Genomic DNA, 105463 nt, shown 5'->3' on the forward strand with positions numbered 1-105463 from the left:
GTTGCTCTTTCCTCCTTCCACAGGCGGTAGATTCTCTTTTTCTCCCGCAACCTTAAGAACAGCTCCCTATTCATCCATCCCAGTCTTCTTCCCCGCCGGCTCATTTTGCGGCTCATGGGGACCGCCCACTCCTGCACCTTTAAGACTTCCTTCTTCAAGAGCGACCAGCCATCTTGGACCCCTTTGTTCGCTAAGACTGAACACCAGGGGACTGCCCCTATTCTGAACAAATCAAAGTCTGCCCTCAGGAAGTCTAAGGTGGCAGTTTTGCTATTCTCCCTCCAGGCTCCACCTAGAATTGATAACTCTACCATTTCGTGGTCACTCTGTCCAAGGCAGCCCCAACCTCCACATCTCCCACTAGACCTTCCCTGTTTGTGAACAGCAGGTCTAGCGGAGCAACTCCTCTCGTGGGCTCTCTCACCAGCTGCATTAGGAAGTTATCCTCTATGCATTCCAGGAACCTCCCAGACTGCTTCTTTTCTGCCATGCCGTACTCCCAGCATATGTCAGGGAAGTTAAAGTCACCCGTGAGGACAAGGGCCGGTGACCGCGCAGCTCCTGCCAGCTGCTTATAGAACAGCTCGTCTGCCTCTTCATCCTGGTTTGGCGGTCTATAACAGACGCCCACCAGGATGTCAGCCTTATCGGCCCTTCCCCTGATTTTTACCCATAGGGATTCTACCACATCGTCCCCAGTCGCAAGCTCTGCAGCATGAAAGCAATCCCTGACATAGAGAGCCACACCGCCACCCCTCCTTCCTCGTCTATCATTCCTGAAGAGTTTGTAGCCATCCATCGCAGCACTCCAGTCATGGGAGCAATCCCACCATGTTTCCATTATGGCAATTAGGTCATAGTTTGCCTGCCTCACAATGGCTTCCAACTCTTCTTGTTTGTTTCCCATGCTGCGTGCATTGGTATAGGCGTACCTCAGCCGAGCCCCTCACCTTGCTCCTAATCCTAATACCACTTCATCAGGCTTATCCCTAGAAGACCTGCCTTTACCCCCTTTCCCCTTCATAGAGTCCTCCTCCTCCGTCACAAAGGCACAAGACCATGGGTCCTTACAAGCACATCCCTCTCCTGCAAGCACTGGATCGCTACGCACCGACTCTGTGTTAGTGACCCCAGCTACACACCCATCCCCCTTCATACCTAGTTTAAAGCCCTCTGAATGAATCTGCCTAACTCTCGGCCTAAGATCCTTTTTGAATGCTGGGAGAAGCCACTCCTATCAGTTACTAGCCAGTCCAGTCTCCTGCAGACAGAGGCCAAGTCAAAGAACCCAAATCCCTGCTGAGCACACCAAGCTTGGAGCCAGGAATTAAACCGCTGGCCCATTATATTAAGTCCCTCATTATTCCCTATAGCTGGAGGGTTAGAGGAGAACACAACTTGTGCTCCTGAACCCTTTACCTGTCTCCCCAGGGCTCTGAAATCCTTTTTCAGAGTCCTTAGGGAAGTTTTGTGTAAATTATCCCTACCAACCTGAATCAACAACAGAGGATAGTAATCAGTGGGCCGGACAAGGGAAGGAAGTTTCTGCTAAATATCCTTTACTCGGGCACCCGGGAGGCAGCAGACCTCCCTATGCAGAGGGTCTGGCCTACATATTGGCCCTTCTGCTCCCTTCAGCAGAGAGTCACCAATGACAATGACCCGTCGTGTTTTCCTATTTGATGATGTATTTATTTTAGGAGAAGACTGGTTAGATCTGGAAAGCACCAATTGAGGAGATCCATCATCACCACCATTATCCAGTTGTCATATATCTGTCATAGCAGGTATTTAAGTAGTTGCAGTACTAAGTATCGGCTTCTTTACCTGATCTGCCTTTCTGATCTGCTCCCCATAGATGTTATTCTACTGGAACACCAGTGGCCTGGTACCATTGTGAAGAGCTCTGCTGTTCATCTGATTGCTCTGAGTGCCATGAGGTGGCAGGGCAGCTAACAACTAGGCATTATTGAGCAATGAGAACTTAAACCATAGTGTCTTGCAGCACGCACAGGGGTTTGTGTTAAGCACTTACAAGTACTACCAACTATTCGTGAATAGCTGGAAGAATTTTCTTCTATTAAAGTTGATACCTCTTCTATTTATCTATATACCAAAATGAGCTCCTCAGAGCTTCACATCCTCATTGCTTTCAAGGTAGCATGATGTTTAGCTGTCAAAATAGAAAGGGTACCAGAAAATGAGATAGATAGATAGACTGTGAGCCTAGTGAACTTTGAATTCTAGAGATCAAGCCCAGAGCTGTGTTCCTCTTTGCTCTGTTATAGACCTCACCAGGAAATTCAGTTGTACTTCAACATCTGAGGCAAGCCTGTGAAACTGCCATGTAGACTGTCCCAAAATCGCGAAAGATGAGCCGACGGGTGAGGAGGCCGGGCTGGCTGACCAGAGACCTTTGGCTTGATCTAAAGAACAAAAAGAGAGTTTATGGTCTCTGGAGGAATGGGGGAGCTACTTATGAGGATTACAGGTTTGTAGTGAGGCTGTGCAGGGAGAAAATTAGGAAGGCCAAGGCGCAGCTAGAACTGAGCTTGGCTTCTAAGGTTAAGGAGAATAGTAAATGTTTTTATAAACACATCAATGCCAAGAGGAAGGCTAAGGAAAATCCCCATCCCTTGTTGGATTCTGAGGGCAACTTGGTCACTGAGGATCGGGACAAGGCTGAGGTACTTAATACCTTCTTTGCCTCGGTCTTCAATAGTTATGCTTGTAACTCCCTGGGAACGCAGCCCCCTACACTGGTAGACGGGAAGAGGGAACCAAAAGAGCCTTGCGTGATCCGTGATGAGATGGTTCTGGACCTACTTAGAAAGCTGAATGTTTATAAGTCCATGGGGCCGGATGGGTTGCACCCTAGAGTTCTGAGGGAGTTGGCGGATGTGGTCGCCAAACCACTGTCCATAATTTTTCAGCAGTCTTGGCTGACTGGGGATGTCCCGGTGGATTGGAGACTGGCAAATGTGACGCCTAACTTCGAAAAGGGCCGGAAAGATGATCCTGGCAGCTACAGGCCCATCAGTCTCACCTCAGTGCCTGGGAAGGTTATGGAAAGGATAATCTCAGGTATCATCATGGACGAACTAAAGGTCAGCCAAGGGATCGGGCCTAGTCAGCATGGATTTATGAATGGTAGATCCTGCCTGACTAACCTGATTTCATTCTATGACAAGGTGACCCGCTTAGTAGATGAGGGAAAGGCTGTCAACGTGGTCTACCTGGACTTCAGTAAGGCCTTTGACACTGTTCCCCATAACATTCTGGTAGAGAAGCTGGCTGCCCGTGGTTTGGATGGGTATACACTCCGCTGGGTGAAGAACTGGTTGGATGGCCGGGCCCAGAGAGTTGTGGTCAATGGAGTGGAATCCAGTTGGCGACCGGTCACAAGTGGCATCCCCCAGGGCTCGGTGCTTGGGCCGCTTCTGTTTAACATCTTCATTGATGATTTGGATGAGGGGATTGAGTGCACCCTCAGTAAGTTCGCAGACGACACTAAGCTGGGAGGGAGTGTTGATCTGCCTGAGGGGAGAAGGGCACTACAGAGGGACCTGGATAGACTTGATCGATGGGCCAAGGTTAATGGAATGAGTTTCAACAGGGCCAAGTGTCGGGTCCTGCATTTTGGTCATAACAACCCCAGGCAACCCTACAGGCTTGGGGAGGTGTGGCTGGAAAGCTCCCAGATGAAAAGGGACCTTGGTGTGCTGATGGACAGTCAGCTGAATATGAGCCAGCAGTGTGCCCAGGTGGCCAAGAGGGCCAATGGCATCCTGGCTTGTATCAGGAATGGTGTGGTGAGCAGGACTAAGGAAGTCATCCTGCCCCTGTACTCAGCATTGGTGAGGCCTCACCTCGAGTACTGTGTCCAGTTTTGGGCACCTCAGCACAAGAAGGACATGGAGGTACTGGGACAGGTCCAGAGAAGGGCAACAAGGCTCGTTAAGGGCTTGGAGAATCAGCCCTATGAGGAGAGACTAAGGAAGCTGGGGCTGTTTAGTCTGAGGAAGAGGAGGCTGAGGGAAGACCTTATTGCCGTCTTCCAGTACCTGAAAGGTTCTTACAGTGAGAGTGGGGCAGGTCTCTTCTCACTAGTGACAAGTGACAGGATGAGGGGAAATGGCCTCAAGTTACGCCAGGGCAAGTTTAGGTTGGATATTAGAAAGAACTTCTTTACAGAAAGGGTGGTTAGGTACTGGAATGGGCTCCCCAAGGAGGTGGTTGAATCGCCATCCCTGGATGTGTTTAAGAGCCGTTTGAAAGTGGTACTCAGGGATATGATTTAGCAGAGGTTTGTTGTTGTGGTATTGTTTTGTGGTTGTTTTTTAAGAGATAGGCTACTGGTTAGGCTGCGGTTGGACTTGATGATCTTCAGGGTCTTTTCCAACCTGAGTAATTCTATGATTCTATGATTCTATGTAGTGCTTATATATATTAAACAGGCTCTAGACAGTTGGCCACAGAAAACCATTTGGAGAGGAAGGAATAAGACTGTCTTCGCTGTGAAGCTGTACAGTATTTGTTGCACTCTTTCAGTACAGCAAGAGGTAGCTCAGAAGGCTGCCTCCACCCCAACTCACTGCTTTATGGTACTGTTCTGTGGCAGTAACCTGAGCTTCTTACCCAGTGTGCACTGAAACAATCCTCCAGCGATGGCTTCCCTCAGCATAAAATGGAGGCCTGTGGAACAGGGTAGTTCTGCAACTCTCCCCTGCAAGTATCTTCTTGTCCTTTCTTGTCCCTTTAACCCTCAGCAAACAAAGTTTCTCTCTTTCTTCCATCCTTACCTCTGTGCAAATGAAAAGGAAATGTTTTACTAAAGCCCTTACTGGATTATGGTGCTGAGCTACTTCTCATTCTAGATTGAAACACTTGGAATGGGGCTTTCATTTCATACTAAAAAACACTGAATTTGGCTGCTGGTTCCAGACTGATTCACTGCCACACCTGTTTTGTCCCTAACTTCTTTTCTAGAGGAGTTCTGACCATAGGAGTCTAACAAGTACTGAAGTCTTTCTCCAGCTTTCCCATAAGTTCCCTTGGTGCTTATTTCACTTTGTGAATTGGTTTACTGTTGTGCACACAAGAAAAAACTAGTTTAAAAAATAAAGCAGGTTCTAGCAGGTGACACCATCATGCAGTCAAGTCAAAAATGCTGATACTGAATACATCTGTGCAATCTGAATGCCTGATCTTTATGTATATATGCTGTCATTGTATTTCTTCTCCTCCCTCTGCTCCCTCTCCCAGGCCTCCCACATCTAGCTTCAGGGTTTAAGGAACCCGCTTATCATCACTTATCAATGCCACATTTGAAGCAGGAATTAAATACTGTGCAAAATTCCAGGATTTAAGGCCTTCTTTTGCTTTCTGTAATCATCTGCTTCTATTCACCTTACACATTTCACAGAACATGAGTGTGATGCCTTTCATATAACAGCCTTCTTACTTAGACTGTTTTATTTTACTCCTGAGTGGCCTTCATCCTATGCGATAAGGATAGCTTTGAGTTCTCAATAGTGCAATTTCACAAGCAGTATAGTTCCTAGGATTTCACGCTTAGCTGTATTACAACATTAATTTGAATTATCACTCTTTTATTTGGATCAGGGGAAAAGGTAGAGAGTTTGAGTTAAGAACTTCTGTCAGTGTAGGATGTTGTAGGGGCTCAAAAGCAGGCACAGCAAGCTGTGATGGGACAGCTACCTGCCATTTGATCATGACATTTAAAGAGGCCGTATAACCTGGGCAGTGAGAGATTCCTGCAGTAGCACAGTAAGGCAAGGTATTGTTCAAAGGAACAGTTCTTTTCTCTTTGATCTTCACGTGATCATATCAATATTTGTAATGGGACAGATGAGACGCAACTGTGTTTCAGCAGTCTTTTGAAGATGGAGTACCCCCTTTCCCAGCTTCATGATGTAATTCAAAAGGGTGAGGAATTGAAAGTCAAAACTTGTAAATCACTGCCATCTGTTGTGAAACTGCTGCTTTAAGCAATGTGAACCTCCAGTAGTCAGGGTTCTGTTCCATTTTGCATATATCCCAGTACTAGTACTTAGATATTGAATTTCTTTCTGTGCCTGTAGGTAATGACTAATAATTTCAATTGATTAAATAATAATAATAGAGAACAACTGTATGTACATTAACAAACTTAGGGGTGTCTTACTCAAAGTGTTAAGGTCTACAACTACATTTATATCCTGACTTCAAAGCTAAGAAAGTCACTCCTGCCTTAGGTGATAAGCACTAGCTTATGAGACACCTTATGAGCTTTAAAGACAACTCAGAAAACAGCAGTTTTGGCAGTAATTATTGTCTGTGTCTTCATCTAGCTGTGGCAACACAACAATCATAGTCTCCTTCCTTTCTTTAACTTGATCCAAATGGCAAATTGAACTCCAGAAAAAAGTGTGTGTGGGTCAAATTCATGAATTCCATTATCACTCTAAGATCAAAGCTTACAGCAGGCATCCAAACTGCCTTAGGTTTCTTCAGAAAGAAGAAGAACGACAAAGTTCAGTCTGATTTTTACACCGGACATTTATTGTGGCTTTATAGTTATTGGATAACTTACTAATGGGAAAAACTAAAACAGTTGGATGCCTCTCTATGCTCCAAGATGTTTCTTTGCTTTAGGTTCTGCTGAACTCTGGCATTTCCTCACTTCATTCTTTGGACAGGGATAGCTAAAATTCCTCCATATTGCATAGATGAATGCAAATTATTGGCATTCATTTAAATGTTGTTTTGTCTAGGAATATTCACTTGTTTTGCCATACTTCGTCTTTCGGCAGTCAGCCTTCTATCAAGACTGGTAGCACAAAGAATAGCTCTTGATCCCATCTTCTACCTCAAAAACTGTCCAAATTTGCAGGAAATAGAATTTCAAGGCCTTTAATTTCACTTTGTCCTATGAAAGTGTGGGCTCCACTCTGCTATCTTGTGTGCCTCACGCATACATGCAATCTTTTATTACCTTCTTCCCCTTCACGTATTATCAAAGACACATTCTAAGTGCTGCGAATGACAGCGCCACAACTCCTTACAGCAATCAGCAAATGCACTCGACTACGTACCTTTAGTCTCTTGGTTGGGTGAGTTGATTTCACATAGTGTGAAAAATCTCACAGTGCTGGTCCATTTTAACCATGTCTCTTGGCTTAAGTCAGAAGTCCATGCACAAACCTACATGTTTGTTTGTGTGCCTTTATGCAACATAATGAGAAAAATAAAATCTCTGCATAGAAGAACTAAGAGTAGATATGACACACCAAAACATCACCACTCCTGCTGGACCTTGTACTACCAACTTGGCTTGAGGATCCAGCAAGTCTTCCTGGCAACAAAAATTGCAGGAATGAAACAGTTGCAGGAATGAAACAGTTGCGTGAGGGAGTAGAAGGAAGAAGTAGAGAAAGCCTCACCCAATACAATACAAAGTTCAGAGCAGACCACTGGGACCAGTTCCACTGGGCTTCATGTAGGGCACATAGATAGCAGAGCTGACTTGATTTGTGGAATGATTGCACTAGGATTTTTTATGGGCTGTGGCTGGATAGGCTTATCAGATATTAAAAACAGCACTGCATCATTCCTGTGCTACGTGCAAACATCCTGAGAGACCTCTGGGAGACATGGAGAGCAAGAGAACCACAGTCACTCACAATGCCAAAAAGAAGGTGAATGCTTTTACTTGACAATAGCCAATTTTCATTTACACTTATTTTCTGCTTCCACTGGTATTTCATGCAACAAGTAAGCATGAGCTACTCACCTTTCACAGGGAACCAACTCATGCACCTGCTTGGTCTAAATGTGGTGTTGCAGAGACAAAAGGAGCAAATAAAGTTCACATACTTGTGAAGGAGTGTGTGGCCAGATTAGATCCATGTGGCAAATTAGAACCCTCCCCCCTGTTAGAACCTGGCATGGTGATCCAGTGACAGATATCAGGCCAAGGGGTGTGGTACCAAAGGCCAGGACATGTCCCAGTGCAAGGGGAGGTGTTGACTCAAGACAGAAACACAGCCTGTATCCTACCGTGGAAGGCAGACTTACCCCTCCTCAAACCTGTTAAACATCTGTACTAATCCCCTCGAGGTTGTTAAGTTCACAGGGAAGGCACTACATAGCCACTATCAGCCTATTGTGTTTGACCTTATGTGAATTTCCAATCAGTACAAGTTAAGTGCTGAAAGCACTTTTTCACATCACTGAATTTACAGAGTGTTACTTGCTGTGCTTCTGGATAGTTTTAACACCAGGAATCAGGAAGGCATTTGCACATTAACCAGTGTTATTACATGGTTAGTTACAGGAGTTTAAGGAAGCAGAGAGGAGGTAGAAACTAATTACCAAGATCTTCATTATTTTTTTCTGTGTCTTATTAAATGTCTGTGCAAGGGCTTGACACTTTATCCTAATAGCTTGTTAATAAGACAAGTCCTGCTTGCAGACAGGAACATATTCGAGTCAAGACGCCCATCTTGTAAAATTTGTACATATACAGTAGACAAGAGGGCTTTAGTGGCTCCTGCAGATCCATTCCATTAGGTTTTTAGCTTCTGCATGGTTGTTATGAAGGGAGCATTCATAGCACTATATATGACTAATTGGATCTATTAATCACAACTCTCTTAAATACTTTGTGTATTAAGGCAGCCTGGAGCATGTTACATATCTGTCAATGCAAGACCTTTAATGTCAGCTTCTCCTAGCTTAGAATTTGGGAACCACTGCTTGTCACTTTCTAGAACAGACCATGAAGCACATGTGCTTATATGCCGTGAAATGTACTATGTGTGTAACACTTACGATGGAACACCATAGAGAAGAAGTGCTGAAGTATGTTAAGTAACTCAAAAGGCTAAGAGAGGCAATAAAGATAAGACAGCTTCAATATATTAAATATATTTATTTCTTCAGAAACACTGCAAAACATGGCCGGTCACGACCTACAAGCAGTACTGAAGCCTAAAGCCCCAGGCATATTACATGCCAGCATGCAATAGGGAGAACAGTAAAGGCAAGGCCAATATAGGCCGAAGATATTTCCTCAAGAGGTTAGGAAATATATTTTGAAGGAAATGAAGGCTAATATACTTCTCCCTTGTCAGAGCCAATCAAGAAAATGAGCTGGGACCTAATTTTCCACTAAGTATCACCTTTTCAGCATCCTTCCTCAGCAGGTTTCTTCATCCTCTTTCTTCACATTGCATTCCTAAACTATGTCATCCATCTCTAGCACTTACTAGAGACAGAAGTGGAAATGTGTTCTGCTTTTGACTTAATTGTCTTCTTGAATAAGTCTAAGGGAAGAGAAGAGGAGGTGCTCAAGGTAGCCTCCTCCCAAGGTAGCCTCCTCCCCAGCATTTGTAGAGTCTGGTTCAGTGACTGCTGATTGGACAGTGGGAAGGGCCTGGAGTCAAAACACTCCAATAGGATCTTTCTGTCCTTCTCCATGATTCCTGCACCAGACACTGCCAATGAAGCATTATGGGGTGTCACTTGGTCTTTCCACAGTCCTCAAAGTTCATGCTCCTCTTAGCCAGCACTCTCATTTCACCCAAAAAGTCTTGCCAGTATCTTCAGTGAGGTAAGCAATTAGTAGCATCTGGTCCACTCCCGATTGGCTTGATGTCCCCATTCAGATGTGTCTGAGGAGGGAAAACACATACACAAAAAACCTGTGTTCTTTTCCTAGGATTTGGACATACACAGTACAGTGCTTGATTTTCCAGATGAAACTTGGAAAGAGTCCCAGTCCTGGCGAGTTTTGCTACCTTGCTACCTAGGCTGAGTTCATTCTTTCACTGTGTCCCTTGGGAGAAAGGATTATTCAGAAGGCCACCTGGACAACGGAGCAGGAAAAACTAAGGATAACTGTCCCTGTATGTTGGAGAGCAGGCAGGAATAGTCCAAGTGAACAACGCAGTTTCAAATATTGCAGGTTGACTACTGCAGAAGAGTGCTTTAGAAATTAGTAAGTGAAAGTAACTACTGGTTTACCTCTACTACACAAGAATTTATATGTGGTGAAATTACATATTCTCAATTCCCTATCCCAGGCATGCTGCTGAAGGTATAACTGCATGTGAGCTGGTTCCTAACTGTGAAAAACTGTCTAATCACAAATAGTGCAAAACTCCACGCTGCATCATACCTCATATGCAAACTGTGTACATGATTCCTCACACCAACAAACGATATTCATGCAAATACTACTAATGAAGACCTGTGCAAGGTTTGCTCTCTGAAAGCGGGTGATATTGATTTGAAACAACCAGCTCACCTCAACTCATGAACAGAGAATGGGAGTTGGGAACTGGGAGGAGCCCACAATCAAATGCAGAAGTGAGGAACCAAGCAGGGTTTTTTTTGTTTGTCTGTTTTCCCTAGACATGTACATATCTACAGGGCATCCCAGCTATAAGATACTTTTATACAAGGGAAAATTCTTGCTGGTTACACAAGTTTACTTCAGCTGCCTAATCAGAGTAAGACTCCCCTATGTGTCTAGCCACGAACTTGCAGTTTGCTAACAACGTCCCAGAAAGAACAAAGAGGAGGAGGAAGTGGAATTATACAGTAATGTTGGAAGAAGGATGCTGCAGACTAATAAGCATTTGCACATTCTGCATTCTCTCTAGCAGAATCTCTGCTAGCACCTTAAATGTTCTGTATCTTCTAGTTATGCTTTTGTTCTCCTCCCTGGAAAAATTTATGACACCCACCCAACCCAAAAATGACTGTCATAGAAACATACTCACCAGAACTCTGCACCTTCACTGTGACAAAACTCTAGAGAGTCCTACACCACATAATTGAGTAGCTGACCTTCTGCAGATAGTCACCAGCTTATAATTCTTAGGGTGAACTGGGACTAGTCAAAATGAAGGCCCTTCCTTGTCTGACTTGGCACCTAGAGCAGCAACCTTAGGAGCCTGGTTCTAGGGTATACTTCCTGACATCCACTACTATAAAAGGGACAATGCACTCAGTGTCCCTTTCTGCCACAGATCTTGTACAAGTTCCCAAGAGTGTGCCAAGCAGTTCCAGAAAGTAGCTACAGCCTTTGATTTAGAAGCAGGCTGCTCTGGTGTCTTAGAAATGCAAATGTGTGGTTTCATAGAATCATGGAACAGTTTGGCTTGGAGGGGACCTTAAAGACCATCTAGTTCTGATTACCTTGCTCTAAATGGGGTTTTCACCCACTAAATCTGGTTGCCCAAATCCCCCTTCCAATCTGGCCTTGGACAATTCCAGAGACGGAACAGCCACAGCTTCTCTGGGAAGCATGTTCCAGTGCCTCATTACTCTCATAATAAAGAATTTCTTCTAATCTGAATCTATCCTCTATTAGTTTAAAACCATAACCTCTTGCTGTGATGCTATACTCCTCATCTTTCCTGTAGGATCCCCTTAAGCAGCATCATACAGCTTACCAAAAGCATTGCTGCACTGCCAGGAAAGTGTATTTTGCTGTAATACACTTCGGAAATGTGAAGAACCATGCTGTAGTCTATTCCTTGCAATGTTTTGCAAGAGAACACTGGGTGCAGTATGGAGTGCTTTCACAACAAAACATAGGTGAAATACATGAGACCATAACACCTGCCATTAACACCCTGTGGGGACTGAAGACAGGCTGAAGACTAGTTCAAGCTAGTTAGGAGCAGCAGTGTGAGTCCTGCTTAAAAAGGCAGAATTTGAATAAAGCCAGCTTCTCAACATACTCTTGTCCAAGTTTCTCCATAAAGCTCCATAATCACTCCACAGCAAACTACAGGGGAAAGGTATATGGAAACATATATATGGGTATTTATAACTGGACAGCTAGTGCTTTGTGTATGTTGTTAGATACAAGTTAACATGATGCTCAAGATGCAGACAAATCACCTTTAAGTCTTTATTTTTATGAAAGCTGCATTCCTTGTATACATGTGTACATGTCAGGGCCAGACATTAAATTTTTAAGATGTTGTGACGCCTTATGTGGATAACCTTGGTATAGCATTCAAGAGAGCAAGACATGCACTACTCTTTCTTATCATCACCAAATGCAATGAACATCTTCCAAACATTAAAATCATTTTCAACTCACTTGTTCTTCCTGCTGGGGAACTCTGGGGAGCTGGGACTGGATGATCCATCAGATTTCAGGTCAAGCAAAGTTTCTGGACTGTCTACCACCTTCTGTATCCTCTCTGCAATGTCTCTGCTTGGAAGAAAATCAGCTATATCACAGGGTCAGGGTTCACCATTTTCAGAGTTCACCATTCACACTATTCTAATATTTCCTTCCAGGCCACATTACAAAGCTAGATCTCTCACACACACAGGAGGGGAAGCATCTTTGTACTGAAAAGGACAGACTCCTTACAAGCTGTTAAGGGCAGTGTATTAGAAATGGTCAATTTTTTTCCTCATTTTAAATTTACATAATTTACATAAAAGATTAATTTAATTTCAGTATTTTACTTTAATTCTTCAATTTTTTATTTCCACTGCCCACTTCCCTCCTCCCCCTCCACACACACACACACACACTTCATATGTCTTGAGAAGATCTCGGTTTCATTAGAGAGCTTTTATACTAATTGCAATTAACTGAAGTCAGCTAATGCTTCTATTTCAGGACAGTTCTGGCATTTTCTTTTTTCTGGTACTTGTCAAGATACTTCTGAAGAAAGCTGTCTACATGAGGAACTTAAAATTGAGGGATATTACTTAAACAGGAATGGAGAACTCTCATTTTTCACCTCAGGTTTTTGTTACACTTGGTGTTTTCAGCAGTGCAGTTTGCAGTTCCTCATGTACTCTCTTGGTCAGCTATCTTAACTGCACTCTTCACCTCACTGTTTATCATGCCTTCTTTTGTGCTAACATAACTCTTTGTGAAACTGAAAATGATTCCAATTAAATTATCTTGAAAATTAAACAACCCTGAAACTTCTATGACACGTGAACAAGCAGGATGGATTGGCTCAGCTCAGTCATCCAAGGCTGCATTTCATTAAGCTGCAACCTCAGGATGAAGTCACACGTGACTTGTTGAGTTCACTGCTCCCAGAGAAAGAGCCTGCACTCCAGCCACTTTTGCTAGGTGTAGCTTCCATCAGTTCTAGTACTCATCAGACTGTTCCATGAGCTAGCTCACAGCAGAACCAGGCAGACTATCTTCCAATATCTGAAAGGTGCTTACAGTGAGAGCGGGGAAGGTTTCTTTTCACAGGTGACAGGACAAGGGGAAATGGCCTCAAGTTGCACCAAGTTAAGTTTAGGTTGGATATTAGGAAACACTTCTTTACAGAAAGGGTCGTTAAACACTGGAATAGGCTTCCCAGGGAGATGGTTGAGTCACTGTCACTGGATGTGTTTAAGAGCCGTGTGGATGTGGTGCTCAGGGATATGATTTAGCAGAGGGTTGTTAGAGTTAGGGTACTATGGTTAGACTGTGGTTGGACTTGTTGATCTTTGAGGTCTTTTCCAACCTGAGTAATTCTATGATTCTAGGACAGTAATCCTAGTTGATTAATGGACTGAATCAATTCCATGAGGGGCCCATTAAGTAATCAAGTTGTCACAAAGAGTTAGATGGGATTTGATAGCTAAAAGAGATCGTGGAAGAGGGAATGTTTGAAGCCTGGTTTTTAGTAGCCATAAACTATTAGATCAGACCAATTGCAAGTGAAACTGAACGTCAAGAACCACCTAAAACATCCTCCAGAAAAGTCCAAAAATAAACTCACAAAATAAAGCTTCACATTCCTTATCTCTAAATCTAAAAATAAGCAAAAGAAAAGCTACGTAAGCCCAATAGCTTTCCAATTCCTTCTAGCAAAGCAAAGAAAAAGGAATCTAAATCCAGTTTTTATTCCTTGTTGTAGGAAACTTTTGCAAATCTTTGAATGGGATAGGGAACGATATGGTATGTAAAGTAATAGACTGAGAGACATGGCTGCAGAATGTTTTAAAGTGCTGAGGAGCTGTGATGACTCCATTGGCTTAGATTGTTACAAAAAAGATGACTCAAAAGATTTTATTTTCCTCAAATAAAGTTCTATACTATTTCTATTAAAATGATGTCATAGGTATCTATAGGTATCTATCTATACTATAGGTATTTAGTGTGCCCCCAGTGGCGCAGTGGTTTAAGCTGCTGCTTGCGGCACTGGAGGGCCTGGGTTCGAATCCCTCCTGTGGCGCAGGGGTAGAAGTGCCGCTTCGCTACACAGGGGGCTCGAAACCCGGGAGTTGGACTCGATGATCTCTAAGGTCCCTTCCAACTCGCACGATACTATGATACTATGATATGATATGATGATATGATCTCATTAAGTTCCTAGATAAAAAATTGAAAGAAAGAAAAATGTTAATAGTTCTTCCTGTTGTGAAATCACTGGTTTCCATATTAAAGACGGCTTTTGCCACTTACAATCTTTAATTAAGTTATTTACAGGATTTCTTGCAACTGGGAAAACTCAGTATGAGGTGCAGAGCGCTCACATAGCTTTTGAGAACCTGTGCACTCTTTAAAAGTGCTATGTAACTAGAGCTGAGACAATCTTTATGAGTTAAATGCCATCTCTGGTGACCAGTAGATTAAACTGCTCCTGGATCCTAAGAATTCGCTCTACCAAATAGTGTTACTCTATCTTTGTACCTGTTGTAGTTTCCATGGAAATAGGAGTCATTACTTTCAAAGTGATTTCTATAATATATTTGAAGTTTTGTCTACTTTACCTTCTCAACATGAGAACAAAACCGAACAAGAACAGATTCTCCCTCAGATCAAAGCCTTGTGTCTTTTTACTTGAATATTGATTTTCCCTGTTTCCAAATGTTCTTTTTTTATTGTTGCTTTCTGTCATTCATCCATCTCTATATCAGATGATAATCAGGACTTAGTTTCCATTCCAACCATTTCCAGTTCAGTTCTCATTCCTTTCTACCCCTTTCTGTGCGTATCCATGCTCTTCTATTTTCCTTCCCTCTACTCCCTCCTGTTTATTCTCTGCTCATACCACAGCTCATACCTCTTTTCCTCCTGTATGTTCTCAATGCCAATGGCACTACTCCGCCGCCCATGGAAACCGCTGGTTCGGGTACGTGATGGGCTCCTACCAGGCAAGGCAAAAGACTAGAAAAAAGGAAAGTGTTACAGGAAGGAAGAAGGGAAACAAGACAGGAAAACTGTGGTGAACCAGAAGAGCTGGAAAGGGAGCTTGCAACACTAATCCAGATTCTCTCTTTCACTTTGCTATGCTATGTAGTAGCACAACCCAGCTCCAACAATGCAAGAAAGAATACTTCCTGTCCCTGAAAAAGAGAAAAACATTCAAACTAGTGGTAAGAGAGAGACAGGGAGATACAAGATACACAGCAAGATACACAGATAGAATACAGAGAAAGGAGATTAGGAAAGGAGGCAAAATCATTAAAAGGTAGTGAAAACTAGAAGTTAAAGGGCAGAAAGAAGAAGCAAGCCCAAGTCAATACTATTCTGTGAATTTGCAGTGGTAACATAAAGAATGCATATAGTTGAGTAAGTGGTAACCTTGAAATTCCCACCCTGAAAATTATTTTCTTAGCTAACACAGAGTTGTTTCTTCTTCAGTTTGCTCCTATTTACATTACTAATGCAGAACCCACAATAAGCTGCACGTGCTTCAGCTAACAAGCAATATTTCTAATATTAGAAACCTGGATATTTTTTTGGAAACATGTTCGCCATAGATTTATAATGCTCTTATCTTTAATATCTCTATCATATAAGAAAGACTTTGATAGTGTATAGGAATATTCACTCTTTTTCTTATCCAAAAAACTATCAACTCTGCTGTTTGTTCCAGATCTGAAAATTCTACCTACAGCAAAGAAGCATTAGGAATAAACATTGCCCATCTATTTGTTTTAGAGACAAAAAAAAGTAATTGAAATTGACTGGTGAAATTGACCAAAAAAATGGAACAAATAATGTCCTAATGTTTTCAGATCTAGCCATACAGTAGGTAGTACAGTACCATTCTGGTGAAACCACAGCACAAGCATTTTATTTTAAGTTATGACAACCCACAGGATCTAATACAGGACAACAGAGGTAAATGTTTGATGTAGAGTCATGTTTTGTTTTCTTCTTCCAGTATGCATCTACCTTAGCTCTAGTTTACAGATGAACTGGCACTAGAGATAGGCACAGACAAAAAAGACTGCAACACATTTTTTTACTACTTGTGAAATGGAAAGATACAACAGAAAGAGATTAACAGAAAGACAACAGGACAAACTATTAGTGAAAGAGAAACAGCATGTACTGGTGGGTCACAAAGGTATGCCAGATTTCTTTTTATGGTCCACCCTAATACCTTACCGCAGCAATGGCCTTAGGGCCCTCGGCAACACTCTGGCTCAGAGCAAGGCCAGCTGTCGTTGGGCGGCTGGGCATGGTGGCTGGCTGCTGCTTTCTCATGGATATCCCCATGGTATCCAGGCTCTGGCTGCGGCCTCTGATCACCCGCTAAACAGAAGGGAGGCAGGGAAACAGACAAACACAGATACACATACAGACATGCACACAGTAGGGCACTATGAAAATCACCACGGCAAGGCTAGAAAGCTGGGACAGACCAACACCAGAAACACAGAAATCCTAACTCCTTAAAGGCAGCATCTTACATATAGCCCTTTTTGTTGTTGCTTTTCTGGCTGATTTATGGAACTCACTGCCAGTAAAGAACTCTTCCTCAGATATATTCTCTGCTTTTATCCCATTTATTCTACTGCAATAGAGATTCCCTCGCAGTATCACAGCTTCCTGAATAAGACAACATCATCTGATGCAGTTTTGCCTAGTATAAGCTACAAAACACAAAACTGAACTGAAGACTGTAAGATCATGCATGAAGGCAAGAGCAGCCATTTGAAAATATGCAGTGTTTGAAAAAGCCTTTTTCTGATATTTCTCAGTCTTTCCCAACCCTTTGAAAAGGCTGTTTGTGTACAATGACTGGTAAATCATAGTACCTGATGCAAGTCAAAAAAGGACATTTTTGAATAATTATTTTAAGATGTAGGTGGTTATAAAATTGCTGGTTAGTAGCAAGTGGAGGGTAGATTGACTGTACATGCTAATACAACTCACCAAACTGTCCCAGATCTGACTAAAGCTACTCATATGCTTAGTAGTTACACGTGACTGTCTTATCTTCACCATCCTTAATAACACCAATCAGCCCACCAGACAAAACAAGAGGAGTTCATCTAAAGAAAAGCTTTTTAAGTAAGTCTCTCTGTTCAGACAAAGAAATTGGTGACACAGAAATGGGAAAGCAAGAGAAGGGAAAGTGATGCAAGATTTTTCCCATATATGCAGCTCAAAATTAATTCCTGTTTGTTTAAAAACTTTGCTTTCATCTACTGTCGTGATCCTTACACTTTACAAGTAAGTTGTCACCTGATCCTGACTTAAAAGTGAGAATAATCTATGCTGAACAACAGGAAATTAACTCTGGCTTCTAGAGGGAAAGTAAAGCATCATTATTTTCTAAACAATACATGCTAAGTTGTGTTGGAAACTCTTGCAGTGCAACTCTCAGTCATAATGAAAATGAACTGGAAGAAGTCTACTGCGACAAATTAAAGTTGCTTCCTACTACTCATTGCAGTTCCTCTTGTAAGCTCTTATGCCCTTCCCAACAAGTCAAAGAATGAAACCCCATCTGACACTAGATACCAGCATGACACATAAAGAGTCTGATGTCCTAGGGACAGTATAGGATTCCATCTACAGAAAGATCTGTGCAAACTGGAAAAATGTGTGTTTTGGAATGATGTAGTAAAGCACAGTTGAAGGTGCCCTAAAAAAAGACTGATATAAGAAAAGTCTTCCCTTCTATCTCATCCTCTGCACAGCTTATCACTAGGGTCCATATTCCTGATGGAACACAGCGACCCTCAAAAAGAAAGACAAAAAAGTGGACAACTGGTAAGGAACTGCTTCAATTAACTGTGACCCACCTTGAAATTCTCAAAGAAGCCCCCGCTGCCGTTCTCTGTCTTGTCATCTTCTTCTATGGGCAGTCCCATCATACAGCGGCTGCGAAGCTGCAGCTCCTCAAAAAGGCTCTCCAAGAGGGCACTTCGGGTTCTCTCCTAAATCAACATTGGGAATGAAAATACAGCTATTATGGGGAGAGCATGGAAGGGTGCTGTTACTGCAGTATCTCTCATCCTCATTTAAAAAAATAAAAAATATCATGAAAATTAATTTATACAACATGAACTGATTTTAAATTCCATATAGATATGGAAATTATAATTGTAAAGGACTTTAAAGTCCTTTCAAATCAAGTCATAATGGACATCAGGTTTTAAAGGTGATGAAAATGAGGCATGGGTTGAGGGCAGTTTTTTCTTAGATCAGGCAGGCAGCAGAGCTTGGAACAGAATTTTGGGACTTTGAACAAAACTCTGAACAGTATGTACCCTGAAATGCAATACTGAGTCTCAACTAACACAGAATTTCCTCCAGAAGTATCTATGCATCATATTCAAACTCTTACTTGAGGATTACGTGCCTCCGGTGGCGCAGCGGTAGAATTCCCGTTTGCAACACCAGGGGGCCCGGGTTCGAATCCCCCCCAGTGGAGCAGGGGGTAGAAGTGCCGCTCTGCTACACAGAGGGCTCGAATCCCGGGAGTTGGACTCGATGATCTCTAAGGTCCCTTCCAACTCGCACAATACTATGATACTATGATACTATGATACTATGATTACACAATGACATTAGAACGTTCATACCCTACCATGCCAGCTGTGAAATAGAAAGGAAGGATTCACGTGGCTAAGAATAATCACATTTGAAAATCAGAAAATTAGAAGTAGATGAGAGTAAACAATTATCTTGTATTTTCTTAATCTGGCAGAAATATAGTATTATATTTTTTAATGGAAACAAACAGGTAATCATCCCACCTTTAATTTAGCGAATTTTTCTGCTCGATAGCAGCTGTATTCAGCATTGATGAGTTTGACCAGAAGGAATTCACGAAACTCTGTACTCTACAAAAGAAGATGAAAACCCAATTGGAGATGAAGACAGCAATAGATTGAATGATAAAATAGAATTTTATCAGATGATAAAAGCTCTACCTTACTACTCTTTAGGCCTCCAAAGTCATCTAGCCAGGCTGACAATACAACAGTGACTGTGAATAAACAGGGTGTGTAGTATTTTTCCCTGCCATCTAACACTACACCAGAGAAACAAACCTTTCTAAATATGGCTGGATTTGGTAGAGAAGGTCCAAAGAAGGGCACATCATCTCGGGCTGTGACTGAAACCTGAAACAGTAAAAGGGAATGAAATCAGTATCGTTATATAACTTAGAGATTTCAAACATCTGTGTTTGCATGCATGTATGTTGCAATGTATATACCAATGTATATACTGTTGTACCTCCAATACCTTCTGAATCATTCACATTTTCCAAAGGTACATGTCAGTTCCTGACCTCAGTGAATGGATCACAGAATTATAGAATCACTCGACTTGGAAGGGACCCTTAAGATCACCCAGTTCCAACCCCTCTGCTATAGGCAGGGACTCCTCCCTCTAGACCAGGTTGCTCAGAGCCCCGTCCAGCCTGGCCTTGAATGCTTCCAGGGAGGGGGCATCCAAAACCTCTCTGGGCAACCTGTTCCAGTGTCTCACCACCCTCATGGTAAAGAATGTCTTCCTAATATCTAGTCTAAATCTACCCTCTTCCAGTTTAAAGCCATTTCCTTTCATCTTGTCACCACCTGTCTTTATAAAAAGTCTCTCCCCAGTTTCCTTGCAGGCCCCCTTCCAGACCTGAAGGTACTGGAAGGCTGCTACTGGGTCTCCCCAGAGCCTTCTCCAGGCTGAAGAGCCGCAACTCTCTTAGCCTGTCCTCATGGTAGAGGTGCTTTAGCTCTCCATCCCTCATCTTTGTGGCCCTCCTCTGGACCCTCTCCAACAGCTCAGTGTTCTTCCTGTGTTGAGGGTAACAGAACTGGATGCAGTATTCAAGGTGAGGTCTCCATATATATATATATATATATATATATATATATATATATATATATATATATATCCATATAGAGCAATGCAATAAATTGCTCTCGCAAGAGGTTGTGGATACAGAATTTTTGTTCTAGTAGGGCTGCTGTAAAATGGAGGGCCCTAAGATGTAGCACTTCTCTTTCAGATGGGCATTGGTTCTAGGATCCACAAAAGCAGATGCAGCTGGTTAGAATTCCACAGAATAGGCCAGCCAGCTCTGCTCGACATACAGTCTCAGGATAAGCAAGCTCTCAGCATTGTGCAATGAAGGAATGGCTGTTACTAAGCGCCATGTAAAGTTACATGAATGAGCTTTTCTTACTCATACAGTGCAAGAAAGAGATCACCCAAAATGTGATCACTTGCTCCTTGTGCTCTTTGATATGTTATCTGAAATTTTATCTGAATATAAAACTTATCTGAATTAGTCTTTCATTAAATCCCAAGCTTTATAAATCCATCAGCTACACTGGAAAACATGCAAGTAAATAGCTCACTAAGCAGGAGCACAGTTTACTGATAGTAGAAATCATATCAATCAGAGAGGACCTCTGCAAACAGAATACAGAACAGTATAGCAGCAAGGAGATTCCTAGTCAGAAATCAAAGCGTAGGTAAGGGGGAAGGAGAGCTGGTGACAAATACTGGATCTCTAGGATTACTTGTTGCTTTTCACTAAGAATATGGTTAGCACTTACTGACAGAGCAAGCAATGGTGTTTGGATGACAGCTGGCCAAACCTGTACCTCTCCCCCGGAGACCAAGAACAGGTTTTTGCTTTAAGGATCAAAGTCAGTACATCACCACAGAAGAATCTGCTGGCTCTGTTTACCTTGTAGAGGGTCTCCCCACTGCTGCTGTGAGTGAGTTGAACTACCACATACGCATGTAGGAAATTAGAAGCAATCATATCAGGCACAAAAGGTGTGCTTTCATCCTGGAAGATGATGGCTACAATGTCATTCCCAATGTGACGCTTCCGCTGAAGCTGGAGAGTAAAAAGTTAAAAAAACAAAACAAAACAACAAGGAGGTGAAAAGGAGTAGAACAGTACGATGGGGCCTAAAACATGGTCTGTTGAGCATCTCCAGCCCATCTTCTCTAGCAGAACACCCATCACCACTTTTACCATTTCTCCTGTCATACTTCACAATATCATGCAGTTAGGTGTTCTCCTTAATTAGCTCCTCAGTAAATACCCCTCCCCTCTAACCCACACTCTTGAATTCCTCAGTTCTCCTCACAAATACCTGTTGGGAATCTCCTTCTGCGAAGGGCAGTTTTGTAGATACATGAAACATGATCTCTTTGCCCCGGAAATTTGTATAAACTGATTCGGTGCCCGTTTGACCTCTAATGACATCCAAACCTCCCCGGAACCTGAATAAATCCATGCCACACAATAGGTTGGGGCAGAACACAGATGAAAAAGTGAAGAGAATAAAGAATATATCAGTAACACTAACGTATGCATCAATAATATCAAAGCTAACTTTAAAGAAATCAGCAACAGAGGAGTATCTCAACTTCCAAAAACAAATGCACTAATTGAAGCTGCAAAATGTTTCTGCCAATGAACAACCTTTCTTGCTAAACCAGGGGTCCTCAAAGGATCTACTTTGCTTAGCATTCTTCTGAGAAACACATCCATATTTTAGAACTAGAGAAAGTATCTCTGTGGCAGAGCCACAGAATCACAGAATGGCCTGGGTTAGAAGGGCCCTCAAGGATCATGAATCTCCAACCCCCCGCCACAGGCAGGCTGCCAACCTCCACATTTAATACTAGACCAGGCTGCCCAGGGTCCCATCCAGCCCGGCCTTGAACACCTCCAGGGATGGGGCATCCACAACCTCACAGGGCAGCCTGTTTCAGCAGCTCACCACTCTCTTGGTAAAGAACTTTTCCCTGACATCCAACCTAAATCTTCCTTCCTTCAACTTAAATCCATTTCCCCTTGTCCCGCTGTTATCTACTCCCCTCCTGTTTATAGGCTCCCTTGAGGCACTAAAAGGCTGCTGTGGTCACTCCCACAGACTTCTTTTCTCCCTGTGACTGCAAAATGAACTTGCATTTATACAGTCAAAATATATATTTTCTTTGATGATCCCAGGTGATGTTTTGAAATACTCCAAGATCCCTAAATGAAAATTCTTAGCTGAGGCATAAACTCCATCAGATTCCCAGGCAGGATGGTTGACAAAAGCATGTTGGGCTTCTCCACCCTCCATCCCAGCACTCCATATTTAGGACTCATCCCACCAAGTCTCACTAGTACCAATGATAACATTACTCTGGGAATGGACCAAAGCTCCCATTTCCTCAAACTGCATGCATTGGTATACAAGCATTTTAAATGTGCTCCTGAACCTGAAGGGCCCCTTGGCTGTTATAAGCCTTGCCAACATCTGATGATGCCTTACATTCCTTTAGCTTGTCCTCCGTATTCCTGATGGAATCTCCCTCTCCCATCAATCCTTGCTTAAAGCCTTCAGTCTGGCCAAATACAGGCCAAGAGATACTTCTCCCATCAGAGATGAAATCACTGAAATCACTGAACTTTCTGCATTCCTTAACCCACCCTAACTTCTAAAGCATGCTTGTTACATACCCACGGAAGTCCTGCAACTGAATTTTGTCACCAAGGAAATCCAAGAACTCCAGGAAACCCAGACTCTCTTCTGTGTTACTGAAGACTTCTTCTTCAGTTGTCTTCAAAAGAAAAAGAGAAAAGCAAAAACAGTACAAAGATTACACAAAAACACAGTTCAACCTGCTTTGAGGACCCGCACAAAGGAAACAAATGAGTTGATATAAGGCAAGATTGTGTCCTTTCTGTTTAAGAAGTCTCTATTTTCCAGTACACCATACTTTCCACAGGACACTACAGACCTTGTTACTACACTGAAGCTAAGAAAACTGACTCTGTTTTGTCTTGAGGATGATAGAATCTGAATGAGCTTACCTGCCCAGGTTTCTGGTAGATTACCCCAAATTTAAAGTTATTGCTTATGACATGTTCATCAAATGCAACAATAAGCTGTGAAGCCTGTGAAAATGAAAACACACTGTATCAATTGCATTTAATTAGCCAGCTCTTGATGAAAAGGTATAGCAAATCAGAAATTTATACCTTGGGGTAGAGGACAGGAAAAAAGCGTTCAACATTCACATCTTCACACAGTAGCTGTTGAGAGACAGAGAAGGAAACAAAAGTGTGGTTATTGTGTGCTTGCTGCAAGCACAACAACATGGACGCACATAACTATCTGACAAGAGTCCTTTCAAGATAAAAATCTAAGGTAACATTAGAAAAGAGAGAAGAGTAACTAAATGGAAGAATGAAAGGGGAAGTGTATGACAGCACTGGTGAGAAAAAGTAGGAAAGAGAGAAGTAGGAGGATAGTAACGTGAAAATAACTAGAAGGATGAGAATTAAAAAGAGACAGAAATAGACTTGTGGTGCAAGTGTGGGAAGACAAGCAAGAATCTCACCTTTGCCATCTGGACAGCATTAGGAAACTCATTCAGACAGGAAATGGGGATCAGATCATGTTTGGTACCAGTTCGTGTCCTGAAATAAAATAAAAACCACATTAAAGTAAATGTTGAAAGAGGCAGATGCAGCACTGGCTCTTTAAAAAAAAACAGTGGCCATTTCTTCAGATTCTTCTTAAAACAGCTAATTCCAAAGGAATAATTTTAAGCTTACTGCATAAAGTCACTGAAAAAAGAGGGGTACTTACTACTCATCACTTATTGTGGGAAAGCAGGGAAAGACAAAACAGGGAGGCACAAGCCATGGGCCTGTTAGAGCAGGTTGAGAGGTGAGCCACGAAAATGATCAGAACACTGGAGCACCTGTCCTATGAACACAGGATGAGAGGCTTGGAGTTGTTCAGCCTGGAGAAGCAAAGGTTCCAGGATTGTGGCCTTCCAGTACTTAATGGGAATGTACATGAAGAACATTTAAAGACTCTTCACCAACGCATGTACTGTTACAAGAAGTAATGGCTTCAGACTGAAAGAGTTGAAATGTAGATTATACATAAGGAGGAAATTCTTGTGACACTGGCATAGGCTTGCCAGAGAAATTGTGGATGCTCAGTCTCTGGAGGTGTTCAAGGCCAGGCTGGAAGGAGATCTGGGCAATCTGATCTTGTGAGAAGTGTCCCTGCCAACAGCAGGGGGTTGGAATTAGATGATCTTTAACATACATTATAACCCAAACCATTTCATGATTCTGTGATTCTGTGCTTAGTCTCCTGTTCCTTTTTGTTTGTTTTTTTTTTTAATTGCTTTAAGAAACAATTTGCATATTTATTTTTTTTTCCATTGTCTACTACCAAAATTAAAACATATTAAATACAGTTCATGGACATGGGATATATACATATAATCCAATACAATGGTTTGATAAGATTGTAAAAGGAGGGTCTGGAAGGCTGTTAAAAGGTCTGTTAGAGACAACCTAGGAAGGCAGATCTATAAAAAGTATGGGAGGTAGAAATTGGTGTAGCAGTTGTCCAGAAAGCACATGGAGAAAAGCTTCATTTTTCCACATATATATTAAAAAAGAGGTGTCTTTCTAGGGAAGAAGAAAGAGATTTGGCTGTCAGAGTCCTCTTCTACCAATATAAACAAATTATTGAGCAAAGGTGCTGCATTCAGTGAGATATCTTAACAGAGAAATAAATATCCTTCTTTCTTCACCAGTCTTTTCAATGTAGGAAGGTTTCTAAGCTCAGATAAACATTCCCTGGTTCAGCTCATAAGGATGCTCTCAATTCTCCCCCTAGAAGATTCTTGCTCTGCCTAGTACTCTGAAGTGTTCTCCACATACAACAGTGGAAAGCACCAGTGACAGTCTTGTAGTTGATTCCTACCCACATTTTCTCTTGATACTGAACACGAGATGACAAGCAGCAGTGGTATGTCAGTTTCTCCAAGTAACATATTGCCTACCAGAAGTGCCTTCTGTCAACAGAGTAGGAAATAATAGCTTTTCTGCAGCATACTTCTCACATACACAAGATCCATTGTTATTCTTCCTCTAGTTTATTCAGCCACTCTCTGGGCTTTGTTAAAGCCCTAAAGGGGTACACATTGGCATATCTGAGGCTGTCCTGGTAAGCTAAGGGATGTCCTAATTCACCTTCAAGTGGGATTTAGTCTCAAGTACAAAGCCCAAAGATAAGCCCAAGCTAGTCTGCTCTCAACTAGGAAAGGTATATTCCCTCCCTTGAGAGTGCTCACACAGAATTAACAGAAGTTTCCCCTTTCTGAAGGAAGAACAAATATTTTTCTCAGAAGAACTGTAAGGATGTGCCCACAAACACTTCAGCATCCTGAAGGAACTTGCTAGGAGAAAGTCAGAGGAAGGCAAGAAATGAAGGTTCAAAGGTTTCTTTACAGGCCTCTCTATGAGAGGGACATGAGATTCACACCTAAATCCACGCAGAAAAAGTTCAAGGTAAGATGAGAGACACAGCACAGTAACACATACTACTACAGAAGACACTGTTACCTCAGCAACAAGCGTAGATTTTCCTGTTTCTCAGACTGTTCATACTTCACAGAAAGTATCAAGTAGCCCAAGGACACATCACTGGAATAAAAGTTCTGGTGCTCCTGAAAACAGGAATTCAAGATACATTATTCCCAACATGCTTCCCAAAGAACTGTACCAAAGTTTTACAATGCAACCTGTCCCTCAGGACTGCCTTGTTTTTTCTTTAAGTAGCAGTGGCATGCTTGAAGACATACTAACACTTGTCTTGCAGCCTCCTTGGTAATCAATGCATGAGTATAAAAGTTCATCCACTACCAGTAGGGTATTTCTGAGAAGAAGATGAATGAGAACATTCAACAGCAGATTTTGAAGGACTCCAGTTTCTTGTAAAGAAATTCCTATATATGATAGATTTTTCCCTGTACCCATTCATACTCTGCATAACACTAAGCATAACTGGAGGCAGTTATGGAAATATTCCATACAAACAGTAATGGCATGATCAACACATCAACTACAACATACCCTATTGTTGCTCTCTATGAGCATGTACATCTCAGTGAGGATGCAGCCAGAATTCCAGGAAACTACTCTGCAGGTAGAGGATGTTCTAAAACCAACTAACACTAGCATTGCTTCAGCTTTAGTGGAGTGCACCTCAAACAGAATGTAATTCAGATTCTTCTGTCTAGCACTGAACCACAATGCAAACATTTTTACAGGGTCTATACAGAAGTGACTGCAGCCATATATTTCTTCCATGTATATAGCCATAGGCCTGGTTGTATCAACAGAGGTTAAAATCTACAGACAACTGAAATGAACAGAAGTTTCTAGCACAAATTGGATTCTGTATAGGTGGAATCACCCATCTTCCTAGCAGAGTTTCTCATCTTCCTAGCAGAGTTTAATCATCAACAGGAAAACCACTCAGTAGACAGTTCTGGAGTTGACCACTACATATGGATCAGTCCCTGGGCAACATGACCAAGCTCTGCATGTCCCTGTTCATTGCAGAGGAGTTGGGCTAAATGGCCTTTAAAGATCCCTTCCATCTCTAAGGATTCTAGGATTCTAGGATTCTGTAAAAATCTGATCAAATAAAGAGACAGAATTAACACTTCAACAAATGGTCACAAATTATTGTGTTTGAGGTGTTAGCAGGACAGAGAGATCAGTGAGAATATCATGCAGGAGATCCAATTATCATTGGATTTAATCAGAACAGTATAATTTTTCCCTGTGAATGAGAACTTTTGTTGAAAGGGGTAGTAATAGTACGCTTCACTATTAGGTCTCCAACCCAGAAGGATATGGTGAGATTAAAGTGGTATTTCTAGGCTACAAGGTAAGGTGAGAGTCCTCAGTAAAGCAAAGTAAGAATGAATAAAACACAGTAAAATCAAATAAAGAAACTCCAAACAAAAATAATCTCAGCTACACTATAGTCAGCAGAATTATCAGTGCTCCCTTACGCCTTGGGGCCATGGAAATCAGCAGTCATACAGCAATCTGCTGACCAGGGGACTGCTCAGGCAACAGAAAATCAAGAGCTGATTTTGGTAGATGTATTTTTGCAGAGAAATTCTGAGATTTTCCCAGATGAAGTACCTCAAGATATCCAGCTGGATTTTCCATCATTGGTTACAAAGAAAAACATGCTCTGACTACTCAATGAGCTATCAAATGCTCACAGAAGACAAAAAGCACATACCTTAATAGGGAGTTTGACTCCCAGATTCCCACAGATCCAAACTGCCTAGATGCCAAGTGTTTGACATGGTCAAATTAAATGAAGGAGAGAGATAAAATACCCCCTCCCTGCAAATAATGAATCGATTATTTGATCTCTAGAATAGCAGTTATCTCAAATTCAAGTAAAGGAGTCACTGGCAACCTGAGAAGACAGCTAGGTATTGTGCAGTCAGTAGTCAGGACTGAAATATTCAGGGGTTGCATCACAGGAAATACTGTGTAAATACAAATGTGCACATGATACAGAAATTTTATATGCTGAGACAGTCAAGTTAAGTGCCAATTGTACAGTCAGAACTTCCATGATCTGGAACGCGTTCTGTGAAAGGACTACTCTGGACACATCTAATTAATAAGAACTCAATGGGAGCAATGTATCATTTGATCAAAATGAGTTGCTGTACAGCTGGCTAGTCTGATAGCTCCTCCTTTAGCCTTCTGCCTAGAAAATATGGAACGTCTGTTCTGTATCTGTTGGATTGTAACCTTTTCGAATACAGCTGTGAGATCTTCTTTTGCTGTGGAAAAAAATCAAAACAAATTTTTGTATTAGTGATAGTACTAACTAGCTGTGAAACAAAAGATAGTGACATGCTTGTTTTATACTCTGATACCTACACGAACGTATGCATCTTGGAATCAACAGACATAAATCAGTTCCATCTTTGAAAAAAATAACTAATTAATACTCCAGTTACTCCCCTGAACCTGGAAGTAAAAATGAAGCTATTGAACTTTTTTAAAGTATGAGAGATATCATTGTCCTCACTTCCCCCTTGACACACACACACACACACACACACACAAAAAAAAAAAAAAAAAAAAAAAAAAAAAAAAAAAAAAAAAAGATTCAAGGAGCAAAACAAGAGCATGATCAAATGACTGAGATGAACACCAATATCAGGGAAGTCCATAAACTGAAGAAGTCAGATGCTGAAGTGTATGTCCAAGACAAGCTGTTAAGGAAAAGATGGCACAACGCTGACAAAATTCAGGAGCAGAAGACATGAAAAAAAAAAGCAATATGAACAGAAGTCTGAAGTTAGCTGTAGCCAGAAATCAGAACGAGATGCAAAGACTAGAAAACCAAATTCTTTTTGATGAGAATTCAGGGCCAGACCTCAGCAGGCCTGACATATTAGAATCTCAGTTGCTCTGGGAACCAGGCTATTAGCTATTCAGCTGACCATAAACAGACAGAGCTGCACAACGGGGTACAATCTTTTCCAGAGTAACAAGCACCAGTATTAATGAAAGCCTCATAATAATTGAATTGTTACCAAAGCTGTAGTGGGTGCCTAGCCTGATCCTGAGCATACGCCTAGGTCAAAAGTATGAACAAAAAATTTAACTTACTCTTTTTTCCTTCTGCAATTTTCTTTCTCTGTAAAAACACTTAGGCAGCAGAAGGCAGACTCAGAGTCCTTCAACACACAACAACATTTATTATTAGCTGTCCCAAAGTTAGAGATGAAATATCAAAATGCTTTATGGATAATACTGAAGACTGTGACTCAATGGTGACAAAATAACCAAAATTGACCTATGTATATTTGTATAGGTAGGTGCAAATCTGATTAGTCACTGAAGCAGTTTCTGTAACATTAAAGGCAGTTGGAAAGGAAGTCTGGACTCTGCAAAAGCAATTAATATCTTCTGTAAGGCCAAGGGAAAATAGAAGACACAAGGAATATTGGCAGTTTGCCCAAGAAGTTATTGAGTTGTTAAGATATCTGCCATGTTCTTAGCCATCTGGGATTCTTTTTGATGAAACAGAATTATTTTGTCCACTCAGTAACAAGAATTGCACCACAAGTGAACGAACTAGAGGAAAAGAAGCCTTCCCCAAGACCTGGCCTGCTTCAGCAGTTCTTTTTAGCTGTAGGAGTACATGAATCCAGAGAACATCCTTTTCAGGATTCAAAATGGGCCCATTAATTTTTCTCTAAGAGAAATGGGAATTTCAAAAAAGCTTACTTCAAATCTTTACAACTTCTGGTCATCTGGTAAAATACTGGGATGATTTCATCCCTGAAGAAGGAGGAAAAGCAGCTTTGGTGGCACAATGATTATGTGATGTGACAGAAGGACAAAGATAGCTGAACCTCCAAACATGTCAATAACAAAAGATAACTAATAAACTTATATCACACAGTAAACAAGATCATTATTCCCATGAGCCCTCTTGCTGGAAGAGTACAAGGTGTTTGTTGTTTGCCAGTCAAATGATAACAAGAACCTAGAAGATATTTCTGATGTTGTCAACTGCAGAACATAGAACGTTAAGGCTGGACAGGTACAAAAATAATACCTTATCAGGTTGTCTCTAGGCCTTCCTTCCATCCCTACTTGGAGAAAACTGGAAAGAAAAAGATACCTACAGAGTACAAACTCACTAAAATGATAGACTTGCAGTAATGAAACAAAATTACAGAAGCCTTAAAATAACAAGAGAGATCATTACAGTTACACCTAGTTATAAAAATGTCCTTTGACTGTTTCAGTGTATCAAATTGTTTCCACCTCTTTCCTCTCTGTTCAGCTACAATTTCACACTAACAACTTCTTTTCTCTAGTCAGGAAGCTAATTTTGATTAAGTTCCTCAACATGGTTCACCGTACAGCAGTAACAATATTTTAAACCACTACAAAGAAAGTACAGTATAATGGAGAAATACCTGACCAGATATGAACACAAGGCAAGAATGATTTTTCACCAGTACTGCCAGCTTGAAGTGCTTGTGAAACTGCACTCTAAGCTCCTGATGGGCATTTTCGACATACGTCTTTATTAAATTCTTCCTGATTCTTCCAGATACTTCTCTTCCTTTTAGTCTTTGAAAACAAGGTGGGCATTTAGTACTTCCCACAGTACTGTGCACAAGGTTCTACAGCCTTCTTCCTATACACAAGATGAGTATTACTGAACTCATCATATAAACCACAGACCAAGAAGCACAGAATTAGAGCTCAGTATTGGCTGGAATGTCTTAGCACTTTTTTGTGTGGCTGTTTCATAGCTTCTGTGGTACACTGGGTTGTTGCTTTTTTGTCAATTTCAGTGACTTAGCATATGTGTACCCATAGCACAAACATGTATACAGACTGTTGTTTTATGTTTGTCATAGGGACTTCTCACTGAGATGCACTGAGGAATTGCTGTCCAGACAATCTCTTGAGATAGTTCTGCTATCAACTGGGGGTCCAAATGTGGGACATCAATAAGAGGCTACCAGTTCTGGTGAAGCCAGAATACTATGATGCAATTAGAAAACTATGACCTGACTGCTATCACAGAAACAAGATGGTGTGAATCACACAACTGGAATACTATGATTGAGCCCTACAAGCTTTTTAGAAGAGATACAAAGGGAAGGAAGGGCAAGGGAGTTGCCCTCTATGTTAAGAAGTGGATAGACCCTGAGGAGCTGTCTCTGACAAACAGCCACATTCAAGTTGAGAGTATGTGGGTTAAAATTAGGAACCAGACCAACAAAGGACATCTGGTGGTCAGGGTCTATTACAGGCTGCCTGATCAAGGGGAGCCTGTTGATGAGGCTTTTTTGCACCAGTTACAAGAGATGTCATGCTCACAGCCTTTCAGCCTGATGGGGAATTTCAACCACCCAGCTGTCTGCTGGGAAAGCAATGTGGCAGGCTGCAAACAATCCAGGAGACTCTAAGAGTCTGCTAAGGATAACTTCATAGTCTGTCCAGTACCTGGACAGATCAACAAGAGGTAAAGACCTGGTTCACACCAATACAGAGAAGATCATTAAAGTGGTTCGGACAGGAGGCAGTCTGGACAGTAGCAAACATGCTGTGGTTGAGTTAGTGATCTCAAGGAATATGGGCCTAGTAAAGAACAGAATCAGAATCTTGAGCTTCCAAAGATAAAAATTCTGTCTGTTTAAGGAATTATTGGATGAGATCCACTGGAAAACCATCCTTAGGGACACAAGAACAGAACAAAGGTGGTACCTCTACAGACAGCTTAAAGAGCACCAAGAATACCAAGAACAAGAGCTCTCCATCTCCCAGTATAAGAAATCAAGCAGAAGATACAGGAAACAGATATGGCTGAGTAAGAACCTGCTGATCAAACTAAGGGAAAAGAAGGAAATGTACGTGCAGTGCAAGTGGAGATGAGCATCCTGGGAAAAATATAAGAATGCTGTCCAGACATGCAGAGATGGAATCAGAAAAGCCAAGGTGCAGATCAACTGAACTTATTGAGTGATGTGAAAAATAACAGGAGATTCTACATGTACACTGGTCAAAGAGAAAGGCAAAGAAGAGTGTACTTCCTCTAATAAATGAGAAAGTATAACTGCCTTCAACAGACAAGAAGACTAAGCTACTCAACAAGTTCTTTGCCTCAGTCTTCACTGGTAGTTTGACTTCCCATGTCTCTTGAGTCACTCAGCCTTCAGGCAGAAGGTGCAGGAGTAAAATACCTATCACTGCCAGCATAGAGTAAGTTCAAGACCATTGTGGGACTGATCGACGTTATACAAGTCTGTGAGACCTGACAACATCCATCCTAGGGTTGTGAATAAACTGATTGATGTAGCTGCCAAGCCACTCTCCATCATATTTGAAAAGTCATGGCTGTTGGGTAAAGTTCCTGGTGGCAGAAGAAATAGAAATACCATTCCCATTCTAAAGAAAGGGAGAAAGAAAGACAAGGAGACTACAGGCCTGGCAGTCTCACATCTGTGTCTGCAAAAATCATGGAATAGATCCTCCTGGAAGCTACACTAAGGCATATGCATTCAAGTCTAAGGGCATGTTATCATGCATGGTAACATGGTCACCCTCTATGGCCTTCTATGAATGAGCAATAGTAGTGGTGGACAAGGGAAGGGCAATTGATACAACCTACCTGGACTTCTGCCTTTGATATAGTCCCACACTACATCCTTGTCTATATATGAGAGAGAAATAAATTTGAAAGGTGGACTATTTGATGGATAAAGAATTGGTTGGAAGGTCACAGCCAGGTAGTTGCGCTCATTAGACCTATGTCCAAATGGAGACCAGTGACAAGTTATGTCCCCCAGAGGTCCATCTAGGGACAGGTACCCTTCAACTTCTTTATCAATGACCTGGATAGCGATATTGAGCATACCCTCAGCAAGTCTGCTGATGACACCATGCTGAGTGGATACAACAGAAGGAAGTGATATCATCCAGAGGGACCTGGAAATGCTTGGAAAGTGGGCCCATGAGAACCTATTGAGACTGAACACAGCCAAGTGTAAGGTGTTGGGGTTGACTTGGATAAGAGCAATCTCAGACATGTGTACAGACCAGGAGAAGAACTCATTGGGAGCAGCCCTGTGGCAAAGGACTTGAGTGTCCCTGTGGACAAAAAGTTGCACATGAGCCAGGAGTGTGACTCAGAGCCCAGAAAGTCAACTGTATCCTGGCCTGTATCAAAAGAGATATGGCCAGTAGGGCAAGGAGGTGATTATCCCCCCTGCTCTACCGTACTGCACTCAGGAGTAGGTCCCCCAATATAAGATGCAGAGTTGCTGGAGAAGGTCCAGAGGAAGGCCACAAAGGACTGCAGCACCTCTCCCATAAAGAAAGGCTGAGGAAGCTGTGCTTGTTCATCCTGAGAAAGAGAAGGTCCCAGGGAGATCTCATGGCAGGATTCCAATAGCTGATGAGAGCTTACACACAGGCAGGAGACCGACTTTTCACATGGTCTGATAGTGACAGAACAAGGGGGAATGGCTTTAAACTAAAAGTAGGGATATTTAAATTAAAGATTCAGAGGAAATTTTTTACTCAGAAGTGCTGGAACAGGTTGCTCAGAGAATATGTGGACTCTTCACCTCTGAAGGTGTTCAGGACCAAGTTGGATGGAGCATCCTGATCTGGTGGAAAGCAGCCCCACCCATAGCAGGGGAGTTAGACAAGATGATATTTAGGGTTCCTCCCCAAGCCATTCTATGATTCTACTGTATATACTCCAGTCTCCAGCGTTGCCCAAATATTTTCTAAACCGCTGTCTTTGCCTTTCCCATCATACTTAAAAACTCTTTTCTTTGGCTAAGAATTGCTCAAGGTTACTCAAGCTTGCAAAAGACCTTTCAGAAATAACCTTCCCAAGCCATCAGCAAGAAAAGCAAGCAACTTTGAACTGATAAAATACTTCTCTTATGGAAAAGCTCTCAGTTTCTCCTTACCAAAGCCTTTTACATCATGGAAACTGTCATGTTTTTATGCATGACTTACATAAAAAGAGCTTTCACACTTTAAATAATTTCTAAGGAGTGTTTACAACCCACTACATGGATGAAGTTTTCTGCCTATGGATAGAGTATCTCATGACAAGAGTCTTTTGCACCTTCTTTTCTGATGGCTGGCTCACCAGCTTACAAGCCTAGTGGGATATAGACACATTCATGTCAATTAAGTCAAAGGACAAAATGCTGGACACTTGAGAAGAATGGAGAGAGGAGTCTTTATTTAGTACTTAATCACTGATGGTTGGGAACTTTGCAAACATACAGAGTTTGATGAAAAGGGAACTCCTTCATATTCACTTCACAGCATGGCTGAGGCTGGCAAGGACTTTCTGAGTCTACCTGGTCCAACTTCTGCTCAAGCTGATTCACTCAGGGCAGGTTCCTCAGGACCACATCCAAGTGGCTCTTGAAATTCTCCAAGGAGAAGATTCCACAAGATCTCTGGACAACTTGCATCAGTGCTTTGTCATCCACATAGAAAAGAAGTGCTTCCTGAGGTTTAGATAGAATTTCTTGTGTTGCTGTTAGAGTCCACTGCCTCTTGTTCCAGCACTGTGTACCACTGAAAAAAGGCCCTGTCCTCTTTGCATCCTCTCTTATGCCCTCTTATACTGTGAAGAAAAGACTGATTGTCAAGATCCCCCCCAAGCCTTCTCCAGGCTGAATAGTCTTAGCTTTCTGAGATTTTCCTCCCAGGAGAGAGGCTCCAGTTCCTTAACCATTTTTGTGGCCCTAAATAGGACCCCTTCCAGTACATCCATTCCTACCTTATACTGGGAGACTCAACACTAGGCACAGTACTCCATACATGGCCTCATCAGCAATGACTGGAGGGGAAAGGAAAACTTCTCTTCAGCTGCTGGCAATATTTTGTTTAATGTAGCCCTGATACCATTAACCTTCTTAACAGCAAGCATTTACACTTGACAGCCACCAGGACCCACTGGTCCTTTTCCGCAGAGCTGCTTTTCATCTAGGTAACTTCTAACATGTCCTCGTGCCAGGGATTGTACCTTCCCAGCTGCAGGACTCTGCACATCTCCTGTTGACCTTCATGAGATTATTTTTAGCTCACCTCTCCAGCCTGTTGAGGTCCCACTGGATGGCAACATAGCCCACTGGTGAATTCATCACTCCCTCATTTTGTGTCATCTGCATACTTGCTGAGGGTACATTCTGCCCCATTCCTACTTAGAAGAAACAATGATGATACAGCACTGCTTGAGCAGAGGGATGGATAAGATGACCTCCAGAGGTCCCTTCCAACCTCAGGTTTCTGTGATTCTATTATATCAGGTCAGCAGTGAATTCTACAATTGTACTGAAAAACACTTTATCTTTCATTACAGCTGAAATTAGAAACTTTCGAGAAGAACCTTAAATTTATCATGACAGAAAAATAATTACAGTTGGCAAATGGAAGGATTCCAGAATGTTGAGGAATTTATGTCCATTATATTGTACAGCAGATCTGTCAGTCTGGCCAGAAAGCCTCCAGAAAGGGTGCTTTACTAACAAATGATATTAACATCAGCTTCTAGTTGCATACTATACAAGGTCATTCAGGCAAGTCAGACTACTTCAGAACAAGTCCCCAGCACTGTCCAAACTCTTCATTTTAAACTTAATAAGCAGTCAGACAGATCACTGCACATAGTATACATAGTTGGCTTTCTTATCAGCTTATAAACTGTCTCTCAAAAAAGACCATGGTTTTGTTCCCTTGTCTTGATAGTTAAAATCATCCTGAAATCCACTCTGGGAATCAATTAGTTCCCTAAAACAGCCAGTACCAACCAGAAATGTCTGGTCATCATACTCTTTTACTTATCTGTTTTGAGGAAAATGGACCACTTTGTTCACTGGCAATGAAATAGCGCTCTTAGTACAGAAGTCACCTCTAAAACTCATACCACATCCATTTCCAGTACTATTTCACATTTTTTCTCTCATCTGTCTCAGCGGAGCTTCTTAACCAAATATAAGTATTTTTTGGTACAAATATTTCACTTCTGTTAACACACAGGAAGATGTACAGATTACATGAGGCAGGATCAACTTAATACACTGCCAGCCATGCAGCTGTATGAACTTCATTTACTTAGTTCAAGGGATACTAGGTGTCTGTGCAGTTATTTCTAAATCTACCAGGAAAAGCCTGAGATACAGTTCAGTGTTAAGACTGGCAGGTCAAAGAAGGCTCTGAAGATTACCCTTACCTTCCCTAGGAAATGCTTGCGGTATAGCTTGGCTGTGGGGTCACTCTCCAGTTTCACTTTAACACTCCAGGGAAAGGGTACATCAGACAGAGTTGGACTGGAGAGGTTGTGGCTTGTCCCTTCAATCCAGTAGCCCCCAAACTGGGGTAAGATAATGAGGGGATATGGCCACCCTTTCTGTAATACCTATTTGAAAGGATAGAGAACATGAAAGCTGAAAGATCAATAGCTGAAAAGGCCAGTAGGCTGAAAGTTCAAGGGAAAAAAAAAAAAAAAAAAAAAAAAAAAAACACAGAACAGAGAAGAGTAGTAGGAACTCACCTCATGGATGCTGGGGTAAGGAATATACTCTTCTTCTGTCTGAAATCAGAAGAGAATGTTAGCAAAAGTATGGGAGATCTTTTAAATTCTTTTCCTCTCACGATGGCACAAGCTGTGTTATCAGCTTCTGCTCTGCCCTAGTCCACCTTTATAGTTTTATTTTTAGAATTTTAGGTTGGACTTTCTTTTCCAGGTCTCAGCATTGTAATATAAAACTGAGAACAAAAATCCATAAAGGCTAATTTTAAAGATACCACGCTTGAGCTAGGGAAAAAAAAAAAAAAAAAAAAAGAGAGAAAAAGTTGAAAATTTAAGGATAAAAACCTGTTTTTACTGGCCTAAAACTGTGGGAAGCACATCAGTTTTCTCATAGCTTCAGAATCTTCAAGCAGGCAATTGAAATAAATGCAACGTGCTTTCATAAATATTATTACAGCTCATAAATTGAAAAAAAATATATCAATTATTTTGTCAAAGCTAAGATTTTTTAATAATATTAAACACTTACTGGAATAACTCAAATCAGAAAAAGGAAAATACTGTCTTTCATGTACACAGCAACAACTTTCACAGCTAAGAGAAATAAGTGTTTTTAAGCTCCCTGTTCACTCCACACAGAAAATGCAGTACAAGCCTGGTCAGTAATCATCTGTCATTATAACTTAGGAGGCAACAATGATTTAGCCTGACCTTGAGAGGAGCTGGAAGGGAACATCTTTGTTCATCCAGACGACTCCCCTGGAAACAGAAAGCCACAGACAGTGAATGCTGTGTTTTAGCATGTTTATTTCATTTACCTTCTGCGTTCTTCTCCATATTCTCAATTTACATATTTTTGCTCTCTATAATCTTCTGCTTTATGCAAATATGGAAGTTTGGAATAAGCAGGAGGAGTGAAGATGGAACTTGGCCAGGCTATTCCTAATTTGACTTTAAAACTGAAAAGCCTTACAGGTTCTTTAAAAGCAGAAAGCTGTCAGAAATCAAAATAATTATCCCAAAGTGATTCTGTTATATAATTTTCTGGTCTCTTTAAGCTACTCTACTCTTATTCAAACAATAAATAAACAAAGATTTATTGATAGAAAATGAAAGGATAGTATTTCAGACTTTTTCCCTCACAGTGTTAGATTTCCATCTCCCTTGAAGATACCGTACCATCAGGCAGAGCAAAAAAAGTTCAGAGAAAGTTTAAGAAAAGAAACAACTTTTTGAGGACTAGGCAAGACTTTGGAAAGTTTATATGCCTTCCTTCCATTCACATAACGGAATAAATCTGTCTCTTGGAGGCATATGAGAAAATAAACATTTCCATGCATACACCTGATTAGTGCAAAGAGCTTTATGGCATAGTCCTGCATATCCAGTCCTACAACTGGATGCCTAGTTTCTTCCTGACAGTAGATGCCTTTCTTACTGAAGGCTATTTCATTCTCTGCCTTCTCACTGTGGCAAGAGTTTCCTCACTTTCAACACACTTCTGCAGCAGAAACACACAGTAACAGAAACATCAGAGTCACGAGAGCCCTCAACACCTACTAAGCAGAGGTTGAGAACAAAAGTAGAAAAAAAATATGGGATCTAATAGGTTGCCCCACATATTCTAATATAATGCTGATAATAGTCCAAGTGGACCTAAGTATAGAGACAAGACGCATAATTTGCACAGGCAGACAGGAAGCCAAAAAACAGGACTGTTGCTTTCTCTGATAGAACATACGTAAGAATTTGACTACTATAATCAGTATCCTGTAACTCTTATACAGGACCACGATGCTTGACTATATTTTTATACACGTTCAGTGACAGCTTAATATAATGGTTAGTCAGGGATTCTAGACAGGATAAGCATCTCCTGACTTTGTTCTGACAATAGGGAAAATCTCATAACAATTATGTCTGTGTAAGCATTTTACATTGAAACAATCTTGTACAAGTATCTGATAGAAATATATAAATCTGAAATAGTAAGGTTGAGGCATGAGAGACACAGAAGTACAAAGCAGCCCCAATCTTCTGGAACAAACTGGAAAGCATGGGGACAAGATCTCTACACACTGGAGAATTTTTGCATGTGGAAATGGAGTCAGGGAAACTGGTCCCTGCAAGGTCTCTCTTCTCTTCCTTGACATTTTTACAGATCTGATAACTGCAAAAGGTTTCCAGTTTCAAAGGAGAACCCAGTGGATGACCAATATCTCAGCCTGAGGGAAAACATCCTGAGCTCCTATAAGTCAGTGTATTAGAGTTTCTGAAGAGAAAGTACATGACAGCACATTCCATGCTGGACTGCCTGTAGTTAAAGGAAGAGCTCCTCTTACCCTGGAAAGAAGATGTAAATCTAAATGTAACAATCTGTCCTGTAGGGCAAGGAGAAGACTCAATGTAGCTCAGTTTGTGTAGTGCAAAATCTTATTTTAGTACAAAATAAAAGATGGGAATTACATATTATCCTGTCTTATGTTAGATCAAAGTTAACCATATTATTTTAAAGAAATATTAAAAATCAGATAAAATATTGGTAGCCTGTGAGGATGCTGCAAGAACACACAATCTGAAAAAAAAAAAAAAAAAGCTCTAAAAGTTCAGTTGCTACGTATATTAACTATTATTATTATGTTACTACCTCTTCATTTGGCAAAGATGTTTTTCCCTTTTATTTTTTCATTTTGCATTGTAGTATGCATGCATTCATTTTGCATCTGAATGCATGTTATTTATTAAAAGAACTAAACCAGTCTTCCTTGCTTGTGCAAGTTAAAGATCAGGACTACAGTGGTTACTTCTTAAACTATCTGACCTCGCCAAATGCAGTTATAACAGATGTAAACAATCCTATTAATCACCCATCATTAGCACCTGCTACCCAGCAGAAAGTTGCTTGACGATTTTGAAGACTATGACAGTAACACCTTTATGCAACTTTGATTTTCTCTCAAAATCATAATCCTGAAAAGAATGGAACAGTTTGTGTATAGCTCTTCCATCATGCAAGTTCTAGAAATGAACACAGGAAAACAGTTTTGAGACTTCATGTAGAAGCTTGGACCTAGAAAACCGGATATTCTTCAAGTCTAAATTGAAAGGTGTTGGGATTGAAGTAACAAGACAAAGAACAGCAGATGATTTGTTTGGCTAAAAAAAAATCAAAACCATCCAAAGTCAGAATAACTTCTCATTACCTGCATTTTCTCAATCATCTCAAACAAGTCCACAGTCTGTGAAAAAGAAAAAAAAAAAAAAAGAAAAAAAAAGACAACAGGGAAAAGAATTTAACACTTGAAAAAGTTAATACGTTATCTTCTGTGGTAAAACAGATACTAACGCAGCATCTCTTTCCACATTTATGTACAACAACTATTTATTTTCTTACTGAAGAAAAGAAGGAATCTTTCTTTCTTTACTGATAACAAAGACAATACAACTCTAAATAGTTCTCAACTTACATTCCAAAAGCTTGACCTGCAACCCAATAGGACAGGTGACAGGAATTCATATGGGCTAAACTACAGGCTTGATATAATATACAATAAAGAATGATTAAACAAACAAGTTGAGGATTTGTATACAACAGCAGACAATTATTGCTGTAACATAAGCATGCACAAAAGCTTGCCTTCCATCACTTCTTCTGCTCAGTACTTCAATGCACATTCCAATCCTGAGACAAAGGAATGTAAACTGCCTTTACCTTGTTGGGAGCAGCAAAAGCAAGAGCAGATGGAATGCCTTGGATAGGAGAGTCTATAACATTACTGACACAACACGCTCCCTCCTCAGACCTCCTGTGAGAGACAGGGAAAGGGAAAAATAAATACTTCTAACTATTGTCAAAAACAAGAACTTGTCAACAATGCTTTCCTTGCCTTCTGCTGTTTTCAGCTTCTTTCCAGACCATTTCTTGCCTAGGGGAAAGTGAAGTCAGCACAGATGTAGCTGGAAACAAACCCTAGGTTTCTAATGCACTACAAGACCAAACCACTTAGTAATTCAATCACAGAAATGTTTGTTACGTAATCATGCATCATGACCATGAATTACTATCCCCCAGGTCTTAGATGCAAGACCCTTACTACTGTTAAGAGATCAGTATCTGGAAGTGACAAAGCCTCTTGCTATGAAACAGGTGTCTGTACTACTGTATGTAAGAACTACATCCTTATGTAATTACGACATTATGCTCTCATTACAAGCTCCAAGAATCTCTATGCTCATCAATTCTCTGACAATTCACAATGTATTTTGGTGGTCCACTTGTAACTAGCATATAGGCTTGATCTATACAGAGTAATGCAAATCTTCCCCCCCACCTTTTTTTTTCTAACACCAAAATGAGAGAGCTATGTTATGCATCTAAAGATTAAATTCATATGGGAGGAAAGACTGAAGAGTTAGCCTCAACATACTCAAGTACTGTAATAGTTAGATGACAAATGTATTTAAAATTAATAAAATTCAATTAATAGTGAAATTAATATTAGTAATATTATTAAATATTAATATTATACATGCACATACTTTATTTATCGCTTCTATTCATGTAGCTGGAGCAAATCTGGGACCAAAAAAAAATACATACCCAAGGCATACGTAGGTATATGTAACATTTTCATTACTTGTTTTGGAAAACCAAAGGTTGTGTTCTGTAATACCTAAAAACTAAGAGCTAAATCTGAAATGTTCTCATTTTCAGAAACTAATCATAACCAGAGAAATCTAACAGTAGATCTTATATGAAAATGGATGCCATGGAGCCTTGCTGGTTTCTACAGTGTTTTTCTTCTGCATGCTACTGTTTTGACTCCTGAATCATTCAGTAAGGAGTAAATTACATACCTATAACACAAAAATTTGGCAGCTTGTACATGAGGTCAGTCCTGCCCTGTTCTCTTGCCATAAATTCACCTCCATATTTTAGGCTGACTGAAGCATTATACAGAGCAACTGTTCCTTACCATTCAATCCTTGAACAGTTCTAATGACAAAATGCAGCAGATGCCATGATCATAGGCCCTACCATACACTTAGAGATGTTATCAATTCTCTAAATATCCCAGGAATGTACAGAGGAACTTAAAAATCCAGAAGAATGATTTAGAATTGATGTTACCTTTCAAAGAATATCTCAAAACTTAAGGGCTATTGTTACTAGTGCTTGAATGTTCAAGTGAATTTTGGACATGGAGAAAGAAATTACTTGCACTGTAGTCTCCAATTATAAAGCACAAATATCACTGTCAGGGAGCAGAACACTGTTTCTGAAAAAGAACAATTCTGCAGGTTGGGAGAGCAAATGAATACACAATTTATTCATCCAAATGCATTTTTGCAAATCTTTAATTTTATGAAAAGGTAGTAAGGGGGGGAAACAGAGACTGAAGACTCAAACAGGATTTTCTTAGCGACAATAACCAATGCATTAACTTCAAGGAAGCATCTGAACTAAGAGTAGGCCTCCCACTCAGGTCACGGTAACCCCAAATACCAATACAACCTGGGGGATGAAAGGATAGTGCACAGCTCTGCTGAAAAAATGTTGGGGGATACTGATGGATGCTAAGCTGGATATGAGCCAGTAATGTGCCCTTGCATCCCAAAAATCCAACCATATATTGGGCTGCAACAAAAAAAACATGGTCAGCAGGTCAAGGGACATGATCCAGCCCCTCTATACAGTGCTGGTGAAACCACACCTGGAGTGCTATGTCTAGATGTGGACATAACACTCCAGGTACAGGAGTATAGGACAGACCTGTTGGAGCATGTCCAGAGGATGGCCACAGAAATAATCCAAAGGATGGAACACCTCCCCAACAAGGACACGCTGAGAGGGCTGGGGCTTCAAACTAAAAAGGGGGAGATTTAGACTGGACATAAGGAAAAAAGCTTTTTTATAACAAGGGTAGTGAAGCACTGGAACCAACTGCTCAGAGAAGTGGTGGATGCCCCATCCCTGTAGACAGTCAAGGTCAGGTTGGACAGAGCTCTGAGCAACCTGATCTATCTGCAGATGCCCCTGTTCATTGCAGGGGAGTTACGACTAGATGATTTTAAAGGTCCCTTCTAATTCAAATGATTCTATTCCACTGCTAAATACTCTCAATTCCAAAATGGTGCGAGAAGAACTTCTGCAGACTTCTAAGCTACTACCTCCACATACAAACTATGTAAATGCCCTTTATTCCTGTCTTGCAGCGTCCTCTGCTACTTCAGTCCTGGGATCTCCATTAAGATCTATAGAAATAATTCCCATCTACTATACCTAAGCCAGATCAACAGCAAACTCTATTTGCTCTGGAAGGAAAAAAAATAAAAAAATAAATAAAAAATTGGCTTCAATGGGTTGAATAAAGCCTTTAATCTATGTGGTAAAGTCTCACCCTGCTTCTGTTCATGAACAGAAGCACTTGGCCAACCCCTCTCACCTTCCCGGAGCCACAGAAGGATATCGGGCACTAAGGCACCACAGCAGTCACAGATCTGTCTCCCAGAAGAGCTCTTCTGCCTGCTCCCACTGCACAACAGCCATCGTGGGGCAGGGTCCCGCCCCAGCCTTTCACCCTGAGGCTTTCTCAGTTGTTCTCACATCCTGTCCCCAGGCTGCAGGGTGAAATGCAAACTGCCCGAGACAGAGCCACTCAGTGCCAGTACATACCCTCCGTCAGCTCCAACAGGAGAACCGGAACCGCGCTTTCGGGAAAACATGCTGGAGTGGTTAAGGAGGCTTCCCTCTGTCCTCTTCAGGAGCTTCCTCTCCTCCCACCTCAGCACGGAAAAGGGCACAGGCTCCCTCCCTCCCATGACTCCCCAAGCCAGGCTTCAAAGGAGAGACAGCAAAGAGCACCTCACAGCTGGGACAAGGCCCCAGCTGTGGGGCAGGAAGCTCCTGGAAAGCGGGATGTGAAATAGAGAGATGGGAGAAGGAGGAGGTATGGAGAAAGAGAAGAAAACAGAATGGAGTGATGACTCCTGCCTTTCCTTTGCTGTGGAAAATCAGTAAAATCATTCTACCTAGATCCCACCTTTCTAGGGGATCCATATCTCCCTTGCAGGACAGCTGAATCCAAGAGGCTGACTCCAGGTTGTCAGTGACTGTAAAACAAGCAGTATTAAACAGAGACAGCTGAAGAATCCCTTACTCAACTCTTCTGTAGGGTAAAAACTATTCACACGGTTCCTTTCTGTTAGCAGTGGGAAAAGCAAGCAACATGGAAATCCTCCACAGCTTCCTATTTGCTTCAAGGGAATGCAAGCAGGATATCAGCCTCACTAGTGTTTGGTCTTAGGAGCTGACGTATATCAAGTAATACAGAGATTTGATATTGTTCTTCACATGAAAAAACTGGGTGCTGTAGCATGTAAGCAATTCACTCTTTAGGGTAGCTAAAATCTGGGATTCAGAAACCCCATAAACACAAGAACTTGCATTTACTTGTGGAATGGACAAATTGCCACTCCTAATAAAAGCTCAGAATGAGAACATAAGTTGCATGTGTAGTCTGCCAGTACTAATTACTGCCCTCCCTGATGGCATGGCCATTAGCAGCAGCAACAGCAAGACTAGATAGGGTGAAAGCAAAGTATACAGAGAGGCCCAGGTCTTTCTGACATCTTTCAGAAGCTTAAAACCAACTTTGCTCGCACAGAGAATACTATAGGTTCAGCTATCATTTAACTACCTCACAGGTTTACCTAACCTCCTGTACAACTGCAGTTATGTACAAAGCCCTCAAAATCCAGGAGCAAAACAGCAAACAATTATTAAATGCTCCAATTGCTGTTCCAAGTAGCATCCTTTAACAATAATCACATGAATAAATCACTTCCACATGTAAGCAAGTTACAAGACCTCCTACCCCTTATTTCTCCTCAGCTTACAATCAAGCTAACAATTGTTGCTGTTTATGCAGCTGATATAACAGTATCACCTAATATAAGCCTTCAGTTGTAGTAACTAGACTCAGCTGATACTGACAGTTGCATTCTTACATGAATTCTGAATATTTATAGTCTCATTATATAATCCATATTTTTATCTAATTTGCATGAGTCATTCTGCATTCTATAATTTTGTTGTGTTTTGTTTTTAAAGAGACTAGCACACAAGCTTCTATTCTTTTAGGCATCCTTGTAGGTATATTAATATACACATTTCAATAACCAGCATCTACAGCTTTTGCTACATGTTTTCCTCATTTTTGTTAACAGACCTTTTTTATAACTACATTAGCATTTTATCCTGCTCACATAGAAAAAGTCTGGATTAGCTGAAACATTGAACCTGTCTCTGCAGTTTTATCAATTATGTGAGTCATTGTAGGAACATTAGAAGCTCCAAAGAAACTACGCAATACCAGCATATTCTTTAATAGTAAACTCTGCAGAGAGAAACTCTTCCTCCCCCCCCCCGCCCCCCCCCCGTATTTATTACTACAATATTACACTCAGCCATCACAATTTCACAGACAGAAACACGTATATTTTCACAGACATATGTGCACAGCTTCTAAATAGCATGCTGGATATAAACAGACAGCACCTCCCACAACCCACTTGGATTCATCATTCTGTGCCAAAGGCTGACAGAATGAGAGTGGGATCTCTTTGAGTCTTGACAGACCCTCTTTCATGTCCTCTATCTCTTTGGTTTATACAATTCCCTACAAACACAACTGCTCTCCCTATCTCCTCCCTCCCCATCGCCTCTCTCCCGCTGCACAATGCGGTATAGCACAATGCCTAAATGTTTAAAAAGCAGACGCTTTCCCTCCTGGGGCTGAAACTGCCTCAAGGTCCATTCATTACACAATGCACAGCAAGCAGCAGAGATCTGAAACTACCCCCCTCTAGCTGTTTTTACTCGCATTCCTTCTAGTTGCAAAATATATTTAATTTGTATCATGTGCAAGAAGAGAATAAAAGCAGCTAAGCTGTTCATCCCCTACCTGAGCAAGGTTCTCTCATCCCCAGCTGGCAACTGGATGGAGACAGGGAACCCAGCTGCTCCCACATACACTCTCCTTTCCTCGCACTATAAATTATTCACATAGGTTGCAGCATCCTCCCTCTATTTCCCTCCCTCTCTCGCTTTCCCTTACACTGCCCCCACCTGCAGATGAATGGAGAGCGAGCAGGTCGCTGCTGTCATAGTTGAAATGAGAGATCACTGATGACAGAGCAGGCAGACCTACAAACAGCTGCTCTCTGAAGCTGAAAGGACTGGTCCTAGATGAAGGGAACAAACTGGCATCTGCCTAGGTGGGGCACATGCAGCTCTGCAGACCCACATACTGCACCCTGCACTTCTAACGCCAGACTCACAGTGATGCCCTGTAAAAATCAGTGAGGTTTTTTTCACGTAGGAAGCTCATTTTTCGTGGTTCTCTCAAGAATGACAGCAGTTATTAGATGTATCAAGTTATAACCAAGTTGAAGTCCTTAATCATCAGTTTCTATCAGAAGTTATCAAATTTGTTAATAATTCAGCAGGTAACTTTTCTTGGCACATGTGAGATATCTCTGAAAATCAGATAAAGTTAGTAGCATTCAGGAATTCTTGTCCTGAAGATATATCTCAGGTGCTCAACAACAGGAGAAGGAGACTGAAAACAAAAGATATGATTCGTAAGTCCATATTTCACCAAGAGTAGTGCATTATATATCTAATAATCACATCTAAATGAAAGGAGTTAGCTCCTGTGCTTTATTACACAACTAACTTCATAAATCAGTTTAACTAATAATCTTAACAAATAATAATTTTCATTAGACTCTCAGATGAGTTCCTCAAAAGCAGTAACGTGGATATAAAAAGACAATATCAGCAAATTATATGTGGAATTAAGGCAGAAACAAGAAAGGATTGCCAGGATCATGTTTAAACAGGATCAATCAATATTTTTTACAGCAGAGAGGCAGGTCTATAGAGTGAGGATAGACTGAAGAGTATAGAAGTAAAAATATGGCCCTTGTCTTGCTTGGGTCAACAAGTTCATCAGTTTGCAGCAATGAAATTTAAGATGGACATGAGTCAGTGGTATGGACTTGCAGCCCAGAAGACCAACTGTGTCCTTGGATGCACCAAGAGACATGGCCAGCAGGGACAGGGAGGTGATTGCTCCCCTCTGCTTTGTCCTTGTGAGGCCCCAGGTCCGCAGTCTACAACACCAGAAAGATGTAGACATGTTGGAACAGGTAGAGGGAAAGGCCACAAAGATGATCAGAGGAACGGAGATCTTCCATGAAGAAAAGTTGAGGCAGCTGGGCTTATTTTGTTTGGAGAAGACTCCAGGGAGACCTCGTCATGGCATTCCACTACCTGAAGCGAACTTAAAAACAGTAGAAAGACTGACTTTTTACACAAGTAGATAGTAATAGAACAGAGAGGAATGCTTTAAACCAAAAGAGGGGAGATTCTGATTAGATGTTAGGAAGAAATTTTTTTCCTCAGAGGGTGGTGGAACAGTGAAACAGGCTGCCCAGAGAAGCTGTGGAAGCCTCATCCCTGGAGTTCAAGGCCAGGTTGCATGGAGCCCCGGACAGCCTGATCCAGGGAGTGGCAATCCTGCCCATAGGAGGGTTAGAACTAAATGACCTTTAAGGTCCTTTCCAACCCAAGCCATTCTATGACTCCATGAAATGTTATTCACATCTGGGAAACAAGCAGCCTAATCTAAGCAGAATGACAGGGTGCATATGTAAAGTTATGTTGCTATGCATGTACCTACAAGTTTCCAAATTGTCAGAAGAACTGCTGGAAAAATACACAGGATGGGGAGGAAGGGAAGTCAGGTGTGGAGGGAGGCAGTATGAGCCAGAAGTTTCCCTCCTGGACAGAAAGGCCATCCAACAATTAAGAGTCTTCTTTTTCAAAATCATGGGTAATGCAGCTCCCAGTTTTCACCTGTACAGGTAATCTGAACCAGCTGGCATTATTTCTCGCAAACATCTCCTACCAGCTTGAAACTCTGAAGCTTTGAGGGAATTTTTCATTTTCTGACAGGAATGGTTAAAGAACTCAGAAGTACCAGGGGTAAAAGGGAGAAACCTCCGCCAGGTCCCTCAAGCTGCAGAATCCCCAGAGGTATGACGCTGCCAGATCAAAACCCCCTTCCCAGGCAGGAAACACCTCCTTTTGGCAGGTTTCTGGGACATGAGGAAGATGCAGCTGGCCCTTTAAAAGCATGAGCAGCTGCTTATTTGTGAGGCCAGCACAACCCACTGCAGTGCATGAGCTGGCTGGAAGCAGCTGCAAATTACTATGCCCTAAAAATATCAGGGAAATCCAACATGGAATACACCTCGAGGTACAGAAGTTCACTTTTAAATGTACTCATTTGGGGGATTTACATGGTGCTGATTTCTTATGCCATCAACACTTGATGCATTGTGAAATCATGCAGCTTAGTCAAATATATTTATTCTTTTTCATTGAGAGAGGCCATATGACAGCTTGGTCTTGACACTATTCTCAAGGCATAAAATAAGAGTCAGTCCCCGTCCTAAAAATATTTGTTATCTGAGAGACCTGCAAGGAACATATGTGCTTAGTCACATGCAAGATGTTTCTCCGAATGAGAAACTGAATTCCAGTTAAATCCATTAAATCACAGTTCAGTTCTCCAGCTACAAGAATAGCCTCCTTGCTTCCTTTTCCACTATTCCTTAATAGACAAAAATCATAAAATACAAAGTGCCTTTATTTAATTACAAGAAGGGAAGGACATTGTTACGTACATCAGAACATTAAACCAAAAATATACAGAGGACTCACAATAACTTCCTCAAGAGAATTTTATCAAAAATTACCTATTAATTTATTCCACAATAACAGGCTATCAGAAAAATGACAAAGCTGGGTTATGTAGATAGGAATATTCAGGAAATAAAATAAGGGATCACTTACTTGTTTTTGAACTAACGAGGACACAAATTACAGAGAGTTCAGTGGTATAACTAAATGCAGCAGAACACCTGCTATTTCACTTTGAGAAATACTTAGCACGTTTTATGTCTTAAAAAGAATCTCTTCATGATACTCAAAAAAAAACCTCAGGAGCCATACACTAAATCTAAATACATAGAAGTCTATTAATGAAGAATCTGGGAAACTTTCTGCAAGAGTGAAGAGCTAAATATATCTTTCTTCGTACAGCATATAACAGAAAAGCATGGTTCCAGTTGGCATGTGTGGGCTCTACTGCCTATGTATAAATGTATTTTACAAATACATTCTGACTATCAGTACAGCAATAAAAACTGAAGGCTATTTGTTACAGAGGAGCACTCTCCAGACTTTGTGAAGTATAGTTAAACAACATATCTCCCACAATGATGTTTCCATATTACACTTAAAAAATAATGATTCTGTGGACCTGTTTTTTAAGCACCTTATGACCCAGATAGTACTAAGAGGACAACCAATGGTGCACCACTGAAAAATAGACTGCAGAGAGCACTGTGGATAACAAGAATCCAGCAGAACTCCTAGACTGCAGTGATCTGAACTGTCAAAACAAACAATGAAACAAAAAATCCTCTACCTAACTATCTGCACTGAAACTTGCATGCAATAAAAAACATCCAGCAGTTCTTAGACAGGAAGTGATACGGTGACTGGAACATGGAACACCCAGCAAATTCTTAACAGTTGTAAACAGATCTGAAACGAATGCCAGCAATTCTATGGTAATACATAAAACTGAGAACAGTGAAAATCCAACAATCTCAGAGTTGCTCAGACTATAATATAACCAAGAAAGAGTAAGATCCTTCCTTTTTAAAGAATATTAAGTACTGAGAAACATGCTGAACTGATGAAACAACTGATGAAGACACACAGCAACAATACATATAATAAACGTTGAACTCCAACAATATGAAGAAATTTAGATGTGATAGGCAATAAATGTTTATATTGCATTAGTGCTCAAACCCCAGCTGACTAAATGCGAACACCAAGGAGAAAATTCAGCAGAGTCTTAAACCACAGACTTTAGGAACAGCAACAACAGCCAAGAAGAGGTTTGAATAGGTATTTGAAATGGGGGAAAATCAGCTAACCATTGCTTCCTTGTTTAAAACACCGGTATTTCATCTTCATTTTTTTCTTGATTCACCTGAAGGCACACATCCAGTGTTGAATTAGAGACCATCAGGTTTTATTTTTCTCTTTTTTTTTTCATGCACTTTTCAAGCTGTTGTTTGAGTTGTCTCTTATTGATCCACCACACTAATTTCATACTAAGGCAACTTCCAATGAAAATTTCTCCAACAAGCCACAATTCAAACAGTCTTGCTTTTACTCGTTTCGCTTTGAAACATACTTTCAGTTAGATCCCACATCTCTTTTTTGACTTACCAGAAGAAAACATGAAAATATTTTTGCAGGATAACAATTCTGATGCCTTACAAACTACAATACTGTAGAGCATGGTGTACAGTTGACAGGTGTACAGAGATTAAACCAGATGCTTCATATGAAAGATTATCATGATAGAAGGAAAACGGGAAAATACTCACCAATGCTGAAGGTTCACGTTAAACTCCACAGAGGAGCGATCTCCAGAGAAGAGATCCTGTCTTAGTGGCAGTCAGCCCTTAAATGAGATCTGGGAGAGGTGGAGTCAAGCTCCACCCCTTCCAGTGGCACAGCTGAATTACCTTCACCTGTGCTCCTGCAGCTGACTCATTGCTTGCCTCAGGTGGTTAATCAGAGGTTCAGGCTGTGATCACCAGTTTCCCATACAGCATAGTCATAGCACAAACCAGAAATTCATTATGATGTACTCTTGCTAATTTGGCAGCATCCATTAGGAAAGAAAATTCATGTCAGAGCTGGATAAAACCTGTACTTACCACTAAGTAAACTGGCAATTCAGATCTCAATGAACCTTGACAAAATAAAAGCCATATTCTTTTCAGCTCAGGTGTGTACTTACTTCAATAATGTATCAAAGAAAATGCCTTTTCATTGACATGTGAATGCACATATTAATCTGAAATGTAATACCCATTTTTCCAGAGGCAGAAAAAACAAAGCTTCCAGCTTCCCCTCTCTGAGGTCTGCTGCTTCTACAGCAAGGCTGGAGAAAAACATGGTGAAAATAAGTGCTAAAACAAGTGATGAAACAACCAGTGTTGCCTTTGAATAGAGAATATCTAACAAAGCAAAAGTACCCTTTATTAAAACATATTCTATGAATTTAGCTTTTCTCTTAATTCTTTTCTCAACAACTTACTTCTCTCTAGTCTTCCTCACTTGATTTGTTGCCCTTGGTCCTCTCCTTTGGCTGTGTTACTACTTCCTACTGTTCCCCTAATCCAATGGGAAAAAATATTTCTGTTGTTATTTTTGGTTACCTTTCTGACCTGTAGCAATTCAGAGCATGTTGGGAAGGCAACCTTCTGTACTGGCAATGCAAGCAGCAAGAACATAAGACTAAGAGCAGCAAGGCAGACAAAGGCACAGGAACTATGCAGCAACTATGTTAAGTTTTCTCACTGCATATCACCTCCTTTGGCTTTATGTTTTGTATGGGAGATTGGTAATCACAGTCTGAACCTCTGATTAATCAGCTGAGGCAAGTATGGGGTCAGCTGTGGGAGCACAGGTGAGAGTGATGTAGCTGTGCTCCCGGAAGGGGTGGAGCTCAACTCCATCCCCTCTGAGACGTCATTTAAAGGCTAACTACCACTGAGGCAGCATCTCTCGGAGATTGCTTGCCAGTGAGGACTGCCCCAGCTTTTTCAACCAAGGCACCACCACTGGTGAGTTTTCCTTTACTTATTCCTTCTGTACATTTGCTACCATCTGTATATTAACAACCAGTACATTTGGTGAGCCAGCCAGGAGCCTGCAAATATCAGGAAAAAAAAAAAAAAATCTCCTTTTTATGGAATATGTTTAGCTGGTTCAAGGGGGAGAAAATCACCCCCTTAGGAAAAATCCTCCCTGGACAAATCCCAGGGTTTGAGGTGTCCCCATATTTCCAATTCACAACAATTATTGAACAATGGGGACCCTTATGAGTAACAAGCAATATGTCCCCCTACTATCTGACCAAATATTTTCAGGGGCTGCAAAAAGATATCTTGACGACCAAGGAAAGGTAAATGGCTGCATCCATGGCAGCCTGGCCTTTGTTAAATGCTTTAAATCAGGCAAATCAAATGAAATCAAATAAGATTGAGCATGAAAATCTATTATTAAAAGCCCGCATTGAAAAACTAGAGGGCGAAATTAGTTAATAAATTTTATAAATAAAATTAATAATTTTAGGGGAAAAATTCATCATTTTTTTCAACTACCCCTCAAATTAGATATATTTCAATGGATGACAGTAGGGATCCTGAAACATCAGACCAAAATAAGGTCCCTAAATCTGACCTAGAAGAACCACCTAAGATGGACTTATTAGAAGTCCGTCCTGTGGTAACTCAAAAAACAAAAAAAGTTCAGGATCAACCAGCAGGGGTGCCTCCTGATCAGTGGCCCCCTGCTGACTCATATTTACATGTAACAGCACGTCCATACGCACCCACCGAACTTATGGATTTAGTACGTTTCAGGCAAAGGCCGAGGGAAAGTGTCCTGGCCTGGCTGCTACGATTATGGGATTCAGGGGCAGAAAGTGTATTAGTTAGCGGCCCCGAGGTATCTAAATTGGCAACAATAACAGTCCACCCTGCCCTGAGGCAGAGATTATACGCAGGGACCCAGTTCCCTGAGGAAAATCATTCAATCATAGACTGGTTAATGGCTGCCTGCCGCATGGTGTGGTCGAATAAAATGGACATGCCAGTACATACAGGGATGTGGTCTTCTATGGAAGACCTGCAGAATTACATCCTGGAACTAGGCATGCGAGAGGCTATCTACGAAGACACATCTGTTAGCCCCGATATGGTAAAGTTTTTCGCAGGAATGAGGGACCTAATCTTACAGCAGGCTTCCTCACATATGTATGGAACGTTGGTTTCCATATTAAACCCTTTAGTGGCCACAGAGGCAGCAGTCCAGCAAGTTGCCCAATTGGTAGCGGACCTAGGAGAAACTGAGTGCCTGCAAACCAAGCGCAATATCAGAGTGATCAAGGATACCGAAGTTTTCCCAATAGCCCGAGCCAGGAGATCGGCCCCAAGAACCCCTCGGGCGGGACCCATTAGGGTGTCTCGAAAACAAATGTTTAATGATCTACTCCGGGCAGGTGTTCAATTTGCCAAAATTGATGGGCAGCCCAACCATGTTCTACTTCAGTTGTGGAAACAGCTGAAGGATGAGCAAAAATTTCAGAACTGCCCCAAAAGACCGGGGATAAGACTCATAGAACGATGACTGACAACAACTTGGAATCTAGAAGACTTTGTTGTGCCAAATAGGAAAAAGAAGCCACCTCAGGTACCTCGGGTCACAATACCAGAGGCATCAGAGATAAAAGACTTGAACCTGGCCCAGTTTATGGCATGATGAGGGATGTCAGTCACCCTAGGGCCTCTAGACGGGACCGGAGGCCCTATGTAGAATTGACGATATATTGGTCCCGAGGGAATGTACAGAAGGTTATGGCCCTAGTTGATACTGGGGCAGAAACATCTATAATATATGGGGACCCAACAGAATTCAGAGGCAATAGAGTAATGATTGGAGGATTTGGGGGACAGACCATTCCAGTCACCCAAACCTGGGTAAAATTGGGGGTTGGGCGCCTCCCACCACGGGAGCACAAGGTATCTATTGCTCCAATTCCGGAATACATATTAGGAATTGATATCTTGTGGGGTCTGGCTCTCCACACAACAGTGGGAGAGTTCCGGCTGCGGCAAAGATGCATTAGTATCCGGGCAATTCAGACAATATTGAGAGGCCATGCAAAACATGAGCCTATTTGTTTGCCAAAGCCATGCCGGATTACTAATGTAAAACAGTACAGACTCCCAGGTGGGCAGGATGAAATAACAAAAACAGTGCAGGAATTAGAAAAAGTGGGTATTATAAGGCCTGCACATAGCCCATACAACTCCCCAGTATGGCCAGTGTGAAAGTCAGATGGAACATGGAGGATGACAGTGGACTATATGGAATTAAATAAGGTCACGCCACCCGTTCATGCGGCCATACCCAATATTGCCTCCCTAATGGACACACTAAGCAGGGAAATTAAAACATACCACTGTGTCCTAGACTTAGCGAATGCATTCTTCAGTATTCCAATTAGTGAAGAATCGCAAGACCAGTTTGCATTCACATGGGAAGGCAGGCAGTGGACTTTTCAGGTTCTACCGCAAGGGTACGTGCATTCGCCCACTTTTTGTAATAATTTAGTGGCACGTGATCTGGCTAAGTGGCAGAAGCCAAATACTGTCAATTTATATCATTATATTGATGACCTCCTGTTAACATCCGATTCATTAGAGGCGGTGAGAGAAGCAGCAGATTTGTTGATAGCTTATCTGCAGAAGAGAGGGTGGGCTATAAACCCACAGAAGGTGTAAGGTCCGGGGTTATCTGTAAAATTCCTGGGAGTAATTTGGTCCGGAAAAACCAAAGTACTACCCAGTGCAGTAGTAGATAAAGTCCAAGCGTTTCCAGTTCCTACAACATCAAAACAGCTACAAGAATTCTTGGGCATATTGGGGTATTGGCGCTCCTTTATACCTCACTTAGCTCAGTTGTTGAGGCCATTGTATAAGCTTATCAAGAAGGGTCAATTGTGGAACTGGGGGAAGGTAGAACAAGATGCTTTCCAACAGGCAAAGCTGGCAGTTAAACAAGCCCAGGCATTGGGTATATTTGATCCGACCCTCCCAGCTGAACTAGACGTTCATGTTACCCAGGATGGTTTTGGCTGGGGCCTGTGGCAACGCCAGAGTTCTGTTCGAACCCCCATTGGATTCTGGTCTCAGGTTTGGCACGGAGCAGAAGAAAGATATAGCATAATTGAGAAACAGTTATTGGCCCTATTCAGCATTACAAGCGGTAGAGCCAATAACACAAACAGCAGAGGTTATAGTTAAAACTACATTACCAATCCAGGGGTGGGTAAGAGATTTGACTCACCTTCCTAAGACAGGGGTGGCCCAAGCACAGACGGTAGCACGATGGGTCACCTATCTAAGTCAGAGAAGCAGCCTGTCTTCGTCTCCACTTAAGGAGGAATTACAGAAGATCCTAGGCCCAGTGACATATCGCAGTGATACGCCAAAAGAACAGATGGTCACTCCACCAGAGAAGAGCCCCATTCAGGAAGGAAGATATCCTATTCCTGAAGATGCTTGGTATACGGATGGGTCAAGCAGAGGCAACCCGAGCAAGTGGCGAGCTATAGCATACCATCCCTCTACTGAGACAATCTGGTTTGATGAGGGGGATGGTCAGAGCAGCCAATGGGCAGAACTGCGAGCCGTGTGGATGGTTATAACTAAAGAACCTGGTGACGGCATCCTGAACATCTGTATGGATAGTTGGGCTGTGTACCGGGGGCTTACTCTATGGATTATGCAGTGGGCTACCCAGGAATGGACTATCCACGCCTGATCAATCTGGGGGAAAAACCTGTGGGTAGACATTTGGAATACAGTCAAACGCAGGATGGTATGTGTCTACCATGTCTCTGGTCATCAACCCCTGCAGTCACCAGGAAACGATGAAGCGGACACACTGGCTCAAGTTTGATGGATTGGGAATTCACAATCCGAAAATATTGCCTGTTGGTTACATCAGAAGCTATGGCATGCTGGACAAAAGATAATGTGGGCAGCCGCTAAAGCATGGGGTCTGCCTGTACAACTATCTGATATCATCCAAGCATGTCAGGACTGTGAAGCTTGCTCAAAGATGAGACCAAGACCGTTGCCTGAAACAACATCCCACATTGCTAGAGGATAGATCTCTTCAGAGATGGCAGGTTGAATACATTGAGCCCCTCCCTCGGTCTGAGGGGGCGAGATATGCCCTGACCTGCATTGATACTGTAAGCCTGCTGCAAGCCCATCCTGTACCAAAGGCAAATCAAGCATATACAATTAAGGCACTCACTAAACTGATGTCTGCATATGGGACACCTCAAGTCATCGAGAGCGACCAAGGGACTCATTTTACTGGAGCGATGATACAGCGCTGGGCAGAAGAGAACAACATTGAATGGCGATTCCACCTGCCATATAATCCAACAGGGGCAGGCCTTATTGAACGCTACAATGGCATCCTTAAGGCTGCCCTGAAGACAGACTCCCAGTCCCTGCAGGGGTGGACAAAAAGATTATACGAAACCCTGCGGGACTTGAACGAAAGACCTCGGGATGGCAGACCCAGTGCCCTGAAAATGTTACACACTATATGGGCCTCCCCTCTTAGGATCCAAATTACAGGTACTGATAATGAGGTAAAACCGCAGGTTGGTAATGAAAATAATCTTCTGCTCCCTGCCCCGGAAAATCTAAAACCAGGAATCCATAAGATAAATTGGCCCTGGAAGGTGCAGGTAGGACCCAAGTGGTGTGGCCTACATGCACCTTGGGGGAGACTATTGGAGGTGGGAGGTTCAGTTACCCCCTCGGTGATAGGTACATGGCCTACTGACATCGTGGTCAATACTCCGGTCTTTATTGCTAAAGGGACACCTAACATGTCCCTATGGCAGATCAAGACTCCTCCTTTGGTGCCAGATATAGTTATACAGCCACAGATATCTGGCCAGAGGGTATGGTATCGGAGGCCGGGACATAATCTGGTACGAGCAGAAGTACTGACCCAAGATAAGAATACGGCCTGTATCTTGCCCTGGAGGGCAGACCTTCCTCTCCTGGTACCCTTGAAACATCTGTATTACTCTCCCTAAGATTCTAAGCCTCTAGGACCATCAGAGAACAATTTGTGTGGACTGATGAAACGCAAATGGACTTGCACCTCGAGATGGCTTGTCTCCAGTAACATCTATCAAGCACTGGCCCACGGAAGATTGTGAATACCCATCCAATCATCATTTGAATAACATCAGCATTCGGTGCAACGGGAAATTGTATCAGCGTCGCGTTGGGTCTCTGTGATAAGGGAAAACTCACCTAATCATTGGTTCATGCTGTGAAGGGGTGGAGTGTATGGGAGATTGGTAATCACAGCCTGAACCTCTGATTAATCAGCTGAGGCAAGTATGGGGTCAGCTGTGGGAGCACAGGTGAGAGTGATGTAGCTGTGCTCCCGGAAGGGGTGGAGCTCGACTCCATCCCCTCTGAGACCTCATTTAAGGGCTAACTCCCACTGAGGCAGCATCTCTTGGAGATCACTCACCAGTGAGGACTGTCCCAGCTTCTTCAGCCAAGGCACCACCACTGGTGAGTTTTCCTTTATTTATTCCTTCTGTACATTTGCTACCATCTGTATATTAACAACCAATACAGTTTGCAGAAAAGGAAGGCAAACGCTGTTCTGTAATAAAGCTGCTCAGCATTTGGAAGGTTTATTCTCTCTTATTTCCAGCATCACTTAATAAATTCTACTAAGTCAGTATACGAGAAGGACCTGGTAGTGTGTCCTGGTGGCCAAAAAGGCCAGTGAGATCCTGGGGTACATTAAAAAGATCATGGCCAAGAGGCCAAGGGAGGCGATCTTCCCCCTTTACTTTGGCCTGATCAAGCCTCACCTGGATTAATGTGTCCAGTTCTGGGCTCCCTGGTACAAAGAAGTCAGGGGTCTCCTGGAGAGAGTCCAGTAGAGGGTCGCAAAGATGGAAAAGGGCCTGGAGCATCTCCCCTATGAGGAAAGGCTGGGTGATCTGGGTCTGTTCAGCTTTGAGAAAAGAAGACCAAGAAGGATTTTATTAATGTTTATAAATAGCTTAAGTGTGAGTCAAAGAGACATGGTCAACCTCTTTTCTGTCTGTGGGGACAGGAAAAGGGGAAATGGTCAAAAACTGGAGTTTAGGAAGTTCTACACCAATATGCAGAAAAACTTCATAGTAAGAGTAACAGAGCACTGGAACAGGCTGCCCAGGGAGGTTGTAGAGACTCTTTCTCTGGAGATATTCAAGACCCATCTGTACACCCACCTGTGCAGCCTGCTGTAGGGAGCCTGCTTTAGAAGGCAGGTTGGGTTTGATGATCTCTAGAGATCCCTTCCAACCCCTACAACTCTGTGATTTTCTTGTGTTCTTTTAACTATTCTCAATTGATTTCCTAATTTCATCTAAACTATTTATTTTTCCTCACTTCTTTTTCACACTGAGTATTCCACTTCATTCTTTCTCAGTATTCCAGAAGACAGTGTTTAACCTACATCCTTCCTCCTTGACTTTAGTCATACTTATGTTCATTTCTCCTCTTTGATCCAAATTAGGAGCTCTCAGATAGCACAAGAAGTGAAGTAACTCTTATATTCTACCTAGTAGTGCTATGGAGATCAGGAGGACATACCTCAGTAGACTGCATACTGACAACTCACATCTTACATGTGAGTAAGTAGTACATCTTTCAGCAATAGAATTACTGCACATGCAGAGATCCTACAAAGTCCTCCAGCACAAAGTAAACAGCAAAAGCAGCTGCAGAAATTTTTTTACCAGTGCCAATAAAATCTTAGCTTTAAAGATCCTGCCAGATGGAGGCTGCAGAATTTGAGGGAAAAAAAAAAAATAAAATCAAGTTTATAGTCTTTGGGGTTTGTTTGGTTGTTTTTTTTGGCTTTTTTTTTTTTTTTCCAGGGAAAAAGATTTAAAAAAAAAAAAAAAAAAGTGACATAAGTGAATTTTAGAAGTCTGAAATAGGAGATAAAATCAAATATCACAGCCTTGACCAATGTTTGTTACTTTTCTACCATTCTCATGGCCGAAAATGAGGGATTTCTTCATTAATTTCAAACATTTAGGAATTTTAAATGTGTAGGTAGCCCTGAAATTTCTTATGTAACTCCTCTCTTTCAGAACAGAGAAATCTTCTAGACCTGCACAACACAATAAGTTCTCTGTCTTATTCTCTGCAAATTTAAGATTTTCAAGTATTTCCAAGACAGATGAGGAATTAGTAACAGCAAGAGAAGCTCCCCTTACAATATCAGTCCTACTTTGAATACATCTCTACCCTGACTGGTAGAAAGAAGACACTGCAGGTAGAAGAAAGCCATGCCCACCAAAAACCATAAAGCCTGCTTAGAATGAATTTCACCCTTTGTTTGATAAGAACTGGACCAAGCCAGAAGACAGAATGAATTTGCCAGTTCCCAAGAAACAAATGTTAATTCAGCCAGGAACATTCAAGAATATCTGCAATTGTCAAAATCAAACAATTTTGAACATCCAAACACAAGGGTGACTTTGTCAGGGTTTTGCTTGCTAATACTCAAGATATCAGAGTACCAGAAACATACCCATCATAGGTCATGGCTGTCCCACAGATACATGCTCCTTACATGGAGAAGCCTCAGCAGAAAAACTGACGTCATGCTTCACAAAGGTGACTAAGCAGAACCTGGAGGTCAAATGAAAAGGTAGACAAGAAAGGCAAAGGTGGATCAGTACCACTTCGTTCCCAGTACTTGCGCAGAACCTCAGAAATTGCTTCAGGAAAAAGGTACAGATTTGGAGATTACAGAGATTAATGGTGCCGTGGTATCTACGTCACAAGCCCCTGGGAATAAAACAAGCTTCTCTGCATACCTGGCTGATAAGAGAGGTTACTGCAGGTACTAAGTTAATTAGTAGCAGTCTGAGCAGGAGGTAGAATTGATAGTGAGATGAAACAGGGGAAAGGTAAAAGGTGAAGTGCTTGTTAGAGAATGAATGATGAACAAAGATCAACAAGATACTGGCAGAATGACTGAAGAACAAATTCTGGGGTCTTAACTAAAGAAATATGCTGTCTGATCTCCCAGAGCGTGCTTCAACAATAGAGAATACAAAGTTTTCTTTAACAAGCATCTCTACTGCGCATGAAAGGGAGACTGTCTATGGTGACAGTATAAATGTCTTTGTTTACCCTCCCTGATTACTATGCCTTGTTTCATAAACACTGTATAGTAATAGCTCTCAAGACTTTTCCAAGCCAATCTGGCTTCTCTACATCTTGGCATCACCACAGACATCCTGATGGGCTACGTGATCTATTTTTCTTTGTTACAGACACTGAAATACTGTAAGATATGGCAGTCTGAACTAGACTGAGGAGAGAATCAAAATGGCAAATAAACACAGGAATTTCAGAAGTTATTATGAAATGCAAAAGGGCATCAAAAAGGAGCATTGTGTTGCCAGAAATTATATTGTTATTTCACAGAAGTTTACATGGCTTTGTAGTGTTAGATTCACAAAGCAGTCTGTATCACATTGATAGAAATGTTGAACTAATTCACTCACAGATGTATTATGCAGTTATTTTTCTTATAAATGCATAAAATCATTCCTAAAGATTCAGCCTGGTAATCCATAAAATTCCATGGGTATAATATACAGAAGTTACTTCTCAAGATAAAATAAATTGAAATAATAAAAGTAACAACTAATATAACAGAAATACCTATAATTTCTAGCATTTTTCACAGTGGTATTTCATAACTACCATCTATAAATACTTCAACAAATGGTGCACCAATAAAAACTACTATAAAAATATTTTCAGCAAAAACTATTTACTTTTTACCTATCCACAAACAGAACCTTTCCAATCACAGAAGTAGCTGTTTGTCAAATAATGAAGATTTTTTTCACCTTTGTAACTTTCTCCTAACTTAGCAAAACGGTCCTGCCCCAAAGCTGTTTCTACATGCCTCCTCCCAGCAGCAGATCATGCTGAAGATTGCAGTGCCTGAGCTCTCTGCAGAAGGAAACTGTAGAAGGATAAGTAATTCAAGTTAGGATTCAACAATAGTCAGCACCCATACTGGAGCTGGAAGTTGCCTAAAGGCTTCGATCGGAGCTGACAACCCTTGACATAATGAATAGGCTTTGCTGAAGAGTCTTAGATTCTACACCTTTCTGCAGAGCTTTGGTGTTAACTCAGTCAAATAAAGAACTTCCTTCTACTCCAGTGTTTTGGGCTGGGTTGACCAAATGGCACACACTGCAGACCTGGAAAATATTTCTGTTCTCCTGTCCTTCCCTTTCACCACTCCAGTGCATCTTCCTTTGAACAGGGATCTGGCAGTTAGATGATCCTTTGCTTATCAGATTCAGCCCACTAAACTGGCAAACAATCCACTCTGGAAAAACATAAATATTTTTTGGAAAGCTTAGACAGCAGAGGTTCAACTGAGTTCTAGGATACCTGCAAGGAAGATGTGCTTTGACAGCTGGCAGGCAAAAGGAGAAAGGGCTACAATTTTCCACAGAAGTTACTTAACAGTTTTATTCAGCTGCCTCACCAAATCACAATATAACTCATTGCTTTAAAAAGTGGAAATATTTTCTTTGAAATTAATTCTTCTGGCTTATTTATTACAATAGTTCAGTAAGTAGAATGCTTAGCGATGCCTATAGTGCGTCTTAATTCCCTCCTCAACTTCTCTCTCTCCTGACTTCTTCCTCTTTACATGGTTGTTACCTCTTGCATCTTCACTGAAACTCTCAAAAGTTAAGAATAGGTAAGAAACGGAGAGAGATGAAAATCCTTTATCTGACAGCAGCTAAAATCCAAGTTTTAAGGGAAAAGAATATTAGAAACTTAGAAATATAAACAAGTCCAGGCTGGAAGGGAAGATCACTGGCTCAAACTCCCTCAGAAAGCAAGGCCTTAAACTTGGATGAGTCTTGAATATTTCAGGCCAAGATGATTCAACTGCTTCCCTGGGCAAGTAATAGCAACACTTAATTGTTCTCACATTGAAAACTTTGTTTCCCATGTCCCGGACACTCCTTCCCTATTGCCTCTTGCCTGTAACATTCATCCGTGTTGTGAATACCATCATCCACTCTGCAATCACCTACAAAGTACTGGTAAATGTCGAATAGACACTCCCAACCTGCCAAAGCCTCCTATTCTCTAGGCTATAAAACTCAGCCCCTTAACCTTTCTTAAGCTAGTGAGATCTCCAACACTCAGATCACCTTGATGACAGTTCACATCCAATTCTTCAATTTGCCTTTTGAACTGTGAGGGCCAACAATGAATATTAATTAATAAGTAATCAGTAGTAGGGCATACTCATATTACAGACAAACCAGTCAGCTCATACAGGTAATTTATTTTTGGTATTTGAAAACTGCCAATGCTTTTCAGATATATAATTAAGGTATAGATGATAACAGACTTCAAGAATTAATTCAGAACCTGCCCTGGTAAATATGAGTATTCCCCATTCCCAGATATACCTTGGGAGTAAAAAGGATTTTAACCTAGCCCTCTGCAAAGTAATAACTGTAATAACCTATACCCTTCCTTTTTTCCCTTTGATTTGTAAAATCAAAGAGGTCATAAAACAATATCTCACATGCAGTGCCCAATTAGGATAGAAAAATGTACAGATTTACATTTTACAGAACTTGTAAATAGGTTTATATATGAGATATGCGACGTGGGTTGGGCCTGCTGTCCTTCCTGCTTTGTGAGGCAGAGATCCAAGATCCTGCTGCTGCATGTAGAGAATGTAGATTTCAGGGCAGAGTTTCTCCCATAAAAGTACAGCAGACCAAACACAGGTAAGCACTGCCCCACTGTTCACTCCGCCCTCTTTTCTAATGAATTTCCTGCTTTTGTGGGACAGACCTGGAAGAGCTGAAAAAGAGCAGAAGGTATGTGATCGGCTAGAAATAGTTTTTGACTCAGAATCTAGAAAACTGAGGTTCTATATCCCTGTATAAAACTCATACGATCTTCCTATGATATGTACCTTCCAATATCCACCAGCTTCCAGCTTTTAGTTTCAACATAAATCTTCTTCATTGCCATAAAGGAAAACTCAGAAGGAGGAAGAGAGAGTTTTTATTGCTGTTCTGTCCTCAGATCAGAAGGGGAAGGAGCAGGGACAGAAGAGCTTGCATACATTTCCTTGTGATGAAGAGAGAAGTTAAAACATGAGTGTTATAACCTACCAAATCCTCCCTCAGGTAAGTGTGTTCTAAAGTCAACAGTAGAAAAGGTAGCTTGAAAGTAATCTGTTTAGAAATAACATGCTTATATGTAGAATATATGTTAGTGTAAACACAGGCAAGACTGTGACAAGTGACTGCTTTATTTTTCAGAGAAGTAGGGTTTGGAACTAATGACAGGAAGGGCACCTGTGTTTAGGAAGAGTGGTGCAACAAAGCATAATCAAAGAAAAGAACTGAAGAGATGGACTTATATTAAATGTCTGTATTTTGCAAAAATAGACATACTGCAGCTAAATCTAGAACCTCATGTGATATTACTGCTAAAATGCTACAGTTTATAATGCTGCATAGAAAATAATTTACTGAGGCAGAGAGCTCCATTCATACAGCTACATTTTCTACCATGATCTGAACTAGTATCTGAATGTTCGCTGATGTGCTAGAATAAAACTTGCCTATCACTTTTATGTAAAGTGCACAGCCTCAAATTTTCATCACAGACTTCTGGAATAGGTAACTGTAACTTTTTAGATAAGCCTGACAGTAAGTGCTGATGGTCTATTTATGCCTTTTATGTCTTGCAACTACAAGTCCAAGCATTCCTATTAATTCAAGAAGCATTCTCATAGTATACTCTAATACATTTGCACAAGCATATATTTATGCATAGATCTCCCAGGATAACTATGCATATCTATAGCTGCATGTTCTCATGATGGACTGAACTTGCATATACATGGTATTTTGATCATGATACGGATAATGCATTTGCACGCTCATGTTTCAAGCTGAAAAAGACTCATGGTTTATTCTCATCTTTTTTAAATCTTCCACAGATGTCTATCCCCTCAACTCCTTCTCTGTTCTCAAATATCTGCTGCCACCATCCAATATACCATGTGGTTAGAAGCACACTGGAAGAACATCCGTCAAGCACTGTTGCTTCTTTTCACTGCTGCTCTTCTCATTGGGGTCACCATGCTTGCTATTTCATCCAACATTAATCCAGTAGGCTACTTCTTCCTAGGGGTAGGTGGAGTGTGCCTGACTGGCTATTTGCTGAGTGTATTTGTTGAGTGTTACCTGAAGAATCAGCATCGACATCACACAAATGAGATAACTCCAAACAGTCAAAGCCAAGAAGGGTAAGCACTTTTTCTTCTTATTTTAACACTCTCCTCAACCACAGCCATTTTACATACTGTCTTGCCACCCTTCCTCTCGGAAATTAAACACAAAATCCATTTCAAAAGACAAAATTGTTTTCCTGTATTAATACAGCACAGATTGCAAGTACCTGTGCCATGGATCTCTTTTATCTCATCCAATATAATTTTCTCCCCCCTTCAAATTGATCTATGAATAATTTCCAAGGTTATGAAGGTTAAAAAAACAGGCTCAGTTTTACCTTCCATTGAGTAACTGAGTCCTGCCAAACAATGAGTCAGACAAGGAAAAAGAAAAAATGCCAAGGTAATACTGATTCTCAGGTGGATTTAGTTCTATAAACCTTATCTCCAGAGCAACTGTTCCTTAGCAAACTGTTAAAAAAGAACCTGTAACTGGGTGTGTTTCCAGTCTTAAAAAAAAAAAAAACAACATTTGACACTAGTAGTCCTAGACTTTGAGAGGCTCTGAATATTTCCACATCTTTTTTGGCTTCCTTTGCAGGTTACTCAGTATCATTTAATTTATCCCAATTCACCTACTGTGGCTGAAGAGTTCAACTTGATTTGTACCTTTGCTTCCTTGACCGTATAACCCAGACAGTCATTACCCAGCTCCATAAGTTGCTTACTGTTATCAGACACAGGGTACTGTAGGAGTGCAAGAATGTTATTACATATATATTTTTAAAAAACAAATAGAGAAGGAAACTTTGGCTTTGCTAGCTCTAAAACATACTAGAAGAAAACTACTACCTACTTATTTAAAAATACAACCTACAAGATAAGAAGTTTCTAAAATAGCACTTTTCTCTGCAGACATTTTTCTTCGGACCTTGCTTAAATGAAGTGAAAATATTTATGTTTCTTGTTTAAGAACTTATGTTCTTAAATATTTATGAACATTGAGCTAATCTACTACAATAGAGATTAAAAAAAATAATAACATGGTTCTGTTTTATTCAGATAAATAATTAGTAATTGGCAATTGTTAGTAATACATTTTAAATAAATGGATATCAAGGTAAGCCTAGTATACTGAACTGAGTGCTGGTGGGTTTTGTTTTGTTTAATTATTCTGATGGCAGTGGGAAAATGGTCAAATGAGCCAAATAGACCAGGAGACAAGACATCAACATGGCTGTACAAGTGAGCCAGTGCAATAGTAGAATAGCATATTAGTTCAATAATACCACAGGAGATATCCTGCTTCAGTACTACCTACTGATTGTAGCACAGTCCCTATTGTATGTTATCCAACTACATGTCTCTGCATTAAAATTAAAATGAATGACCACAGTAACTGACATTCTGCTTCTGTGCATAGGATGAATGCTGCCTATGAAGCACCTACATACGAGGAGGTGATGACTATGTCAGTGCCAGCAATATGGACAATAGCATCCAATCCAGGATTAGTGCCTTCACCACTGAGCGAGCCTCCCCCTTATAATGTAGTTATTGAATCAATTGCCCAAGGAGAGACTGCGGAGGTAATTCCTGGGGTCTCAGTGGCATCAAACACAAGGAGCGCCTCCGAGACGGATAGAGACTCCAGGATGCACTTGCAACTGGTTCTGCCCCAAAACCAGCAGTGCTTTGTTTCAGATATCAATGAAATGAAAGGCAATGCAGATAGGTTTGAGCCAGTGGAACCACTTACTCCACCACCTGCTTATGAGACTGCCATCAATGATGAGGTCTTTGATGACGTTTTCCAGCCCTCCATATTATGATTAGTTCCACTTTCTATGAATGCAGGACCAAATCTTCACCTTGATACATTAAGTTTGTCTTTCCATTCATTGAAGCAAAGCTAAACTAGCATCTAATTCACTAGAGCCCTTTTGCACAAAATATAACTCACTGCAATACCACAATGCCTCATCTTGGCATAAGATAAACAAAGCCACTGAGAAGAACATTGTGCGATATACAGCAGCAACTGGAGACGCACCTTTTGTGGGGAGGAAAGTGAATTGGAAAGAAAGACAACCTGCATCGGATAGGAGAGAAACAGAAGCATTACAAACAGAAGCATCACAGAGCACTGTGGTCATCAACCACCTCACCACATCAACCACTAAGAGACTGAGACTGCAGTTCCATGATTATAAAAGTGTTGGCACAACTTTCTGTGCTGTCTGTTGCGACCCCTCTGCTGTATTCCCACCATTGCTTTAGTTGTGCTGTGACTAAGAAGGGGGCAGCTGTGCTCATCTGAAAGCTAATACCACCTAGTACCTCCCATTTCACTGCTAACCAGCTTGAGGTTGAAAATCTCACAACATGAATGGCATTAAAAAACTACACATGATGTTCAGAAGGTTCTTATCCTACACAGTCTCCAGCCTGTTGACTGGAGGAAGATAATAGCATTTTTTTCTCCCTCTGAGAGAGGGAGAACATATACATATCCTCTGTCTGGAGCACCAATTTTTACAGTTCTACAAGAAAGTTTATTTATGTTGCAGTGCAGGCTCAAACAGACTGATGAAGATACTTTCTTGTCATCATGGCACACATTAGTGCAAAAAAGTCAAGAACTTGAGTTTGTTGTAACTACCCCATACATGGAGGTTTCTTTCCAGAACCTGGAAATAACCAGCCTCTCTGTCAAGACTGACTGCAGCAGAGAGCACTTGCAAATAGGAGCCACAAAGCACAGATGGCCTTCATCAATGCCGCTCTCCTTTTGAGTCAGGTTTGAACTCTTATCAATTAGTGGTGCTAAACAGTGTTTTAAAATGGGCCAGTTAAACTACTAGGATCTGCAGAACTAAAGTGGTTTGCAGTATGCAAAGAGACACTCAGATCTGGTGAATGTTGAAGTTTTTAAAAAATAGAGAAAAATGGTCATCCAAATCTATTTGTGATTGAGAATAACCATCATCACAGCATTGTTTCCTATGACTGCATCACTTTTAACTCATATCATAAGCTAAAAGCAAATAAATTATTTCTTATTGCTTGATTCTTCATAGTTGAAAAGAAAAAGTTGTATATAAATACAGAAAATTATTTATACAAAAGTTGTATAAATAAACAGGAATACATAAGAAATACCTAGTGACGTTGATACTAGTTGTAATGATATTATTAAGCTTGCCTATGTTTGTTGGTGTATACTCCTGCCCTGCAGTTTGTTTAGACAACAGAACTATGTCTCTAAACCAAGGAGATAAGGAAGCTCTGCTGAGTCTTTGTACTGAGGAAATAGGAGGTCCTACATGGAATCAGTCATTGAATATATAACATACTTCTGGGAAAGTTCAGCATATGTAACATGACTCTGAGAAACTTCTGCATACGTAACATGCATCTTGAAAAATTTCTGCATATGTATATGATTTCTGCATAACACCAGTTATGTATATAAGCAGAAGATATTTTGTGTAAGCCATGCATCCAGCCCTGTTATTAAGAATGTCTGCTTTCTAACACTCCACCTTGAGTCTTACAGAATTTCCTGATAGACCATCTTATGGTATCACCATTATGCTTATTTAATAACATTGGCTTAGAAAAAGAAAAGAAGGAGTTGCAGTTCTAAACTTTCAGCTAAGTCACTTCGTTACTAGTAGAGATGAAGCAATTATGATACCTATATCGTAACAGTAATACGAGAGGCAAGTTTTCTGGTACTTTTTTTTAAAGCCTGTAATTTCTTACATGTTTACTGATGGCTCATGAATCTCCAGGCTCCCCACCACAGGCAGGGCCACCAACATTTAATGAGACCAGGCTGCTCAGGACCCCATCCAGCCTGGCCTTGAACACCTCCAGGGACGGGGCATCCACAACCTCTCCAGGCAGCCTGTTCCAGCAGCTCACCACTCTCTTGGTAAAGAATTTCCCCCTAGCATCCATCCTAAATCCTCCCTCCTTAAAACCACTTCCCCTTGTACTGCCATTGTCTACCCTTGTAAAGAGTTGACTGCTGGAGAGCTACAAGGAGGTCACCCCACAGCCTTCTCTTCTCCAGGCTGAACAAGTCCAGCTCCCTCAGCCTGCCTTTGCAGGGGAGGTGCTCCTCTCCTCTGATCATCTTTGTGGCCCTCCTCTGGACCATCTCCCTGTCTTTCTCCTACTGGGGGCTCCATACCTGGACACAGTACTCCAGATGGAGCCTCACAAAGGCAGAGCAGAGATGGATAGACACCTCCCTGTCCCTGCTGGCCACCCCTCTTCTGATGGAGCCCAGGATACCATCGGTTTACCAAGCTGCAAGAGCACACTGCTGGCTCACGTTCAGTTTTTCATCCACCAGCATCACCCAGGTCCTTTCTGAGCAGTTCCTTTGTTTGCTGTGTGTATAAAGGCACAAACCACAATTAAGCGTACAGCTGTACCACACGGGAATGGAAACTTCCATTGCCTAAACTGAGCGGCCCAGGACTTTTCCCAAACTGCTAGGAGTCAGAAAGAATTTCAGGCGACCAAGACGCACAAAAGCTAGCCAGAACAAAGGCAAAAACGTCACTGGTTACAATCGCTAAGCTTTTGTTTTCTTAATCCATAGCGGCGATTAAAGCTTTCCAGCTTCTGTAAAGCTTCAGCGCGCGAAACGGAAAAACGCACCTTCCACCTCTAAAGGTCGAACCGCCCTCATTGCCCGCCGCCACGCCGAGGCAGGAAAAGGCGGGCATCCGTGTCTCCCTGTGCGCCTATCAGCACTGGAGTCCGACGCTGAGCATGCGCGCAAAGGCGGAAGCCGCAAGGCCGCGGGGAAGACGGTTCGGGAGGTGAGCGGGAGAGCGGCGGCGTTCTGTCCTGCGGTGGTAGAGGGGGAGCGCGGTGCTTGGTGCCAGCGGGAGTCGGGGGGCCGTTGCCGTTTCCCACGCGGTCTTGGCAATCAACGGTGGAGGGCCTTTTCCGCCCGTTATCCGGTGGTGTCTTTCCCCCCGAGCGAAAGGCTGAGCTGGTTAAGGTCGGCTCTGGTCACAGAGTTGGGTTTTGGTCCCCGCTCTTTTGCCAGGATGCTGGGAGCATGCGGCATGCAGCGATACCAACAGGAAGCTTTAAAGAAGAACCGGGTGATGCTGGCCAGAGAGCTGGTTTTAAAAGAGTTGATGGAACACATGATAGAGAAGGACATCATCACCATTGAGATGGTGGAAATGATACAGGTATGCGTGTTAAATTTGACTGTACTTTTATTTCTGCCTAAGCTTAGTGTCACTCTTGGCACTGGCAGTATAGTAAAATTCATGTTGTATTTCTTACCTGTGTGTTTAGTGTCGTTGTGTTTGGACAATACATGCAGCAGGACGGGGCTTTTTTGCAGCTTGCAGGAGAACTGGAAGCTGCTTTTGGCCATATGGGTTTTGTCTGATTTCATAAATCGCTGCCTTGTATGCTGGCCTATAGCTATGGTAGGCTGCTTTTCAGGAGCCAGGAGGGTTTCTCATAGATCAGTGCCTGCCCCTCTTCTCCCCTTGTGAGAAGCTGTAGGCTGCCGTGAGGCCTCCCCTTGGCCTTCTTCTCTGAAGGCTAAACAAACCAAGGGACTCAGCCATTCCCCATACATCTTGCCCTCCAGACCCTTCACCATCTTTGCAGCCCTCCTTTGGATTTTCTAATACTATCATGTCCTTTTTATTTTGTGGCACATAGTGCTGGAGGTGAAGCCATGCAAAACAGAGTGGGAGAGTCTCTTCCCTTGCCCATCTGGCAGTGCTGGGCCTGATGCACCCCAGGATATGGTTGGTGTTCTGGCTGCCAGGGCACAACACTGACACAGATTCAACTTACCATCAGGCAGAACTTCCAGATGCTTTTCTGGAGGACTGTGCTCCAGCCTTTCATTCTGCAGTCTGTACATAGATCTGTGATTGCCTGTCCCAGTACTGAATCCAGCACTTGCTCTTCTTAAACTTCATGTGGTTAGTGATTGCCCAGCTTTCAAGTTTATTGAGATCTCTATAGGCAGAGAGGTAATTGGAAAAAGTTTTTGATTGGCTATAGTGTCATGGTTACACACTGAAAACTGCTCAGGCTGGAGCGATAGATCTTCAAAGAGAAAGCAAATTGTATAGGAAATGACTGGAGGTGTGCATCTTAAGGCAAATGTAAGCACTTGATACACTTATTTGTAAAGTAAGATTGAGGGTTCTGTCTAAAGAACAGATTCTGAAAAACAGATTCTGAAAAACAGAATGAGAATTTTTTTGGTTAATTCAAGTGCAGATGGCATGAACCTGACACTAACAAGTTTTTGAAAGGAATGAAAAATTAACTTTTTGATGATTTTTGACTGAGTGTGTGTCAAAAGATAACGTGATATGCCAAGTCATGACCGATACAGGCTTTCTTGTCTTAAGTATCTCCAATCCCTAGTGGAAGCGCTGACCTGCAGGTAGAGGGAGAGGAAAAAAAATAATAAATTTTCTCAAAGGTAGGTTAATACCAAATACAGTACTCTTTTAAAAAATACCACTGTATTGAACTGAGACTAAGAAGAGAGGAGTCTCAGGAGAGGATATATCCAAGTAAAAGAAGCTGCAGCAATACTTATTAATGGATAATCAACAAGAAGGAAATTATAGTGGAAAAATCAGGTAAATAGTACACTTTCTAAGCAAATGTGAGAGCTTAGCTGTGAATAGAAGTAGCAACCTGAGCAAAAGAGCAAAGTGTCTTAAACTACTGTTGTAGGATACAAAGTTGGAAATTACAGTAAAAACAGAAATGTGACAGGAACACGAGGAATGCATTCACAAATGAACCAGTTGTACTGTAAAATATGCATTGTACTAGAAATGAAGAAATGAAGGGAGAGTGCTTGCAGAATAATACTAATAATAATACAGTAGATGAAAAGTAACATTCATTAAAATAAAAGATCTTTTAAGTCAATAAGCATGTTTGCTTCTGTGCATTTGCAGTAGTCTTCCTCTCTCTGGCTCAAATGTGAGTAAAGGACTTAAGTGCACTGTTAAGTAGACTTCTTTAATGCTCTTCAGTATCTTTATCAGTCGCATAGACAGTGGGATTGAGTGTACCCTCAGCGAGTTTGTTGATGACACTGCTGAGTGGTGCAGTTGCTGCAACAGAAGGAAGAGATGCCATCCAGAGGGGCTTGGCCAAGCTTGAAAAGTGAGCCCATGTGAACTTAACGAGATTCAACAAGGCCAAGTACAAGGTATTGCATTTGAGTCAGGGAGATCTCTGATGTGTATACAGACTTGGAGAAGAACTCACTGAGAGCAGCCTTGCAGCAAAGGACTTAAGGGGATCTAGTGGACCAAAAGGCCAACTGTACCCTGGACTACATCAAAAGAGAGGTTATCAGCAGTGGGAGGGAGGTGATTATCCCCTTCTTCTCTACAGTCATGAGACCCCATCTGGAGTACTGCAACCAGGTCTGGAGACTTCAACACAAGAGAGATATGGACCTGTTGGAGTGGGTCCAGAGGATAAATCTTGGACTGAAGTGGCAATTCAAAAAAAAGTGAAATGAATTCCATGGAACCTGTAAAACCTATTTTCAGTACCTAATACTTTAGTATGTGATGTTTCAGTTTTCTTAACAGGGAAGGCTTTTACAAATTAGACCGTTCGTTTGCAAATGTCCTATGACTGTTTTATGGAAACAAAAATTTGATTTTTGGTTGTAACCTTTTCTAATATATCACTAGGTGTTCCTTCATGGGCATAAATGAAACATATATGTACATGGTACCTTTTTGGAATTCACTGTGGGAACTAAGTGTTTTCCATTACACTTTCCAAGGAGTTTGTGTGTTAATGCTTGAGTCTATTAATACATTGAGCAGTAGAGAAAATGGATTCTGGACTTTGTGTGTTTGGTTAGGGTAAATAGGTACTATTCAGACAGTAACTGGGAGTAATAGATTAGAGGGAAAAGGGTGTCTTACTGTCTTTGGTAATGTGTGAATTGCTGGCTTGCTTTGTTGCCATATACTCTTTCCCTTGAGCTGGTAAGAACAGAGGGATGGCAGTGATATCAACTGGGAAAAGCCATTAAATGTGATCTAGCACAGCTAAATATGGTGATGGAACATTTACATGAAAGAAAATGATAGGGTTGTTCTGAAGCTTAGCTGAAAATAAATTGTATTGGGGTAATAGAGTGTGGATTTTGTTATTTCTTTGTATCTAGGCCAAGTCTGGAAGCTTCAGCCAAAATGTGGAATTCCTTAATTTGTTGCCCAAGAGAGGCCCTAATGCCTTTTCAGCCTTCTGTGAAGCTCTACAAGAAACCAAACAGCAGCATCTGGCAGAAATGATCTTGAAGACAGAATCCAGCTTGAGACATGGGATTGCAAGGGTAAAATGTTTTTAAAAAATTAAATGCGGACTGCATTAGGGATTGGGTTTGGACACAGATACATGTTTTTCATATGCTTAGAAAACAAATTATTAGAAAGAAAAGGATGGCATTTAGTTGCAAGCTGAAACCTGTAGTAGCCTTAGGGTAAAAGAATAAAATGAATTTGTGTTGAAGAGAATTTTTACAGAGAAGAAGAGAATGGTTAAGGTTGGCAGGAGTCCTCTGGAGGTCATCTGGTCCAACACCTTTCTCAAACAGGGCCATTTGGGTTTCTCAAGACCACTTGGAAAAATGGTCCTTTTTCGTATTTCTAAGGATGGGGACTGCACAGCCTCTGTGGGAAACCTCTCCCAGCACTCAGTCACTCACACAGTTGCGTCCAGTTGTTCAGACAAAATCTCTTGTGTTCTAGTTTGTGTGCATTACCTCTTCTCATGTCTGGGTGTTATGGAGTTATCTCCAGGTCTCCTGGCCGAGAAAGGAGGACAGCAGGTACAAAGAGGGAAAGGAATAAGTTAAAAAAGAAACAGCAGCAATGATCTGAGGAGGGAAGTTAATTAACTAATTATATTAGTGGAAATACAAGTTAATTGGGATTGAAGCTAATAAACCAAATAAATGAGAGAGAGGGTGTCCAAAACCAAAAGCCCTACTCTAAAGCCAAAGACGAGAGGGCTAGGGAGCACACATTACTGAGACAAGCAGTAAAAGAGTAGTCTTGTGACTTGTAAGCAGTTTTATTTTACCCTCTGAACAGAAAATGGAATCAGAAAGTCCTCTGGGGTATGTAGTTCTTCTTCTCTTCTGAGAACCAGGTACCTGGAAAGGAACTGGAACATTAACTCTTTAACTCCCAGTGCTCTACATGGTGTTACGATGTGGAATACCAATAACAAAAATCATAAAACATGACATTGGGCATCACTGAAAGGAGCCTGTCTCCTTTCAGTGTTTGTGTTCGTTGGTAAGCTCCCCAAGTCTTCTGTATTCCAGGCTAAGCAGTCCCAGTTTTCTCAGCCTTTCCTCATATGAGAGGTGCTCAAGTACCTTAGTCATATTTTAATCCCTGTTTTAGGCTCTTTCCACTGTCACTCTCTTTTTCTGGGAAGCCCTGAATTGGACACAATCCAGGTGTGGCCTCAATGGACCTAAGAAGGGAAGGTTCACCTCATTTGATCTAATCTGCTGGCAAGGCTTATAACACAGCCCAAGATATCATTAGCCTTCTTTGCCACAAAGGCATATTGCAGACACATGTTCAATTTGGTACTTAGCAGGGTCCCTAAGACATTTTCTTTGAAACTGCTTTCCAGACAGTCAGCTCTCAGCAAATGAGATTATTCCTTCCCATGTGCAGTATTTTGCACTTCTTATTGAATTACATGATGTTTGTGGGCATTCCTACATCTAACACACTCCCACTGATGTATCATCAAGAATGTAAAGCTGCAATAATATGTATTTTTTCTAAAATCTTTTAGTGTTCTCTGAGTAGAATTCTACTCATTATCTGCAGTTGTTAACGTTAGATAGAAGGAAGAATTTAATAAAAATTTAGTATTTTCAGTGCATTGTAAAAGATGGGAAGCCTACTAAACATTTTATACTAAGGAAGAAAGACTTTAATGACATTTTTGAGCAGAAATGTTGCCTTATTAAAATGTGGAAAATATTAGTGTAAAATAACAACAAACAAAAACAAAAAAAAAACAACAAAAACAGCAACAACAACAAAAAAAAAGAATCTTGAAAGGAACCAGAAGGAGGAGTTATTGAATGAAATAAGTCTTGACAAAATTTAGGAGGATATGATACTTTAATGTAGGGTGTCCCAGCAAGGGGTTTGAGTGAAGGTAGAGATGAATAAATGAAGGAAGAAAACTGGCATTAGCAGGAAGGAAAATTGCTGTTGTCATATCATGAACTCTTTTGTTTGAATTTAAGCCATAGTATTGTGATTTATGTTAAATTGTATATAATATATAAAGAATATGCAAGGGTTGCTACAAAAATAATGCCTCCTATTTTATTATGATGTCCAACAATGACAAAGGCTGATGATGGTATGGCAGTAGAGTCCGAACCTTCCCAACAATATTCCATTACATTTTTTTTGCCATGTGACACATGGCAGCAGAGGAGCAGTCTGACAAAATGGCATGTTGACATGAAAATGCATATGAAGCATTGAGGAATGGAATTCCTCAGTGTGGAAAAAATGGCACCCATTGACATTCATCAACACTTGCTGAACGTTTTTGGAGACAAAACAGTACATGTGAGCACAGTGAGATGATTGGTGGTGCATTTCAGCAACAATGCAATCACAGCACTGTGAAACAGTGGATCAGGTCCACTGGTGCAGTAAGCACAAGAGCATGCTGGCTCTTATTATTGGTGAAAATGCATATCTAGTGATGGTGGCTGTGTTGAAAAACAGTACTTTGTAGCTGAGAATTTGTCAAGAAGTGTTTTTGTGCTCTTTGTATTTGTTGTATTTTCCATGGAAACAAATGGGAGGCACTACTTTTGGAGTGACTTACGTATCAAAAGTATGTCGTGTATTGTATGTAAATATCTGTGTTGTTGCACCATGATACCTACAGCTTTGTACTATAGAGGAAAAAAAATAGGTGTCTTTTGCCAATTTTTTTCCTTGATTTATTGCATGTCTTGTAGCTTGAACAGCGTTATGGATCAAATCTTCCACTTCCTGTGAGTGAATCGTGTAATTCAAAGAGACCGCGCTTGATTGGTGAGTCACACAATACATCATGAAAACTTGATTATCAACTGACTGGTTGCTTGCCTCTAGTTTCTTAATGCTCTGTTATTTCAATTTTAGAAATAAGTTTGATGCCACTTAGCTCATCGTAAGAACACAAACTTGAGAATGAACTGACTATTAGGATCAGATACAAGAGTCACAATTAATCTAGAAAATGACATTTAAGTAGCATAGTGGAAGAGCGAACCTAATTATTTTGCTTTATTTATTCATGTAGAGAAATCTCATTGTTTAAATAGAACGGATCAGCTGTAAACTTTTAGATATTCAAAAAATTTCTTCTTTGTTTAAGGTGTACAATGGAGTGCAAGTGAACTAGAACCAAGGAAATATACTAATAATTATCCAATAATTATAATAAATAAAATTATATAATATAATATCTACTAATATTATATAATAATACAATGTAATATAATAATATTATTATATAATAATATTATATAATATAATACATACTAATAATTATTTAACTGTTATTATTCCAACTTAGACTTTTTTCTTAACAAATGATATCAAGTATGAGGCATTATCTATGATATCAGCTGAAATGGATAGATGTATCTTCCATTGAATTCAGCAAATCAGCTTTACCTCAGCAAGCATTTGTGATATGGGTTAGGGGGCTGGTTGTTGGAATGAATCTCCTTATTAGTTTTCATGTTACCTCTGGTAATACCTGGACAGTATTCATTTACCTCATATTCATAACCACATCTTTAGTGTTGTGCTGCTTACTACTAGGAGCTCTGTCTGGTATTAAAGATCAAATGTATAGGTTCAAAAACCTTTTTTGGTTGTTGGTTTGTTGGTTGCTTTTTTTAGGTATAAAGGTTATAGGTTTTTTAGAGAGCATGTGTTTCTCCAGCTGGGAGAAATGCTCAAAACACCTAAAAAGGATTTCAAAAGAGACCATGAATGTTATCAACTCAGTTTCTGCAGGACAAGGGATTGAGCATCTCTTAATGCTAATTAATTGATTCTCATTCCCCTTGTCTGCCCCTGACCAGAAATAAAAGTTGTTCAGCAACAAACAACACAAAAAATATTTTTTTTTTGAGCATTGCACTTTACGGAAGTTAGAAATATCTAGTTTCATCACTAATGCACCAGTTGAGCATAAAAGGAGATCTGGAATTGTATGTAGTGAGAATGGAAATCTTTTATGAAAGGAAAAGTACTACTCTATTTGAATGCTTCTAGTAATAGTTCCACAGCATAACTGGCAAATGGATGATATTCTGTACAAAAAGGCAGAAAAGCACTCCTCTAATTTTCAATATACATTCTGTTTTTATACTCGGTAAAACTAAATTTGCTAGGCCTTAGGTCAATCTACAAAAAAGGCAGGAAATTAAAATCTGTTGCCAATTAGAAATATATTGGAAAGGGGTATTTTTTATATTTATGTTTTGATTGTATGTATGACGCCCTTGATCAAGAAAAACATTCAGACGTACGAGTTGTATAAGACATGAATATGCCTTAGACCACATACTTATGAATTTGCAAATAACTACCTTAATACAAAGGATTATATTTATATTTTTCTTTTGCACAAAACCAGTGGAACATTCTTTGGACAGTGGAGATGGTCCTTCGATTCCCCCAGTGAAGCATTGCACTCCAGAATTCTATCATGATCACCAGCACTTAGTAAGTAGATAATAGAGAAAATCTCCTTCAAAGGTGAAATATTTAAATATATCAACTGATAGACACTACCTACAACTGAGTAAAAGCAAATAATTCATTATGGGTGCATGTTAGTATTATGGCATTTATGCATGACTTTACAAGTAACTGCAATATTAGAACTATTTTTCAGCTCACAGGCACAATTCTGGCTCTTTTAATTGTCTGCCATATCAGAAAATGTCTCCTTAGGTGCAGAAATAAGATCAGGATTCTGTGCAGTAATGAGCAGAAGAACCTGAATTTCTAATCCTTTTATTATCTTCCAAAGTTATATAGATAGTCATAATTATTTTTCTGTTTGTTCCATTTGTAAAGCATAGGTTGTGGTGCTGTAGGCTTAAAGAAAATAAATAATTTTTTGTGATAGTTCAGTCATGTTAGTAGGATTACACTACAACTTAATTCTTCACAGTATCACAGTATCGTGCGAGTTGGAAGGGACCTTAGAGATCATCGAGTCCAACTCCCGGGTTTCGAGCCCCCTGTGTAGTGAAGCGGCACTTCTACCCCCTGCGCCACAGGGGGGATTCAAACCCCGGGCCACCGGTGTTGCAAGCAGCAATTCTACCACTGTGCCACCAGGGCACACATAAACTCTTAACTCATCTGTAACAGGCTCTGTGTTCAGTAAAACATTTTCCATGTGTTGGGTGTTGGTTTTTTTTGTAACTGTTGGGAGACCTAATTTGCCAACATCAGCATGAGTCTAGCTTAATTTCTTTTTATATCTGTGTCTTGTTACACAGCATTTGATATGCTTCTTCAATATTAAATTTCACTTCCAATTCATGGGGATGTTATTACCAATTTATTATTAGTTTGCTGTTGGTAGAGTGGAAGGGGCAAGGTAGTTTTGAAGACACACTTCTTAAATTAGTTTTTTTCCCTATTAACTTTTCTTGTCATCCTCATTACTTTGAAGATCAGTGATTTATTGATGACTGCTGCTACAGTTGCACTCATTCACAGGCTGTTTTATATCTCTTCTTGCTCCCAACCACAGTTAGGAAATGTAAGCTGAATTTTGCATAATGTTTTCCTAGGGCCTTTGGTGAGTATTACAAAAACTTGTTTGGCCCTACTGGGGTATGCGTGGAAGGAGAAAAGCATGAGCAAGAGCTAACTCACAATTTGAAATGCTGAATCTGTCTTCCTTATAGAACAGGAAATAAGGCAAGCTATTACAACATCCTGTTAATAGTGTTGTAGGATCATTAGTTGTGGAAGCTTGCAGAAACGGTTGCCTTTGAGACCTTTTGCAATATAAACATTTGCTGTAATAAAAAAAAAATTAAAAAAAAAACCAAAACTTATTTTACCTCTCCTGTTTTTGTGCCTTCTCAAGCTAGAAATCCTACATGTCATTAGTAATTAAATTGGTGTATGGGGACTGGTGTTATACACAGACTCAGTTATATCCTTGCGTAGTCTAAATATACCAATTTTGAATCTTCTCAGGCATACAAACTGACATCAGAGCCCCGAGGCTTAGCACTTATTCTCAGCAATATCCATTTCAATAGTGAAAAGGACTTGGAGTATCGTTCAGGTGGAGATGTGGACTGTGCTTCCCTAGAACTGCTTTTCAAGCATCTTGGATATCGAGTGACTGTCTTTCATGATCAAAGTGCAGAGGTAAGGGGAATCCTACTACTACTACATTTGAGCCAGTATGGCTGAGTTGTAGCTGTTATATGAGAATCTTGAGAGATGTGCTTTGGTTTAACTAAGTTTGAACAGAAAGATGGAAATGGTCACTTATAAATAGACAATGTGCCAGAGCTTACCAAAACAACGTGAAGAAGCTTGAAAAGCAAAGAACATATGACATAAAGTAGGGTCACGAAGGACCACAAGAGATACTAGTCTACACTGACCCCTCATAGTAGATGGGGTAAGATCTAAAACATACCTGGCATGTGTGTTAAAGCTGCAAATGAATAGGCTTCAGTTAATCCAGATAGCCTTTTAAAGTATTTTACTATTCTAAATGTTATTCTTTACAAATTTGACCTAGTTTTTGCAAATTTAAGTTTTCTTATCCTTTCACTGTTGGAGCAAATTTCACTCTTTCAGTCTGCTTTGCTAGAAAAGTGGCTGTGCTTTCCTTAAGAAAATTGATATTTATGACTGACTGAATTAAGGCATTCTTTTTTTCCCTAGGAATGCACTTGCTGCCTTTTCCAGCTTCATTTGCTCTTATTCCCTATAAATCACTGTGAAACCAAGTGGTATAAAACCTGCTAAAAAGTGTTTTATTCAAGAGGGCAACTTTCACTACATTATGATAAGGCTTTCAGTGTCTGAAGTATCAGTGTAAGCATCTGTTAATGTGCTTCAATATCCCAGCCAAACTCCAGTGTTAGTATAAAACCTCTGTAAAGCAGTAGTTGCTGTCTCCTTTGTTAAATCCACATATACCAACTCCAATATTTGTTGTGTCCCCCACCATTGATCAATATGGAAGAAGTCACAGAATCATATAGTCACCAAGGTTGGAAGAGACCTCTAAGACCATCAAGTCCAACTGTCCTCCTACTACCAATATTTCTGCACTAAACCATGTTCTGTAGTACAATACCTAAACACTTCCAGGTATGGTGGCTCCACCAGCTCCCTGGACAGCCCATTCCAGTGCCTGACTGCTCTTTCAGAGAAGAAATATTTCCTAATATCCAACCTGAACCTCCCTGGTGCAACTTGAGGCTGTTGCCACTCATCCAATAGCAAGTTTCAGGGGAGAAGATGCCAATTCCCACCTCCTCACATCCTCCTTTCAGGTAAAGAGCTGTAAGGTCTCCCCAAGTCTCCTACAGAGTAAACAATCCCAGTTTCCTCAGCCACTCATCAGAAGACTTGTGCTCCAGATCCCTCACCAGCTTCGTCGTCCTTCTCTGGATGTGTGCCTGGGCCTCAGTGTCTTTCTTGTAGTGAGGGGCCCAAAACTGAACACAGTCCTCAAGGTGCAACCACACCAGAGCTGGGTACAGGGGAACGATCACTTCCCTGTTCTTGCTGGCAGCACTGTTTCTGATAAAAGCCAGGATGCTATTGTCCTTCTTAGCTATCTGGGCACGCTGCTGGCCCATGATTAGCTGAGCATTGACCAACACCCCCAGACCCATTTCTCCCACACGATCTTCCAGCCATTCTGCCCCAAGCCTGTAACATTACTTGGGGTTGTTATGGTGAAAGTGCAGGATATGGCACTTGGTCTTGTTGAAATTCATCCCAATGGCCTCAGCCCAGCTATCCAGCCTGTCCAAATCACTCTGTAGGGCCTTCCTATCCCCAGTCAGAGCAACACTTCCTCCCAATTTAGTAACATCTGCAGACTTACTGAGGGTGCACTCAATCCCCTCATCTAGATCATCACTAAAGGCATTAGCAGGACCGATCCCAGTACTAACCTCTGAGAAGCACCACTCATAACCAGTCACCAGTTAGATTTAACTCCATTCACCACCTGGCCTGGCCATCCAGCCAGTTCTTCACCCAGCAGAGTGCACCTGTCCAAGCCATTGGTTGCCAGCTTCTCCAGCACAATACTGTAGGAGACAGCATCAAAAGCTTTGCTGAAGTCTATGCAGATGATGTCAGTAGCCTTTCCCTCACCCACCAGGCAGGTCACATTATCATAGGAGATCAGGTTGCAAGACTTGCCTTTTGTGAACCATGCTGGCTGGACCTGATTCTGAAATTGTCCTGCACGTGCCATGTGGTCTCACTCAAGATGATCTGGTCTATAACTTTACCTGGCACCAACATCAGTTTGACAGGTGTGTAGTTTTCTGGATCCTCTTTATGACCCTTCTTGTAGGTGGGAGTCACATTGGCAAGCCACCAATCCTCTGGGATCTTTCTGGTTGACCAGAAATGCTGATAGATGGTGGAAAGCGGCTTGGCAGTCTCAACTGCCAGCTCCATCTAGTCCCATGGGGTTGTGGCAGACCAGGTGGAGTAGCAGGTCTTCAAATGTTTCCACCTGAATTGAGGGGTTTTATACTGCTCCCCATCCCAGACTTCTTGGTTGGGGATAAAATTCCCCAAAACTAATCAGTCTGACTTTTAAAGACAGATGTAAAGAAGGTGTTGAGAACCTCAACTTTTTCCTAATTCTCATTGGTCATATTTGCTGCCGCATCCAGTAAAGGATGGAGATTGTCCTTAGCCCTCCTCTTACTGTTAACCTATTTGTAAAAAAAAAGTTTTTTGTTCTCTTTTAGTATAGAGGCCAGGTTAAATTCAAGCTGGGGTTTTGCATTTCTAACTTTCTCCCTGCACATCCTAACAGCTTCTTTGTACTCTTCCCTAAGCTGTCTGTCTCTTCTTCCAAAAGAGGTACTTTTTCACCTGGAGCCTCAAAAAAAGTTTCCTGTTCATCCACACCGATCTTCTTCCCCACCAGCTCATCTTAGGGCACAAGGGGCAGCCTGCTCCTGCAACTTTAAGACTTCTTTCTTGAGGGACGTCCAGCCTTTGTGGGCCCTTCAGGACTGAATCCCAAAGGACCCTCCCTAACAGTGTCCTGAGTAGTTCAAAGTCCACCTTCTTGAATTCCAAGGTAGCAGTTTGCTGGCTTCCTCCTGACTTCACCAAGAATAGAGAACTCTATCATTTCGTGGTCGCTCTGCCCAAGACAGCTCCCAACCTCCGCATCCCTCATCAGTCCTTTTTCTGTGAACAGTAGGTATTAGTGGGACTAAGTCCAAGTGATTCCTGCTAAACTGTTATATTCAAGACTGAATTATACATGAAAGAGTAAATACATTTTTCTCTATATTATGGAACTGGTATATTTTATTCTGCAAATGTATGTAGGGTTTATTCTGTAATAGGAAAAGCATAGCTTAGGAGAACCTAAGCCATTCTGTGATCAGTTTTTTTCCCTGCATATTAACCCATTTTTTCCATGTAACTCTGGGAAACATAAAATATTTTTTCTCTCTTACAGGAAATGGAGAGTGCATTGGAGAGATTCTCTAAGATGCCAGATCATCAGGATGTGGATTCCTGTATTGTAGCTTTACTTTCCCACGGTGTGGAGGGTGGGGTTTACGGCACTGATGGCAAACTCCTACAGGTATATTTACTGTGTCCTGATGTGTTGTAGGTTACATTTTGGAAAGTGAAAATGGAAAGAGGAAGAAAAAAAACAACAGAAGGGGATGGGGAGACTGAGGATTTACTCTTTTTAAACAAAAAGCAAAGATAAGAGCTCATGTAAAGAAAATGGCAGCGAGAGCTATAAGTCTGTAAGATAAGGAATTACATAGATATTTGTTAGATGAGAAGTTATTACTCCGTTCTCCCTTCATATACACATGCCGGGTAGAGCACATGACCTCAAACTAATAGGAGCCCGGAGTGGGGAGGTGGGAGAATGTTTGTCACATGGTGAGTTTGTAGATAAAGGGGAGAGAGTAGTGAGGTAATAACCAAAATATGAGGAAGCAAAGTGAGTCTAGGTTTGGATAACAGAGGTCTGCAGTAAAGAATATTTGGATTATTATTTTTTTTTCTTTTCTCAGTTGCAGGAGGCTTTCAGGCTCTTTGATAATGCAAACTGCCCCAATCTCCAGAATAAGCCCAAAATGTTCTTTATTCAGGCCTGCCGGGGAGGTAAGTGCCTAAATACTAAAAGCCGTGATTTGTCATCCCATTAAGGCTCATTTTACACATGTGCACACCCTCACATTCAACTTGCTGTCAACTCTCCTCTTTGCTTCTCTCAGGTGTAAGTGGGATCCATATTCACCTCCCTCTGCCCTGCTGCTGCCACTGCATCTGTTGCTCTGTAAGTGTCTTCTGCTCTGCATGAAGTGTGTGCATTGACTTGCAGACCACAGAGCGCCTCAGAGACATAAAGCTCTATATATTCATATATATTATATATGAATTATTATATATGAGTTATTAATATATGAGTTATACAACTCATATATTAAGACTTCCTCTTGTTATTCCTACAATAGGGGAAAGGGGCTTATAGTGTATCAAATTACAGCACAGCATGAAGCAGTACACTAGCATTTGAACCTTGCCTGAGTCTGTGTCTCTCCCTTGATCCTGGATGTGTTGTTTCTTCTGATGTTGTCTCTTGAGCTATCAGAGAGTTAGCTGCTGTTTGTTTTCTTTTTCTTTAATCAGCCTCCTATTTTCAACCTTTCTCACATGCAACTGTCAGACTTTTAATTCTTATAAACTTGTTATTTTTCCAATCTATGTGTTCCCATAGCTTTCTTCTTAATTCTGATATTCATTTTTCCTCCTATTGTAACTAAATATGTCTAGAACAACCTGTCCTTCAGATATGCAAATAACCAAATTTCTTCCTTCATGTGGACTTTCGTAGATAACTGTGAAACTAGGATTTCTCCAAAGAGAAGTTTTGTCTTGGATAGCTTTTGTTTTGTTTTGTTTTGTTTTTTGTTTTGTTTTGTTTTGTTTTTTGTTTTGTTTTGTTTTGTGATAGAGAAGCTCTGTTTTCTAGCATGTATTCTTTTTCCTCTAACTTTTCTTTTGTTTCTTACATTTGTTTCCTCTTTTTTCCCCGTTTTTAGCTCGTTTACAGTTTATCCTATAATCAAGAGCATGTTTCATTCACCAGTTACCTACTCATGTTTAATCCTAATGCAGCAAAGAATGTAAAGTCTACATAAAGTATTGTGGGTGTCACAAATATTTGATTCATTAAGCGTTTGGGAATACTGTAATGTGCATCTTTACCAGTATGAATGTAATGTGATTATATTCCTTATGTTATTGAACCTTAAAATATTCTTCAACTAACATGAATGTGTAGACTAGTGAGAGCATGAAAATGAGCTTAATAAGCCAGAACTGACTGCTGACCTAATTAGGTAATAAGGTTTATCTGACTGTAATGCGTCTGTTCAAGTTAACATCCATGCTTGTCATGCTCTTTCCATAAGGGTTTTAGGAGGGAAAGAGTGATAAGCTTGCTATGCAGGATGCTGTAGAAATGGGATATTACAATAGGTGAAGGATTGATACTTGAACAACTTGAAGGAAAAAAGAAGTCTTCCTTTAACTAAATATGCATTTTTAACCTGGTTTTCATAAAGCTACATTAGTAATTGAAGGGAATGCAAGTTATGAATCAACTGAGCAGTCAACAAAAACGTGAATCTTTTCCTACTGGTGTTCAAAGATTAGCCAATGCTGCTTTTTAAAAATATGTATATTTAAACAGCTGTATGTGTGGCGTAGACAACTTTAGATTAGATTAGATCAGTGGCTCTGTGTATCCATGCAAGTTAGCTGGAACCAGCTGAAGCTAAGTGAGAAGGGCATGGGTTACTCTTTCTCCCTAAGTTTATGTAATAAGCCTTGTTTTCTCTCTATTATTGACATGCTTTAAATTTGTAAATCTTTAGATATGGAGAATGTATATGGTCTACTTTATTTCCAAAAGACCTTTGGCATGTGTCTGCTAAAGAATTGAAGTAGTCCACTTAAAGTCAAAGATCGAAAGCCTATGGTGACAGAAAGCAGTGGGAAAAGACAGCTTGTCAGATTTCACTGTGACATAAATTGGGGCTTTAAAGCCATTTAGCATTTGTGTTTCATATAGGAGTTGACTCAGCAAAGTGAAGAACTGCTGTAAATACTGATAAATGGGCAGTTTACAGTTATTTAAATCCATCGAGAAGAGGAGGTCTAGGAGCTTCAGAGAAATTCTAATGATGTGGATGTGTGGATGGCAGTTATTGATGATACAAATTAGAGCTTGATATGGAAAGTAATACCTTGACAGGGTTAATGCCTTAGATTTTTAGTTACATTGTTGACAGGAATGGTGTTTGAAGACAAATGCATGAGGAAGACATATAATTCTGAATCGTTAATCAGAAAAGCTTTGACTTTATATGCTATGATAGTATGAATAATATACCTTGACTATAAAATTACATGCATCTTATCTGAAGTAACATGCACTGTAAACAGTAGTCTAAAGTTTTAACATGACAGATACTAGAAGGGTTTGGAGAAGTGTGATAAAAGGCAGGAGGGGAAAAAGCATGGTTAAAAATAGACAAACAATCCATTCCTACCTTTAAGAGAGGAGGAAGGAACATAATTAATTAAACATCATTAAATTTCAACTATGGTATGGAACCATAGGATAATGTAAACTGTTAGACAACCACACTCCTCCCATTATTGCTTTCATTTCTGAGGAGACGAACCCATCTTGTTGCCTTATGAACTGTCATTCTCGTGTTCATAGTTACAGTATGCAACCAATGCTGCTGCCCATTTCAGGAATAGAAATCCAAGTACATTTCTTAGGCACAACACAGCAACAGAGACCTACTGTCATCATAACAGGAAGGACACTGAAGTGAATACTTAGGCTTCCTAAAACTAGAATCTGGTCCATGCTGCTAGGAAGTAGAACAGTAGATTTTTGTCGTACAGTACAAGACTAAAAGGGCAGAATTATGTAGAAAGCCTGTAAAATATAGTTTTATTTTATTGCAACATAGCTGGACTGTTAGTGTTACTGCTACTCTTGTTAGTGTAGATTATGATGGAAAATCTGTGTCATTTAAACAACAAATTGAAGCTATCCAGAATCATCGTAGTACATACTATTGATTCCTGGAAAGGATGTTGAGTATTCTCCAGGTTTTAAACTAGATCTCCATGTACTATAGATCTCTTTCTCTAGTGTTTGGAGTGAAAATATTTTTGATCGAATGATTTTGATCGAAGTACGTGATGCTATATATATATATGTATATTCTGATAGTCAGAATTTTGAAGGTGAGGTATATGGTTGGTATTTTCTTGGAGTTAGCATAACTCCAAGAACACCATAACACCATAGCAACTAAAATTATAGTTCCTAATCAGCATGTAGACTAGCTGTCACGTTATGCTGAGCAGGTTCAGCGATTGCTGGTATTTATATTAGTTTGTGCAGAAAAAACTTTCAGATGAGTTTTTGAAAAGGCTGAAAAAGCTAACAGCTTATGCAGAAACTGTCATCTTGACAACAATTGTGGCATTGCTGACTGGAGTGCAAAAGTGAGGAAAACAGTAATTCAGTTTTTTTTTCCTCCCTCTCTTATTTATTGCTGCAATATCCACCAGATGAGACAGACCGTGGAGTGGATCAAAGAGATGGCAAAGAACGGTCAGATTCCCCGGGCTGTGAGGAAAGTGATGCAAACAAGGAAGAAAATCTCAAGCTGCGTTTGCCTACACGCTCCGATATGATCTGTGGATATGCATGTTTGAAAGGTACTGGAATGAAGCACTAATTCTTAGGGTCTTAAGAGTCTATCTTCCCCAGGAACTTTATCATGCATACTCTTTCTTCTCAGGCACTGCAGCCATGCGCAACACTAAGCGTGGATCCTGGTATATCGAGGCACTCACCACTGTGTTTGCAGAGGACTCCCGAGACACTCACGTGGCTGACATGTTGGTGAAGGTCAGCTGTAATGTCTTTCACACACTTGCCTGGTTTCTGAAGAGCTTTCAATTTCTTTAAGTTTCTAGGGTTGATATACTCTCTAAGCTAATGTTGCCCTATTCATAGCAAAATTATTACTTCTTTCCTTATTTAGATAGATAATTATATACAGTTCCACAGTAATTTAATAGAAGTAAAAAATGCTAGGTTCCTTTGGCTTCTTCCATTGCACTTGTGTTGGCCATGTTGTGAATCTAGGAGATTAATCTAACTTGCCAAGAATCACTTTTCTAGTATAGAAATAGTTTATTTTCTAAGGTGGATTTGGCCTGACCTGCCACAGCACGTAACAGCACAAACATTTGTACTCACATATGGGGAAGATTAAGGAAATGAGAGTGAAGACTGCAGTGTGCACACAGTAATTAGAGCTGCACCTTAGTTCTTTATCCCCCCCTGTAGTTTAGAAAGGCAGCATGCTGGCAACTAATTAATAAGATAAACAATAATTTTTAAGTAAGAAAAGCAATGTCGCTTTGTCTTCTTAACCCTTTCATTTTACTTCTTTAATCTTATGTTTAGGTGAACAGGCAAATCAAGCAACGAGAAGGTTATGCCCCAGGCACAGAATTCCATCGCTGCAAGGAGATGTCAGAATATTGTAGTACACTCTGTCGGGACCTTTACCTGTTTCCCGGCTACGTGCCAGGAAAATAACCCTACCAGCCCCACTGGAAGAGAGATACTGCCAAAGCTGAACTGAGTATGGATGTGTACATTTCTGTTCTCACAGGTGTGACTTCAGATGCCAAGCAAGGAATGCTCTTTTATGTTTAGCCAGTCCAGTTCTTGATGTATTTTACTAAAATAACGTGGCAGCTCTTTGTAATCTGATTCAGTTCAGGGTTTAAAATACCAGTATCCTGATTTATTCCATATGTATGGATGTTGGTGAAAAAAGAAGCACTGGGAAAAAGTGCCAATATCGTTTGGGAGGAGGCATAAGGACATTTCTTAGAAAAGTGAAAAGAGAAATAGGCTATCCATACAAATTTTGGAATAGATGAGCCTTTCTGAGAGGAAAATAATTCATAAAATGCTCCTTATTTTATACTTCTGTTTTTTTTTTTAAGCACTTCCTGCCCAGTTCTTCTTGCATAACAGACAGATCCTATGTACACTGAAGGAGAATCCTACTCTCTAAAATGGGATACTGTTTTAAGTAGTTGACATTTACTGTCCACCTTGATCACTTAAGGTCCATTTTTGCACTTTTTTTTTCTATAGCCAAGTTATCAAGAGAACTGCAAGACATCCCGGGTTTTTTGAAAAACAAATGGAAACTCAGTGTTTTTCACACAGATTGGTGCTCCTGAAACGGTTTTGAATCAGGAAATTCTAGATTGGCCCCCCTTAGTCTAGGAGTGAACAACTGTATAGAATATTACTTCTGGTATTTTGTTTGCTGTAGTATCTGTGCATCACAACAGGCATGGTATTCAGACACTTTACCAGCTTCTCAAGAGTCTGTAAACTGGACTCTATAACTGAATCCCTGAAATCCTGCAACCCTGTAGAGCAGGCTCCTATATCTTCTGTTTAATGAAAATATTTAAGGCAGCTCTTTATAGTCCAAGCATGCTGCTTGGATTGTTTTTCACTGGCAGTCTGTTTCTCTTTCATTCCAAAGGGAAGAATTTCACATTATTACTCTGATATGTGGTGAGTTTTCTTTCTTCAGCCATGATCACTTAAAGCTGTCTGTTTAGCAAATATTGTTTGCCAGATGTCATTTTGACTGGTCAATCAGTAATGTGACATAATCCATCACTTCGTTTGGAAATTTCACCTGCATTTTCTTCATACTTGCCTCTTCCAATTTGCAGTTACTCCCATGTGATGTGGTGCAGGGAGATGGACATTATTCTCTTCTGTGCTAGCCTAAGTTCTGATATACTAGGTCTGTATACTGGAATTCCTGTCCTCTTCATTCTACAGCAATAAGGTGGCATAGTACTCTTAATGTGTAAGTGCGTTTGTTTTTTATCTTTCTTCCAGGATAGAATTATGAATAGGAAGCACAAAGGGATGTGGAGGGAGGCTGGAAAATTAGGTATGTGCTTTTCTATTGTTCCAAACAGGAAAATTAAAGCTGTGTTTTCTCCAGCTGACAAAGATGCAGCATTAAAATACATCTTGCACTTATCTAACACACAGCATGTGATAAATAAAACAAAACAACAAAAAAAAAATCCTGCCAATTGTTGCCTTACTCTGAAGAAACCACTGTAGGGGTTGTTGTACCTCCCTGGAGTACAAACACTTCCTTCCCTAGTGCTCCATCTTTGAAATGGTGCAATATTTTACAGATGTGTAGATTGATGAAGTAGTCTGCTCTGCAAGCCTAGATTTCAGTAGGATTGCATCAACTTGCATTTTCACTGCCACTTTGGTATTTACTTTTTATATACTTGTATTTTACTGCCTGGAGGTGTCAAAATAAAGAATTATTGTTTGCTTAATCTGTGCAGTATCATCCATTTGGAGGATTATGACATCTGTGTAGAAACAGAACTTCTGTGAGGAGAATTTTGTATAATTTCTGAAGGTAATACCTTCCAGGGGCACTTTGGAACTCTTGGGCAGAATCCTGCTGCTTGCTAACTAGAACCAGTATGGGTTGCTTGTGGGGAGAAGGACCCAGAAAGGAGATGAAGATACAGCAAGGAAAGATGTTGAATGTAGGGGAATATCAGAGAATCAGATTGGTACATGGAAACTATTACCAGACACCTTGATCTGCTGTGTCCAAGACAGGTTACTGCAAACAGCTGTGCAGCTGGCCCACCTTTAGAAATCAGCAATGAGATATCACTTCTGGGAGTTGAGATCTAGGTAATGTACCTATGTGATGCAGGGTGGAAGCCAGTGAGTGTGTGAAGTAAGAAAAGTTCTGTTCTCACAGCTGCGACATCTCTCTTCACAAATAAAGTATACTCATTTTTCAATAGTACCTAATGCTGGTACAGGAATTCTGCAGTAGCAGGAAACTTTTACTAGTAAGAGAAAAGATGTTTGTATTTTAAATAAGTAAATTTAAGCTACTGACATAGTTTAATTAATGCCTTTAATGGTGGGAATAGCAAGAAAGTTCATATGATTCATATTTGGCTCAAAACCAAAAGAATAAGGTCAGAAGTGTTTTTTGTTTTGTTTAAAGAGGAGTGAAAACCATGAATGGGATATTCACAATATGTAGTTACAAATCTGAGTTACACAACAATCATTTTAATTAGTGGAGCAACTCACTATAGGAATATGGTTGTAGTAATTGTGAAGTGCTTTTGTTTTCATTTGCTGTTATAAAAAGTGATAGGTATTCAAAGGGTCTGACTGTAAAAATAGTTACTGATCTCTTCTTCAAATTCAGGATGTACACTAAATTACTAAATTGAAATACAAGCAAAGAAAATACTGTCATGTAATAGATGACCTTCATTACGGTGTGATGATGTCCTTAGAGTATACGTACAGAAAATGCCCTTCTTTTGAAGGAAAAGAATGAAGTTACAGGATTAGTCTTGGAGGAGGTAGCTTTCACTAGGAACAAATACTTTTTGCTTGCATGCCTCTTCTAGATTCACAATGACATTTGAAGATTTGAAGATTCCACCTTAAGTGGAAAGGTTTTGGCAGCTGGGTAGGAGAGGTGGCCTCTGTGAGCATTAAATTTTAAAATGAAAATGGAGATTTTTAGTAGTTGAAATGATGATAGTAAATGCTGGTAATGTCAGTGAATGAGGATTCTTGGAGGTAGGAATACTGGGGGGAAGATGGTTTATATGTGGTGAGATCATAGTCCAGAAATCAGCAATAATTTGTATACTTGAAGTCATTATGTTAAATGTTAAGGACATTATGTAATCATGTAAGGAATAGTCTTCGAAGTACTGCTGGGAGAAGTTGCCATCTCAGGTGATGACGCTTCTCAAAGTTTCCTCTGAAGTAAGTTATAGAATAATTTTGCTCGAGTTGCAGGAAGTTTTTATTCTTTCTAACTCTGGTCATTTTCTATTTCCATCTTCTTTCTTCCAAAGTCTCTCTCTGTCATCAGCCCCCATTCTTTCTATGGTCCCACTTTAGATCCCTTCTAAATGCGGAGAAGGGTGATACTGCCTGAGAAAGGAAAGGGAAACCTTACCTCCTGTTAATTTACTAAGCTGTCCCAGTGCCAGGGCAGCGGGGAGATATTAAAGCAGGGAAGCGCCTGCCATTTCCAAGCACAGATTGAACAGGAGGGGGCAGGGAGTCTCTGGTTACACTCTCCCTTCTCTGTCTTTCCCTCACCGGTAACCTTTTCTCCCAGGGTGCACTGTGGGATTTTAGCTGAAGCCTTGTGTCTGCTTCACTCCATGATTTTGCAGTGGAGAGCAGAAGGGAAGACGTTGCCCTGAACGCCCCTTGCTCCGCAAAGGTTGTCTCTGGGGATATGACTAGAGAGGCCTCTCCAACAAAAGTGTTGCGATACCAACAAACTCTGGTGAGTACAATACCTGCAGAAGGACAGAGTATTCCCTACACTATAATTTGTTCTCTTCTGAAGGGGTAAACTCTTTTCTTACCTACAAATATCCTTCCCTGCTTGTATTAGGAAGAATCTGGAAGTTCTGCATAAGCGCGTGCCCCAGAACTGCCTTCCTCCAAGACAGAATGAGGCCATTTTCTCTCTTTATCATTAAGAAAATGGGAATCATCTTTAATCCCCATGAACAAAAAAAAATATGTGACTGAATTCACTAGATCAGGAAAAAATGTGCTAGAAAGAGTCAGGGATGAGTTTGTAGGGACATCTGATCTGCAAAGCTCCATGGAAATGCAGTTGCTTGTTGTGAATTAGTTTCCTTTTCTCAGACAAACTTTTCACTACCCGTTGTTACAGCTTTCAGAAGAGACGATTAGAATTCTGCCCTGCTGAATGTTAATGCATGCTATAAGAGTATGCTCTTATTTGCATCTTCTAGGCATGTCTTAGTGGGGTTTTGCACTGCTTTGTTTCAAGAATATTTACTTGGAGAGGTTTGCTTCACTTCCTGATTTGAGTATGTCAACGTTGAGAACTAAGATTCATTTAATCTCCCCATGATTCCTCAGGCTTCTCTGAATAAGCTGAGGGAGTAGTTTGTACTGCATCTAAGAAACCACTTCATCTGGTATTTGAAATAAGAATTTGCATCAAATGCTGCAGATTGCCTACTGAACAGCATGAATGAAATCCCAGCCTCTGAAAATGTGTGATGGTGGCCTGTCTGTGTCAGAGCATGCAAAGAGTTTCTAGCCATGTTTGTAGACAAGACTGTGTTGGAGGTGTGGAAAACATTAAATCTCTATCTTCTTTGAGATACTACAAAGAAACATGGAGGTCTTCTTTATAGAAGATGACACAACTGGTTTACTAAGGGGTTTGTACAATTGCTTGTGGGAACAGAATATAGAGGCAAAGACTGAGTACTTCTGTATATGAGCTAATAGACACAGGTGAAAAATTTTATGATCTTTAGTGTGACTGTAAGGCCTTGTACGACTGACAGCTTGACTTCAAATCCTGAGTTACATAATGAAGGTAAGTTTCTCAATGATCTATGTAGACATAACACAAGGACGCCGCCTCTTGGTATTTCACACAACTGAAAATGCTGCTTACTTGGCAAGTACTAACATTGCTGAAAGAGTCGGTCATTGCAGTGGAAGGCCTGAGCTGTGAAATAGTTTATGTCTGTTCTGTGTTTCTGTTAATCAACACAAAGTAGCATCCACAGTGTCAGGGTGAAGTTACATTAGTACTAGAACATTGGGACTGTGGGCCTAATGTACAACATAATTGGTTTTCACTGGCTTGTTTGCACAGTGTAGAATGTTGTAAGATTTCTGGAAGGAGAACAAGTTCTGAGATGAAAAATTCAAACTGAGTTGGTTCCGGAGCTGATCAGATTGCATGGAGTACTGGAATGTAGGGAAATGGCAACAAAATTGAACAAAAGTGGTAGTAGAACAAGTTTGCAAAAGATGCAAAAACTAGAAGTATACTACTTGGGGAAAATGGTTGTATTTCTTCTGTAGGTGTAACAAACTCATGAGTCTTTAGACATTCCACTTTTTTATTCTTGAATTTAGAACTAGATTAGTCAGAGTGTTGAGACTAGTACCAGTTTTCCTGCAGGCTTGTGGGAAGGCATGACTAGTATTAGATTTTCTTAATTCAGAGAGCATAATCCACATAACTTGGGAAAAGGCAAGTCTTCTTTGGCGGAATATATGCAGGTTATTAAGCATCTATTCAGGAAAGAAATCAGGTCAATGTATTCCATGGTCTTCATTTACTCATAAATTTGTCTTAAGTGTTTGCCAATTAGAGCTTTTATAGATTCTGAAGAGGACAGGAATTTGTAGCAAATGGTAGTTGTTTGACCCTTCAAGAGTCTGCATGGTTAAACTCAAAACATTTTGCTCTTTAGTTGAATTCAAGTCACTCACATCCCAGATATACTTTAGGATCAGAAGGCAACTATGCTGCTACCTATTGCATTAAAAAGAGGCTATAAATGTAGGAGTTCTTTGATAATGATCGTGTATTTGAGCTTTTCCACATCTCAGGAAGATGAGAAGATAACTACTGGATCTAATCAGGCTTTAGTGATAGGTAGATGCTGAATCACTAACCTTGATGAAGAATAAAGTATTTCTTGAAACAAGAGAAATGAAGTTCAGTTACAGTGATTCAGTAGCAAGTGAATATGAGGCTGCAATTCTGGATGCAGGTGCCTCAAGTGGATCCCAGATACTTTTGGGACTTGAGTGTCTTAGCAATTTATGCCTTAAAATACTAACTTTGGGAACTTACTCCTATCAAGCATCATCATTATCACTATTCACTCCATATGGTCAGTCATGTTAGTTTTTTCTTATCTAGTGAAGGAAGAATAGCAGAGCACACAAGATCAATGCCAAACTAATGCTACAAACATTAGTTTTCATATATAAAAGTCACTGCTCTCTTTGACATTTAGTCAAAGAAAGAGTAGATCATTGCGTGGCTTTAAAGACTGCAGGAATGATAGCTGTTTGTTTTAGAAAACTTATTGCACTGTTACAGTCCAACACTGAAGTTGCTTATAAAGTCTTTGTAGCTTGAGAAGAGGTGAGATGGTAGACTGAGCCATGGCTGCTTAGCCTTTGAGGCCACAAATCACCTAAATAAGAGATCTGATGAGTCAGCTGGCCATTTCTTGCCCTTCAGCCCCTTCTGTGATAAAAGCATCTCAGCTTGTTTATATAACATGGCCACTTTATTCAGTTTCTTACATACCAGCTGTCTTTTAACTGTTTCTCTCCCGTGTTCTCTTTAAGAAATTTATTTTCTGTGTCTTTTGTTACCTCTTTGTCAATTACTCTTTCACCATTCTCTTGTTATCCTCAAATACCTTTTTCTTACTCTTGTCTTCTGCTGCATCTCCTGTTTGTTTCTCTGATGTTCCTGCTCCCTGTACATATGAAGCTAAGTGTTAGGTTTCACAGCTGTGTTTTTTTCTGTGCCTTCGTCAGGTCACTGCCATTGGATTCTGTTCCAAAAATATCCTATGTGATTATTTCCCTGTGCTGTCCCAAGGCAGTGGGGGGATCCTTGGCAGTCCCTCCTCCTCTTTTTTTTTTTTTTTTTTTTTTTGAAGTTATTATTGATCATACACAAAGTAATCTTAGAAGGACAAGGAGACCTGGACAAATGAGGTCATGTGATTTATGCAGATTTCTACTGCTAATTCTAAAGCTAGAGATGGCAAACAGGCAAACAAGGCAGATGAATACAGGTTTATACTCTGCGGGGCAAGGCATAGGCTCCTGACCATGACAGTAGTTAAGAAAAAAAGGAAGTTTTCAGTTACTTGCTGTGTGATTGAAAGTACAGGCACTTAGGAGCATCACCTACTGTTATTAGGGAATAATTTTTAGCTTCTCATATTCAATCTTGGCAAGGGCTGGGAGGAAGTCACCTCTTGTATACTGGAAGTACACGTTGGCTTACAAAGTAGCCTCAGCTGAAACTAACAGATGAAAGAAATCCATTTGCTGTCTTTCTGTAAGTGAAACTGATATTCAGTATCTGCAGAAGCTAAGGGCTTGCCTATTACTTATCCACCATATCCGCATTGCCTTCTACTTCCCCTTGCTTCAGAGTTTACAGAAAATTGCTATACACGTATATGAAAATCAACATGAATTTCTCTCCCCACTTCACATTAATGGGATCACAAATCTTACCTTGTCAGAAATTTGCTGCAGGTAAAGTCTCTTCCTGGCTATGTAGTACGAATGACTGAGCAGTTCAAAGGCATTCATCTGCAATGTAGACATCCTAGAGTTCCTCTTCACTATATGTCAGTTGGTCACTGGGAAAAAAAGATGAACAGTTCTGCAGGCTGATTGTGCCTAGATCTCTTCTAGTTAAGGGATTTGTTAGTTTCAGAAGCCCTGCGAGTAACCATGTTTCCACTGTGATGTGACAGCCAGCGAGGAAGGCTGAGGAAGACAGAAATGAGAGCAGGCCTTGTAACGGCCAGCTTTTTCTTAAAATAGCATGGACTTAATTTTTAAAACGTTAGTAAGCTGGAATACACGTGGTATTCACTGATTCTGGACTAGGAGCAAGTTGGTCTGAATGTAGATTTACTTCACCACAAGGCTAGGCCCTAGAGACAAACCATGAGGCACTGTTTGTAGCTGTACTATCCAGCCCAGTTGAATCTCTTCCACAAACAACAAGCAGTACTCTGTACAGGAGAGGTGTTCATATCTGCCTTAGCTGTTTAAAACATGGGAATGGGAAATTATCATATATCTGTCACTATTTGATTTTTATCTAAAAAAAAAAAAAAAAAAAAAAAGGAGGAGCCTCTTGAAGTACCTAGTCCAACTCCTTACTCAGTCATAGATCTCTGTTGTTGAAAGCCATGGCTGTTACCTCTAGAGCATTCCCTGTGCCTGTCTGAGAAGAGCCTGGCTTTATCTCCTCAGTACTGTCAGACAGCTTCATTCACTCCTTCTCATGGGTGAACAAATGCAGCTCCTTCATCCTCTTCTCAAAGGCTACACATTCCTTGCTTATAGCGCTATAAGATTTAAGCTTTTGCAAGAATCATATAGACCTACAGCCCAAGAAAAAAAATGTCATGAGCTGTCAGGATACTGATCAGTCTAATCCTTGCCGCTGATCTTGTGCTATAGATCCCACATATATTTGAAGTCTAGATAGGATAGCTTCATGCTACATGTTTTTTACATGTTATTGTCTTGGCACCTAATATTTGCATGGTAATTTGGCAGCATAGCAGGTTAAAGTGTTCCAGACCAGTTTGGGGAGCAAAGATAAAAACCACTTTCACTAGCATTCCTGGTATTTCAAAAAGTTAGACCCGCTGCTGGCAAAACTGTAAACACTGGTTGGGAATATGGAAACTGGAATGCAGGGATTTCTGCCCAAGTTGTACAGCAGGTGGCATACAAGGTTTAGTATATGAGAAATAATGTCTTAATATTGCAAAGCAAATACAATATCCTTGGCTACAGTTGTGAATCTATACAAATCGCAGCAAACAACTTGGGTGATCTGTACAAAAACCGGAGGTAAACTGAATAAAAATAAATGTTAGTGTTAATGTTTGATTTATTGAAGCAGCAAGAAGCTGCTACTGACATTTCTCCTATTGGTATTGATAGAACATCTTCCAAATACCTGCATTATGCAACAATAACTCTGTTGTCGTGTTAATGCAGATAGAGGACGGGCATAGACTATTAATTTTGGACACTACCTTATCTGAATCTTCTTATTTAAACTTCTTTTATTTACCACTGAGAAGCTTACCAATCATAAAGTGATTTACTATTAAACCCAGATTTCACTGCTGTGATAGCATATTATGCTTTTGTATTTGATAATGATACAGGTGATGTAAGTTGAACATAGGAGTGGCAAAGATTTTCCACAAGCTGTTACTGCAACATGCACTTCAATCTGTGGATGCTATTAAGGATATAACTAGGTTAACAGATTTGCTTACATTGTTAATACTGAACCATCTATCTGTACAACACCTGTTGCTTTTGCCTGGTGAACTAGTTGATTCTTATGAGCCCTTAAATGAACCAAGTGTCTGTTGTGATTGACAGTCATTCATTTCCACAAAATATTCATAAAAGCTTCATTAATATTTGACTGTCTTCCATGGACATGAAGAACAGATGAGAATACACAGCACCTTCACTGTATATGTTGCACAGTGGAAGTGTGTGTAGAACCTGTGTCTTTGCAAAGCAAGCAATCACTTGCAGCTTTGAAAATCGATAAATTACAGGCAGTATGTTCTTTTCTACTTTGATAAGAAAGCAGTGTTTAAGAATACTGTTTTGTGCTTAGAAACATTGCCTTTGATTAAGAAGCTTCCTTGTAGACCATCAGATTTGAGCCTCAAGTTGAGACTGAAGTACACCAATTAGTTTTAACAGTGCCAAGGCATGCATATACCATATCTCTTCCATAGAAACTAAAATCTTTCCACTGGGATGATTAAGCAAGAGCTGGGTAAAGTTCTCCTCTTGCCTGAGCATGTGTGTTAATTCTTCATTTGAGGGTGTGCGTTATAGCTGAGATGATCAATTGACTGGCACGTGCAGGAGATTCTGAATGCTGCTTCCCTGACCTGTGGTGAACTCGTTTAGAGCATGACACAGAGAAGTAGAAGTTAACCACATAAAATCATGAATGTTTTTCTATCAATTTACCTTCCAGAATGCTTAGGCCAGGCATACCAGAACTAGTGCAGGAAGGAGAACATGGTTATCCTTTTATATCACTCACAACTGTAAGTAATCTATGAAGGCTGCAGCCAGCACTAAAAAAATCTTGAACTGCTGTGTGTTCTCTCTTTTTATGACTGTCTCTGCCATTCAAAAGTTGTCTGGAGTGCTCTTACTCCTGTGACCCCTAAAGAGTTTCCCTTTTTCTTTTAACTTATATATGTAACTTTATATACGTACCTTATGAATACTGCCCTTACATCAAAAGATAAATGACCAGACATTAAGACTGTCTGGAAAAGTGAGATTAAGGGAGACTGGAAAGTTCAAAGTCTTTTGCATATTGGCTCTTGATTACTCAGGTGTACAATGTGACAGGCAGCTTTTACTGCTTACAGCCCAGTTAATGTGGGATATTGCAACCTGACTAATAGACCCTTACCACAAGTTCACAGTCAATGTCTGCAAGAGTTAGGTATCTTTCACCCTCAGTCACTAACCTTGAGCCACTCCACATCATCCTTCTTTATCTTTATTGTTCCATCACTGTGGGAAAATGCTCTCATACTAACCAGTAGGCTATGGAGCTACCCATGGGTGTAGCTGTATCAAAGAAACACCACTCTTGAAGTGTAAATCGAGACAGTTTAAGTTTGTGAGGCAGTACCAGCAACTGCCTAAATGACCCTATTGGGTCTGTCTTTGAGAGCCCTGACCCACTCTTTTATCTTGGAAGGATCTTAGGAAACAGAACCCCAGGGGTCAGGCAGTTACTGAATTATTATTTCATTCCAAAATGTTGGTCCTGGGAAAGAAAGGGAGTTCATATTTACTCAGTAGCAAGATTCTCACTGAGTATAACTTGCTTATTATCTCATGATGTGTTGTTTCCTATAGCCCTGTGTGTTTATATTCTGTTCAACCACCTAACTTCCAATACCTTAAAAAACCTGACATCATCACAGCAAGTATGTATCGTGATTTTAGTATAATGTGTTAACAGAGCACCCTAAGACACTATACCACATTATTTCCAAATCCTTTCCCAGTGATTTTTTACTTTCTCAGTTTTTATTTCCAACACAACCCCCTTCTGTGAGAACAGCATTCTCTCTTTCTCCCCACTTCTCCAGATCTGTGTGCTTGGATCTGTAGTAAATGAATTTTGTCTAAAGAGAATTAACAGTCATTAGTTGATGATATTTTGCTTCTGAATCTTGAAAACTGTGGGATTGACACAGCTAATTCCACAATAGTTTGTCAGCTGACAATTTGCTTTCCAGACTGAAGTTTCTCACAGTCTTCCCACAGGCACCACAGTGTCCATTTTAAAATGGGCAGTAGACCAGTGAGATGTCAACAGCCCTCACAGAGAATAGATTGTTGTCTGGGAAGGACAACAACTCTACATCTGTGAGATGTGCCAGTGTACAGTGCAGATGCTGTCTGACCAGCAGTGGCTCAACCTGATCTCCTCCTATCTTTGGATGTAAGGGGAAAGAAATACTACTGAGTGGTTGTAGATGGTACCAGGTATCAACTCCACCAGGAAGTGATGACTTCTTCCTTTTCTGATGATATCTGCCTCTTATATCTAGTGCAGCTCTTCGGTACAGGGTGGAAGTAAAATTCACAGTTAAGGCCAGACACTCCATAGGACTGATACTGCTGAGGAAGGCCTTCTCATAAAATCGACATTGCAGACCTAGTATCAGAACACAGATGCTAAAGGTGTTAATGCACTTCCAAGCAGATCTGAATGTGCAGCAGCTGATTTAGTACACTGATCATGTTCCCCTGCACTCAAGACTATAGGTCAAGAGAGGACAGGATTGTAGTGATCAGTGTGGCAAAATTAGGTATGAAATGTGTGTCCAGGTGGTCTTGCCCCAAAGGTCTTGCTCATGTCTTTATCATGTCTTCTGGGTTCCTTGTAAGTAGCAGCAACACTTGTCTGTGAATAACAAAGGCGCAGGGACAAGTTGAGGTTAATCACCATTTCATTTGACACATGTTATAACCTTATCTCCAATGTGGAACTTTTGCAGTAAGAAACCCATACAATGCCTGCAAAGTTCTTCCTCTCTTGAGATTCAGCTCTGTTCTTGGTTTTGACTCCGTGAATACACAACTTTCTTCTAACTCCTGTTTTTCCATTTCTTCTGGTGACTTCACACTCTCATTCTCTCTCTGTGCAAATGTCATTTTATTTGCCACTTATGATGGCAAATACTATTATAATACTATATAGGATCACTTCTTTATCTGAGAAACCCATAAGGCAGCTAAAGTAGACCCTTTTTCTCTGCCCCTACAGCAAACAAGCTTGGCAGTTCAGTAACTGAAGATCTCCTTCAGTTACACAATGCCCAAAGCAAGAAGTGTACCAGCCCTACTGGAGATCTTCCCTTGATCTCATGGGATTTCATGATGGAATTTTGATTTAGTTCACTGCAAGGGAGAGGAAATAAGGTTGATAGCCAGCCATCAGCAGTGGTGCCAGTGGTATCAGCAGAGCTGTATACCAGCAAGTTGTATAGATCTCTGGTCCCACAGACACAGGGAAGTGTTCTGCCTCCTAAGTCCCTTTTCCTCTAACTGATGAAGAAGAGGTCATAATCTGCCATGGTAAGGGTCAGGTGTATCTTCTTGCCAGATTAATGATCCTCTGAATTGGAATACTCCAGCCTCATTCTTGATTAAAAAAATAAATAAAAAAAGATCCCCAGTCCAGTGCATATAGCAAAGAGCAGAAACTCTGCTCCACATAAGAACAGGAAGTAGGGCAAGTGGGATAACTTTTAGGAGATCAGAGAAACCTCATGAACACCAACCACCTCCTGAAGGTCACTCCATGTAAGAGATTGGGACATGGTTGGAGACTGGAATATTGGTCGTTGTGATAGGTGTTTGCCCACCCCTACAAGCATAGGGGTGGGCAATGAAAGGCGGGACTGAGAGCTTGCACTGACAGCTCAGTGCATGCAGTCTCAGTGCCAGCAAGGCAGTCAAGGGGGTAGGTATGGGAATCCAGTGCAAAGGCAGAGGCTATGAAAGGCAGTGTTCTTCCCATGTGTACAAAAGTCTCTTTCCCTATGTGTTGTCATTTCTCCACAGATCCCTCCTTGCTGCTGTTGGTAGCAATTGTAGGGCCCATAGAGTGTGATAATAGCAATCATAACCCCCAGGCAGGGCAACTGTCCAGTTAAATTCTGGCCATCTTGTTCCTTCAGTATCAGGAGAGTCAATGTCCTGTTCCCATAACAACATCTGGACATACAGTTTTCCAGCAGCTGCCATGACAACTTCATGTTCTTACATTCATTTTCTATTTTTCTGCTGTGACAGAGGCAGCACTGTATGCATTGTCTTGAGTCAGCTAGCAGGCCAAATAGAATAGCTGCAGCACTTCCCTTAGTGAGTTGTGAATTTCAGTTTCCCTCTCCAAAACAGATTTTACACATGCTTATACCATAAAGACATCTACCCTATTTTGCAGTCAAAAACTCAGAAAAAGCTGTAAGTTGGATGTTACCTCTGGTGGTCTCTATCCCAATGTTTTGCTCACAGCAGGGCTCATTCCAACTCTAGATCAGATTGTCCCTGGCCTTGTCCAATCTTCCCTCTCTGGGGTGGAAGATTCCCTAGACTCTCTGGGCATTTGGTCCTGGGCTAAATAACCCTCAAGAGAGGGTAGATGATGTACATGTTTCTCTTTTACAATTCTGACATACCTTTGTTGCAAGTTTTGCCTTTTTCTTCCTGTCTTTTGTTGTGCTCCTCAGAGAAGTTTGGCTGTGGTGTTTTTCCAGCCCATCCTCTTCAGGTAGAGAGAGACTGCTGTTACATCCCTCCCTCCTCCCCAGAGCCATTTCTTTTAAAGGCTGAACAAATCCAGCTCCGTCAACTTGTCTGTATGTATCAGAATTCCATATGCTAATAGAAGCTTGATTTCCACAGAGGTTAAATTTAAAATTAGGTAAGTTTTCCATCATTTCTGAATACCAAATATATATATATATATTTTTTTTTAAATATATGTTTATATTTATATATCTATGCATATTTATATATGGACATATATAAATAGAAAAGTTAAAGAAAAGTTATAGAAAAGTTAAAGGTACTTATGAATTCACTTTTTATGTCTACTAGAATAGAAATAGAATAAGAATTACAGTATTCATTTCAAGTAGGAGAGAAGTAACCCCTAAACTCAATAGTCTCAAGCCAAATAACTTTGTGTCAGGCCTTCAAGAGTACTGAAAAAGGTTAAGAAGCTCACCGGTCAATTGATGAGTTTTATTGACAAAAGAGATTTATCCCTAGCCTGACAATTCTACTATTTTCTTCTTCAATTCTTGAAAATAATGGACTTGAGGAAGGACTGAAAAATTTCTTGAGGCTCACAAATACTCTCACTGATTTTTCCTGACCCTGCACAATGAGCAATGCGTAAGGTCGAGGCTGTGAGCAGGGTTATTCAACATACACATAAGACATCCAAAATTCAATGATTTTCCATAAACAATCTAAATTTAGCAGCTTCTGGAGCTTATCTCAGTTCTCAAGTTAAAAGAATCATAGAAAAATTCCCAGTTTTCTTCCTCTGCAGTTTTGTTTTTATTGGCCTGCTTTCCTGGTGACACTGCTGACTTTGGACACTGTCAATTTCTGTTCTAAGCTTATTATTTTCAAATGACCTGGATAACAAATGTCAGCCCATTGTGTAAGAGACACAATACCAATTGCAGAAAACTTCCTGCCACTTCTGCTGACTTATGTTGTTCTAGGTTTGAAATGCCTGACTACTTGAAATCCTGTCTATACTTGTCTCCTTAATGTGTGTAGACTATTGTTCTTTCGTGGCTTTGAAGTCTTTTGCACCTTCCTCCTTGTGACAGTCAAAATCGGTTCTTACCAATACACATACAGCAGCTTTGGTTTAATGAGTTCCACAGGGAAAGGACTTTCTGCAGCTTTCATGACAAACTGTGGCATCTGCTATGTGCAGTTCTTCCTTTTCCCCAGCACCTAAAAGTCATAGCAGGGAGCTGATAAAAGAGGGAGAGAGCCCAGTGTCTTTTATGCTGGCTCTCACTGTCACCCCTGTAACAGCAGTCAGTGATAACAGGAAAGGTTATTTCCACAGGTGAATTTCTTCACCTTTGTTGGTGAGGGATTTATTTTTTGTCTGCCACAAGAATATCCTTCCTACTGCTTGCCTTCATCTTTATCTCACATTCCTACCAGGGATTCTTTTACAGGAAATAATGAAGGTGGCAGAAGGCTGCAAGACTTCTGTGAACAGGAAGGCTAGGCGCGCTTGTATGAGTAGGTGCATCTGGATAGGAGAAGGGAGACAGGAAACTTACTCAAAGTTGTACAAAATGTATTAGCATAAATTTGACTCGGTAGGGTACTTAAAAACATTGAGTGGTAGTGTGTTATAACTTTCACATTGGCATCATTTATGTCTACTGAGACAGGATAGGGCACACAAGTCAAAACAAATAGTACTTGCATAACAGAAATTCATGAGTAGTGTATAGCGTGTGCTCTAGTAGTACAATTACAGAGGTGAAACTAAAATATAAGCAAGACTGAAGTGTTACTGAGAAAAAGTGATTGTCTATGATCATCTGTGACAGCCCCTTTCCTTATTTCTAGGTGTGTTCCTGCCTCCTTCTTTTTGAACATTCCCGTTCATTAATCAAGTGGATCAAAGTGCTGAGCTGCCTAAAAATGACTTTTTGTTGCATCAAGTTTTTAGATCATTAGTTGCAGTACCTCACAAAGTGCAGCCATCAGTTTCAACTTGCCTGTTCCTTAGGCTTCCTAAACCAGTCCTGTAACCACTCTCTCAGAGACATTAATAGATTCTAGGATCTCAAAGAAATGTCCTTTCAAGCATTTAAAATTTGAACAAGCATCAGGAAAATGAAATTAATGTGTTGGTTTTTTTTCCTTATATACCCCTAATCCTAGCCATGGCCTCCTACAGATGTCTATCCTTTCTCAAGGCACCATCTAGTTGCCAAATCTTAGCCCAAAAATATTCCTAACATGTCCCTAAAACCTTACATTTTTCATCCAGTCCAAATAATTTTGCTTTATAAGTCAATCTGCCTCATTTTTTTTTCTTTTTTTTGCTATAATCTCATTTTTTCCTAGTTGTCCATGGTTGATGTAGGAGGCAGCAGTCTTCTCTTGAAATCAGCCAAGTCCTGTACATAATTAACAGCACAAACATAGCTTGTGCCAGCCCAGTTCTGTACAGCTCATGATTTCATTTTCTTCCCATCCTTATGGTATTAGTCCTGCTGCTTTTAGCTAGTGTAATCGTGTGACTAACAAATTTAATGTGCATCTATTAATTTTACTTGTGCAACAGTCAAGGAAGGAGGAAAAGAAAGGCATATATCATCTTCAGAGCATGGGCTGCCTCTCACCTCTGAAGGATGCTTTTTTCTTACAATAAAATACAGAGCATAATGCAGGTGGCTTATTAGGAAATATTCACCATTTGCCATCAGAGACTGTCATCTAGATAGAGAGGTAAAGTGCAGTTGCCTAGAGTCTGTAGATTCTCCATCCTGGAGCAATAAAAAATTCACAAGCTTGGAAGCATCCCTAATGAGTTTTGATCACTAGAGATGACTGCATTTCCTAGATGTTCCTTAGTCTCTTCTGCTAAAAATGCTTCCAAGCTGATTATTTCATCTTGAAACATTACTTCAGTGTTTGTTAATGCAGCATTTTCTTCATAGAAGATAAGCAGAGATCCATTAAACCCACTTCAGACAGTGCATTGTCTGGTATGTCTTACTGTTTTCACTTGCTTTCAGGTGTCTAATGCAGCTGTAAAAAGTCTTCTGCTTCTCATCAACATGCATTCTGATTTTAATTTTTATTTCTAGTCCAACCTGACCTCGAATGTCTCCAGGGACAGAGCTTCCACCACATCTCTGGGCAACTGGATCCAATGCCCCACCATCCTCACCGTAAAAGACTTTTTCCTTATACCCAACCTAAATCTCCCCAATGGTTTGAAACCATTTCCACTTGTCCTAACACCACAGACCCTGCTGAAGAGTCTGTCCCTTTATATTCATTGCTGTTCTGTTTGATATATGTCTGGAGTTTTCTCTGTGTTAAAATATATAAAGTAATCTTGTTTTAATCACTGGTGTGATTCTTCAGGTTTTGAACCCTGCTGATTTTGACTGGTGTGCCCACCAAGACATCCAGATATATTCACTTTAAAGTTCTGGAAGAGTTGAAATGTTGTGGTCAGTTTATAAAATCTAGTTTTGCTATCTTCTCTTTCACCTGATTTTCTGTATCCTCTTTCTGTTGAGTTTGTGAAAGTTCTTTCTACTTGTTCTTTTCACTCCCAGTTCCAAACTGTGACCACACCACTATGTTAGATAAGGCAACTCAAATTAATGAGTTATCCACCCTAGGTAGCAACATCAACATATATATGGCTTTATTTCAGTTTATCTGGAGCAACGTTCACACAATGCTCCGTGCAGATTATCACAGTTGAGTTGTTTCTGGAACAGGGACCTAGGTCTGCCCCTCTAAAAGCTCACACCATATTTGTTAGTTGAGAGCATATCATAATGTCATGCCATGTCATATCACAATGTCATCATGTGATATCATGATCTATTCAAGTTTCCTTCCAGGTTCATCTATTACAACTCCTACTTTAATGGCTCCTTCATTCCTGCAAGTGGCTTTATTTTCTTGTAAGAGTTTATCCACTTAAAATTATGAGGTCTGTTTTTTGTCATTCTGCCTCTCTTCTGGTTACCCCATCTTTTCCCTACTTGTCAACTGATGATTCTCAAGATCTGCCCTTTTTCTGTCAGTTGTGTTCTGTTCATCCTAGTTTCATTCAGTCCATGTCCTCTTGAATATCTTCATATTACTTTATTACTTTTCAGTGTTGAAAGTCCTTTCTGGATTTTTTTTTTCTTTTTACTTTTCACTATGAATTCAACTCTTCTTTCAAGTTGTCTTTGCAAGTTCCTGTCACCATCTATCCATATTCAACCTTACTTACAATGTGATGCACAGCTTAATTTCAGACTTTTCCTCCTGTTCAAGACCTACTTTATTGTCTTTTCCATTCTTTCCCTATAAAATCTGTCTTTTCTCCATCTCCCTCTCTTTTCCTAAGATTTCTCAAAGGATTCTTTTTCTCACAAAGTCCTGACTCTATCTTATAGCTCTTCAAAGCCTACAAAAGTATCTTGTCTACTGAAATGTCCCTTTCAAACACTTTGTTCTCACCTATTAGGCATTGCCTTATCTTACAACCACCAAAATCTTTTTACTGCTTTCTTACAACACTACCCATGTATTGCTGCTGCTTTAGGCAGGGTACACTTGCTCTGGCTAACTTCATATCCTTTATCTCAATCTCTTACATCCTTCTATACTTTCTTTGCTACTGTGGCCTCTGAGTAGTTCTCCTTTCTTCACATTTCTCCTCTTCCTCCTTCAGCACTTCATTTTTTTCCTTTCATCTTTACAATTTATCTTGTTCCTTCCTGCCCTGGGCAGCCTGAGCTGGTGGGTGGCAGCCCTGCTCATGGCAGTGCAGTTGGAACTGGATGGTCTTTAAGATCCCTTTCAGCTTAAGTCATTCTATGCTTCTACAATTCTTACTATCACTTCTTGCCTCGTAAAAAGGTTCTTTCTAGGTACCTTTACAGGAGCAAACAGCCTCCTTCAATGCACCCTTACACTTTGAATTTAACAAGATTAGTGAGGCTGTTAGGAAAGATTGTTGGTACCCTGTGAAATAAAGCAGATGTTAATAGTGCCAAGACAACTGATAAAATCCTTACCTCTTAGGTAAAAGAGGGGGAGGGGTGATCTATAATCTGTGTAATATAGTGTTCAGGAGATAAGAAATAAAGTGACACAAAACCAGTATCTTTCTCTACAAATGGCTTATATTTTCCCAGTAGTTAAAAGGATAGATTTTGTTTCTTAGTCTTTTCCTTGATCAGCAAT

At 40.6% G+C, this 105463-nt stretch overlaps 3 protein-coding genes across 22 annotated transcripts; 2 read left to right on the forward strand and 1 right to left on the reverse strand.

Annotated features, from left to right (window-relative positions):
• Positions 1-8917: 8917 nt before the first annotated feature.
• On the reverse strand, positions 8918-68076 carry LOC140247655 (rap1 GTPase-activating protein 1-like). Of its 19 annotated transcripts, XM_072327524.1 has the most exons (22): positions 67934-68018; positions 58532-58632; positions 56814-56959; positions 39866-39959; positions 39357-39392; positions 36865-36912; positions 36175-36213; positions 35854-36039; positions 25635-25738; positions 23603-23681; positions 23241-23294; positions 23073-23156; positions 22719-22819; positions 21358-21487; positions 20940-21095; positions 19294-19365; positions 18997-19083; positions 18040-18174; positions 16394-16540; positions 15060-15163; positions 12125-12238; positions 8918-9677 (listed from the first exon to the last, which is right to left on the reverse strand). In XM_072327524.1, the coding sequence occupies exons 5-22, from the start codon at positions 39372-39374 to the stop codon at positions 9668-9670; spliced, it is 1668 nt and encodes a 555-aa protein (XP_072183625.1). In that variant the 5' UTR covers positions 39375-39392; positions 39866-39959; positions 56814-56959; positions 58532-58632; positions 67934-68018; the 3' UTR covers positions 8918-9667. The 19 variants fall into 19 exon arrangements, with proteins under 19 accessions (XP_072183625.1, XP_072183669.1, XP_072183660.1 ...); XM_072327568.1 differs by lacking the exon at positions 35854-36039 and having other exon boundaries at positions 12125-12241; XM_072327559.1 differs by lacking the exon at positions 16394-16540.
• On the forward strand, positions 63084-65088 carry TMEM139 (transmembrane protein 139). Its single transcript, XM_072345905.1, has 2 exons — positions 63084-63331; positions 64680-65088. Exons 1-2 carry the CDS (start codon positions 63084-63086, stop codon positions 65086-65088), a joined length of 657 nt encoding a protein of 218 aa, XP_072202006.1.
• CASP2 (caspase 2) lies at positions 68012-89985 on the forward strand. Of its 2 annotated transcripts, XR_011902749.1 has the most exons (13): positions 68012-68097; positions 68331-68481; positions 71478-71645; positions 74328-74403; positions 76004-76092; positions 77593-77769; positions 81089-81217; positions 81666-81756; positions 85258-85407; positions 85491-85600; positions 86165-86345; positions 87641-87695; positions 89949-89985. XR_011902749.1 is itself a non-coding variant. In XM_072327591.1 (11 exons), exons 1-11 carry the CDS (start codon positions 68048-68050, stop codon positions 86297-86299), a joined length of 1326 nt encoding a protein of 441 aa, XP_072183692.1. In that variant the 5' UTR covers positions 68012-68047; the 3' UTR covers positions 86300-88102. The 2 variants fall into 2 exon arrangements, 1 of the variants encoding a protein (XP_072183692.1); XM_072327591.1 differs by lacking the exon at positions 89949-89985 and having other exon boundaries at positions 86165-88102.
• The last annotated feature ends 15478 nt before the right edge of the window (positions 89986-105463 follow it).

Source organism: Excalfactoria chinensis, chromosome 1 (assembly GCF_039878825.1).
Source record: "Excalfactoria chinensis isolate bCotChi1 chromosome 1, bCotChi1.hap2, whole genome shotgun sequence".
In the NCBI taxonomy this organism is placed as follows: domain Eukaryota; kingdom Metazoa; phylum Chordata; class Aves; order Galliformes; family Phasianidae; genus Excalfactoria; species Excalfactoria chinensis.

What these genes read in the sequence shown, in the direction of transcription:
- TMEM139 (XM_072345905.1), top strand. Translation starts at nt 63,084, where the DNA reads ATGTGGTTAGAAGCACACTGGAAGAACATCCGTCAAGCACTGTTGCTT. An exon ending in AACAGTCAAAGCCAAGAAGG is followed by an intron (nt 63,332 to 64,679) that starts GTAAGCACTTTT and finishes TTCTGTGCATAG; the next exon opens with GATGAATGCTGCCTATGAAG.
- LOC140247655 (XM_072327406.1), bottom strand. Translation starts at nt 68,001, where the DNA reads ATGCCCGCCTTTTCCTGCCTCGGCGTGGCGGCGGGCAATGAGGGCGGT. An exon ending in AATCTACGCTTGTTGCTGAG is followed by an intron (nt 23,682 to 25,634) that starts GTAACAGTGTCT and finishes ATTTTATTTCAG; the next exon opens with GACACGAACTGGTACCAAAC. An exon ending in ATCCAGCCATATTTAGAAAG is followed by an intron (nt 19,084 to 19,293) that starts GTTTGTTTCTCT and finishes CTTCTTTTGTAG; the next exon opens with AGTACAGAGTTTCGTGAATT.
- CASP2 (XM_072327591.1), top strand. Translation starts at nt 68,048, where the DNA reads ATGCGCGCAAAGGCGGAAGCCGCAAGGCCGCGGGGAAGACGGTTCGGG. An exon ending in TTCATGATCAAAGTGCAGAG is followed by an intron (nt 77,770 to 81,088) that starts GTAAGGGGAATC and finishes TCTCTCTTACAG; the next exon opens with GAAATGGAGAGTGCATTGGA. An exon ending in TGGATATGCATGTTTGAAAG is followed by an intron (nt 85,408 to 85,490) that starts GTACTGGAATGA and finishes CTTTCTTCTCAG; the next exon opens with GCACTGCAGCCATGCGCAAC.